Raw genomic sequence first — 144,179 nt, 5'->3', positions numbered from 1 at the left:
AACAACTCGACATTGGCTATTTAAGTGCACTACGTAGGGCTTAGAATCCGTTCTTTTCATACCCTATGTAGCGCGCGTGTTTAGGGAGCTGTGAGCGGTTTGGAATTCAGCCGCGGCCGGGGAGCTCCTTGGCAACGGGGCGCTGGAGGAGTGAATTTACAGCGCGTTCAGTTTTCAAGTCGGTGCGGAACATTCACTGCATATATATTTACACAAAATATAACGACTTCGGATGAAAAATAACAATAAAGCGACTACTTGAAAGGAATACATAAGGAATTACTTTTGGGACTCGGGAGCAGAAATACACCTGAGCTCACACACACACACACACACAGAGGCTCTCGTGAGGGTCGTCAAGTGTTTGCGCGAGCGCTCAGAAAGGAAGATGCTGAGGTGATGCTAAATGCTAGAGTTTCTTTTTTGCTATAAAAGGTAACTTAAAAAAAAGATATAATATTTGAAATAGTATTAATTCTGTTCTGTAGGCTACAGCTAAAAAAAAAAAAAAAAAGAGTCGTGTGAACAAAGTAGCTAACTCACAGGTCGTGTTTTTTTCTGGACACGGAATTCTCCTGACCACCATGACGAGTAGCTTAAAGACAAATTAAACACATTTTTAAGGAAATTTTAAGTTTTCAGTGCAAATATGAGCTGTTTCTGCTCCACTCAAGAGGAATTCTACTGCGAGGTGTTGCTTCTGGATGAGACCAAGCTCATTTTAACCACCCAGCATCAGGGCATTAAGGTAAGCCACCTTTAATAAAGTGACAAATACTGTATAATTACCGTATTCACTCTGCTATGGGTTCACACCGATAATTGGTTGTGTAATATATCGCGATATTTAACACCTAAACACTACAGAAATACCTGTTCTCCTGAGTCTGCTTTTTTTAGGCAGAATTTTTGGGTGTGCTGCAGAAATATTGGCATCCTAACATCACCCTTCTTTTTTTTTTCCTCTCTCAAAAACAAATTGGTTCACTTGGTGGATTTATCTTCATCTTCATCACCGTTATCATTAGTCAGGTGGTCACTGGGCGTGAAGCGGGAACGCAGCATGAACACACATTCACACACTCATCACACCTCGGGGCAGTTCAGCATAGCCAATCCACCTGCATGCATTTTTCTAGTTTTTTTTGGGAAGTGGAGGAAACCTGAGAACCCCGAGGAAACCCACGTGGACATGAGGAGAACACGGAAAACGCGGCACAGACGGTAACCCGAGCTCAGGATCGAACTAGGGATATTATACATTAATATTTTGAATATTATCTTTGAAGAAAAAAAAAAAAAACATAGCTCACAGCTGCACGTTTTCAGAAGCCTTTCATGAGAACAACCCAAATTTATTTAGATTTTTTAACATTTAAAAAATGTGATTTTTATCTATAAAAGAATGAATGAAAATATTTTATGTTGAATAGAAGAAAAGAAATATGTAAAAATTGTAGCATTAAAAAATTTAAATGGTTAAGTGCAACTGATCAGCTGCTTACAGTCAGTTTGTAATTATTTTTTAAAAAATAAAGAATTTAATTAATCCATATCAAGCAAATTGACATCATTTATATAAAATCTATAGTATTATTATTATTATTATTATTATTATTATTATTATTATTATTACTGTATCACTAAGCCATACTGTTACCTACTATAAAATATGTTGGTGGATCTTTGATGCTTTGTTGCTCTTTTTGTGACTCTTAATGGCATCAAAAATTTGTATCAGGATTATTTTATCCCGAACACTGACTACCTCTGCCAGGAGGTTAAGACTTAGTCACAGGTGGATCCTTTAACAAAACCTCAAACATACAACCAAATCAACACGGAAATAAAAATCTTTGCAATGACTGTCTCAGTCTCCAGATTTACACCTTATTACAAACTTGTGGTCCGAATTCCACACGCACAAACTGAAGAATATAAACGAGCTTAAAAATGTTCTGATGTGACGCAGGCTGGTAATCATTTAGAAAGCAAAGTATAAAATTGTATGCTTAAATTAAAAAAAAAACTTGTGTTATTCATGTTCATTTTTATGCAGGGTGCCAATAATTCTGCAGTCCTAATAAAAAATACGGATTTAGAATATTGTACAAATTTGAAAGCAGCATGGCATACATCCGGTAACCAAGCCAATCCCATAATGCTCTTGGTGATTTATATTTTTTTTTATTGATTGTTGTAAATATATCTTAAGGTTTGGTCGTTGTCTACATGTCCTTTTGTAGCTTCCTAATCTGCCATTCGTTCTCTCGTTCTCTCCTTCTTGATCTGATCTCAGTCCCTGTTTTTGTTTCCCTGATGGTTTGTGTTGTATTTATCACTTTTGGCTTGTTTACTCATTTCCTGTGTGATTTCCTTGTGCACTTCATTCATTCTGTGTTTGACTGCAGTAGTAATGCAATTACACATTCAGTAAAGCCTGTCTGTCTTTTGTCTCTCTGTCCATGTATGAATTCCTCTGTCTAGCCTTTCCACCTATTATTCATTCAGCTCTCCGTCCATCAATGCGTCCATCTGTCCATTCCCTGTGCATGCAGCAGTTATTTATTAAACCTGCAATATATTATATATTGACTAAAATGGAATAGTAAACGTTAACAGGTTATTTACTGAACACTGCAGACTAGAGTACAGCTGGACTGTATTACTTCCTCTCTTTAGCATTAACACACTCAGCTGTAGATGGAAAACCATGTCATGCTTCTTTTGTTTGTCTGCCAGCAAGTTAGTTCACCATCCCCTCACTGAGCGAACAGACAAACTGTAACATTTGTCACAGATGTCATCATGCAAGAGAGACAGTTGAAACCGTGAGACAGGTGAGACAGATAGTATAATATGTAAGGATTAAAACTTTCAGGTCATGCTGTTATCGGAAAATAATCAACGACTACGTGGTGTGGTGGGTCTCAATAGTTACTGCAACCACCCCAAAGTAGATTCTTGCCCTAAAACAGCACAGTGTTTCATTCCTCTAACACCACATCATACTTTTTATTCATTTGTAGTTACATTTAATGTTGCAGAATATCAACAAAACAAATTCTGTTATCCCTATAAACAGGCGTTCCCTGACCAGCCTGTTTTTTTGGTTTTTTTTTCTTGAAAGAAGAAAATCACCATGTATCATGTTACCAAGAAATCACAAAGCCCTCTGCCTTGAGGATGGGTCAGAAAACTTAGTCACAGCTTTACCTCTGATTGTGACACTGAAGCGCTGACACTGGAGACTCCTTCCATAGTTACAATAATATATTTATTAATTAAGTTACATTCGTATATTTATTGTTTATTCAAAAATAGATAGATTCATGCATTAATGCTTGTTGTAGATACATCTCCTATTAATATTAGTAAGATGAATAGAAAGGACGTAATTAATTTCAGCAATTTCACACCACAATAAAGGAACAGGAGCATCATAAGTAATTATCCATTATTATAGTTATAAGTCACAGTTCATTGAGTTCAGCATTACATGTACATCCCTATGGACCGAGGTGGATGTGTGTCTTAATAAGATTTTTTAAGTGCCTCATCTCCTCTGGTGCTCATTCTATTTTTGCTTTGTGCAGCAGTTTTTAAAATGTGTGGATGCACATTTACACACACACTCGCAAACAAATGGGTGACAAATTAAAGGAAAATACATCAGAGAATGGCTTAGTAAGGTTTTGGTCCAAACCAATCTGCTAGAACAGCTTTGGTACAGCTTGGCATCGATTCTGCAAGTCTCTGGAACTGCACTGGAGTGATGAACGCCATTCGTCCAAAAGATGTTCCCTCAAGACGTTGATGTTTTGATGATGGTGGGGGAGAGTGCACCCTAAAACACTGCTCCAGAGTCTTATAGGATTTGAGCTCTGATGAGTGTGAAAGCCATAGTGTATGGTTATAACACTGCCTAGTCTTCAAACCATTCAGTGAACCTTCTTGCACTGTGGATGGGGGGGGGGGGGGGGGGAGTCATCCTGGAAGAGACCACTCCCCTCAGGATAGAAATGTTTCATCCTAGGATAAAGGTGATCAGTATGATCAGAAGAACTTTGTATTGATTTGCAGAGACTCTTAGCTCTAAGGAGACAAGTGATCTTAAACCATGGGAGCGAAAATAAATGTCCACACAGCAATGACAGAGCCACAGTATTTTCTGTTAATTTGTCACTTGTCTGTATACACATACACACACCCACACACAAACCCACACATTCACACACATATACATGTACACAAACATAAAGGTACATTAGGTTTCCCGTCATTAATTGTTAATGAGTTGAGCAGTTGGAGTCTCCCTTACTACTTTATAGCTACAGCGAAGGCACAGTTAAAGCAATCTTTATTTCATCTGCATTACTGACACCAATAAATATAATCCAGATACAAGCTAGGCTAGTTAGTTAGTTGATACTAGCTAATACTGGTAAGTGCATTGTTATGGCTACACTGTGTGTATTGTGTGCGCCATTGTTTTTTTTTTTTTTTTTTTTTTATTTTGTTAAAACAAAAAATTGATTTGTTAAAACCTTAAGGCCAAATGCCACAGTGGCATTACCCATTACATTTACCCTTGTTACCAATCAGAAATCAGGTTCACTCTGACAGGAAGGCTACACCAACTCAAATAACCACTATTTGCAGCCATGGTGAGCAGAAAAGCATTTCAGAACACACAACACATTGAACCCTGGGGTGGATAGGTTACAAGAGCAGAAGAGAACACCAGGTTTTACTCCAGTCAGCCAAGAACAGAAATCTGAGGCTACAGTGGGGACAGACTCACAGAAAGGATCAGAAAAATGGTAATATCTCGAGACTGTTGTCCATGAAAAGCCCAGGAGATCAGCAGTTTCTGAAATACTCAAAGCTGCCTGTCATTTTTCCACAATTCTGATGTTTGATGTGAACATTAACTAAAGCTTTTGACCTTGACCATATATATTTTTATTCTGTGTACTGCTGCAACATGATCCACTGACTGGATAACTGCACGCATGAGCAGGTGTACAGGTGTTTCTGTTAAAGTTGCCAGTGAGTGTATGTTCCGTCTCCTTTAGGACCCAGATCTCAAACAGATGATCATTACGAAGGTTCTCATATCACCAAACTCACTGATATGCATCGAGTTTCACACACGAGTGTTGCTTCTTATCAGTAACCCCTGAACAAACCGTGTTACTCACTGTGGTCTCTGGACCTATAAAAGCTCGTCTCACATCCTCACAGTGTCCCGTCTCCGTCGTTGAGGTACACACTTGCTCATTCACACACTCACTCACACACGTGCACTCTACACAAAGAGTCCATTGAGTTTGCCCACAGGGTGTGTGGGATTTAATGCGAGAAACAGAGCAGCTCACGTGTTTCACTGCCACAAAAGAAAGACCAGCAAGGCGACGTTTGTTTTCTCAGGCCTACGTTCACCGTGGCCTCTTGACATTTGGTAATATTTTAACAAAAACAAGTCATTTTGGCTTTATGACCCAGACTCAAGGTGACTCCCGGGAGTGACTTAAATCATCTTTGTTTCATCAAACACAATGGGTTTTGAAGCCTAACAGAAAAAAATAATCATCTGCATTACATGCCCCAAGTATTAAAGGTCCTCTGTCCAGAACAGAAGACAATCCATTTTCCTGTCAGAAGAAATCACACTGTGTGGTTTATTGACCTTTTGTAGCTCAGATTAAAGCATGATGGGATTCTTGAAGCATCGAGACATATGGAGTACAGTTTATGTGCAGCAGTGCTAAAGCATCACTGATTCATTCCCACTACGGGGAGTGGGTTGGTGGAGTGCGACGTTATATTTGGGAGTGTGCCTGGTGGCCGACACACACAGCCCCAGCGCAATGAACGTGGAATCCGTCTGTTGTGCACGCATGACGAGACGGAACAGATTTGCTTTGACTGGACCGAAAGTGGACTAATCTAATTGTTTGGATCACAGACCTTAACAGCGTGTTTAATGAGATTTCTAATGGGACTCCTGTCTCTCTGCTACTACAGCAGCTCCGTTTCACACGCTGCCATATGGTCACTAATTCTGGAAAGTCATCCTGCGAAGTCATCAGGTGCCAATAAGCTAATCAGTTATGGGGAACCACTTTTCATGTCCCAGTTAAATAGTAAGTTATCAGTATGTAACTATAGAACAGTATATGCTTTTCAGGTGCCAGTGACCTTTTCATCTACCACTGAGCATACAAAACCAAAATTTTGTCAAACTCAAATGACTCCAGGATTTCCCACTGGTCTATTGTGCTGGTCATGGATCTGTGATTGTATGTATCCAATGCAGTACCATGGGCTGATGTTTAATCTTCGTGATTCATGACTATAATACAACAATACAAAAATATTGTGAAATGCAAGGGTTAGTTATTTCATAACTGTTTCAAAACTGAGTTCACTAACACAGGAGGCTGTTAACTGATTTGATACTAACTAGAACGTCACAGGACAGAACACAAAATTTCATATTTGAATTGTTAGTCAATGACTTTTTGACTTGTTGAGGGTGCAAGCAATATGTGCTACATTTAGCAACTTTTTTAGGAGTTATTATAGATGTACTTAACTTTGCCATACGTTATTACATTAGGTTATTAACCACATTTTAGCCTAGTCAGCTTTCCAGGCAACCAAAACATGGAACATTGGAGCTTTTACGTGCCCGGTGGGCTAGGTAATGAGTTTATAATTTGTCCATCCCTCATTTCATCCAAATAAAACTCTCTAATCTCTAAGTTTCATCCAGTTCTCACTGGATGTGTCCCTAAAGCCATTTTCTTTTCCCCCATGGTGTGAGAGGTGTGTCAAAAGCTCCAATTATACATCCATTTCAACAAACCTTTCAGTTCACACCAGCTGCATTAGAGGCGCATCACGCCGCACTTTGTTTTATGTATCATTTCTATTTTTTATTCACTTGTAAGTGAAGCGAAGCATAAACTCTATAGAAATCAACTGAACTCACACAATCACACTTTCTATCTATTTAAAATAATAATCTACAAAGATGTCATAATTGTAAACGTGTAGCTGTTTAGCCATGTGTACAATAGGACAACCAGAACAAAAACACACATGATGCTTTATCCATGTCCCACACTCTCGTGTCACTTTTTTTTAATTCAGCTGTCTTCGCACCCCCACCCAAATGTATCTTCTGGCCACAAATACTGTGCAACCAAAAATTACTGTTTACCCAGAAAGCATCTGCCAAATGGACTGCAGGAATAGTGGCAATAATTTGCAGTCTCTGTAAAGACAATAGGGACTTCAAGTAATGTCAACGTTCACAATGTTCACTCACAAAACCTTACGTTTTGGTGAGTTCATTTCACGTTTTTACTGTGCCTTGACAATAAATTCAGTGAATTCAGAGCAATTAGGTTAAATCCATTTTTCTGAAGACTCTGCTTGTAAACACACCAGAGACCTAAAGTCAACTTTGATATCATAATGAATCTCTGCTCTTTTCTAGCTACTTACTGTACTTATTCACAAAAAAAAAAAGACTGCCACACACTCCATTTCACCATAGCGTGTAACAGTGTAACATTGTTAACGTTGTTCTATTTTTCAGCACATATTGATGGAAGCAGTTTTGTGGTTGTGATGTAGGTCTTCATCCTGCTGAGATAAATCCATTTGCAGACTGCTGCACTGAAGGGATGCACCTGACTAGCGTTTGGATATCCTGTGTCATTCCTACATTACTCTGAGATTATTAAAGGGCATCAGTGTGAGAGAGAGACAGAGAGAGAGACAAAGAGAAAGAGAGAGAGAGAGAGAGAGAGAAAGTAAGCCTTTGCCTCTTTCTGTGTGTAGTCACGCCTAGATTTTATATATTCAGGTCACTTTTGCCTTCTGCAGGGTTTCATAAGACATAATGTCAAACACCAGTAATATTGCAGGAGATATGAAGCAGTGATATGTGTTTCTCATAGTAAGTGTGTGTGTGTGTGTGTGTGTGTTTGTGTGAGATTTAGTGCCCAGGTTTATGGCCCAGCTGGAGACAGGCACAGGCATTCTCCAGACCTGCACTTAAAAAAAAAAAAAAGAAAAAGACCTTATCTGACTCCACTGCCAGGAAATACACATCATCCCTTCTCACCCGCACAGTTTTTCAGCAATATCCATATTAAATGCGAGAAGGAGAAACTAACGAATGTGCTTGTCACATCACTCAGCATGCTGCTTCTTAATCCTATCCCACCCCATTCTTCTGACATGTAGTCTTACAGCTCAAAGCTGTCATTCCAGACAATTAAGGTCAAACCGGGAAGTACGTAGCCTGGGCAGAGGGGCGCAAAACAAAATAATCTTTGTCCTTGAATAAAACATTGATGCAGTGCGAAGCCTGATTTATGCTTCTTTCCAAACCGGCTGGAAACCTTGGGGAAAAAAAAAAAAACCCTTCCGAAATCTGATTTTTATTCCTGAAGGATTAAAAACACCATATTTTGGGGCTGCATTAAGAAAAGGACGGGATATAGGCTAGTGCATGTGAGAGAGGGAGTGGTATGGTGCTGTGGAATAGCAATCTAAGAATAATCATAAAACAAATACAGGAAATACAAACTGACTGCATACAAAAGATAAAGGTAAAAGCCAATGCAAATAATAGTTTTTACTCCGTACTTTAAAATTTTCTACCATTAAAAAAAAAAAATCTGGCTATAACAGTTTTCATATCATAGCAAAAAATTCTCTGACCTGAACGATCCTTTAAAAATTGTGTTCTGTTAAAATGCGTGTTTGTTTATTAATCTACAATAAGACTACTTAATGAGCTGTACGATATTTAAATGACATGTTAATCTATGCAATAACTGTGTATAAAAGCTCATCACACAAGCTGCAGACTTATTAGAGATGCGAAGATTGTGCTGACTAACAGGCGTTCGTGAGCGAGGCATTATTTAAATGGGCTGCGGTGTGAATACGAGTGCGAGGATTTAGCAGGCTTTCAGAGAACGCTGCAGTAATCTCTGCATCACTGATTGTTCTTAGATCTGAGTCTCATTGAGCACTGGAATTAGCACACATAGCACTGGTTATATTTCCTTACAGAAGGCTCCCATGCTTTATCACAAAAATGACTTTACCGTATCAAAAATATAAAGTTACAACTTTACCTCTGACTGTTACAAATTGCGAACACTGGAGACACCTTCCACAAATAAATGTCTCCTTACAGAAAACCTCACTATCACTATATCAATGATCAATGATACCTTTTTCTTTACTCAGTAATAACACATTTAACACATTTTAAATCATGCATTGACCCGTCTTGCTTCCAAACTGTTAAGTGAAGTTGGCGTAAAAGTTAAGTAAAATTGTTTATTGTTGTGTTTCCATCATCTATTATGCTGTTATGATGGGTATTCAGAAGATATTTAAGAAAACAACATATAATTTACACTTTTGTGTGTTTATCATGATGTGTTAACCAGTATTACTATGGAATTTCCTTTTAATAATTTAAAAATTCATAAATTCTAAGCTTATATTAAAAAAAACACATCAGTTCTTTCATAATGGCTCTCAAGGTTGTACCATTGTCCCTCATCAGATCGACATGCAACTGCAAAAGTATTTAGAAAACGTACTCCTTTTATAAATAAAGGTTAAAGAACAGCATCACCTCTCTTTCCTTTTCTGTAATGCATTATTAAACATCTTTTAGATCTGAAGTATTCCCCAGGCAAATCACATTTTAAAGTCTGCTCTAGTGTAGAACTTCAGAGTGACATTGCATATGACTTTCTAGTTTCCAAAAATAAAAAAATAAAAATCCCTGTAGATAGTCAGGTACACTTTCCCTTTGAGAACACACCTGATTCAGTTCCTCAGCTAAACACTAAGCTTTTGCTCAGTAGGTCAATAAAGCTTGGCAAGACTTTGGGTCTCCAGAGAACATGACATGCCTGAAAGCACCCTCTGAGCAAAACGTGTGGCTGATGTGTGACTAAAGACAATAAAATAGTTTGATATTCAAGTGTAACACACAAACTTGTGGTGTAGGGGTGTAACGCAATGCCACGTATTCAGGTATATGCTGCAACTCGAATCAGAACTCAGAATTTCTGATCTCCCTCAATCAGAATTCCTACATGTAAACTCGGGACTTTCTCCTCAACCATGAGTTCAGCAAGTGACGTCAATCAAAATGAGTAAACAATGAGTTACACTGTACAGTATTTACAAGTATTTGCTTTAGATCAATCAACAAACAGACATGTTCACTTGTTAAATCTATAACACTGACTATACAGTACACTGTTTTGAGGAGGAAAATATACATCACTCATCGAAGGTTTTTCCCACTTTGTAGCTTGAACACAGAGAGGTCTAGTATTGACTTCCCACTTCTGAGCATTAGCATTAATTCTGAGCATGCAGCACTAATTTATTTTTATTTTTTTGAAATACAGATGTACGCAGATGTATTATTTTTGTTTGTACCTTCCCATGTTTTTTTCTAACAAATTTGGAACAGTAGGTTCTGTTTCCCAAAACATAAACAAACTACTAGCCTAATTAAACTACCGTGACCCTGACCAGGCAGTTACTAAGGATGAATGAATGAACTCTTTTAATGAACACGGTCGTTCTTTGTCTCATAAGCTTCATATCTGACAGATCACTCATGCCCACATGAACATGAGCCCTGTGAAGCTTTCTGGCAATTAACGCACCTCTTATTTGTATCTGTATCTGTGTATTTGTCTAGAACGTGTTATCTGTTCATTCCGAATAATATTCGGTTACATTCCTACTCTGGTGAAACATCCTGTAGGTTTTATTATTGTCATAGAAATATTAAAATAGGTAGGCATTGTTACCAAGCTCAAGACCCAAGTTCATATAGCATAAGAATCCGTAATAAAAGCATGGCCCAGGGGACTACCTCCTTCCAGAACAATATCCTTCTATCTTGCAGTCCTCATCTATATCTTCACATTTTATTACGTTTTATTTCTCTAGCAAACATGCTTACGTGTGAGATGCAATGTGTTATTGAGTCATACTTCATTTTCATTGTACCTTTTTCACCCTCAATTCAGCATCTGTTGTTTTTTTTGTGTGTGTGTGTGTGTGTGTGTGTGTGTGTGTTTGGGGGGGAGGGGGTGTTTTGATTTGGCTTAATGTGTTTACAGAAGACTTGATAGTGTGTTACTGTTATCACTGTGTGTGTGTGTGTGTGTGTGTGTGTGTGTGTGTGGTGGGGGTTGGGGGCTTTTGATTTGGCTTAATGTGTTTACCAATGACTTGATATTGTGTGTGTGTGTGTGTGTGTGTGTGTATTGATCTACAGGGAGTTTCTGCAGCCATTAATTGGAGCAGTGTGCACATGGCAGTCCACTTAGCAATTAGGTGCATGTGTTTTTATACACAGGTTATAGTCCTTTTCTCCCTGTGACTGTGTTTAATGTGCACTCGAGCGCTGGGGTTATTAATCAGTGCTCTGTGCTCTTTGTCTGTATTTGACAGCTGTGTTTTTAGAATGCATTTACTTTTTCTTTTTATATTTGGTATTACATTGATTTGTATATGGGAATAAATCCCAGAATTTTTGTATGTAGTGTGCTGGCTTTTATACAAATCAACTGCCAGGGTTGTATTGTTGATTGTGGGGCATCTGAATTGCCCTTTTCACAGCATTTCTGTGCGTTATTTGGTAACTGTGGAGACGGAGGTGGCTCTGGATGGTTTCTAGAGGTAACATCATTCATCATGTCTCAAGGAAGCTGATAAGACAGTTACAATATTGCACAGATTTTCCATAGTTAGTTAGTAAATTAACTAATTACTAACTATTAGACCTCTGTTGAGTTCTTGAATCTGATTGGTCAGAAGGTGTTTATTAATTTTATATAACAGCAGCATTGTTTGTGTAATATGTTGCCATTTCTATAATGACAGCTATTTGACTTGTACGGCAGACGATGTATATCTGTGGTTCTCCGCAACACTAATTATAACTGTAAATGGATAAAAAGCATGCTGTTCATTATATAAAGTAAAAAAAAATGTAATTGTTGGCAAACCTCTGTGGTGTAAGAGGAATAAAACACTTCGGAACATGCAGTTTTTGGAAAATAATCAACGTCAGGTGATAACAGTAACTCTGCTTTGTGTAGGACCGTGTCACATCACCTCATTGCTGATTATTTTCCTCTAACAGCACGCCCGAGGTGTTTTATTCTTTACTTATAGGATACAGTTTTCCAGCCATTGTTCCCTATTACGAATCCAGCAGGGCAAATATCACTCTGAAAGGCAGCAGAGAGTTGTGGAACAGTGTGTGGAACATCTGCTGACGAGGATCCCACCATCACACACACACACACACACACACACCCTGAGAACCACTATCCTCTGGCACACAGTGATTCTCACAAACACACACACACACACACAATGACGGTCATCACCACACCCCTGCAGCCGACAGCAGCAGATGGTCCGGTCTCCTCCTGTAATGACCCTGTTGCCATGGGGACAGAGGGGCATGTCAGGGGAAGTTAAATGTTTCCAAGAACATTTCAAATGAATCTCTTCCCTTCTGACCACACACACACACATACAGCTTGTTAAAAGCTCCCTAATTACTGCTAGCCCCATAAACACACTAACTAGCCATTTCAGCTCATCATGTCATGTTCCTTGTTTATCACGCTGCTAAAAGAGATTTTTATTTCATGTTACACACCAATTTAAAGAAGCGCTAATGCTCAAACGACAAAGTGTGGATGTTCCTAATGTGCTTTGCTTTAGACACACTGACTCTATGAAGATTATGAAGCAACTGAACTGAGCATTGCATATTTCTGAATTATTTTATTGTTGAATAAAATATAGAGAATATTGGAGAACATAAGAAAGATGCTTTCTCACTGCTAAGGCACCTGGAGGTGTCACAGCTTGTGTTTGCTCGAGCCACTGTGGATGCAGATACACACAAAAAGAAAAGAGCAAAGGGGTGGGGTCGTAGTTGGAGAGACAGTCAGTCAGGATGGACTGTGTGTTCCTTGTCTGTACGGTTGTGGTTGCTCTGTGAATTAATGTTGTACAGACACACGTGCTGCTGCTACGGTTTAATTCGTTTTAGTTTGTCCTCCACTGCAGCGTCGCCACTGTTCCTTATCGACTTCCTGTTTTTAGTGTTTTTACTGTTATATTCAGGATTTGCTCACTGACCCTTCATACTACCCTGTACTTATTTATGTGCTTCCTAACAGTCTTCGATCATGGTTAGACAACAGTGGACAGATTGTTGTCACATTCTCCTGGAACTCCATCTCCCAGAATCCCCTGCTACCACACCCTTCCTCTCAGCTCACTAATCACGCTCACCTGCACCTTATTTAATAATCACCTCTTCAGCTTCTCAGTCTTAATCTTTTTACTATCTCCTGTGTATGACTTTTGATCTACTTTTTGGTTTTTTGAACTTGGCCTGGTTGATGCATTTCAATTTTTGTGTGACATTTTGCATAGTTTGCCATGACCTGTTTTTTTTTTTGTTGTTGTTGTTTTTGTTTTTGTTCTATTTTATGCTGCCGCCATTTTGGATGCATTATATTTTCAGTTTGAAGATTCTCTTTTTAACATGATATCTCAAGAACGAGTAGTTGAATGTTTGTAGGATTTATACATAATTATCATTTTAACCACCAGATGAACTTTTGGAAGTTTGAGATTTTGGAATTGACCCAAACAGGTTCAAGGTCAGTTTTCTTTTCCTTCAATAGCTTCCTTCCTGTTTGTCACACAGAGATGGTATGTATACACTCATGCTCAGGAACTCAAGGCCTATTTTCTCGCCATGTACAATTTTTGCCATCAATCCATCTGTCCATCCTTCCACCTGTCCATCTGAGATTCTCGTTACCATGATATCTCAAGAACGAGTGGTTGAATGTTGAATGTAGGATTTATGTGGAATCATTATTGGAACCAGCAGATGAATGTGTTACAATTTGAGCCTGCTCAAGTTTTACTAGGGGTACACTGATAATGTATCTGTACCGTATGGCACTCAAGCCGGAACATACCAATACCGTGATGCAGTTTTCGCCTCACATGCTACTGGATGAAGCACATAGTTGAGCAACATGTCACTTCACGCTTGAGACAAGCAGTAGTTAAAAAACGCTTTTTTTGCAAAATGTCATGCAGGTGTTTCAAGTGGACGCAAAAGCAGCAAGGACTTCAATACCCCCAATTTGATTGAGCATTTACAGATCAAACATGTCAAGGGAGCACAGCGATTTCAATAGCAGTCATTAGAAGAGGCATTTCAGAAACGTTTAAACTGGACGAAGAGCAAACTGCTGTTGGTTCTGATTTTGCCTGGGTTAAGATCCACTTGGTTGCGTTTTTGGGCTCCAGGTCTGTTTTGTCTGTTTTTCATGGTTACATTTTCACAGTTGTTCTTTAGGCACCTTTCTTATGGACTGTTGCCTTTTTAAAATTAAACACTACCTTTACAAAAAAAAAAGCTGAATGGTATGATTTTCAGGATTTGGCATCTGTTGTATCATATCAAAAAAGAGTCAGGCTTAGCGTCAGTACTCGATATCAGTAAATACTTGAGGATCAGGAATTGGAAAGGGGAAGGGAAAAAATGGTATCGGTGTATCCCTAAGTCTTATAGTTGTCAATTCAACACATTCACCCCCGATTATTCTTGCTTTACCTCATCTTAAAAGAAAGTGTGAGAACAGCTGCTCTTTTGCAGATTTTTGTGGACAAATCTAGAGCTTTAGGTCTAAATACGCTTAAAAGGAAGTATTACTAAACTGAGCAGGTTAAATAAATCAGTAGTGGTTCAGTTGATAAGTACCTATACATAAAAACTGTCAGGCCTAGGTCTTATTGCGTATGTTATAATAAAAATGAAATAAAAACACATTTAAAAACAGACTAGTTTCTTTAAGATCTGCTTATTGCAGCCTAAACACAATATTTCCTTTCCTGTGTAAAAGACATACCCACATAAAAACTATCCCACTTGTAGCTCGGCTGAGTAGAGCAGAAATGAACAACGACGGAGTTAGTGTTTGTAACGTGGTGTAACCCTGTGGAGAATATTCTACCGCATAATGCCATCTGCTCCTGTTCAGCCAGAGAGCACGTGGCACTAACAGAAGGAAGATCGTGGTAATTAACTAATCCTCTTTGTGCCTCTGGGATGTAAAGCCACAGTCAGGATTTCTGTTTGGTTGGCTTTCATTTTTATCCTTTTTCAAGGATCAACACTTTCTCAAAATCTAGCCTTTCTCTTGGCCAGGTCTTTTGCTAATTTGTCTTATTGATCCTGGCAAATTGGTGCAAAAGCCATCGACCAGCAAAGATCCATCTTGGTCTGTTGAAGCCACTTAGATTTGGAGCTTGACAGAGAAATAATTGGCAATTAATGGGATTTTAATGTCACTTGCCTTAACTATGTCGGTGTAATTAAGCATTTAAACGTCTGTCTCATTTTTCTGAAAGAAATTATTAAGAACAATGTTACAAAACAAATTGTCTACAAATTGACCATTTATGGGTACAGCATTTGAGACAGCGCAGTCATGTTAATGTCGTAAATGTTAAAAAGAGTTTAAAATGTAAAAACTCCTTAAAATCTAGACGCCTGGTGATAATGGTAATGATTTCAGAAATGGTTATTCGCATTATGTGCAGCAGGTCCTGTGAACTGTTATTGAATTTTTAAAGCAGATTTTGTTTAAGAGCAAAACAGAGATGAAAATCCGAGAGAATTGTATTTCTGAATTGTTTTCATCAAAATCAGAGCAACACTATAAACAAATCAATTTTAACGAACATTCTAAATAATTTCATATTCGCCCTACTGCTATGATTGATTTATTCATTTATTTATTTATTCTAAGAAAAATTATAGATTTTAATTTAGACGTTTGGCCAATGATTTGCTGCCTTTTTGTCAAGGGCACAAACACGATGGCGTGGGCCAGGGGTGTGTAGCAGTGTGATCACCACTATCAGATTAATTAGATTAGCTAACCTAGATAAGTTGTGATACTTTATCAGGATGGGTTGCTGTATGGTCTTATTGTAGATTTGGCACTTCATATTGTCTTCTGTCTTACGATACACCAATGACAGTAATTACGATGACAGTAAATTAACAGCACTATAAAGTTGTTTTGTCCTGTTAACCTGCCCCTGCCGGGCTCAAATGTCAAACTACACTCATGAATTATGAGCTACCTCAGCCACTTTCTAAGGCTAATGGTTATGGCTGAGTCGTCCCATATGCAGGAGTTTATATACTTGTTTTTCTCTGTATTAATGCATTTAACTAGCTAACTAGCTCACCATACTTTGTTAACCATGCACCATACATTATGTTAATGTTTTTTGTTTTTTTTTCTTCTTTTTTTTCAATTGCCCAGTTTGTCCAGTCCTGCAGTCTCTTTGATAATCTATTTTTTTCCCATCCATACGCGGAAAACCATCAAATTCGGTTGCACAGTTATAATAAAATACATTTTTAATACTGTTCCAGACTGGAATAGCTATCTCTTATACACAATCTCTTCAGTCAGTAGAGAGGAGAGAAGGAAAATAGCATAACTAAATACTCGGAAACACATTTCCTCCACGTTTTTCTCTGCCCAGTGTTGTTTCTGCAGCCCCACCCCATTTTGACCATCTGCATTGTCTTATCTGGGAGAGAGATATGGCAGGAATGTGGGGAGCAGGTTGCCAGTGTCAGTCTGGATCCTACTGGCCAGCGCGTTGGAAAGGTCTCATTTTCAGCTCAGAGCCCCTCGGGCCTTAGAGGTTTGAGTTACACGACTGACAACAACTAGGGTTACAGCACTTTGCATCAGTGCCATTTCAGGGCCACATGGCTAGTTTGGCTTTTCCTTCTTGAAACGTTAGCACTCTTAAAAGTCAGATGTTAAATAGGCAAATAGGACCTCGTAAAATATTTCCCAGTTCTAAGTAAGGAATAAGTGTTCTCTCATTTAATTGATACTAGTCTCAGTCTCAGAGCTGGTATCTTTTGTACACATGGAATCCTATAGGCGCTCCACATTTACGTGTATAACCATTTCCATGCTCCAGTCTCCAACTGGTTATTTCAGATTCATCATTTCAGAAAGTTTTCTTTGAAACCGTTCGAAGATGAGTAAATGAGATAATCTTGCACATTTCCTGACAGGCAACAGGAATGCCAGGTAAACGTCTTCTTTCAGTGAAAGTAGGTGACCATGTTTAATGAAGTACCAGACACTCTAGCCAACGCTAAAATAGTCAAACCTGCAAGACTGGATTGACACTGATGCTCACAAAGTCATCAAGTCATCACCTGATCACCTGGAGTTCACTGCTCTGGGCTTTACTGAGTAACGTGAACCAGAGTGACGCATTGTATGGCACCGAGACAGAGAGCATGAGTGTGAGTAGTATAAGAATGACCTCGGGGCGGATACCAGTCACTGTTCAAGTTTCAGGTGGTGTTATTGAAGCCAACATGCGTCATAAGTGGCAGCTATATAACAAAATAACAGCAGTATCACATTAAAAGAATTTCTTGATGTATGACATCACTGACATGTATGATATATTTTATAACAGAAAAGGTTTTAGTCAGTAAAAAAATTAATTTGTGGGGTTTTTTTTCATCAACACTATTCAGCTGTGACTGATAAGCATAGATGTTGCAGGTTATGCACATGATTTCACACAGACACCCCTGAAGCATGGTGAATCTAATAAAAAAATAAATAAAAATGAGAGTAACAATATGGGAAAGCGGGGAGTTAATTTTTAAAAAAGACCCAATTATAGTGAGAGCAAGTTTTTCCTAAACAAATCGTAACAATGTGTTTGTTCTATGTATTTAAAATTCCGTTGAAATATTTATTACCTCTTTTGACTGACCAATAATTTTTAAAAAATGCTGTTTGACATATAAGATGATGTTCTATTTATTTGCTCGCCTTTTTAAATGGTGCACAAATTGCCCCATGCTCACCCTATGAACATTTTGTTTACGAGTGGTGGAGGGGCAGCACACAAGACAGTTAATGTTATTACCACTTTTGTATTCGTATCACAAACTATGACACTTTTGAATTTCTTTTGGAACGTGTTATCAAAATGAACCATGTTTTTAATCCAGAGTTTTCAGTCTTTTCCCTGATGAGTAAGGATGTGATTAGCAAGTTCAATCTAAACTGTTATCTAGCTAGCTATGTAACTAGCTATAGATTCTGTCTTTCGTCTCTGCTGTGGGACCCTGGCTTTTAGACCAAACTACATCTTTCTCTTCTAGTTAATTTGTTCAAGTCGACTCTCCACTGCCTGTTACGGATATAGTCTCTGTAAAATGTAAAAATTCGCTAGAAAGTAGCCTGCAGGATAAGTCAAGCGTGATAGCCTCTCATCATTATTTAATGTCATCCTGCCCACTAAAATCTATGGCCATGAACCGCTCCTGTTTCCAGACAATCGTTTCTCTGCTGTGAGGAACAGATGACTTTGCTCTGTCAAACAAGCCGAGCACCCACTAGGGCTGCATAAATACAGTAAATCACACAATCGCAGTCATGATTCATTTCTTAATGCGGTTCAATCCAAGAACAGCTATTTTCTGAAACAGCGCACCAGTGTTCCCCTTTACTCACTTAGCCCAGTGAGCGTAGACCTGAAGTGCGGCAACTCTGCGAGTCTACGGAAGAGAAAAGGGAGAAACAATGTCCTACAGCTGAGTTTTTATATGATCAAAAAAAATTTCCTCTTAAAGTGTGAAAGAACAAGTTTGTTCTGAACAAATGGTTATGTACTAAATATTAAATTCTCAATTACTATACACGGGAAATGTATGAAATGAATGAATGGGGCAAGTGAGTCATGGTTGCAGGAACCATCTCGCTCAAAACGCGTTACCCAACTCGGCAGTGACGCATTACACATCGAGAACGCTTGTCAAGACTTTTGGCTTATGAGTTGCTCTCAGCAGAAGAACAGAAACATTAAGAAGTTTTAGCTATCACACTGCTAGAGTTATGAAAGAGTTGCACGAATATACATGTTGTTCCTTACAAAATCTGGGCTGAGAATCATGATTTCATTACCTATTACATCAGTATAGTCCATAAATACAGCAAAAAAAAAAAAAATCATGGAATAATCCATACATTGTTGAGGGATTCATGGACCATTAAGCTTTCAGGCATATCCCTTATTCCCGTTAGGATCACCAAGCGGAAAAGTGCCAAGACTGTCTGTGTCGTGCTCACAGTACAGATAAAATAGCAGCATAATGTTCTCACTGCTTTCAGTGAGAAAGAAAGACAGAAAGCCATGTTGGAATGAAATAAACGTATTAGAAGCTTTATGATAAAGTGTGATTTAAGTGAGTAAGTTAGCATATTATAATGCAGCTTAAGACACAGCTAGTGAGCGCTTTAACTGATGTTCGGTCACGGGTGCAGTGGCTCACGTTAAAGAACGCATTTCATCAGTCACATTAATATTTCATGGTGACGTCTGCGTGACCAGGCGACGGCAAATTCATTCATTCGTTCTGTTAGTTAATCACATTTGGACATTTGTGAAGTTCGTTTTCAAGCGCTCTCATCCCAGGATGTACATCCTTGAGGAGAATGTTTCACAGGCGAAAACGGCGGATTCATTTTTGTGTTAATGCCATAAAATACAGTAAAGTATAACACGTGGTTATTTCGACAGCAGATGTAGATCAATGCACATGCATTTATTTTGATTTAGATGCCTCAAAGGAATATTTTATTGTTCACACAATTAATATGAATTAATATGAGAGCTTTGCACTCAAGTCTTCATCAGTGAACAGTGGATAAGTTCAACAAAACAGACTTCATGTGAAAACTGTAATAAATTTCCTGGTTAAACAATTGCACTATTTGACCATGTAGTACACAGTTATGGAAGGGATTTATTTATAATCGCACTATCCGGTGTTACCCAGATGAGGATGGGTTCCCTTTTGAGTCTGGTTCCTCTCAAGGTTTCTTCCTCACATCGTCTCAGGGAGCTTTTCCTCACCACCGTCTCCTCTGGCTAGCTCATTAGGGATAAATTCATACATTTAAAATTTATATCTTGAATGTATTTATTTCTGTAAAGCTGCTTTGAGACAATGTCCCTTGTTAAAAGCGCTATACAAATAAAATTGAATTGAATTATTGTCTCAGTGAAGAACAGAAATGGATTTGAGATGAGTGTGTGTAGAAGAGATGGCGGAAATTGCTTTTAATTTTAGGATTGGTTTTAAAAATAGTCCTGTATGTGCAAATAGTATTATTGTTGGTAATATATTGGCATGTGGTGTCTGGTGGTTATTAAAATAGGGGAAACACAACTTGGACAATATATATTAATGCGCTCGTTCTATTATTGCTCATTCACAGGGATTCGGAATCTAAGATTAATAATAAACACAGATTTTACTGTACCAACACAGCTAAAAGGAGCTTTTTTCCTGAATTAAATTCAAGGGCTTTGGTCTGCCCTCTTGTTAAATTTTCAATCTCTTAAGTATTAGCATCAAAAGACTTTTTTTAAAATCAGCATAATCAATGTCGGCCATTTCGTCCCAAAAAGCAGCTAGCCGAAGAAGGAAGTGACAGCTAGCTAGGCATATAAACAACAAATTTCAGAAATTAATGCAAATAATCAAACAGAACTTTATATTTACAGTTTATTTAATTATGATATTTACACATTACAGCTACAGCAGGCTCCAAGTGATTCAGACTGGCACAGATATGTTTAAGTTTGGCATGCCAGTCATGTTCATTCCTGATTTATTGATTGGCAGCTGCTTAAGAGGCTCCGCCCCTTTGAGAGCGAGACCAGTCATCATAAGGAGAAGTCGTGCATCCAGGCGGGACAAGCCAAGAGTGCACGGTCCAATAAACATCAAGATTTTTTTTTTTTCTTCCCAATACGCACCCGCCCACACTCCATTCACTCCAGCCGTGCATCCTGGCAGGACTCACAATGACACTCACGTTAAAATCCTGTTGTCCAATGAGCCTTCATCTTTCATCCCATTCATACATTGAGTACACGAACACTTAACAGACGTTTCAGTAACTGTGTATTAGCTCTGTGTCAGGGGCTTCAGTGGAGATTTTCATGCAGGCTGCACTGTTCACTAGAATGACTTTGAGTTTAGTGAACAAACTGCGAGATATTTAATCATTTGATTTGCTGAAATATTGAATTCCACAAAGATTGATGAATAATATAGACACTTTGGAAAACATTTCATTGCTGCATTTTAAGGAAATTTTAGGAGCTTCCTGTGTAACCTTAAAGCAATCATCTGTGGTTATTAGTTAGTTTTTCAATTTTTGCCAGAAAAAAAAAACAACCCCCGAATAAGGAGTGTCCATTAAAGCTTATGACACAGAGCACTCATGCAGTCGGTTCAACAATGCAGTGCACTTGAAAAGAATTGCAAAATGAATCCAAACGCACTAGGTGCAAAAACAGCCTAAGTCTAAGAGAAAAATAAAATAATGAACAGCCCCTGGTGAAATATCGATCATTTATACAACACTGACAGTTTAGTTAACGCATCCAGGTTTAGCGTTAAAGATCACACACACTGCCATCTTTAAATCATCGTGACAACTCTTACACGCTCAATTCACTTTCCTTTGGGGATCACATTCTTTTGCGCATCCTCACAATAGCTTAAGACTTAAGCAGAGCATATTTATCATACGTGTGGTTTGTGGTCTTGCTCAGTGTCAGAGCTGAACACAGAGCCTCTCCCAGTGTCAGAGGATCTGTCAGAGATAAGATCAAGATGTGATGATAGATGCAGCTGAACCTTAAGTGAAAGGAGCAAATAGTTTACAGATAGAATTTTGAAAAATTAAGGTGGTAAGTAAATTTATTATATAAAGCAATAGGGCTGTAGGAAAATAATCAACAACCAGGTGGCTGTTACCAGAGCAGTTTGCTAACCATTTTTTTTATTAATTAAAGAATAATAAATCATACTTTTTTAAATCAGATTTTATTTAACGTTGTGCTAAAAAAAAAAAAGTTTGTCCCAGTTATCACTTACGTTATAGCAGCTGTAAATATTTGTTCCCTCACAAGCCTGTTTTTTTCTTATCTTGAAGTTGACAAGACAAAAAAACCCACAAAAAAGAAAAAGCACAGTGCCATCTTACAAAGCACTGACACTGGAGACTCCTTCCACAGATGTTTATTTAACATCTCCTTACAGAAAACGTCAACATATCTCGTTCTAAATGTTATCGTTTCTATAGTAACAGCTCATTCACATGGGCAAAGAAAGAAACAAAGAAAAAAGTAGAATATGGTGATATGATGAGGTTTTCTGTAAAGATGCAGGTGTAAGTTTCCCACCACTGTTTACACCTAAGTGATAACAGGAACTAACCACAGTGCAAGTAGATGTTCCACAATATTAAATAGATAAATGGATAAAAAGTACAACATGTTGGAAATCTGTAAATAATAATAATATTATTGTGGGCAGATTGCTGTGGTGTAAGAGAAATAAAACACTTCAGGGCATGCTGTTGTAGGAAAATAATCAACTTCAGACTCCTCTTCACGTCAGGCTGCATCATGGATTATTTTACAGCACATTAAATAATATATGTTTTTGGTTTCATAGATGTTCCCCCTTAACCCCTTTCTCCTTGATGTATCTGTTAGAGAGGGTCATGGCAAACTATTTTTTCGTTCTTTTCAAACTATTTTTTGTCATGCGTTCCGCTTTGTTTTCGGTTGTTGTCTCGTTGCAAATCTCTTTGTAGGTAAATTATAAAATCGAGCTTTTTTTCATTCAAAAAGTAAAAACAAAGGGGATGCAAACTTTTGCACCCAAATATTCAAATCATATAAACCATTTTGTATGATTTGCTTTTTGCCCCAGGAGATGAGATTTGATTTTATCGCCTCTCTTCACAGAAATCCACCAAGGGCTCTGTGGTGCTGGATTATGTGTTCAGCCACGTCAACCTCTTAGAAAGCGACTACTTCGGCCTGCGCTACTGCGACCGCAGCCATCAGACAGTGAGTACAGACGTTCCACAACACCTCGTCCACTTTCCTGTGCATCTGCATCTTTTTTTTTTTTCTGAAAACCTCGTATACACTTTGGAGGGATGGGTTTACAAAAAAAAAAAAAAAAAAAAAATGTGCACACAGGGTGTTTTAAGAAGTGAAGAGTGATGGTGTTTGCCCGCGGGGGTCTAAATGCCGGGCAAGGCGATGAAAGAGCCGTAAAAGAAAAACACGACAGTAATTTTTCCATAACCTTCTTCCAACACAGACATGATTTGTGCCTTCGAGTAGAGCCACAGAACCTTTCGGGGCTTGTCTTCCCAACCGTCGTTTTACTGTCTGCCGAGATTTATTGCATTTATTGCTGACGCAGGTAGTGCAAAAATAGTAATCAACCAAACGAGACGAGATAATTGGGAGGGCGTGTTGTCCTACTTTCACTTTGGCTCATATGACTTCATGACTCATCTGTCTAGTCATAGCATTTGATAAGGAAAGGAGGAACCACACAGGAATTCAGACTCAGCTCAGTTTTGATGTCAGTCGTGCTCGGTAGGGGTGCGCCCATTTCCGGTGAATGTTACACTAAAGCTGATTTTAAGAGAAATAAAAGAAAAGCTGCTTTCATATTACAAAGCGTCTTCTAATCATGTGATTATTCCATAATTATATCATTATGCATTAATTGCCTGCACAGAGACAGGAAGGAGGCTTTCAAACACTGGACCGCATTAAATATCTTCTCTTCTTTTTTTTTTTTAAGCGTGTTGCTGCCATTTTGTGTTCCATTTGCATAAATCAGCGCGCACTGGGACACACCAGCTGTAGCAGCGTGATTATTAGATAACATCGGCCAATTCAATTAACTTATTCTAATTTCATCATGCCCAGCGGTAATTGACCTCCCTCTGTATGCAGGACGTTCGTGTAAAGGATAGGGGGATGGCGATTTTTAAATAGAACCCCCCTGTGTAATAAAGGTTTAAAATATTTTAGGCACGTTCATTCGGCTGCGCAGCTCAAAGTCATTCCTCTAGATGAGGCGTGTAACACTGAATCACTATCTGTATCTGTATCTGTGTCTGTATAGTGCTCTGATTATTCAAATCTGTACCTGTATTTGAATTTAAACCCACAGTGGGCGTGGCTTAAACCAAGAAATATCAGCATGGTGTGGGAATCCTGGCTCTGACAGTTCCTCAACCTCAGCTACATCACTCCAGTTCATGGACCCAGCTAGATTTATTATTATTACAGTTATTGTTTGTTCCTGCCCACAGAATTTTATAACAAATGTAGTCGGTTCTATTTCTCAAAACATAAAAAAACTAGTAGTCTAATTTAAACCACCAGCGCGACCCTGACCAGCAATTACGATGCACTCCTATAGTATGGATGTTAATGACGTGTTAATGAATGTGGACATTATTTGAGCTTCATATCTGACTGATCGCTTGCACCCACATGAACGTTTCAACCTCCTGCTTGTGTGACTTTTTTGTTGTTCGTGGCACACCTCGTGTCCCAACCAGATGCCCTGGGGAACCTTTCTGGTAAGCTTTCTTTAAAAAAAAATAAATAAATAACACAAATAAGAATAGTGCACCTCCTATTCGTATTCATATTCTTTAAGAAAACATCTGTTCAATTAGAATAATGTATTCATACTCGTTTCCATCCCTACTCTACACCTCAATTGAAGTTTATCAGGCTTCTGTCCTGCCAAATACTGTGACATTCATTTACGCAGTTTGTTTTTATGCATTAAAACATAAAAAGTATAAGCATCGTTCCTATTAATAGATAAGAAACAGCAAGACTTGTTTTTCCACGAGACGTTCCTTCTCATGAAACAAGCCTGAAAGCTCTAACACTGTAACAAAGCAGCTGCTCTGAGAAAACTCCACTTGACTTACTGTTCAAACATAGCGTTTATTTTTTTAAAGAGCCTGTAAACCTGACAGAGTGGATCTGTCTAATATGTAATACATCGGATCTCTAACACGTCTAATAGACCGGCATCGGCACAACTTCTCCCGTTAAGCATTTAAAACACATTTAAGACACATCAAGAGTGTTTCCATCACCTCTAAGCGGCGTGCCGTGACCTGCCGCTCCTTCATGTTTTACTGATGCAGGCAGTAATGATTCTTATCCAGAATTTTTAACAAGCCAGTTTTACAGTCCTGTTTTAATAGGCTTCATATTATGCTGCTGCTTGCATGACTGAACATCTCTGGGAGCTCACAGTCAGCTTAGCACTTCAGACTTTAATAAACTGTCTCTTCTTTTTTCATTAACAAAAAAAAACGCAGACGGGTGTGTTTAGCATGTGAATACAACAGCGTGTACGCACCGTATCCGTCCTCGTAAGATTATTATTATCATTATCGTTATCATTATCATTATCATTAGCATTCAAAGTTTGATTGACTGCTTAAAGGAAAGATCCAGCTGAACGACTTGTGTATTAAACGTATTTATAATTAACATGTGATCTTTAATAGAATCCAAGATTTTTTTTTTTAGTTTAAGCTTCTTTCACTTTGGTTAACACTTCAGTTTCCTACATTACCCATAATCCTGATAGTGATGCAGTAGGATTTAGCCCTCTTTACCTAAAGACCGCGATGCAGCAGTGCTTCAGTCCTAAATATGCAGAACAAGTGGTACTGCAAGACCAGGGTTGGGATCCTGTGTGCTAAAGGAATAAATGTAAATTAATATTATTTAATTTTTTTTTTTTTTTTTTTTTTTTGCAGTATTGGCTAGATCCGACAAAAACCCTGGCAGAACATAAAGATCTTATAGCAAGTAAGTATAACCTTATTGTAGAGAAAATGGCATTGATAATGACATAAACTGACATCCGGATGTTAGAAATGTCTCTTAGGAGTCCACTGGTAAATATATACTGCACTTATAACTACCTTCCCTTTTCTTTTTCTGATTAAAAATTGATTGAATGCAAACTGTTTTCAGTTTAATTACATTACATTTGCATGTGTGTCAATATGAATGGAGTAGATGCTAGAAAACTGTACCTAATACTGCTTTCTCTTTGCAGCCGGCCCGCCATACACACTGTATTTCGGCGTTAAATTTTATGCCGAGGATCCCTGTAAACTAAAGGAGGAAATTACAAGGTGTGTTTTCTGTGTAACATCTGATACCAAATGAGCTAAAGGGGAAAAATATGAAAATTACAGTACAATACTGTATTGAGTCTTTGTGTAGTGCAGTGTGTGTGTGTGTGTGTGTGTGTGTGTGTGTTTGATGTGGTCTTATTGTCTTGTGCCAGGTACCAATTCTTCCTTCAGATAAAGCAGGATGTGCTGCAAGGAAGACTTCCATGTCCCTTCAATGTCAGTGCACAGATGGCAGCTCTGGTGATTCAATGTACGTTTGAATATTAAGTTTTCACCCCCTCTGTTTTCCATTAAAACAGACTTTTGAAGCTGGATATTGAAACCCAGGTCATAAAACTCATCTACACTTTCATATGCTTATGCTTATGCATAGTACGGTATGTGATATGTGACTGTATATCCGTTCTCTCAGACCCACTAATCTGCATGATTGATTTTGTCTTTTCCAGCTGAGCTCGGAGATTATGACCCGTACAAGCACATGCCAGGCTACGTGTCAGAGTATCGCTTTGTTCCAGACCAGAAAGAAGACTTGGAGGATGCTATTGAGCAGATTCACAAAACACTAATGTAAGCAGGAGAATCGCTCACTTTCACCACCACACCCACTCTTCAGAGGACTGTTAGACTTTAGCTGTGTCTCAAATGGCACATTTGCATAGTTTTAGTGCAGGTCGTGAGTTCACATTGGGATAATACGCTAAAACTGACAATAAATGAAGTGTGCACTGTTGGACACATTCGTAGAGGAAGGGGCGGAGCCACCGGATAACAATTTGGCTTATATTTCATTTAAAGGCAGATACACAACATCAGAACACTGCTACACAGCAGAATAAAATAAGGAACACATTCTTAAAAAATTTAAATCAAACAAACATTTCGGGGTTTGGTACATGTGGAGACTCTTTCTTTCATGGTTCAGTAACATCATTTTCAATCATTTTCTTTTTTTGTGAAAATGATAGCATTCATTCATATTTGAAATGTTATTAACTTAGAAAAATCAAGAACTGTACTGTTGGGCAAAAAGAATGGACCAAGCAACAAAAGGAATGAAATTTTGTATTTTTATTATTATATTAGGATTTATTATTTATTATTATATTAGTATTATTTCTCTGTTCACAAATTCTCATCTGTCCTTTGTCACAGTGAATACTTTGATAAGACTGCTTTTGACACAGCTTATAAATCTAATATAAAAACATACCATAGGTTACATAGTGCTTTGAGCACCCTAGCAACACGTCCCCTAAACTACATCATATTTACAGTGTTTACTAAGTCGTGGAATGCAGTAATTACAGCTCACGCCATCCACCATGTACTCCTGACATCATAAAATTTTCCTGTCCAAACGAGATACCTTTCCGTTCCCTGTTTTTCATGTTACGTCTGTATGAAAGGCCATGTGTTTACAGTGTTCACAGGTTAGCAGGTCCTTCTTCATTGCCACTGGAATGTTGTTTGAAGCAGAATTAGGATTCCTCCCTCCGGCCGCAGTCCACGCCTTTCTAATGAGAGCGAGGACTCAGGCAGGCAAAGTTGCTCGGTTTTCTACGATCGCTCATCTGGACTTTCTCTGAGTAATGCTGGAGGATGAAGGCTTTAAGTAGGAGGAAGGGTCACGCAACTGAGGAAAGGTCAAAGCATGAGTGCAGTTGTGTGGATGTGTGGGTTGATCTTCTAGTAGCAATAATGATTCACGCAATCACAATGAACATGACAGATCAGTTTGAAAACTAGTTTTTAAATCACAACGTCTACGACTTTTTAAATATAAAAATAAAAACTCCGCTCACCACCAGTCCACCAGTGCGCACCCACTTGTCAACCTTTTCTGTGTTTACTAGTAAGATATACCGAGTATTTCTCTCTCCTCTGTCAACCACAGAGACACTAACGAATCATGGGCATCTGTGAGCTCATGTATGCGGAAGAGGGCGGATAGCTCTTTCCTCCGAGTGTGTTACACCACCCTGTGATGCAATATGAGCAGCAGTTTGAAATAATGCAATTGGCTGGCTTTATGTCGCTTCATGGAGGAAGCACATGTTAGTCTTCTCCCTAGCTAGTTGGTAGCTGTCGTATGATAGGTGAGTGTGTTGGCTGGTGGGTGCGAATTGACCGAGACCAAATCAAGGAGAAAACTGTGTAAAAAAAAAAAAAGGCACTGTGTGAGTATCTTAAAATACATTTTACAGCTGTATTGCTATAGAATCTTAACAGACATCCATCCAAGTATTGACCTGAATTTGAGAGATTTGTGTACGTTCCTCAGGAGAACGAATGCAGGAGCTGTCACATGATAGAAGAATAGTCGATGCTTGAGTGTTTTATCTTGTTAACCTTCTAATGCAGGAGTACCTAACATCAGCACAGCACATTGATTTCCTTGCTCTACCTGGTTATTTTGAGCAAGAAAAACACGTATCTGCGCTGAAGGACTGGAGTTCGATACCCTGAATTTCACTGTAGAGGACTTCAGCAGTGCACACAGAGCTCTGTAATTCTGGTCTCTCCTTTGCACAGCTTAAGTGTTAAGAATAGAGATTAAGGTGATTGGCTTGATATATCCCAGAAAAAAGCACTAACACTGTGAGAAAGTGTGTTAAAAAAAAAAGCACAGAAGAATACATGTTTGCGCGTTAGAGGTTGGTCCTCGTTTTTGTGCCAGAGAGGTTGAATATTTCTGCACAAAAGAAGCTGAAACTTTTTTTAATCAAGAGAGCTGGAATATTTGTGCGTGAGAGGTCAGCCCTCTTTTTTGCATGATGGAGGTAGAACCTCTTTTTTGCACAAGAGATGTTGAACACTTGTGCTTGAGAGGGGTAGAACCTCCTTTCTGCATGTAACAGGTGGAATTTGTGTGTGAGGGGGGTAGAACGTCTTTGTGCGAAAGACATTGAAGATTTGTGTGCGAGAGGAGGGTAGAACCTCTTTTTTTTGTCGAAGACACTGAGTATTTGTGTGCAAGAGGGGTAGAGCCTGTTTTTGTGCGAAAGACACTGAGTATTTGTGTGCGAGAGTGGGGTAGAACCTCTTTTTGTGCGAAAGACACCGAGTATTTGTGTGCGAGAGGAGGGTAGAACCTCTTTTTGTGCGAAAGACACTGAGTATTTGTGTGCGAGAGGAGGGTAGAACCTCTCTTTGTGCGAAAGACACTGAGTATTTGTGTGCGAGAGGGGTAGAACCTCTTTTTCTGCAAGTGAGGTTAATGTTTGTTCAAGAGATGTGCAACATTTGTGAAGGAGAGAGGTTGAACCTCTTTTTTTTTTTTTTTTTTACACAAGAGAGTTTGAACATTTGTTGAATCACACTGTTATGTGAGAGAACTGAATATTTGTGGTAAGACAGTTGAATCTCTTTTTTGTGCCTGAGAGGTGGGGCTAGTTTACCTCATCCACAATACCTACTGCACAGATCTGGTGTAAATATGGGAATCCAGAAGATAAGCTTTATGTCTTTATCTCAAACACAAACTTTCATCCTCTCTCATTCATTTCTTCTCTCTTCAGCAAATTCAGCATCTTGCACACAGTATTTGGCGCCTCAGAATATAAAGAACCGAACCCTTGACTAGACAGAGATGGACTTTGCTGTATTGATTCACATTAGTAAGTGCATGACTGTGCATGGCAGGTTCTTTATATTTCCTAGAACATGTGTACTGCAAGTCGTAAATTGCATTGTGTGATTAATGCTTACAGGCAGTGATTTGGTCATGGACTGAGTCATGTTCCTTTTACCCAGTGCTCTGATGTGAGTCACTGTGTTTGTGTGTGTGTGTGTGTGTGTGTGTGTATAAGTGTGTGTGATTTCATGACTGTCACATTGGCCACGCTGCTGGTACTTAAGTTTCCTCTTCAGCTCTCTAAATTGCCTTCAGTTTTGAATCATTACCAGCATGCTGTTATTTCTTGGGCACGCTGTGAGGAGTTAATCTGCCGCGGATGATGGGAAATCGGACAGAAGGGATTGATTTCTTTTCGTTCAGCATCTCAGTGATAGATGAAGTGACACTCCATGAGCTCCGTTATAGGAAAGTGAAATGAAAGAGAGAGACTGGAGGAAGGAAGAATCGGAGGAGATATGGTGAGAAGAAAGGCAATAAAATGTAGGTAAAGGAGTACGGAGTGACGGGATCTGCCCCAGTTTGACACCCATTCTCATTCTCTACACCAGTAGCTGTAGTAATTGAGGCATAGTTTATGCCATTTCATTTTGTATTTGTTTCCAGCAGAGGATGTCTCTCGAGCCTTTTTTCACAGTCAGATGAAAGCATAATGAAAGGGACAAGCAAAGCGGAATCTCTGGAGCAGCAATAAATAACAGGGCACTTACAACAGGGGATCTGCAATCATCTGCTGCTCCACCCAGCCTCTCAAATCCTCCATCAGCCTGCTCACGGAGGGGAAATTCACACTGCAATCAACCATACACCATGGTGAAGAGAAGGATGTGATTTTTCCTGTGTATGGTCTGCATAAGGCAAAAGGGTTGAAGGCAAATATATACAGTATATTCCACTTTAGCATTAACTTGGGCCTGATCTAACTCAGTATGTGCTTTAACCCTTATGTTCTGACCAGGTAAAATGGCTCCTTTGTACTTACGTTTTACTTAATGTGAAAATCTTTTAGTTGACATGTGGACACACACACCTGCTGTCCAAAGCCACGTGCAGGGATTTTGTATATCTGTTTTCATCATCAATCTTGACAATTGAGGTAATACAGACGTTACAGTTTGCAAGTTGTAATAACGTCATTTAACGTCATTTCCCATCTTGGCACTTTCTTTTGTTTGCTCTGTCAGAGTATGTGACGCTCATAAAAAGCTACTTTAAGCGCACTTTTACAGTTAAAGGCTTGAGTGGCTATTAGTACAGTCCTACTCTAGTGAACTTCAAACATCCATGCAACATTTTGGACTGAAATTGCAGCACAGCAACAACTATAGCGAGTAACATTAGCAACAAGCTAGCCAGCGGACAGTAGCGAGTAGCTTAGCAACAAGCTAACTGGCTAACATTAGTAATTAGTGCTAACATTGATAAGTACCTTCTCAAAACAGTGCTATAGATTTAACAAAGTACTGTGTCTGTATATTAACTGATATAAAGCCAGTAATGATTTAAAGCCAATACTAAGGTTGACGAGTTGAAATTTTATGTTGAGGAGGCGTTTGCGGTGGTTTTTACTGCTTGTAGGCGTTAAATTACAAGTTGCAACTTTGCCTCAAATGCAGCATTAGTCCCCCTTTGCTATTAAAATAGCCTCCATTCTTCTGGGAAGGCTTTCCACTAGATTTTGGAATGTAGCTGTGGGGATTTGCATTAGTGAGGTCAGGACTGGGGTGCAGTTTGGGCTCCAGTTCAACCCAAAAGGTGTACAGTGGGGTTGAGGTCAGGGCTCTGTGCAGGCCACTCGAGATCTTCCACTCCAACCTTGGCAAACCTTCATGGAGCTCATTTTGTGCCCAGGGGCATTGTCATGCTGGAACGGGTTTAAGCCCCTTAGTTCCAGTGAATGAAAATTGTAATGCTACAGCATACAAAGACATTCTAGACAATTGTGTGCTTCCAAATTTGTGGCAACAGTTTGGGGAAGAACCACATATGGGTGTGATGGATAGATGTCCAGAAACTTTTGGGCATATAGCATAAGTCTACAGCAGCATCTGGGAGGAATTTCTGCCATGTTGTGTGGATGGTCCTCTGTGAGCATCGCCATTCTGACGCTAAATGAGTAGGATTGGATAATGATGTGCTGAAAGCGCTCTTTCACAAAGTGCTGGTCACAACGCGATTCACTACGCACTATACAGTGCAATCTGAATTTGCTTTAAAGGACAGCAAAAATATCTGCGTGTGGAATCCCTTCAGGAGCAGGCAGGAGTTGGATTAAAAACTCACGCAAGTGTTCATGCTCCAGTGTAGACATCCTCACAGCGGCATCGAGCAGCCATATTGGTCGATTAATCCATGCAACCCCTAGTCCCAGGATGCATTTGTGTTACTGGCAGCATTATTTAAGGAAAGAGGTTTTAACAATGGCCAATATTTGAGCGTCTGTTAATCAGTAATAGGAGAGTACACGTCCGCAACCTGCTAGTTAGAGAATATTTTTGAAGGAATGTTAAAAATTCCAGGAGATGTATTTAGCCTGGAAATGAAGGTGTTAATAATTTACAGCATGGGACAAGTTTGAACAATGTTACGCTCACCTTTGCTCACTAGTGATGTTATTGCTTAACATAGTTTTATCTATCTACCTATCTATCTATCTATCTATCTATCTATCTATTTAATTATTTATTTTCAAGCAAATTAGATGTTGCAAGCACTTGTTTTATTGTATAAATAAGGAATAAAACACAACAGGGCATGCTGTTATAGGAAAATAATGAATGACAGGCTCTGAGTACATAAAAACACACTAAGCATATAACATAAAATGTTTTATTCCACTTATACCACAGTACATATTAAAACAAACACAATGAGACAAGCATGTGTTTTGCCTGACAACCGAAAGTCGTCCTGTTTTTAAAATATTAACCAGCACCTTTTGACCAATCAGATTCCAGAATTCAACAAATAACGTAACTTAGCCATCGCATTCATCTTAACTTGGACTGTTAGACACCAGCTCAGTCTGTATAACTATTCTTTTACTGTTCAGGCAATGTTTGCACTACATGCTTCTAAAATGACATGTAATTATGTCAGTGAGCCACGTTTAAAAATTAATGACATAATAAGTAGCTACTTACTAAAGTAATGTACTAAGTAGCTGCTTAGTAATGAGAGAATTTCTCTATGCAGGGGTCAGACGCCTTCCGAAGCCGAGATGAATTATTTAAGCATGGCTAAGACACTGGAGATGTATGGGGTGGACCTTCATCCTGTGTTTGTAAGTAGGGATATTGATATTAATACATCTGATGGGATTATTGTAATTCATATATATGTCTGAACTAACCTGACTGGTTTCATTTCAGGGGGAAAAGCAGTCCGAATACTTCCTGGGGTTGACACCAGTTGGAGTTGTAGTTTACAAAAATAAAACGCAAGTTGGGAAGTATTTCTGGTAGGTAAACTTGGTAGAACTTCCACATATCAGATTTGTTTAGCTAATATATTTTTAAAAAGCACTAAGATAGCAACATAGAATCTGGTCTCAATATTTAGAGTTTTGTAGTTAGTTAGCCAGGAAGTCTCTTTGTTCCATGAGTATTTTGTGAGATATAAATCAACCGATGACATCTTTACTCTCAAACTGGCACCAAACTGGACTCCTTTTCAGGTCTCTGTGGAGGAAATGTTTTTTTTTTTTTCTGCACAGGAAGTCAAAGCGTGATTGTTAAATTAGAGCATTTATATGTTTGTTTGATGTTTCAGGCCAAGAATTACAAAAGTATTTTTCAAAGAAACACAGTTTGAGCTGCGCGTTCTGGGGAAAGATGTAAGTCTCATTATTTTTCAAAACGGACCAGCTAATGATACCTTTTTTATGTGTTAAACTGTCTATGATTGTACATTACCATGGAAACTAGAGGATTCCCAAAAGAATGACCCTAAAATATACTGACAAAAATCTACATTATTAGAATAGACATGAAATTGATTCGTACTTGTTATTCCAATATTACTTCTTCGCTAACTTCTCATCTGTATGTTTTAATGCCGTTCTAATGAAAATTCTCTAGTTCCCATGGTAACACCTTCACATATTTTAATTTATCAGCTTGCTCATATATCATATATCATAAAACCCTGCTTTGTCATCCTCTCATAATTCGTGATTTGCTTATTTTACTTGCTCCTTCTGTGCAAATACAAGGGTTTCTATTTGCCACTCGTTCTATCTCGGGAAGGAAAAACAAAAGAAATTGGGATGTGATAGTCTATTAGGCAGAGATACTTAGGCAGAGTGCTAATGCAGGACTGGGAAAACGATTATTGACCCGGGACTACAACTACCCCCAGGCCTCAAATGAGATTTTACAAAATTCCTGTACACTTATTCTCCTACTGGCCAATTTACTCTTCAAATGAAAGAGGTGCTTCCCTAAGGAGACCATCCAATCTAGTGAAAATATGCTAATAAGGATTCACCAGGTCTCTTCAATTACTTTTATTGAGCAAAGAACCACAACTGTGCAAAATCGGCTCTATAATTTTTGGCACCCATGGACATGGATGGAGGATGAGTTTAATAAAAAAAAAAAAAAAAAAAAAAAGGTTATAAAAACGTCCTTGTGGTTTAATCTCATAGTGAAAATATGAGAGAAATTTAACCTTTACTAAAATTATGTCGCAATTATTGGCATCCCTGCATGTACCAGACAAGAGAGTCTCTTGTGGAGCTCATCGCACAAGTCAGGGAATTGGGTTGGCCGTGTCCGAAGCTTGATTCTGTTGTCCTTGAACCATTTTTGTGTGGATTTTGATGTATATTATGGATGATCAGTCCATAACCATGATGCCATGTAGCCTAACAAAGTTTTCCAGAGCCTTTGAAGGAAAAACAGCCCCACACCATCACATATAATACATCCACCATACATTTATATTCTTTTATTCTCTTATGCATAACCAAACCCACTTTGAATGTTTGTTGCCAAAATGTTAGCTTTTTGTCTCCTGTTCTAGTAGCATCTAGCAAACTTACATTTGTGGTTAGATACTCTCCAAATACTGTGATCCTTAGAGAATATCTTTCCAGCTGCAGTTGTTTTAAACTTCTCATTTATTGCTTTAACAGTGGATATGGGCATTTTAAGACACGTAGCATGTTTTTTTGTGGCTAGTGTCTGATTTTTGGCACACATTTGTCTCATTTCATTTGTGTATTGTCTAATCTTCCTAAGAGGATTTGGCCTTCGTGTCAGCTCATATTTATACTCCAGTGAAACAGGAAGTCATGAATGGCTGCTTAAGAGTTCCTGAACACTCGGGTGAACTTTCAAAAGTACCATATAAAGATGGAAACATGTTTCAGTTGCATTTTAGGTTGCATCTAGGGTTTTATTTTCTCTTAGAATATCATTATCTTAATTAAAGGTTAGATTTCTCTCTTTTTTAGTGTGAAATTCAGCAACAAAGGCATTTTTTATACTTAAGGAGCCAATAATTCTGGATTGTAATATTTTCTAACAGACATTTGTTTTTTGCAGTGCAATGAGACATCATTCTTCTTCGAAGCTCCCAGCAAGGTGTCATGTAAAAACCTTTGGAAGTGTTGTGTGGAACATCACACCTTCTTCAGGTACGACAGCACTTTGCACTTTGACCTCTTTAAGCACAAATCAGGGGCAGCAACAAGTTTTTTTTGGTGGCTCGAACCACAAAAGCTTTGAAATAAGAGCAATAAAAGAAGCCCTCGCCCTCCATGTGGGTTTCACCAGCTCACTTTTAGTGAAGTGCTCTAGTCTCAGGTCAGTCGTGGTGCAGCCTCGGATTCCAGGTGTTACACTGCCAAGATGAATAGAACCACCTCTGGGGAAACAGCAACCCTCCTTTTCTGAAGGACATCAATAATTTATTTCACATAATTTTCACTGACAGGAATTCAAAGAGATAGAAATGCCTATTTTACTAATATCCAAAATTATTTTTATGTAAAACCTAAAATCTCTGAATGATTTTTATATCAGAAGTGCAAACATGTGGCATATATCTATCACAAATATGGAAACATTTCTCATTCTCAGGATTTAGTAAATGGTTTTGTCTTTAATTATTAGAATGGGAAAGTAAAGGGTTCAATGATTAAGACTCTGGGCCGCTGATCAGAAGGTCATGAGTTAAAGCCTCAGTACTGCCCTTGAGCAAGGCTTTTAACTTTTTCTGCTCCAGCACCACGTCATGACTAACCCTGTGTTCTGACCCCCATTTCCTAACAAACATGCTAAGAATTTCACTGGCTTGAGCAAAGGTGCTATGGAAATTAAACATTCATTTTATTTATTTATTTATTAATTACTAATTCTTGAATGCAGTCTTCATTCCCAGAGTAAAGTAAATCAAATTACTTGTGCAAAATGAATTGGCTTGCATTGGCACCACCCTATATTTTTCACACGAATGGCATATTCATTAATGTAAGCACACAAAAAAAGATGCAATCCTTAATAAATCAGATCATAAATCAATGTTTTGTGTGTTTTATCACGTTTTATCTATGTGTTTTTACGCAAGCATGCCTTTGGTAAATCTTAGTGGCGTAAGCGTTTTTACTTCTTTGAGGTTTTTTTAATCAGTCCTGAAAAAAAAAAAAAAGAAAAAATTGCACAAGAATGCACGACCTATTGAGAGCTGGGTTTTGTGCTGATACTGTATACTACATGGATGAAAGACACTGCATTCCCATAATGCACCTAGAGCTCCTCCTGTGCCTAAGGTCACAGGATTAGTGTGTTCCTGTTGGTGTGTTAATTCATTTTATAACCATTATTTGGCCAGTTAGCTGGTAAGGAACCTTCTCTATTCCAGTGCTTCTTCTCTGTAATACAGTCTGTGTAATGTCACATCCGTTAGAGTTTCTAGACTAATGTTACTTATTAATTCCTTTTAATAAAAAGTCTGTTATCAAATATTAGCTCAACCAAGCCAATTAAAGCATATCCATTTTCACAGTAGAATTTTATCAGCCGTGACTGGACTAATTATGTGGCATTTTGAAAATTTGTACTTTAAAAACACAAAGAGAGGTCCTTTCCCATCATGCATTAAGAGTGAACACTTCCAACAGTTTCACTTTTCTCTATTTGCCTTTTATCACACTTGTGTCGAGTCAGAGATCATAAAAAGCCTAACACAAGCTGCAATAATCTTCAAATATATTGAGTCTACTTTCTCTGTCAACTCTAATTCCTTAGAGAAGTCGCTTCTACTCTGCTTTTTTTTATCGTTTTTTTTTTTTTTTTTTTAATAAGTCCCTGTCTTTGAAAAGTGTGCGCTAGCTCCCAGGTTTTTTTTTAATAAGTCCCTGTCTTTGAGAAGTCTACTCTAGATCCTGTTTCTTTTTCTTAAGACTGTTTGAGTGAAAGCTGGCTGTTAGGGAATACTCAATACAATCCCTCTCCCCAAAGTGGCTGCTGCTGTTTGCGTAATCAGAAGTTGCTCTCCAGATCAGCCTTAAATGACATAGAACACATGAATCCAGTGGTGTTTTTTTAGGTTTTTTGATGGTAATCCGCGTGTGAAAGCACTTCAGGGTCAGGAAACAGAGAAAGAGAGAGAGAGAGAGAGATTGGGACAGTTTAGGTGAAATTAACCTTTTTTAAAAAATTTTTAAAAAGGATTTTTGAATTTATTCACTCCAATTTTGAAACAATCTTTGGTTAAAACTTCTATTACTGATTAGACGTACATGAATGTGGTCTCAGATATACATCAAGCCTATTTTACATCAGTGTACATAGGTAAAACTATAATTTAAAACAAATTGAAACACTTCAAACATTTCTAAAGGCTTCTTGTTAAGTAAGTAAACCCTAAAACATGGAAAAAAAAAAAAGATTTCAGGAATAAAGGAAGTGGTTAGTTACTGTAAATATGCTAATACAACTAACAATTCGTGAAGGCTAAAACCCATTAATTAGTGCAGCCCCATTACCATAATTATAATTTCATCTAACCCATTAATAGCTGATGCAATAGTTTCACCAAATATGCAAATTTAACTACAAAATAATAAACTATCTGTTAATCACTACAATCGCATTACCATAAAGATCATTTAATTTAATTATTGATCAAAAAGTTAGTTCCACCATATATGGTAATATAGCTAAGAATGAATAAAGGCTAATTACCACAGTCTCATTACCATGATGCTAATTAGGTTAAATATGTTAATTAAAGAATAAGAATCAAGGAAGGTCAGTATGTGCTAATTACAAAAATGATGATTTTTTTTATATTCATGAGTACAGTAATAATTCCACCATTTTGTTAATATAGCAAAAAAAAAAAAAAAACAGGCCAGTAGCTACCAGTTAACACAGTCGTATTCTTTTAATGCTTTTTTATTTATTTATTTATTTATTTTTTTTTTTTTTACATTTTCAATTAGTTTTCATTGATTATTCAAATTGTTAGCATTTCCATTAAACAGGCTCTATAAGGACGGTTATAAAAGCTATATAAAAGCGCCATTATTATTAATAAATACAGAATAGGTTTATAGTCCAGTTTAAGCTGTTCTCATTATGTGGACTTTTCTGTAGTCATTAAGCCGTGGCTTTCTTTTTTCTTTTTTTTTTTTTTTCCTCAGAGGTGCACTTCAAAGCCGTGAATGTTAATGCAAGCCAAAAGCTCTCTGTAGTGTTTTCCACCTTTAATTCACCTCATAAATAAATACATAAAAACACAGTTCTGAACAGCCAGGCTCTGTCTCAGAAGTTTACAGAGAGACGGTAAAGAATTCAAATGTGCTTATTCTCGTTTTCAGGAATTTTCAAAGACACACATTTGGACAATCCGCTATAGGTTCAGTCGCCTGATGTTTGAAGCCATTTTGTTTCAATTTGTCTTTGTATTAAATGATTATTGCCTCTCCTGTGGAGGAATTAGTTTGACGCTTTTACATCTGAAATTATTCCTCATGCTGCCGTATTGATTCTTGATTGCGCGTTTTAACAGCTACAAATACAACAACGAATGAAAAGTACGTTAAGAAGATTGCTTTTATGTTTCTTAAAAACTTTAATAAACAATCCAGCTTAGAGTGCTTAATGCTCCAGTTTAAGCATTTAAGCAATTTATGTGCAAGCTTGTGTTAGTGGATTAACGTTTTCATTTTTAATCTGAATGGGAACATTTCTCTCTGCTCATGTTTTATTAAATATATTTTATAGAATGCCGGAAAATGAAGTCAACACACTGTCAAGCAAGCTGTCCAAATTCAGCTCTCTGGGCTCCAAACATCGTTACAGGTTAGTAACTTGTGTCCTGGACTACAACAGTGAGAGAGAGGAAGAAGGCAGAAGGTCTATTACATACGTAGTTTAATGAGATTATAGATATTTGGGGTTTATTAATAATGCACCTTTTCTAATTGTGTATGGCATTCAGGAGAAGCATACATGGTGCAGGCAGTTATATCAGTTATACCAGGGGTTCTTAAACCTTTAGCACTCGGATACCTCATTAATTAAAAAAAAAAAAAAACTTCCAATATAGATTAATTTACTGTTTAAATAATAAACTCATTATTTAAATGTGTACAGTGATATTTTGCCTATTGATTAGAGCCCTAGAGGTTTTATTCCTGAACTTTCCACTCACATAACACTTTATTATTTTTTTTTTTTAATTAAAATTGTCATTTGATTGTCATTTGAAGTTATCATTATTTATAGGCCTAATTATTTTTAAGTTATTGAGGTTTGGATTAAACCCATTTAATTAAATTCAACATTAAAATACTCGAACTGGTGCATCATGTCCAGTTTTTTGGCTTTGTGATATTTCATTTCAAAATAGTTTCCATTTTTATAACATAATTTATCTATAATAATAAGCAAGAAACGTAGAAAACCAATACTGAAAAAGGTAAACCCTTCCTGTGTATCCTGGCTCCATCTGAGTGAGTCACATCTCTGTGAACTTTGTCCATTTTTGTTTTTGTTTTTTTTTTTTTGTTTTTTCATTTTACTGATATCCCCCAGTGAACAGGTTAAAACAGGTACACCAATTACAGTAAACAGGCTGAAACACGTACTAGCATCATAGTAAAGGCTAAAACATGAGCAAGCATTACAGTAAACAGACTAACACGTGACCTAGCATGAACCAGGCAAAAACATGAACTAGCATTACAGTAAACAGACGAACACGTTAACTAGCATTACAGTAAACAGACGAACACGTTAACTAGCATTACAGTAAACAGACTAACATAAGAACTAGCATTACAGTAAACAGACTAACTAGCATTAAACAAGCTAAAACATGTACTAGCATTAGAATTAAGTCTAAAACAACTAAGACAAAAACAAGACTAATACGTGAACTAGTATTATGGTAAACAGGCTAACACATGAACTAGCATTCTAGTAAGAAATCTAACCTGGAAGTAGTACTAATCATAAATAATTCAGTAGTAATTATTGCTTAATTAAGTAGTGAGGCTAATTTAATTGAAGCCACCAAGATGTGAAATCTATAACATTTAAAAACTGTTCTGGTTTCATGTGTGTGGATGTGTAAAGAAATTCTTATTTTGCAATACAAATGGCACATTAAGTGATTGTACTCGATGTTGTTTTTCATAGTGGGAAGACCGCCATGCAGATGGGAAAAGATCAGTGTGTGGGTTTGCCCAGGCCGAATCTGGAGGTGGTGCGCACACGCAGTAAAACTTACCCAAAGAGGAGCACTCAGCCCACAAGTGAGCATCCATCCATCTAACATCCATCACCAACACACTGTCTAATTATTACAACACAAAAATGCACTTGTTCTAATGCTTTATCGCTTCCATAGTAACAGCTCATTCACAGGGACTTGTATGGCGGACGCTCTACGTAATTTAGGATTAACAATAAAAGGATTGAAAACGTATTGTTATTTAACAAAGAAATATGGTGAAGCTTTCTATAAGGAGACATTTATTTATTATTTACGGAAGGAGTCTCCAGTGTCAGAGCTTTGCAACAGCAGTAAGTTTTCCACCATGGGAAAGTCTTCAGGACAGAGTAGTTTGCGTTTGCAGTGTCTCAGGAACATGACAAGCTGGCGAGGGTACGACTCTTTATAGCTGCTAAAACATAAGTGATAATAAGAACTAACTCGATTCGCAGACATTAAATGCAACTATAAAGTGACAAAAATGACAAAATAGTGTTTGTTAATAAATAGAAAATTGTAATCATTGGCAAATTGCTGTGGCATAAGAGGAATAAAACACTTGCTGTTATTGGAAAATAATCAACTTCAGGATGATATCGAGCTGCAACACAATGTCGTTGATTAATTTCCTACAATGACGCAACCTGCAGCAATTTGTTCCATACATAACACCATTCCCAGCTGTCAGTATAGCCTTGTACATGATCACACCACAGCCTCAGGGTAATGGTACTTCAGCATAGTTGTGTAGATGTAATTATTAACACTAATCTCTGAAGAATTAACATTTATATTGTAATATGCTGCACAGGCGTGCACTAATCCTGTTATTCTGGATGCGCAAATCATTCCACTGCTAGCCGTGTTAATTACAGCGATTGTGAGATTAGGTTCACTTCAATAACTCGCAGGTGCGTTGACGCAAGCAAGTTCTATCCATAACAGCTTTCATTTAGTCATCTGTCAAAGAGCGCTTGGTTCCCCCGAGGTTCCCTATCACCCAAATATGCACTCACTCTGTCTATCTTTCGCAAATATTGGCTGTATGTACACCGTGCATGTCATAGCACATTGTAAATTATAGTGTGGATGTTGAAATTACAGGATGTTGAAATCAATACAAATGTCGTACACCACTATAACCATTTCAACCAACAAAACATAATCAACTTAAATTTTACAGCAAATTTTGAGCGTCAGAGTTTTTTCCAAAGAAATTTTCCTTATTCTTTTTCTTCACGCGCATGTAAGGAGAAGGCTTTCGCAGGCAAAGAAGGAGTGTTGATTAGATTTAGGTGAATGCAGTCTGAAAATAAAAAAAGGGTTTGATTGCTACTTCGACTGCAAGAAAATGAACAGATGCATATCAGATGTGAGGAAAAAAAATCTAACGACTGTTTTTTGGACACATTTTGAAACAGACTTTTTAAAATGGGTTGGAGTGGGATTTAAAAAGATATGTACTGCTTAATTTAAAGACCCAATACAACCCTGTTATTAATGTGAAATCCGAATTATCTTATAAGATTGACAAATAACACTTTACGGATATAAAGAAATTAATAATTGATTCATAAAAAATTCATAATCATTTAACCCTTTCAAATCCCAGATTATTAATTAGTTATATTCTCAGTAATGTGGATAACTAGTTATGAACACTGTAGTTAGTACACTTAAAACACATACATTATATGGTTAAAAGTTTGCGGACACCTGACCATCACACCCATATGTGCTTGCTGAACATCCCATTCCAGATTTACTCCCCCTTTGCTGTTATAAAAGCCTCCACTCTTCTGGGAAGGCTTTCCACTGGATTTATGAGCGTGGCTATGGGGATTTGTGCTCATTCAGCTACAGGAGACATAGTAAGGTTGGGTACTGATGTCAGGCGAGGAGGCCTGGGGCGCAGTCGACGTTCCAATTCATCCAAAAGGTGTTCAGTGGGGTTGAGCTCAGGGCTCTGTGCAGGCCACTCGAGTTCTTCCACTCCAACCTTAACACACCATGTCTTCATGGAGCTTACTTCGTGCACAGGGGCATTGTCATGCTGGAGCAGGTTTGGGCCTCTTAGTTCCAGTGAAGGGAAATTTTAATGCTACAGCATACAAAGACATTGTAGACGGTTGGGTGCTTCCAATTTTGTGGCACAGTTTGAGGAAGGCTCACATATGGTTGTGATGGTCAGATGTCCACGTACTTTTGGCCATATAGTGTATCTAAAACTAAATCTAAATTGCTTGTTTTTATTTTCAATAACTGGCACAGTTAGCTACGAGTGTAAAAAATCTCATTATTATTATTCCCCAGTATTAAGCCATCCAGCTGGTGCAAAAAAATGAATGCAGTTCTTAGAGGGAAAGCGAACCATTAGTTGTTTATCATGAGAAATATTATTCAGTCATGCCTCTGAATTATTCAGTAACTGCAATACATATTATATATACAGTATATAGTTACAAGAGTGAGGAATGAGAATCTGTAGCCGTGATACTTCCTTGAAGGGTTGAAGGGGTTAGAAATTGCCATCGTCTAGCCCCCTCCTGTGATATTGGCCATGATCCAGTCCACATGGTTGAGAAGATTGGGAAGCCTAAATGTCACAGACTAAGGATGCTTTCACTAGTCCATTTGAAGCAAACCCTGGTGTGTTTTCCACCTTGGCGCACTTCATTTGGGAAGATAAACACAGCGATCACACTGGTATGGACCAAAACAAACAAACCAAGAGCAGCTGAGCAAGGAGTGAGCATTAGTGTGGTTCGACTGCAGTGAGAAAGCGATTCGACTCTGAATCCCAGCTGCAGGATGCCATGTGTGTTGGGTTGCAGCATTTTTTGCTGATAAACTGAGCCGTGAGCCGCCAAAGGATAGTTGGACCAATGAACAAAAAGAGAAACTAAACACTAGATGTGTTACACAAAACATTTTAAAGTAGTTATTTATATAATTATCTAACTATCATCTACTTCTCTAATAATTAGGTTTGCCGTGCTCTGGTTATTTTGCTGATTTCGACATGCACTTGATTAAGTTTAGTACGTTTTCAGTGCTACCTGCTTCTCAGCCAGTGTTTCTATTTTTTTTTTTGATAAATTATGAAGCCAGACAAAAGAGCAAACAAACCAAAAGTATCAGTGTTGCTCTGATTCTGACTAAAAGTTATTAAAATGCGCTACGATAACTCTTTCGGGTCAACTCCTACTGCTCTTCTAAATCATGCATGCATTACACAGAGTTAGTCAGCAGTTTCAGCCTGAGATAATTAGATTTCTTACTTTACTTGGTGACTTTATTTGGTGATAGATCCCCACAGACACTGTAAGTTATGCTTAAACCTGACAGTGATGTATTGTGCTGTGTGTGGAGATGTAACATTAATCTGAAAGTGAAATAGTACACATACTCCTCCGCTATGTCTTCTAGGCTTGAACAATGGGAGCCGATCAGTCACAAAGGCAGGAAATTCCCTGGGTGAAGGCCAGGCTAAAGCCAGCACACTCCCACCAGCCAAGAGGTACTGACCTCACACACTTTTGTTTGATAAAGACTGTGCAGTGAAGCAGATTGTAGACGTATTGTCAATTCAATATAACAGAGTGAGATTAAAGACTTGTTTCATTTTGTCCAAGCCCCAAAGTGTCCAAGACAGAGAGCATTTCCGAGGATCAGCCAAGCAAGCACATGGCCCCCTGGGACGAGAATGCACCACAGAGGTACGGTTATAATAGAGGTTGTGTTTAAAGTGTGGATGAAGTTTTGGATAATCCTGCATGTAAACATGCACAAATACACACAAGCCACGACTTATAGCGAGATAAAGATCAAGTACTGGATTAAGTCGATTTCCCTTCCAACCCCTTTGAAAACAAATCTCAAATCACTCCAAAGGTATTAGTTGCCAACTGTGTCTCCCATTACTTCAGAACATGAGCTAAGCTTTCTGAAGAAAATGCCAACAGCTTTGGATTTACCATTTTTCCCTTTCATTCCACGCCACAGTTTCAGTGTGAAAGTCTGTCATTCTTTGTTTTTCCTCAGCGGGCTGTACAACTCGGCCAGCGAGCGAAACAAATCTCCCAAATTCCCGAACACACGCAGACGTTCGCCCTCAGGAGGCAGCGAGAACGAGGTTATGAACTCCTCGAAGCACAGGTACAGAGTGTGTGTATGTGTGTGTATGTGTGTGAATACCTGCTTAAAAAAAAACACTTCCTACTGGGAACTCTTATTATTCAATTAACAATTTTCCCATCAGTATCTAATAATAGTAATGACTAATAGAAAAAATAAACAACATTATGCTTTAAAGGTAGAGTTCTTTTAAAATCCCATACTATGTTTTTTCAATCCTGTGGTAATTTTCCTAGCACTCAGATGAAGTCATGCACATTTCTGATGATTCCCTTTCACTGACGCACCTGAGTCAGCTAATTATCAAGCTGTTTCTGAGCTGATTCAAGCATGTCAGAGCAGGAAATGCAATATAATATACATAGTATGAGATCTCGGTGACCAATTCCGGTTTTTATGCTGTTTGATTACAGCAGGCTTATAAGATCACTAGTGGTCACACTGTCTAACATGAGCCCGATAAAATAATTTTTGTATAACAGCACGGCTCAGACAGTAGTTGCAGGTGTAACATGAATGATAGTTTTATATTAATGTGCTCTTTCTGATACGTTATTGTTTCTATAGTAACAGCCCATAACATAAGGATTTGTACAGCAGATGCTCCACATAATCTAAGCCTAATATTAAATGGATTTAAAAAAAAAAAACGTGTTGTTTAACAAAGTAAAATGTACAATCATTGATGTGACAGTTTTTGTTAGGAGACGTTTATGTAACATTTATTGTTTGCAACAGTAATGGTGCTTTGCACAGTTTACGCTTTCCGGTTTCTCTGCAAAATGACAAGCTGCATTTTTTTTTTTTTTTTTAGAGAGAGTGAGAGTGTGAGAGAGAGAGAGAGAGAGAGAGAAGGAGAGGTTGGTAAGGGAATGACCGTTTATCACAGCTATAACAGAATTGATAACAGGAACTAACTTGTCTCTCAGACGTTCACGACAGTGAATCTAACTATAAACCTCTAAAATGTGTGACGTGTCGTTCATTAATAAATGAAACTTTGTAACATCACTGGCAAAGCGCTAGGGTGTAAGTGGAATAAAACACTCCACACACTTTGGGATGGTAACACACCACCCAGCGTGCATTATTTTCATATAACCTCACGGTCTGTCGTGTGTTATTCCTTACTTCTGGCATTCTGGGGTTGCATAAACAGAAACCTTCTTCAGAGTATGTTTTGTTGATGTTTTGTTGATGTTTTGCCATTGCCATTACTGTGTTTGTAGCTGTACTGTGACTTTTGCGTCCTCTTATGACATCTTTCTATTGGTAGCTTTTAGATGAGCTTTGTAGCTGAGATTTTAATCAGAAATCTGAGAGAATATTTTCATCTTTGCTCACACTGACACTAAATCAGCTGATGGTGAACACACCCGCCATGTGTTCTAAGACCTCTGATCTTTACTCATGACTAAAGAATTTTTCTTCGATTTTTGTCTGTGAAAGCCAAATGAGGCTTAAATTATACAGTCTAAACACGGCTCTACCTGACTCTGCACCTTGCGTTATTATTTCTGTTAGAGGCGAAACATGTTCACACACTTTCCCGAGAAATGCTCACGGCAGTGGCAGCCCAGTAGTTACAGTTCTAGCCTACTGATCAGAAGGTGATGAGTTTAAATCCCACAGCTTGAGCTTAATTCTGTGCTGAGTTATGGCTGACTCTACACTCCGAGCCCAGCTTCCTAACAAGCTAGAATACGTGAAGTAAGGAATTTCACTGTGCTGTTCTTAGGACATTTGAGTCTTTCTTTTCTTTTTGCATTCGTGGAAATGTTTTTGTGGTACTTGGACTCCCTCTAGTGAGAAATCAGTGTAACAGTTCATTCATGACTGTGAAACAGTTCACTTTAATAAGGTGACACTTAATCAATAGTCTGTAACTGTTCAATATCCTGCACTGAAAAAAATGCAAACAAGATGAAAAACACACCAACGTGCTTTATTCAGATTCCTAGGCGATGCTGTGTGAAAATAATAGAAGTATTTCAGCTCTTAATATCTATAAAACATGATGGAAAGGTGTAAAGAGATTCAGACCATCAATATCCTAGAGCTTTAGACTCAGCAGCGAGCCGTCTAGATCCTTCCCTAGGCTAGGCACTGATGAAAGAAACCCTCCGAATAAATAAGTAGTGATAAAGCATCAAAGCGCATAGGGAACCTATCTCACAGCCTGAATTTGTAAAGACCTGGATGGCAAAAGCCAAATGCTATGATCGTGTGCTCTTACAGGAAAGGCCAGAGCAGTGAGGATCCATCCAGCAAACAGCACCGGAGAAGGTGGGCAGTTCAGTTTATTTATGAAAATCACTGCAAAGTTTGGAATGATGTGGTTTTTTTTTTTTGGTTTTTTTTTTTAGCAAAAAAAGCATGTTTTCTATTGACAAAAAGTGGTAAGCTGTAAGATGTATTTAGATATGCAGGTCTGATTATCATAATATTTTACAAAAACAAGTGCAAGTCACCCAAAATCATATATAAAAGCTAAGCAGTTATATACATTATTATTTAAAAATTAAATGCAGTAGTTCTTCGCAACAGCTGAAATCTCTGGAGATATATTTTTTGCCTTCTCATCAACTTTTAACCCCTCTTGTTTGTCCCCTCAGGTCACGTTCCCGAGGCAACACAAGCAGCGGCAGTGAGTCAGAGAATTCCAACAGAGAGCATCGTAAAAAGAGGAACCGGTACAGAATCTTTTCTTTGCCCACGCACTAAAACCAACAGAAGAGCAAATCAGTCTTGGTGGTCTTCATATAGAAAGTGTCATTAGCTGTGGACAGTGTGCTAACTCTGAAACTGCTTACAGAGAAGACATATCATCTAATTTAACATCTAATAAATCAGATTTTGGTCTGTGATAGTTGTTTGTACGTGTTTGCTGTAGGTCCCGGCAGGAGAACGAGATGGTAGATTCCGGCCCGCAGTGGGAGGCTGTGCTTCGCAGGCAAAAGGAGAAAAACCCGAATGACCCCAACCATCGCCGCTCGCGCCATCGCTCTAGATCGTTAGTATTTCCGTTTGTATCCGATAGTATTTCCACTTCTCCTTTCAGTACTGCAGTGTTGTCAAACAAAGCAGAGGTTTCCCCGAGCACTTGTTTGTGGGTTCCGTCTCGTATCAACTTACAATGATACAAAGTTATTTTCCACTCAAATGATTGGAAAAACAAAACTCGTTCTCATAAGATTTCGTTTTAAAATCCTTTTTTTCTCCAAAAACATGGAAAAATTGACAGATGAAAAGAGACAGATGAAAATTGTTGAAAGCTGTGGTCTTAAAGAGACCACAGTCCAAACCTAAGAATATAAAGAAGCTTAAAAGATCCTCTAAAATCCTGCTGTTATTCTCTTCATGGGGAGATACGACAACTGTGGGGTTGCTGATCATCTTAAAACCAGGGTTTTGCAGAAGAAAATTCCACTGCTTAAGAAAAAAAAAAACATCTTATGTCTGAAAAAGCTCATTCATGCATCGTATGTTTACTCAGTTTCATGAAGGGTGTAAATAATTGACCGTATGTTGTTTTTTTTTTTTTTTTGTAGGAGAAGTCCAGATGTTCAGGCGAAAGAGCAGCTGTGGAAGCATATACAGTAAGTATGATGAGCAGCTCTGATAAAGCCTATGTGAACTTTTTTTACTTGCTCCTGGCAGACAGATACTGTGGTTTGGATGATTCACTCTGTCACAGTTGTAATGATGTGTGTGTATTTGTGTGTGTGTGTGTGTGTGCGCAGGAAGGAGTTGGTGGATCCATCCGGTCTGACAGAGGAACAGCTGAAGGAGATTCCGTATAAGAAAGTAGAGTGAGTGAATCAATCTCTCCTGTCTTCACTAATCAAGATAGTGTGTTACTGAAAATATGCTAACAGTAATTCCGAACAAATTCCACAATGCCTGAGTACAGAGGTGTCTCTCTGTGGAATTAGAAACAGAGTAGAATATAGCTTTAAGGCTAACACCAACTGTATCCAAAAATACTGTAGAAGATGTGACAATCATTTTATTGAGTGTGACTAACCAGTACTCTCAGGGGCGGATTAATGCACAGGCTAACCTATCAAATCCTTATCAAATCCTACACATATATTCGATTGATCCATAATTATTATTTTTACAGTAGTAGGCTAATTACTAGTGTTACTGGACAGAGATTTTAAAACAACAGGCAACTGACAAGCGATCTTTGCGCATTACGGGTTAACATCACACCTCCCTACGTCAATTTCAACTGTAACTTCACTAACCTACAAACAACAGATACAGGGCCGTGACCACCATAGACACTGAGGAGGACGCGTCCCCTCAGTAATCAGATATGGCCAACTTGCCCCCCAGTATTTGATAGTTTTGATGCTGCTGTGCTGAACTCCATTATGCACCGCTGTGTATGTTGTTAGGAAGACAAAAAGTTACAGTTACATTTTTTAAGATGGTCTACCTCGGCGGTCTAGCAGCGCTGGTCAATGTCAAAATGTTTAAGATAGCCAATCAAATCAAAGAAGGCGGGCTTTACACTGTTCACAGAAGCCGCGGGATGCTTCAGTTTTAATGGTAAGATATAAGCTAAGTAGCTAAAGTTTAATATTTGATAGCTGTTCTATGATAGAAATATTAAACAACTGACAGTAATATCCAGGGATGCAAACATTTACGTGATTCATGTAATGTACTGCGTTATTGTCAGTGTGACGAGATATTTTCAGCATATTAGGCATAAGATTAAGAATGACAGTGTGTGCATGTTGTGAATGAATTTAATGAAAGTGGTCACCTAGATTTCCTGGTAGACTTTCTTTAAATTCACTTGTCTAAGAAAATGATTCATGAAACTCAAAGCGGGAGAGTTATCATCCTCAGACTTAAACTAGAACATGGTAAAATGTGTGGATTTGACTCAAGTGTGTTTTTAGGTTGTGTGTGTGTGTGTGTGTGTGTGTGTGTGTGTGTGTGTGTGTGTGTGTGTGTGTGTGTGTGTGGTTGGGGGGGGGGAGCGGCAGCTCTTAAAATCCCTGAGCCTAGGGGCCTGTGTAGACCTTAATCCGCCCGAGTACTCTTGTTCCTGAACTCCCAGTCCTATTTAATGCTTGAATAAGGATCTGTATGAATGTTTTTTTAGGTTACCGTATAACAGAAAAAAAATTTCTTAATAGAAGCAGCAGAAATCCAAAGAAATTACACAAAAATGTAATGAATACATGAATAGAAGAGAATCTTCTTAATAAAAACACAGACACAACAGACAAAATAACATTAATGCAAGGAGGCTCAGTGTATTTATCACTGCACATTTAATAATTCATTAGAAGGTACAGTAAGATTTCATGAAACAACATCAACCATAGCTATCCAGAGAAGAACAGTTATTGGTTAAAATATTGCAAACTTTGTCCGGTTCAGGAAACATGGCAATGAAAGATCCGTCTCTAATTGGAGAGCTGAGCCAAATGATCTGACTCATTAAAAAGAGCTGAAATTCATATCCATGTGACAGTTTAAGTGTTAGCAATATTTGAGCACAAAAGGTGGCTTATGGGGGGGTGATATTGCCAATTACATAATGAAAAAAAGATTTTTAATTCTATCTCCCCTACTGGCTGTCAATGTGACAAAATATCTCATTTCAGAACTCAAGGTGACCCGATCCGTATCCGGCACTCTCACTCTCCCCGGAGCTACCGACAGTACCGGCGCTCACACTGCTCCGATGGAGAGAGGTCTGTCCTCTCAGAGGTCAAGTGAGTCCAGGAATAATTTTGGTCAATTCAAAGATCACGTTTCTTTCAATAGGTCATTCACAGGTGATAAGAAACAACTCGAGTGTCAAACTCATCTACACAAAGTTATTGCTGGGCTCAGGTGTGTGTTTTTTGTATGTTTCTTTTTAGCTCTCGGACTGATCTGGTGCCTCCACTTCCTGTTACGCGCACTGTAGACATGACAGGGTCCTGTACTGCCACCTCACAGGTCAGTTTCTGTTCTCTGGAACAGTGCTTCATTCAGGGAAAACACTGCCATGCACAAGTTCAGAGTCATATGTCATGTGAATATGAGGTTACTGTCCCATGTCCACCGTCTCTTATTTAAACTTGAATCCCAGCAATGCCACAGCCATCCAGGAGTCTAAGAGAACGTAATGGGCTGTGCTGTCTGGGTGGGAAGGATGACATTACTTTCTCCCCTGTCAATCAAAGTGACATTAGCCAATCACGCACATCTGTGAGTCCATGTATGCGGAAGAGGGCAGATAGCCCATTCCTCTGTGTATGTTAACTGTTAGCTCTTGTGTGATAGGGGAGAGTGAGCTAGTGGGTGGGAATTGGCAAATGACTAAATTGGGAGAAAAAAATTTAATTTTAAAAATAATAATTGAGTTGAACAGATATTGAGAATGTTAAAATACAGTTTATTATAAAAAGATTATCTGAGTCAATAAAACATCCATTATAATACACAGTACATGACGCCTAACTTATCAAGGGCTTGGAAATCAGCATACAAGCTTTAACACAAGTGCACAGGTGTCTTAAACTGTGGAGAACGCCAAATGCACAGCTCTGTGTGTGTATTTTCTACAAATATTACTTTCCATAGATAATCCAACATTCTGAAAACACTGAATGCACTGTTTTTGTCTATAATTTGACAGTTACAGTGTTACACATACATATCAACTGCTTACTTTTCATGAAGGCCAGACAGTTTTACTTTGCATGAATGTGCTCAGAAATGACAGGTTGCTGCGAGATGGTTTTACAGTCTTGTTCAGAAATGTCTGTGTTTTTCTTTCTGCAGAAGAAGAATGGATCCAAAGACAACCTTTCAGAGAGCTCTGGACAAGAGACAAAAAGCAGCATCAAGGCGGCGAAAACCTCACACAGCGCCCGGACGAAAAACGAGACGTGACCGCTTTCACGATTTTCACCATGAAAGGTTAGGAGAGGTAATGGACAATATACTGAGACCTGGAAGTATTCAACACTAATAGATGGAAATTTCAGACAGACATGGCACAAGCTTGTCTGATAAATAAGTTAGTGTTAATTTAAAAAAAAAAGGCATTTTGTACTTTTATTAACAGAACGAACATGATCATTACAAGCACACAAGTGTTTTAAAAACCACTCATTCTATTCTGACAATCAAGTGAAGGATAATGCATCATTTATATAGTGAACATGGCACAGGCTTTAAGGTGTTACAGTGAACACTGATTTTGACATTTTATACAGTATTAAATATTCTTGAACTCGTTATCGTACATGTGGATATTATCAGGCAAAGAAACTGTATTTGTGTCCTCCGATGATAGACTAAATTCTGTAGGAAATTGTTGCTGCTGTAACTCTTTGTATTGTCTTTCTCTGCTGTTAGGAAATACACTGTACATGTTTAACTGTAGCTGAGTGGAGACTCAATAAAATAAATTCTACTCAACGGCGATGTAATAGTCGCTATTTTCATGTTATACAGTATATATACACACCGATCAGCCATAACATCAAAACCACCCGCCTAATATTGTGTAGGTCCCCCTTGTGCCACCAAAACACTGACCCCTCATGGACTCCACAAGACCTCTGAAGGTGTGCTGTGGTGTCTGGCACCAAGACGTTAGCAGCAGATCCTTTAAGTCCTGTAAGTTGCGAGTTTGGGCCTTTATGGATCGGACTTGTTTGTCCAGCACATCCCACAGATACTCGATCGCATTGAGATCTGGGGAATTTGGAGGCCAAATCAACATCTTGAACTCTTTGTCATGTTCCTCAAACCATTCCTGAACAACTTTACAGTGTGGCAGGGCGCATTATCCTGCTGAAAGAGGCCACTGCCATTAGGGAATACCGTTGCCATGAAGGGGTGTACCTGGTCTGCAACAATGTTTAGGTAGGTGGGACGTGTCAATGAAACATCCACATGAATGCCAGGACCCAAGGTTTCCCAGCAGAACATTGCCCAGAGCATCACACTGCCTCCGCCAGCTTGCCTTCTTCCCATAGTGCATCCTAATGCCATCACTTCCCCAGGTAAGCAACACACACAAACACACACCCAGCCATCTAGATGATGTAAAAGAAAACGTGGTTCATCAGACCCGGCCACCTTCTTCCGTCCACTGAGTGTGCCTTCCATGCCAGAAGAGGTCTCATCCTCAACGCAACAGAACACTTAATCTCCTGAGCAATTCATTACAACTCACACTATGCTAGCAATAAATAGATACATTATTGTATGTAATCTTAATAAGTCTCACTGCCTTTTCAGTCAAATATTAAATACTCAATATTTTTGGTGGATGAAATTTCAGAATTATTCATTCCAGTGATGGATGTTAACAGCATAAAAATTTCAGATCAGATATTCAGTGCTATTTACAACTTGCTGCCACTAGGGGGAGTCACTCAACATGTCCTAATGGCTCAGTAATTTAGCTTCTCTCATAAGAAGCATCTGACAGTCATTCCAAATAATAGGTTTTTGAAATTTTTATTATAAGTTTAAATGGTAATACTAGTTTAATTTGATCTTATTCTATGTTTTTTATTTATTTATTTATTTATTTTTCACATTTTATTCATTCAATCATCAGTAAGCGCCTAATCCTGGTCAGGGTCGTAGTGGATCCAGTTGTGCACTTGGCACAACTCCGGAGTATCCGCGCTGGATGGGATGCCAGTCCATCGCACACACGCAGTCACACACTCACACACTCTTTAGTAAAGCTGTAACTGAGTAATGAGTAATATCGCATCACCAAGAGTTTGGGTATACTGAATATCAGCGGGATTGTGCCTGTGGCCAAATCACAGCCATGCCGATATTCAGTATAACCGCACGATTGTGAGTGTGATATTGCTTTTATACAGCAGTTCTATAAACAAGAAATTAATAAAGAGTAACTGGATATTATTTCAGAGTAGTATTTCAGACATAATGGCCAAATGTTCTGTTCATTTTTGCTCCGCTAGTGGAAATAGATCCCAAAGAAGCCATGCTCACTTTATGGTGTGTTGGCTAGCTTTCAGTTTTTCTACAGTTTTGACCAATAAAATGATCTGTGACGAGGTGGACACCCTGTCACAATATATGTTGGTGTTTTTAGCTCTTGCTAAAACAACCAAAACCTCTGTTAATACATGAAGAAGGACAGGGAAAAACAGACTAAGAGTTGTGTTCAACAGAAACATGCCTTATTACAAGAACACAGCGACTTTTGTCAAACATAGGGTGGAATAAATAGCTTGTAAAATAGTAAATCTTCTCATGGCATGTTCTGGACCCAAGTGGCCCTTATTTCCTGACATCATTCCTTACATTTCTTTTTAAATATCCTAAAGCTAGCCATTTTAATTTACACTGTGAACACAAGGAATTTGCGTAAGTCTGGGATTATAAGAATCTTTGTTTAAGATCTGAACTCTGTGCTCTTCTCTGCTAGACCCTAAATAAACTCAGAGGTTTTGGATGAAAGCCAAATACCAAAGATTTCCCTGAGCCTTAACGTGTAATTTAAGCATTTGTAGAGACCTTTTGTAGATCATCAACATTTATAAGCTATGGAAATTTTTACTGAGCTCCTTAAACTACCAGTATGTGCAGCCTGGAAGGTAGTAATATTGTGGTTACATATGATTGGCTGAGACATATGCTTTTAAGCCTGGAGAGTGAAATATTCGACATCACACCAGTGTCCAATGAACACTGAGTAAACTTCATTTCTATAAACCAAATATATTACTATGAATCTTATCACAGCAGATTGGGATTGGGATTGATTCCTCTTTTTTTCTGGTAGGCAAGCTTTGTTTCTGTGAGGCATCTGGGTTTGATGTTTACTTTTGCTGAGCGGTGTCCTCATCTCAACTTGATCTAGCACAAACTTAGTATGCTTAAGTTTAGTCTACAGAAGGAACTTGTTTGGTCTGGCAAAAGCAAACCTTTACTATTATTTTTGGTTGAGATGAACACAAAGGTGTCGTCTTAAACCACAGTTAGTAATGCCCTTTTTCCTTTGGTAATGCCATGTACGTCCATGTCCGCTGTTCTCCTACATCTGCAGTGAAGCTACAGCAGGAACAAAGTTCTGTGCGTCGTGGCTGAGCGCCAACAAATGTATGCCAAATGCACTCGTTCACCTCAATGGATTGTGAAAAAAGTGGAAGGGAGGGGTGAGATTCTGAGAGAGCTGAGATTCTGACTTTGCTTTGTGATTTGGGACGGACGTTTTTCCCCACATGGGGAGCTTGTAATGTTGAAAAACTGATGAAAAGCTTTGGCTCTATGATTAAACCTGGGAATTTTTCAAGGCACTGTTGAAAGGTTTGTATTTGATTCTGTGCAGCCTTTCTTGGGCATAGACCTGTTGGTTTTTTTTTTTTTTTTTTTGGTTTTCCAAAAGAAGTCATAAACCTTGAAACCTTAACAGTTTACAGATGGCTTCATAACAATGGTGTTTAACCCTGTTTTTCAGAGCAGCATTTCTGTCAATTCATTCATTCGGGAATGGAAACAGTTTAAGCTGCATCTGGCAACCCAAAAGCATCCTGTGGGTCCTTGAGGACAACAGCTTTCTGCACAGGGCCTCACATAAACAGGATTTCACCCTTTCCTGTGTGGAGCCCTATTATCAAATTAGCAGACCAAGTACCCATCATTCATGTTGTCCTAATGGATTTTCCAGCCATTAAAGCTCAGCTTTAAGATCCTTGCATTGTTCTTAAAGGAGGTTTTCCTGGTCCTGGTTCTGGAAATTCCTGGTTCTTGGACATTCTTTAGTCTGATGGCCAGATCATTAACTAATTATAAAACCTATCATGAATTAAATTTGCATCTTGGACCAAGATGAAAATGAAGGCAGTTCCCAACACACATGACCCAAACTATTAACATCAATGGCTGGTACACTTGTGCTGAGAACATCAATAAAGCAGTAAAATGTTGTTGGTGGGTTTTTTTTTTTCCTGGGGAGGATTAAGGACTGGATTGGGAACCCCTCCTTTAAGATTATGGCTGCTCCTCAACACACACTACTGCAAAATTTAGGTCTAGCCTTAGAACTGTAACACACTTCACCCATTTAATTGATCGTCGTTCCGCAGCTCTTGATGTCGTCATGTTTTCAGTTATCCAGGTCATTTGAAATGTTTAGTTATAGTATGTCAAAACTGAGGAATTGTGTTAGGTAGGCATCTTGCCTGTGCTAGAACCTGATAGGACAGTCTTGAGGAACATCAGTGATGAATTAGACCATCTTTTGAAACAACTTGGATCCAAGCTGCATCTTTCAACCAGACCACACCTTCGGCTGAATGGTACGGAGAATGATTGTGGTACTGCAGTAGGAATTAGAACTCTGAGAACTTGTCCTGGAGGTTCTAGGTGGCTTCTGCTTTTCACCAGACAGCCAGACCAGGGTAAAACTGATGCATGTCTTTCTGATGTCCTGTGTCTTTGTCTGGTAGTAACTGTGGCACGTCTAGGAGATAAGAACCTGGTGAAGTTGCGATGTGGAAGTGTGATATGGAAGTCTTGGCAGAGGAGTAAAGAGATCCAGGGAGAGAACTTCTTGAGGAAGGTAATCACAGCCATGTAGCCTTGTAAAGGGAAAGATGGGAACTTGTAGGAAATTAATTAGAAAGAAGGTGGAGTTTCAGGAGTGGTTTTTTTTTTTCTCCTAAACTTAACATTAATTTTTTTCAATCTTTGAAACAAAAAAAAATGACTATAGAACCTTCAGCTCCTTGGTGTCCTTTAATCAGGGTACTGCTATGACTGCTATTTTATTTACCCTTCGCCCTGGCAGTAGCCCATGTGCACCCATTAACTGAGAAATGGACACCTTATTAATTCGCCCTCAACTTGGTTAAAAGCATTAACGTTATGTGAGCATGTAACACACACTACTGGTAACACACTGGCAATGAAAGGCCTTTTGTGCTAGGTATCGATACAAATCAGATTTAATTCAAGAAGGAAAAGATGTGTGTACTTTCACTGGAGACCAGATTTTATCATTTTATATTTCATAACCAATCATATAGATAAAGTCAAAAATTACATGAGCCCACAACTCCTGCCTCATAGAAAGCCTTCATTAAATGATGTGTATTGAAGAGAGAACATTTGTGCATACTGGCATTTTCCAAACTGGGAAAATTAACATGGAAAAACCAAAAGACTAAGGTGTCTGTGTTGAGGACTAGCTCGGAGTGGGTCGAGGTCAGCGAATCATTGTGCAACTCTAGTTTCCTTGCAGCAGTTTCCATGTGATTAAAAGAGAAGGTCAAAACAAAGAGGGTTTTCTAATAAAACTGGTTATTGTAGAGTTTATTTTCTGCCACGCAGCAGAAAGTCTACTGTGTGACAGAGCACGAGTTAGAAATAAAGATTGATAAATAAATGATGATAATAATGCCCTTTGTGGATCAAGAATCTGTCATGGAGAAGGGGCTTGTGTACTTGAGTGAACCTCAGAGCTATAGAGATTAATGCCCCCGTGGGCTGACCACCTGCAATATGAAGATAAATGGCAGGGGTCTGATCAATGCCAGTCAGACAGTAGGGATACAATGAATCATCTTAGATAGACTTGAGCCTTGTAAAGGAATCATTTTCTTTATCTGGTGGAAAAAAATGCATCCCAAATACTACCTTCTAATATAATTGTGTTATTAATAATTATCTTCTGCAGGAGAGAACTAGCATGGCAAACTCGTACTAGTATAGCTTAGAGGAAAAAATTAAAACACTTGCACAAAAAACACCTTGAGAGCTTGAATGTTTATTGAACTACTGCTTAAATTGTCAAAATTACTTGTACAATACAGAGTGCTTCATTATTGATCACAAGCTGACTTTTTTTTCTTTTTACACCAATAGTTATTATAGTATTTCAACATAGTACAGCAGACCCTACCTAATCTATGCTATTTACAGGAGCTAGAATACCTAGCCTATGAGAGAAAATGCAAACAGTCAAGATGAAGATGAAAACGAATCAAAGCAGAAAGCATGCAGCTGATGCACTAGGGAAGATCTAGAGCAAGCTGGGAAGGTTCCCACTATAGTGGAAAAAAAAGGAAGACAAAGAAACTAAAGTGGGCTTTCAAGTTGGTCGTTGAATTGGGATTGTTCAAAGTATATGTTAAACTGGAAGCAAAGACAAAACTGCAAATACTGAAGGACGACAGTTTGCTACTGAATTACCCAAAATAAATAAAGCTTTTTGGTTTCTATCCTCAATGCGACCTACAAGTCATTCACAAAACCATTTGTTTAATTAAAAAAAAAAAAAAAAAAAAAAAAGGTTGATGAACACTAATTCATCAGTGCTACATTTTCAGCTTAGCAAGGAGCATGATCAGATTGTGTGCTGTGAGACGTGAGGGTCTTGGCTGCTAGAAGCATCTTATAATTACTGGCTGGTGAAGACAATGCTGCTATGCTGCTGATTGGGAACCTTGAACCAACCTATCCATGGACGATTTCCCAGTAAAGTATGATTTTGGAGTTGTCCCACAGGAAAGGCTCTTAACAGTACCTTACCCTGGGTGAACATATATTTACATATTAAGCAAAAGACACCTCAAAAGAAACCAACTCTCTGCCCAAAGTTCCATCGTTTTGCGTTCTTTAAGTGCTAAATACATTCCTAGAGACAGGTCCTTGATAGTACCATCAAGGAGAAAACACTCACAGATGGTATGCTATTTTGCCACTGCCAAATAATCTAGTGCCAGTAAGTGTGACTAATCCATCATATCAGCTCTCGACCTTAAAGGGAAAACATTAATAATTGCAGTTTTGTGATTGCTCCCGCTGTTTTTTTTTTTTTTGCGATCATCATGTTGAATGAGACCGTCTCTTCAGAGAAAAATGTTCTTCGTGGTCTTTGTTAGTGTGCATCCTTTTTTTTTTTTTTTTTTTTTTTTTTTAAATCCAAAGAGAAAGCCGCACAGAAACGAGGAAGGGAGGGAGGGAGGGAGGGAGGGGAGGGGAGGAGGAAAAAAAGTCAATCCAGACCAAGTTACAACAACCATATGACAAAGAACCAAACACCTTCTCCAAACGTGAAGAGATATGAAATAAAAACCATCTCGGCTACCTTACCAAGGAGCAGATTAAAGTCCAAAATAGCACCATTCATCAGTGTCTCAAATCCGTGGCAGCATCTCAGTCACTTACCACAAGGAAACAATGCGGTTTCTACAGCTACTTCTATATCACAACGCACATGATTACACTTTAATATACTGGCAAAGCAAAAGAAAAAAAAAAGAAGCCCAAAAAAAAAACTTTAATCAAAGCAAGGTTAAAAAATTTAAAAATTACTGTGTACTACAAAGCGTCTAGTAACTGCGTGGGAATTGGGGACTCTTAGCCTCAGTAAATACTGTCAAGTGTGAGAATATAGGTTTCAGTAGTTTAGTGTGTGAAGACAAGATCAGTTGCTGTAGGTTAAGGGTGGATCTGAAAATGAAGAAACAGAGGGACAAACTGACTGATGAATTCTGGCAGAGTTTAGTGTCAGGGTGTGTGCTGGAAAAGTGTGTAGTTGGATTGTGGGTATGTAGATAATTTATTTCTCCCTCTTGAAGTATTTGCCCCAAGCAGTGTGACTGGAAGATATAATATTGGAACAATATTCAATACTGAAGTCTTGGAGAGTCTGTGGAGAAACACAATGGTACGAACACTGGGACAAAAAAAGGATCCTGCTTCTGTAGGTAGTGGACAAGTGGATGACATGCTGCTGCAGGTTTTCTCGGCCCTGTGGAGGTTGTAAACGATGCAGACGTGCAGGTCTGTACAGCTCCAATCTGTCAGCTCTGTCACAAGGTGCTTTGTGGCGTTTGGCGCTACTTTGTGTCCTCCCAAGAACATGAAATTATCATCAAGGCTTAGAGTCCCAAGCGTTTCTATCATAGTATTAAAAAAATCACACAGATGGGGAGGAAAACAGCCCCAGAGTCATATTTCATCTTTACCACATACCATAAAAATGAGAATATACACAATTTAGGAAACAAAAATATACAGGGAGGCTCGTCAGACTCCGTTAAAGGAGACTCCATGTTAATAAACCACTTCTATCCTACATCAGGCTGAAGGAATGTCGAATTTTCGCTGTGGCTCCCCATCGCCCTGGCCTGCGCAGGGGCCCAGATGTTAACCCTGAGACAGAGATGAGACATGAAGAGAAAAGAGAGGAAGTGACGTGCCAAGGCATCTGCAGCACATACAGCCTGATTCCTGTTCGAATGTAATTTCATGCTCGTTGTTTTAGGATTTAGAGTACTGGAACATACCTCTGGGGATCCTCCATCGCGCCTGTCAGTTCAATTCTGCAGCAGGAAGCTTGAAGAGAAACATGAGGGGAAAAAAAAAAAAAAACATGAGTATTAACAACTTGTTATATTGGTATAGCAGGTTAAGGTAAATAACTACTACAGTGCTTCATACAAGAAACATGATAAATGTACTAATGACATGATAATATTTGCCCCCACAGCTACATATTTCTGACTGGTGTGCAAAGTGGCAAAGGATAATAAGGTAAGCAACAATCAAAAGCCAATGCCTTTAGGGGTGGATGATTATTTATTCACTGTCAGATGAGGGTTAGACTAACTGTAATTTGATCTTTCATCTAATACATCAGACCACAGACTTTTCCAAATAAGGAATGGGTAACGGTCCTGACTGATCTCGGATAAAACGGAGCTTAGGACGCACGCGTCCAAAATCCTAAGTGACAAATGAAGAAAACTGATCATCCTTAAGCAAAGCACACACGGCCACAATAGCACGGCCCGGCACCTGTTCAAATCCCTTCTATTCCGCTTCCCCGACTGCAGGTCTGGAGCGCTTCCAAGCCAAGTAAAAAGAGGTCACTTTTTTTTTTTCCCCTCTCTTCCCCCTCCCGTCCTGTCTCAACCCGCCACTGCGAACCCGATGAACCCTCAGTGCTGCTGCAGCACACACACACACACACACACACACACACACACACACACAGTCAGGAAAATGCAAACTTCCAGCCGAGCAAGGAACGCAGGCAACGGTGCCCGACGCTGCCTGGTACTGCTGCAGAGTCAGACTAGATGAGAGGACATTCCAAACAAGGGAATATAAATGCATGCAAAAGAACTGAATCAATCAAAGAGGAGCTATCACAATTATACTAGAGATTAAAGAGGGGAAAAAATGAAGGAAATGACACAAATATGATTGCATGCAAAATAAATGTAAAAAAAAAAAAAAAAAAAACAGGGAAAACAAGGAAGTGTGTTATCAACTGAAGCAGATTTTAATGCAACAACAGATGAATTTTGTTGAAAAATTATGCAGGAGCTTACCATGATTGTCGGTCTGCAGGAGCAACAGCTCGTGCACTGCAGAGGATTGGAGATCTCTGTGAGACAAAATAACAGAGAGTCTTGTCTCGTCAAAGTGGTTACAGCTTTAGTGGAGCAGACTGTGCATTGCCCTTGGTGTGTGTGGTGTGTGTGTGTGTGTGTGTGTGTGGACGCATAGAGCATTTTAAGATGGGAGACACACTGGCATGTCGCAGCCCGCCTGCATGACCTCATCAGCCCCTGCAGCTGGCTAAATGTAGGACTGTGTAGTCCATAGAGCTGCTAGAGCCTCGAAAATAAGAATAATAATAACAATAACTCAATACCTGAGACAAGCCTCAGTTCTGTTCCTGTCTGAACAACCTTATAAAACGTCACTATAAAGTTTCAGAGCAAATTCCTCTCATTCAAAAGCGTCGTTAGTTATATAAATTCCGCGTTCAAAGGAAACCGCTGTCTCTCTCTCTCTCTCTCTGTGTGTGTCTGTCTCTGTGCGTGTGTGTGTGGGACAAATTTAGCCTGTCTGCCACATTTTATGGACAACAAGACGGCTCATTTTCCACTTCAGTCTTTCCAAGCACAGACTCATAACCAAACAAGTGTCTACATTTAACTGAAAACACGTTAAACCACCGCTAGCCATATTGTCCCCCGCAATGCTAACATTAGCACACACGATTCAACCGACTTCGTCTCGCGCTGTTAAACACAAAGTTCAATTCAAATTAAAGTCCGTTAATATGTGTGTTTTCACGCTGTTCCGCGGAACGACCTTAAAAACGGTTAAATTTCCCCAAGTGCGAGTCGTTCTGCTAGAAAGACACGACTTTATGCTTTGAAGCGAGGTTTCCTGAACAAAGAAACAGCTAGCTAGCTAGCTAACTAACTAAGCTCGGCTAGTCATATGGAAAGGAGGCAGCTAGCACAGCTAACTGTAAAGACAACAATTCCTGCTTAACATTACAGTCGCTTCATTACTCAAGTAAACATTAGCGTTTTAAATTATCCAGCGTTTCATATTCAGACTTGTGTATTTAACACCAAACGACCCAAAATAAAAAATGCACAGAAATTAGATTAAAAAAAAAAAAAAAGTCACTTGAGTTGTGAAGTCCTTATTTGACCCAAGAGATACAGTGCCATTAAATCATGGTTTATATGATTTATATATAGCATTCCTGCCACATACTAATCATCAGCTTGCACAGGAATGTCTCAGCACTTTTACTCTGAAACTACAACTTAGGATTTCACACTGGATGCAAACTTACAGTTAAAATCTTGTTCTTGTCTTGTTTCCACCGACTGGTTTCCAAAACTGCTTCAAAGAGTGAAATACAGCCTTGTATATACTATAGGAAAATGTTGCTCTGAAGGAAAAAAAAAAAACTCAAACAGGTTTCACCAAGAGGTGCTCAGCAATTCAATATTCAGTGCTGCGTGATTATAGTCCACACTGATCTCATTGGGACTGGTGTTAATGGCGTGGGGCCAGTCGCCCCATTCGGGCTGCACTGCAGCCTCAGCCAGACTGCTTACTCGGCACGGCAGCAGGCAGAGTCCTCCAGGCTCCCCTCAGTCTGACGTGGGAAGGGCTCGATCCCAAATCGCGCCATCCTGCACACAAAGTGCACTATATAGGGTGTAGACTTTGTTATCTCACTCCCTATGTAGTAGTCCTATACAGGGAGGAGGGAGCTGGTTTGGAACGCATCCAATCAGCGTGCGCACCCGAAAGGCGCGCTCACAGGACAGCAGTTTGGTTCCGGCCGGAAACCATCGCTGATTGGACAGAGCTTTCTTCACCGTTATCCAATAGAGACGCGAAGAGGTGGCTGCTCTTGATTTCTATTGGTTAGAACTGAAATGGCCGTTGCGCTTTAAAGAGATACAGCTACGTGTTTTTCTGTGAAAATGTAAAATCGTGTAAGAAAAAAATATCAATTTATTTATTGTTTGAGTATATAATATGCATCTACGTTTTATTATCTTATTGAATGCTTAATTAAATGCTTATTATTATTTATTTAATTTGATACCAAGTTGTTCATATATTTGCCATAACTGTCACTAATAATAATAATAATAATAATAATAATAATTATAAGGAAATTATCTGGTAAGTGTTACTGAGCATCTTGCAGAACCAGCCACAGTTCTTCTGGAGACTTTAACTGTTGCACTTGCTTCTTATTTTTGCATGCAATAGCCAGCATTCATTATGTTTTTATCTGAAAAGTGTCTCTTATATAATTTTTATGTAACATTTAATTTTGTGCTGGAAACCTAATGTTTGGAAATCTAATATGTTTTTGTACTGACTCGATAATGTAGAAGTCATAAAATAAACATCTATAACAAAGTTTGGACTAAAAAAATAGGGTGCCTAAGACTTTTGCACAGTACTGTGTATATACTGTGTGTGTGTGTGTGTGTGTGTGTGTGTGTAGCCAGTTCAAACACCTGTAACTGCTAAAAGTAGTCTGCCTTTAACATGAACCCCATGCCAACCCTAAGTGTATGAGAACATGCAGTCTTCTGACTCCTCAGTGCCATCCTCAGCATCCAACTGGTAGTACAATTTATTTATACATGTACTGCATGATTTCTTTTAGCTCAAAAATTATTTAATTGCATTTACCAAATGCTTTTTGCCTCTGAATAATGAATTTTTGAATTGATTTAAAAAAAATGTATTCCTGTTGCCTCAGGACAACAGCTTGTGACTACAGTACATAATCTCATAACTTTAATAGACTGTTGTGTAAGAGCACCATGAAGGCTTAATTTCACAAAAATGCAAAAAGAGATGGTTGGGGAAAATTTGAACATCTGAGCTCCTCTTATTCAGGGTGTATTCCTGCCTTGCACCATGTGCAGTTCAGATAGGGTCTGGATCCCCCATGACCCTGACCAGAGTGCTTACTGAAGATGAATGAATGATGAATGTATATTAAAAAGCATATTATTCTTGTCTTTTTTCAAATATAGTTTGTTACTATTACTTGAGTAGCTTCATATGGGATTTCCACTTTTGGTTGCGTTGCTCTGTGCACACACTCCTTTTGCATCATCTCTTCTTGTCAGACATGGTGATCTAGTATGCTGTCTGATGCCTCCATGTGGTGCATGTGTGACTGCTGTTTCACTTTCTTCATGTTTGCAAAAGCCCTACCTACACAATGTCAATGCAGAGCTTGAAATAGCACTATAAAGTGTTGCACTCACAATCATATCTACAGATTGGACAATAAGTCATTACCACTTTAACACCAGCCACAATTCTTGGGTCTGATCTTGATCCAGTGGAGGGTAATGAGAGTCTCCAGCATCCACATGATGACTGTACTCTCAGTCATATCCTTTCACATCTATTCACTTCATGTGCAGCAATGTAGTCACTAGAACAAGAACTAGATTCTCCTAGAATGCTCCATGGCCTTTTCTGAAGTCAGCTGTGTTGCAACTTGGCAATCAATTTTCCCAAACAGTGCCATTGCATCGGATATCCTGATGAGCTAAAACAATTTGCATTGGGACACTGATGAGCCAGTAAGTTGTATGCTTTTTAAACTGGCTCATCCAGCTTGGGAACTACAACCTTAGAATCGTACCTCAGATTTTTGTAGAATACTATTTAGAGCCTTCTAGAACAAAAAGCTTTTAACATATAGCTTATGTAGTTTACATAACTTTTAAGGGAAGGGATGGATTTGTAAATCCTGGTCTCCTTGCCAGAAACCAAAGCAGGGCTCCCCTCCCAACCCTGCTATGCCTGAACCAAGACATAGAGCCCTGACCATCTTGTCCCACAACTCATCTCATGCAAAATAAGATACATACATTACTATATAACAAATCATCCATTATAAAACCATTATAAGTGTTTGAGTAGCTTGTGTGATATGCAGAAAGCAGTCTTCTTTCTTGCTTTTCACCTCACATACTCATCCATCAAGTCCAGCTCTTTAACAAGCTCAGAGACAATGTGTCAAGCATGTTGATGCTCATTTTAGTTCATTGTTTGTTTTTATTCTGAAAATGAAATTCTTTGGTTTCTCTTTTCTTTTTAAATTGTATTTTCATTGACATGGTGTGGGTTTATAATTATCCATGTTTTTTTTCACTTATCTAACTGACTGCTCATTGATGATGACTGCCCACACACCAATAACATTTCCCAAGTTATTTCTGATTTTGTGGCTTTGCATTCATTGGATGGTGTTCTGTGTATCGTGTTTTGTGTAATGACTCAATCATTCACTTGATTAGATTTCTTTGGAAGATGGGGTTGATTCTCAGAGTCAGGCTTATCTTCACCTGATTGCATGCTATTGTCTGTGAAATGCAGGAAGCCTGTTATGCCTTCCCATAGAGGTGGCTTAAGTGGTTATGGAGCAATGATCACAAGATTGTGTGGTCAAATCATCAGGGCTTCCAGAGAGCCACTGTTGGGCTTCTGAGAGAGGGCCTTACCCCACAACTGCTTGTTTTATATGCTCTATTGTCAATGTAAATGCACTGGCACTGAAAATGATGATAATTATCTAAACTAAGATAGATACCACTTAAAGCACTGAAGTTCAAAAAATTAGTAGGGAGTCCAGTCGCTCTAGGAATTTGTAGAGGAATTAGGCCATTCTCCTCATGGTCCACTGCACCTTTATTTGTTCTGTCATCAGATGATTCAATTCCTTAAATAGGTACAACAAGTAAAACATAATTTATGTGTTACTTGTACCTTTTAAGGAGTTGACTCATCTGATGATAGCACAGAAGGTACTGCACTGCAATAAAATTCATAAATAATAAATGCATCAATGATAAACTATGCAGAGAAATTATGATCATTGACATGGGGAACACTCACTATGGGGAAACTTGATGGGGAAAAATGACAATTATTTCCCTTGCTAATACAACATACTAGAGCATGTTCAGTAAATTTACATATTAGTTACCTTTCAGGACTCTCATGCAACGTAACATATGACTGCTGTTTAAATCTTGATCTGTCGACCCATTCATACTGACCTCACTGTCTATAGGTATATCTAACTGCCTTAGTTACTGTTGAAAACGAATTGGTTACTAATGAAACTAAGCCAAAACCATAAGAATACTGTATGTCTAGATACCTTTTCATATAGTCCACCAAAAAGGACAATAATGGTGTAACACCGTCCCAGGGCAGTGTTGAGAAATGTAAGGCTTTCTTCAGACTTGAGTTAAATGTAAATTTAGGAAAAAATTTAAATAACACATTTCTAAACACACTGACTTATTGCTGGTGCACACCACATGGTAGTTCCTCTTCCTGAAAGGAGGGCAACATTCTATATCATACCACATACTACAACTTTATCAGAAAGTTCTTGAGCATATGATCAACCAAACACAAGTATTAAGGTCCAAAACATTACGTATTGCCTAAGAGCAATGGTATGCAGTATAAGGTTGCTAGTTAGTGGAACTTAATAACAGTGTTGAGGAAAATAGGTATCTTATGATACAAGACACTAATAGGCCACTTCTTTTTTTTTTTATTTCTGTTTGTTCTGATCATGTGTTGATAACCTTATCCAGCACAAATAGGTAAGGGTCTCACAGTGTTTTAGGAAACAGAAAGAAAGAAAAGAAAGCCTTTATTGTCACACATACACATACAAGTACGGTGCAGTGAAATTCTTTTCTTCATGTATCCCAGCTTGTTAGGAAGCTAGGATTAGGGCACAGGGTCTGCCATAATCGAGCACCACTGGAGCAGAGTGCAACCTTTTAATCAGCAGCCCAGGACCCTAAACAATGAAGCACAACTGCCCCTGAGGATTTAGCATAACAAGTTTATAAGCAACAAGTTTTCTTTAATTAGTCATAACTCCACAGAGGCAACCACCACCAGTGGCTAGGGCCCTGGGCTGCTGATCAGAAGGTTGTGCTCTGCTCCAGTGGCTCTGAGGAGTTAGCACAACAAGTTTATAGCAACAAAAACAGTACAGGTGTTAAGATGTTATTTCTTTAAATTAGTGCAAATTTTTGTGCTTATTGAAGAGGTAGGTCTTCAGTCTTTGTGTGAAGGCAGACAGTAACACAACTGTTCGGACATCTAGGGAAAAAGCTAGAATAGGGTTCTAAACAAGCACCTAAGTGGCTTCTGTGGAGATCCTTCTGATGTTGGAAACTGAATGACACAATAAGGTTAGCAACATGAGAACAGAAATATAGATGGTTGAACAGAGCTACCCCAAGGTTGCCTGTGTTGTCAGATGGTGTGATCTGAGCAGGGCTGTGTCTGAATCTTTGGAAAAGCTAAACAACATCCTACTTGGAAAAGGAGAGAATGAGTTGAGTGTCAAAAGTACAGCAGTGGTATGAAAACCATATGAGGATATGACCTCACTGATAGAGCGGGTATAGAGGGAGAATAGAAGAGGGCAGAGAACTGAGCATTGGGGAACACCAGTGGAGAGTATGCATGGAGCAGATGTGTATTCTCTCCATAACACTATATGAATGTCCCACTGCCACTGCCATACCACTGCTATTCTGTGAAACTGATTCTAAGACTTATTCCCCTTGGATGGACAGGAGAGTCTTGTAATTGACCATGTTGAAGGCTGCTGAGAGGTCAAGAAGAATGAGGACTGATGATAGTTTGGCTGATGTAGTGGCATGAAGCTTCTCAGTGGAGTATACCGCTTTAAAGACAGACTGGTTAGGATCTTGGAGTTCTTCTGGCTAAGAAACATAGACCACTGAGAGTATACGGCACATTCAAGAATTTAAAAAAGAAAGGAGAGACGTGATACCGGTCAGTCGGTGATGTCTGAGATGTCCAGTGTGGGCTTTTTCAGAATCAGTTTAACCCTTGCTGTCTTGAAGGTAGTCGATACATGACCCGATGATTATAATGTTAGTGATGAAGGAGAGGAGATGTTGCCAGATCAAATTGTGGAAAGGATGAGATCTAGCAGGCAAATGGTAGGATTGATGGAGAAGAGAAGCTTCTGTAGAAAGGGGAGAAAACTGTGTTAAGGAGAAAGGAGGGGAAAACAGATTGTGAAAACAGATTGTGCAGTGTAGGAATAAGGGCAGGAGGGGGGGAAACTGACAGATTTTGGCAAATGAGACCTTTGCCACCTTCTTAGCAGAGAAGGTGGCAAAGTCATCAGCAATCAAAGAGGAGGGGGAAAAAAATGTTATGGACCTTGCGTGGATCAGATGCTTTTTGCCTTCTCTTGATTATCTCTAAAACAATATCATGAATGATTATAGTGAATTTCATATTAGGTTATATCTAAACATTTTATATTTTATTACACACACAATAATTATTAAACATGCTAATTTACTGCATGGCACAGTTACGTCATGAAATGTGTCATAGTTATGTCATGAAATGTGTTCACTATATTTTATTTTATAAAATAAAACAAATAGTGTAGTTCTTTTCAGAATGATGAGGTCAGACATAGAATGGCATTATTTCTTTAAATCATAGTGTTAAAATAGCTTTGAACCAGCCCCATAATCTGGTCATCCACAGATTGACTCCCAGGTCTGTTAAGTACTGAATTTCGGGCGTTAGCATCTTTCGGCAGAGCTCCCTGTACCGCTGCTCAATGTTGCTCCTCATGTTGTATCCCAAAATAGAGCTCTCTCCAACAGGCTGCCAGGGCCTCATGCTTTGGTCCCTTATGTCCTGAGCCTCCACAGCCATCCCACCGCTAATGCAGATGGCTGCCATCTCGCTGTTCCTCTGGCGCAACTCTTTCACCTCCTTCTCCATGCGCTTCCTCCCGTAGGCGTCTACTTTGGCCCAGAGCGTGGCATTGAAGTAACGGTAGAGCTTCCAGTCAACTCCGTTCCACTCACGCGCTTTGGCCCTCAGCTCGGGCGTGAGCTGGGACACACTTGTAGGCCTGCGTGTGTTCATATTGAAGAACAGCAAGTCATCCATCTGCCAGCAGAGAGCATCCTTGAGCAGAATGAGTGACTCCTCGAAATGTTCGGCAATCAGGACGAGCTGGAAGCGCTCCGCAATGGCACGAATGGCGCTGTCCACTATCGGATCCTCTGGCTCCAATGTGTTGTCAAAGCCGAGGTCGAAAAAATGAAGGTTCTTCAGATAAAAGGAGTTGAAGCCTTCTGAGTTAAAGTGGAGCTGTGGATCATTCAGAAAACCTGTTAGTTTATCCTCACCATGGATCCTCCATGTCAAGGGCACGACTCTGTTGTAGTAATGGAACGAGGACTCAAAGACCAGAGCAGGGTCTCTGAGGATGGTGAAGAAGAATGCATCACCCGGTAGAAGCGCTTCGACCTCAGGAGCATTGAAACGCATGTGGTTGCAGATGATATTGAAGCATGCACCTGGCCTGTAATCCTTCACATGCATGCGTGTGAATGTAGCTGGATAGGAGAAATCATTGCGACCATTGGGGAGAGCGAATTTCAGTCCGTTCTTCTCCCCAAAGCGCAGGAGAATATTTAGAATAGTGCTGCTTGCTGCTTTGTGGGTCTTCAAGAACATCAGGTTCACTTTTGGCACACAGTGCTCCACCTCAGTTGTAGAGAAAAAGTCATTCTTCTTTTGCCATGGTGGGGTTTTATTTGCACATGGAGCTGGCACTGAAAATCTGTATATGAGATAGAAGCAGTACAGAGTTACTAGACCTACTTGCTATTTGAGGAACAGCTATTATGAGGAAATGAACCCAGGCTAGGAGTGAGTTTGCATATCCTAATAATATAAAATTAAAAATTGCAATGAGATACAGAGATGTTAAAACTGGGTAGTTATGATGCATTGATTTAATAAAGCAATCTCGTTAACAAGTTGATGGAAAAAATTCTACCGCTGTTCGGAACCGAATAAATTATTAATTGTACTCCCGTTGCAGCGCCCACTCCCAGGTTCATATAAGGTCTTCCTTTTTAAAAATGTGGTTAGATGAAACCAATAAACAATGCAGATATTATTTCACACTCTTGTAATTTCATTTCATGTGTAATATTCAAATCTAATATCCAATAATCACCTGTACCTGTCTCTTGTTTTGTCAAGAACATGAAAGACAAACCTTGGTGTGTTGGCTTGGAATGTTGGCGTTGAAAAACAGTACAACATCATCGTGATGCAGGTGAACAGGAACCCCAGCATAAGCTTGTGTGCACCTGACCTGGGTAGATGATGGTCCATTTTCTACACGCCCTCCAGATTTGATTCCCTAGCCTGTTGATGCAGAAGCAAAAGTTAGAAGAAAAGATCTGGAAGCAAAGATACCTTTCTGTTTTAGGCAGTTAGTCTTCAGAAAAGTCTAGCAGTATCACAATGTGTATCACTATTATACTTTATTATCATGATAATTGTCTAAACTTTTACCACAATATACAATATTAAAGTGATAGATTACTATTTTATTCCACAGCACTGTTGAATTATTGATTCTGATTGGTCAGAAGGCAACTCATTCACAGGGACACTCCACATAAACAGATTTTATTTAAAAATCTGTGTAATCATTAAAATGCTGAACTTTTCTGCAGGGAGATGTTTCATAGAATGAGTCTCCAAAGTCAGTACTTTGTAACAGTCAGTTAGTTTTCCACCATGGGAAAGTCTTCAGAACAGAGGGGTTTACTCTTCATGGTTTCTAGGTGCATTTTGTGGTCTTTTTAACTTCAAAAGCGAGGCTGGAAGGGAACAAATATTTATAGCTACTATAACATAAGGGAAAACAGGAACCAACTTGATTCTTAGATGTTCCAAAACATTAAATGTGCCTCAAAACTGATAAAAATGTACATATTTTTTGGCAAATTGCTGTGGTACAAGAGGAATAAAACACTTCAGGACTGCTGTTATTGGAAAATAATCAACTTCTTTGTTGGAACAGGACCTCTGCTTCATGTCGGGTCTCATCACACCATCCTGTCATTTATTTTCCTATAACAACCTACCCCCCAAAGTGTTTTATTCCTTACAGAGATAACTAGAATTATGGGTTTGCTATATGTACTGTATCACAAAGCTGAAAATATGTGCATCAAATTTGGTCAATATGTACACATCTTGTCTTCAGGCTTTACTTCTGGAGCATTCAAATTCTGCAATATTAGAAATGTCGACAGTTATGATATTGTGCATCTTATATTGTACAACCAATGAGCTGTACATTTCTAAACTCTTGGACTAGACTCTGCATCACCTACACTATACGGTCGAAAGTTTGTGGGCACCTGACCATCACACTTATATATGCTTTTTGAACATCACTCTCCAGATTTAGTCCCCATTTGCTGTTATAATAACGTCCACTCTCTGGGAAGGCTTTTCACTAGAGTTTGGATCATGACTGTGGGGATTTGTGTCCCTTCAGCCTCAAGAGTATTAGTGATGTCGACATTCCAATTCATCTAAAAGGTGTTCAGTGGTGTTGAGGTCAGGGCTCTGTGCAGGACAGTTGAGATCTTCCACTCCAACCTTGGAAAACCATGTCTTCATGGAGCTTGCCTTGTGCACAGGGGCATTGTCATTCTGGAACAAGTTTGGGCCTCTTAGTTCCAGTGAAGGGAAATCTTAAGCCTACAGCATACAAAGACATTCAATTGCAATTGTGCACTTCCAAATTCATGGAAGATCCACATATGGGTGTGATGATCAGGTGTCCACATACTTTTGCCGTATAGTGTATAAGTCACTCTGAATGAAAGCATCTGCCAAACATAATAGTAGTACTGCAATATCGTCATCTGTGTCAAAACAGGGTGGAGAAGAAAACAATACTTCTACTGCAATTAAATATTTATAATTTACTACTTTAACTGGGAAACATTACATGTTGATTAAGGTTGATTCAAGGGTTGATTCATGAGTAAGACACATAAACCTGTTACTAAAAATTAATTATTTGGTGTGACTTTTGCTTTTTTGGTGCCACTGGGATTTCAAAGCCTGTGGCTTTTTCCAGACAGGAAAAATAGCTAATTTTGTACACTGGTGTCTGTTAGTTGAGTCTCAGGGCTTGGTTCTTTGTTTCATAAAAATGGCAAGAATTTGTTTGTAGACATTGCAGGCAAGCGGGGATGAACGTCCTCCACAGTTAATCCAAGATGATTTCGTAATGGCTGAATAGAAACAAAAGATCAACTGTGTTTACCTTTGTCAAAGGAGTGAGCAGAGTGTGTAAAACCAGATAGCACTATGGTTTGTGGTGTGGACCGTTACTTATGCCAGGAATATTTGGAAAATATTAGTGTCATAGAACCAGTTGATTTTTGTCGAGTGGTAAAATAAAGGCTGTTAGAATAGAAGCTTTGCTAAAGTACTAAACTGACTAATGTGCCTTATCACTGGGGTGGTACCCTGTTTTTTTATTGTACTTTTATTGTGTATCTTTTACATTGTCATTTATACTGTATATTATGTACCTTTAAAAAATGATTTAAGGTACACTACTGGACCTTAAGGAGAAGTTTTGCCCTCTTAATTAGCTTTTAGAGTGCTTTACAGGTACACTATATGCAGCTTTTCTAGGCAAAAGATACACACTAAGGATACAAAAGATGTGACAAGGAAAGGTACTGTTTAGTACCCATTTTTCTGAAAGTGCAGACAAACCCCTTCAACTCTCAGCTTTTGTTTTGAAAGAAAGTACATTCACGTATACTACAAATTTAGCTAAGTTTACTACAGGGATAAATTCACTTATAGTATATTTTTAAAATGTACTAGAGTATAGTTTATGTATGAGTATGTATGAGTAACGTGAATCTGTTATGTTATGTAGTGAAAGTTATGTTATGTAGTGATGAATGTAAATCTGGTCCTAGGGATTTCCTCGAGTGCCGTGATTTGATTTGGTCGGCTTCAATGAAGCACGTTCAACCAAACCTCTATGATGTTAGAGCTACGATCGTCATCATCCAATGATACCGATTAAACATTTGAAGTTTGAATACAAGCCAAGAGGCCACTGCTGAAAAAGATAAAGTAGTAGTAGTTAAAGTAGTAGGGTGATGTGTTTACACAGCAAACATGCTCAGTAATGAGCCATGTTATTGATATAAGAAACCACTGTTACACCCTACCGAACATGTCTCAGGACAAGCAGCGAAATACATGCTTTAACAATGCGTTGATTGTATTGATATATACATTTTCATTTATACATTTCATTTCCTTCCAACAGAGAAGGTCAATCCAAAGTTCTCCATCTCAGGCCACAAACATATATCTCTGGTTGGACTTCTAGATGTTAATAAGTAGGTCCATCTGGGCTCATAATAAAATGTTCAAATATTACCGTAGTCCTATATTATAAATCTAGAACTGAAAAATAAAAAGAGGGTGATCATGGCTTGGGGTTGTAGAAAATTCATAGTGTCCATTTGGGATCGTTTGCCCCAAAAGTTTGAGAACCCCTGTGCTTTCAGGAAAACTGAATATAAAGCTAGTTATTCCATATAAGCTAGTAAGATCATTTTAAAAGTTGCATGCATTGAGCAAGCCCAGTTTCTGTTTTCTTTTTTTTTTTTCTTTTCTTTTTTTTTTTTTCATGTGCGAACTTGCTCGGAGAACCTGTTCTGCTGTACGTAACCCCCCTGTTTGTGTAATGGTGGCACAAGAAATACAGGGCGTGCTGGTTATCCTCTGAATGGCTGAGCAAAATTCTGAGCTAATGGCTAAATAGTCATCTAACATCACTCTTTCTGTCTGTCTGTCTGTCTGTCTGTTTCTCCCTCTCTCTCTCTCTCTCTCTCTCTCTCTCTCTGTCTCTCTCTGTACATATGAATATGTGCTATTTGCCCTTTTAAACTAATACGCATTGGAAATGATCAATGATGGCATTTTGCTTAAATATTACTGCCTTCTCAAACAACTGTTAATGTAGGATCACATAATATGGACAAAATATTGATTATTATTATTATTATTATGTGAAACTGCAGTGTCTCAGATTAGTCAGGATGTATACAGCACACATTAAAACATTTAGGAACTGGTTAAAAGGCTTACTTTCATATTCCAGTTCCCTACTGCAAGTCAGATTTAATCATTCGTTGTCACAAAGAGTGAATGTTTACAGTCAAGAGTGTGCAGATGAAACACCTTTGTTTTCTGGAGTGTACAGTAAACTGTATATAGGTTATAGTATACAGTATATTAGGAAAAAAAAAGCATTTATTTTCTTTCCATATGAAAATAAATAAATAAATTTCATATGGAAAGAAAGTAAATGCTTCTTCTTCTACTGTATTGAAAATGATCTTAGGACTTTTAAATCCTGTGTTCAAACTGTTCAAAACTAGTTTGTTTAACGATATTACTTGATCTACTGTATGTCAGCAGTTCTTAAAATTTTTGCAGCCAGGGACCCCTTATATTATTATTTTTTTTTTTAAATAAAAAAATATAGAAAACTATAGAAGTATTAGGCTAATTTTATAACTGTGTACAATACACAACTTTATACCAATTTGAGATTATTTACAGCCCTACATATTTTTTTACATATTTAGGCTTGGATTAAACCCGTTCAATTCAATTGACCATTCAGATAATCTAATAAATATAAGAACTTAATAATAAATATAATAGCTTTGATAACGGTGGGTTGTGAATTCTACCACTGCATGCCATACATGCATCTATTTATGTAAAGTAAATAATAAGCACGTGCTGTGGCATTTTGTTAAGACAGGAGTTGCTGCTCCTCACGCTGATTGTGAAATAAAGGAGTGCATAACTACATACATAACAAACATTACACACATGCCCTGATGAGACAAAAGAACAAAGAGACGTTAGTCCGTTGCTTTATACACTGTGGCTGTGTGAAAATAAACACATCTCAGCATTCATTCATTCATCCATCTTCAGTTACCACTTTGCTCACCCTAATCTCACCAAATCCATCATCTCATCTCTCTTTTTGCTCACGTGCGGCTTATTGGGAGCCTTACGGCAAAATATTCCATGAACTTCATGTGTTGAATTAATTTTATTTTCATTATAGCAGTCTGTTTAAAAACAGGCTACCTGCTGAATAGCTCTGATTCAAACTATCCATAACATGTTTAGAGGATACAGATGAGACTTACACCCTTAGGATACAGTTTACTCCTAAATCTCACCCTTAATCCATTGGATAATCTCACTACTGTAGATTTGTACCTAAGAACTGCTGCTGTAAGAGCTGCTGTCTGATCATCTTTTAAGGTCTAAATATATTTATTTTCACTTTACCAAAAAAAGGGAAAGATTGTTGACAAATTCACATGATCATATAAAGTACACTTACAGTCAGGTCCATAAGTATTTGTACAGTGACACAATTTTCATAATTTGTACACCATCACAATGGATTTGAAATGAAACAATTAAGATGTGATTGAAGTGTAGGCTTTCAGTTTTAATTCAAGGGGTTTCGTAAAAAATATTGCATTAACCGTTCAGGAATTACAGACAAAAAAAAACATAATCATAAATATTAAGGTTATTTTTAATACTTGGATGCAAATCCTTCGCAGTCAATGACTGCCTGAAGTCTGGAACCCATGGACATCCCCAAATGCTGAGTTTCTTTCCTTGACATGTTTTGCAAGGCCTTTACTGCAGCCACCTTCAGTTGCTGCTCGTTTGTGGGTCTTTGTGCCTTCAGTTTTTGTCTTCAGTAATGAAAAGCATGTTCAACTGGTTTGAGGTCATTGGACATTTAAGAACATTTAATTTCTTTTGCTTAAGAAGCTCTTGGGTTGCATTCATGGTACATTGTGGGTCATTAACCATCTGTACTGTGAAATGCTGTCCTATCAGTTTTGCAGCATTTGACTGAATCTGAGCAGAAGGTATAGCTCTATACACTTCAGAATTCATCCTGCTACTTCATCAGCAGTCACATCATCAATAAACACCAGTGACCCACTGGCAGCCATACATGCCCATGCCATAACACCTCCTCCACCATGTTTGACAGATGATGTGGTATGCTTGGGATCATGAGCCCTTCTTTTCCTTTTCCATACTCATCTCTTCCCATCATTCTGGTACAAGTTTATCTTGCATCAGAACTGGTCAGGCTTTTTTTTTTTTTTTTTAGAGTCTTGTTTTTTTAAGCAAAGTCAAATCTGGCCTTTCTGTTATTGAGTGTTACCAGTGGTTTGCATCTTGAGGTAAACTGTCTATATTTACATTCATGAAGACGTCTCTTGATTGTAGACTTTGATAATGATACACCTACCTCCTCCAGAGTGTTGTTGACTTGCTTAGATGTTGTGAAGGGGTTTTTCTTCACCAAGAAACAAATTCTGCAATCATCCACTTTAGTTGTCTTCCGTGGTCTTCCAGGCCTTTTGATGTTGCTGAGCTTGCCAGTGCATTCCTTCTTTTTAAGAATGTACCAAATTGTTGATTTGGCCCTCCTAAAGTTTCTGCGATCTCTCTGATAGATCTGTTTTGTTTTTTTCAGCCTTTTGATGGCTTGCATCTCTTGCATCAACACCTCTTTGGACTGCTACCAAATGCACATTCAACACATGGAATCAACTCCAGACCTTTTATCTCCTTACTTTGTCATGAAATAATGAGGAAACAGGCCACACTTGGCCATGAAACTGCTTATCAGTCATTTGTCCAATTGTATTTGAGCCTGTGAAAATGGAAGTACTCTGTAAAAAAAAATGACTGTAATTCCTAAACTGTTAATGGAATATTTCTGTTAAACCCCTTGAATTAAAACTGAAAGTCTACACTTCAATCACGTCTTGAGCTTCATTTCAAATCCATTGTGGTGGTGTACAGAGGCAAAATTATGAATATTGTGTCACTGTCCAAATACCTATGGACCTGTCTGTATATAACTTATACAGTCAATATGTTATACAGTCAGTATAAGTTATATGCAGTATATAAAACCTATAGATCTCTACTAATTAAGGACAACAATGAGATCAGCTCAACAAATGGGTTGATGCTATTATTTGGTTAAAATATTCAAAGGCAAAGTAGGCAGAGAAGGTTTTCCCCAATCTGTCTTTGTACGTGACATGTACAGTAATCATTTTAAAGAGAAGGGAATGGTGAAATATTAAAGATGTATCAGGTACCGATCACAGGCTTGGAGTAAATGTAGCTTTGGGGCATGTAATGGATATTGAATGCAATGTATGTATATACTACAGACCGTTTAACTACAAAAAAAGAACCTAAATCTTGACCATCATTCTTCATAACACTAAACATACTTTCCCCCATGTATAGTTTAACCTTGCCAGTGAAAGGAATTTTAAAAACAAGGGCTGTGTAGCAAAGAATGAAAAAAAAAAATATTTGCCTGACAACAACATATTCAAAACAGGAAAGGCGCATTTTTGACACGCTCATTGCAATCTTCATTTACAACCTCGGGTTTGCAAAATAAAGCCTGGCCTTAATAAGGACAAAACGAGTTTTGTATAGAAAGAAAAAGAAAAAAGCACTTGTGAATTGTTATATATGAAGTGTGTCTTGGAATTGCCTCATCTCTCAACTGACATCTGAACCTGAGATCTGAGATCTGAAATGAGATGCCTGAACTGCAAAAGCTAGAAAGTTTGAAATCGAAGGTTACTGTCAAGATCACCCACAAAAAGAGGAAATAGATTTAGAGCAAACAATTTAGCCAAACAACATCTGTGCCAAATAGAAAAATGGCTCTCTGTTTTGAAAAATATCTGAGGAGTTCTCACGCTGTGATTCACTAGTAATACTATCAGTATGTCCAGCTCTCTAACTCCACCCTAATGCTCTGCATGGTAGATTTAAAAAAGCATGAACACAAACACAACCCACATTTTCAGAATGGAAAAGTGTGTGTATCTGTGTTGTTTGCCCAGCTAGAGCTAGTGGCCTAGCAAGTCCAGTGTTCATGAGTGTAAATAATAGGAGTAATCTGCTGTATTGTTAAGCATTGAATGAGCAGGAACCCAGGAATCAGAGAGCCTGATCCTTAGGAAACTGAGGATTTATAAGTTGTCCTTAGGAAAATATTCATCATAGTATAATGCGTGCCATGATTATTTGGACTTCTATCTTCTATGCTTCTATCTTCCCAATAGTCTTGAAATGGAGGTTATTATAACAGAATAATAAGAGGTTCTACACATGTTGTCTAACTAGATTACTATATTTCTTACAATCAAAGATTATAGATTTGAATTCATCCTACCTTATTTAAGTAATTCCTGACTTAGAGTCAGGAGAGTCAGGAACGACTCTGTCCTGAAAAATTGTTTCAGAACATGGGACATTCCAACATCTTTATGCCAGGCTTACAGTCTCGGACCCAGTTCAAAGAACCTGTTCTGTCTGCCTCTGACTTTCCACCTCTCTGGCTCTGTGAGAAAGGGTGTGTGAGTGTGTGTGACACTGAGCAAGTTTGTTTTTTTTTTTTCCCAACAAGTATGGGCTGAGCTTACACTCAGGGAACCAACCAGATTCTCGTCTCAGATGGTAATTATGGCTCGTGACCAAAAAAAAAAAACAAACAACAACCTCAAAGGAAGGCTTATTGTTGTGGCTATGGAAAAGATCATTTTTTTATATCTATATGTATGTATAATTTTTTTTATATATGACGTGTAGACGTCCAGACGTACAAAAAAACCTACTGCCAAAAATGAAATAAATCATCAAATAAACTTTATTTGTTTGTGAGCACTGGAGTATCTCACTTACCTTGCCTGGTTTCATTCAGGAGCACTCAGACTCCATCAACAATAAAGTGCTTGTAAGACTAACTATACATTGTACTGTGTGTATCATAGACAAATATGAGCACTCAGTTACCCAAAAGCATTATAAATTTAATTCATTTTCGCTGATGAAAATGAATGAAGTTAGTGTTTTGGAAAACCTACAGGGGGCAGGATTTCACTAGTTAGGTGGCTGTGGACATTCTGGGTCATGGAAGTTCATGTTAAACATCCTGGTAACTCAGGAAAAGCAGAAACTCATGCATGGGGTCAAATTACAACAGAGAGTAGCTTGAATTTGCTGCTGACATGAAAACTGACACATGATCCTCACACCAAAGCCCAGTACTGATCCTGATCACCATCAGCACCTAAATAACTCATCACTTTAATTAAATAGTGGAGGTGAAAGTGTGATCAGTGCCTGTTTATCTATTTGTCCATTACACAGGGTCTCAATATGTAGGGTTTAAGCAAGTAAACAGTGTTTTATGTAGTGTTCTACAATTTTACGTGTTTTTGTAAAATTGTGTAGAAAGTGCTTGTGAAATTGTACTTTGTCACTATGCAGAAGTGTTATTTTGATGTATTTATACTTTAATCGAGTGTTACTGAAATTAAATACATGTACTCTTACTTTACATTTCCGAGAAATTACTTTGTACACCTCAGATTTTTATTTATTTAGACCTTCAAAGTACTCTTCTTCTCTAATCTGGGTAATGACTGTAAACTATACATCAATAAATCTCTTGTATATTTTATTTTCATATATTTATATAATTATATTTTACAGTTAAAGGTGTCTTTAAAATAATCTATTCAAAATAACTATACATCTCTTTTTGAGAGCCTGGAATATAGGAAGCTTGTGTATTGCTGTAGGTTTATATACATTTTCCTTTTTTAAATGAAACCTAGTTCTGTTTTCACTGATAACTGAATTGGATGTAACTCTTTGTGTATAGACTTAGCTGTTAGAGATGAAGTACTTTCAGCCACTAACAAGCATCAACATGCTCCACTGTAATGGATTTGTTCAGTCTCTGAACACATGCTGATCTTTCGTTATTATATTCAGTTACATTCATGCATTTATTTTTTTTTTTAACAACTTCTTATTTGTTTAATACAGATAAGAATTACAGATACACTCACTCCAGATACAGATGATCCCACAGCACACCCCACACCCCATCCCATGATAGAGTGTTGTCAACTTGTCAAAAGACATGTGATGGGTTACAGCGATAACTATACTAATAGTGGTTTACGAGCTTGAAGTGTAGATAGTGTTGAAATGTGAAGAGTTGTGAAGTTGTTAAGGAAAAGTACATCTGTTCTTGAAATAATGTTGATCGCTATCAGAGATGAAACATGGTAATAAGCGCAGACAGTGTGTCTATGCTTTTATTGTAAGTTATAATGAAAAGATTGGGGAAATATTGGGGAAAGGGAAAGGGGGATTATAGAATGGATAATATCCGTGGATTAGAAATACATGTGCAGGACGGTGAACGTTTTCCCATGGACAGGCTGAGAGTAAGATGAAAAATGCCCAAATTTGTTTGGACTAGTTTCAGGTCTTTTATGTGGTCTCTTCTGAGCTGTAGTTAGGCGGGAAATTTTGTGGGGACTCAGCAAACACACCTGGTGTATCAAACAAGGTGGAACAAAGGTATGTCTGCTGGACTGTATGCTAGATGACCGTATATTGTCGACTGTCTCTAGTGACCTCTCGATCTAATTTTGTTTGAGGCTAGGTCATTAGTCATGTCGTCCTGTCCTCCAAAAAATCTATAGTCATGAGCTGCTTCTGAGTTCTAGGCGGTCCTAAATGAAGTACGTAATATGTATCAATCCCCTTAGGGGAAACAACTCGCAGCTGGTAGGTTGGGTCAGTCACATATGAAACTTCCAGCGCTTCCAGGAAATCATCTGTTGGTTTGGACTTTTTGACCGATTTTCCATGTCTGATCTAAAAAAAAAATCTTGTACAAATTACATTCCTTAATTAAGAAATACTCAGTTTTTTTAAATAAGGAGGGTGAATTCAGATGTATTGGGAAAGTCTTTCACTTCAACACATGATACATTTCAGAAATCCTCACGTGGTGACTATTTATATGTAAATCAAAAATGTTTATATCATATTCTAAAGAAACATGGCTTATGTCTTTATTAAAACTGACAGAAAAATTCTTAATGCAATTTGGGACACATATTTTCATTGGTTAATGCCTTTATTTTCATCTTCAGTGACACGTGTAAAATTATTTATTTGTAGCATACTTATTTATGCCATCAAAATGTTTCATAATTTGGGACACCATGATTAATTTATAAACATATGTACATGATTTGAACATCTTATGTATACAGTATATGTATTATAAATGAATGTGAAATACAGTATATTAGTCATGACCACTTACAACCTTATGAAATAAACTACCTCAAGATCTTTGGGGTCAACTTCCTGTTTTATGTTGACCACACCCCCTTTATGATGTCACATGAATTAAGTCATGTTAATTCTATCAAGCAGTTCCTCTGTAAGGACTTGGTAACATAAGCAGAGGTCAAGTGATAGTAAAAAAAAAATTTCTACTTTTGTTACTACTTTTAAATGTACTTAAAAGTTAACACCATGTTTTCATGTGAGAAGTAACTTTTATTACTTATCTGAATCTGTTATAATTATGCTGTTTTGCCTGAAATGCATGACTAATGCTACATAGTTTGATAATGACTTAATCAGAAGGGAAATATCCTATAAATAGCCTATCTATCTATCCAAACTGTCCCAATTTACCTGATGTCCTGGTATATCCGGTATAACCACATAATAATATTTTATTTATAGCTACAAACTAATCATTATTGGTTAAACATTAAAAGGTAACTTGTTTAGTAATGTTATTTTATCTGAATCTTTGTAAGGAAGATTTTTTTTATGTAACCGAACCTTTATGCACTGATCAGCCATAACATTAAAACCACCTGCCTAATACTGTGTAGGTCCCCTTGTGCCATCAAAACAGCTCTGACCCGTCAAGGCATGGACTCCACAAGACCTCTGAAGGTGTGCTGTGGTATCTGGCACCAAGACGTTAGCAGCAGATCCTTTAAGTCCTGTAAGTTGCGAGTTTGGGCCTTTATGGATCAGACTTGTTTGTCCAGCACATCCCACAGATGCTTGATTGGATTGAGATCTGGGGAATTTGGAGGCCAAGTCAACACCTCGAACTCTTTGTCATGTTCCTCAAACCATTCCTGAACAACTTTACAGTGTGGCAGGGCGCATTATCCTGCTGAAAGAGGCCACTGCCATTAGGGAATACCGTTGCCATGAAGGGGTGTACTTGGTCTGCAACAATGTTTAGGTAGGTGGGACGTGTCAGTGAAACATGAATGCCAGGACCCAAGTTTTCCCAGCAGAACATTGCCCAGACCATCACACTGCCTCCGCCAGCTTGCGTTCTTCCCGTAGTGCATCCTGGTGCCATCTCTCCCCCAGAGAAGCACATGCACCCAGCTGTCCACATGATTTAAAAGAAAATGTGATTCATCAGACCAGACCACCTTCTTCCATTATTCCGTGGTCCAGTTCTGATGCTCATGTGCCCATTGTAGGCGCTTTCAGCGGTGGACAGAGGTCAGCATGGGCACTCTGACAGGTCTGTGGCTACACAGCCACACATTAACTTTTTCAGCACTTTGTGATACAGCAGCTCTTCTGTGGGATCTGACCAGACGGGATAGACTTCACTCCCCATGCGCATCAGTGAGCCCCCATGTTCCTGTCGCCAGTTCACCGGTTGTCCTTCTTTGGACCATTTTTGGTAGGTACTACCCACTGCATACCGGGAACAGCCCGCAAGACCTGCCGCTTTGGAGATGCTCTGACCTAGTTGTTTAGCCATCACAATTTGGCCCTTGTCGATGTCACTCAGATCCTTATGCTTGCCCATTTTTCCTGCTTCCAACACAGCAATTTCAAGAACTGACTGTTCACCTGCTGCCCCTTGACAGGTGCCACTGTAACGAGATAATCAATGTTATTCTCTTCACCTGTCAGTGGTTTTAATGTTATGGCTGATTTGTGTACATTTTAGTTGCTGCTCCACGGAGTGGGCGGAGTTTAACTATTTGAACCCTGAGGGAGCGGTAAAGTGGGCGGAGCCACCGCACTGGTCATCAGACACTTCCTGCTCTGGAGGAAGCGTCAGTTAGGTTGTTTATCTTTGCTAGCTTTACTGCTATCTTCTTCTATTTCCAAAAGGTATGTTAATTTTTCCACCATATTTAGCAAATGTGCATTTTTGGCACCATTTCATACATGAGCGCGCGCAAAACGTTGTGGCTGTATGTATTCCTCGTGCTCGAACTCTGGAGGAAGAAGAGCAGACCGTGTGTGCTAGGCGGCTAAGCTAGCAGCTTTGTCCCAACAAAGAGACGCGTTAGCCGCTTAGCGAGCAGGCGGAGGCTCTGGGCTAGTTAACACGGCGCTGGCTGACACTTCTGCCTGCTGTTGCTATTTGACGTTTGGGGGTCATATATTGCGTTGAATTTTTGCGCTACTGAAACTAATACACTGTTCGTGTCATTATTTCAAAGTGTTTATTGCCGTTAATGTTAGCTCGTGCTAGCTGACGCAGCTGTGCTAACATTTAGCTGGCTAATATCAATGAAGGACAAGAATGACCTGTAGATAAGATAAATAATATAATTGTGCCGACCCTGGCTAATATAAAAGCATCATTTTGTGTACATTTTGAATATCCCACGCTTTTTATTGAGCGCAGGTTTAGCTGGCTAGCTTTCTGTTTGGTTTCAGGGTGCTAGCAGGTATTGAATGAAATGATGAGCACCAAGAGTGTACTCAGCTGTATGATATGACCACACAGGTCATTTATATTCAGCTATGGAAATCAGTTTGCTCCTGTGATCTAGCTGTCAAGCTGTGGTAATGTAGTTAACACCACCCTACATGTGAGCATGTAGACATAGTAAAGTACAACTGGGTGCCAAAAAAAAAAAAAAGTTTGCATAAACGAAGTAGAAATGTATTTCAAGCAATAAGGTTTGACCTTTGATTCTTCAAGAGATGTTACAATTGGAAGTTTTGACAGAAGCATCATCGTCTATAAAGTCTATAAAGATCAAGTTTTATAGTATCACGGTACTAATGAGCCATTTAAAAACACACAAGCTGGTGGTGAACATCCGAACAAAAAAATAGTCTTGTGAAATCTTTTTGCGTGCTTGTATCCATGTAATACCCGACACCAAAACGAAAGAAAAAGAACAGAATCTGAGAGGACAGCTTTTCTGTGAAGTCTCTTATGTTGTCGGTATTGAGAACGTTGTCGTAATGAGCTGAAATTGAGAGTGTCAGCGAGGAAAAGTGGCACACTGAGCTAAAAAGGAAAGGAAAAAAAACATCTAGCACTGCTTAGCCAGAAACACATAATTGTTTTGATCAGCAAAAGTGTGTTCGATAGCCGTTGTGTACGATAAGTTTACGTAGGAGTGGCGGCAGAGGTGCTGATTTGTTTACAACAGTAGTGGATTACACAGACAAAAAGTTTTCATTGCAGTCGCATGTAGAACCGAAGGTGCTGGAGTATGATTTATGGGAGTTTTTGGGAAGTCGAAGCCGAATCAAAACCACCAGAGTAAGGCACTTGATCCTTAGGGTAAAAAAATAATAATAAAAATTAACATATGTGGGAGTGCATTTAACATTTTTAAAATAAAAGTTCTAATCATGACCTAAATATTTTTTCTATTAACTTTTAACACCCAACTTTTCCCTTTCTATCCCCTAGATCCCCTTGTGTATCCTCTGATTGTCTCAGTTGTAATGTTTTCACTTGGCTTGGCCAATCTTTGCTCATTCTTCTTGATGTATCTATCTTGAGTTACAAGTAAAGCTGTCAAACATCATGCATTCTTCGAATTAGGTCTGGAGACCTAATCTTTACCATCTTGCAATTCCAGTTTTGAAAGAATAGTAAAACTGAGGTACATTAGGCTTGAAAACTTCTGCGTTATTTTATATGCACACCAAATCTGTGTTGAGAGTGATTCAGTCCGCTTTGTAAAGGGACGTTAGTGCACCTGTGCTGAAAATCAACCTGCCATTGTGACTGATGCAAATTACTTTGGGACTTTATGTAAATCTTCTCACTAGAAGTACCAGACAAATACAACAGTACACATGGCCTTACATTGCTAATAGCATTACACTTCTTTTTTTTTTTTTTTTTTTTTTTTTTTTTTTTTTTGTTCTTTCTTCCTCATGGCCAGATTTTTCAACTCATTGACTATCCTGTGTTTTTAAGGTTTCAGACTCTGAAGTCTTGGAGAGGTCCTATGGTCTATTACTTGAGCTCAACATGTACTTCTACCGCTGCTCTGCCCAGAGTTTAGAGTTTTAATTAAGCCATTTTTAGGAGGACGGACAGAATCAGGATTGTTGTTCAACACCATTTTGTGGAACCCCGTATCTCCTCGAAGGCTGCAGGTCCATCGAGCGTACATTTATTTAAGTCATGGCGGACGGGAGGATCTATGTGGGGAACCTTCCCATGGACGTGCAGGAGAGGGACATTGAGGATCTCTTCTTCAAATATGGCAAAATTCGGGATATCGAGCTGAAGAACAACCGCGGCACCATCCCCTTTGCCTTTGTTCGTTTTGAGGACCCACGGTGAGTTCCAGGGCTGATGTTGTCTTTTTCACCATCACTGACTGAAGACAGGGAACATGGAGGAGCCATTTCTCAAAAGTCTCTCAGTAGAAAGAAAGTTAGGAGCACTTTACTCTTTTCCCATAGGGATGCGGAGGACGCTGTCTATGGAAGGAACGGATATGGATTTGGAGACTGTAAGCTGCGTGTGGAATATCCTCGCTCCTCAGGATCCAAATTTGGCGGATCAGGCGGAGGACCAAGGGGAAGGTTTGGACCTCCATCACGCAGATCTGAGTTCCGGGTTATAGTCACAGGTTGGTCAAAACATCCCGTGTCTTCATTGTGTCATTCATATTTACTGTGAGGTGCTTGTGTATAGCTCAGTCCACTACACATCCTTTGGGGTATTAGTAGAGAAACATTTGACTAGTAGAAGTCAATATTTGATTGGTATTTGTATCCATGAGTGCTGTTCTTGTTGTTTCAGGCCTTCCTCCCACTGGAAGTTGGCAAGACCTTAAAGACCACATGAGAGAGGCAGGAGACGTGTGCTTTGCTGATGTGCAGCGCGACGGTGAGGGAGTGGTGGAATTCCTTAGACGAGAAGACATGGAGTATGCCCTGCGTCGACTGGACGGCACAGAGTTCAGATCCCACCAGGTTACACACTCAGAGTCAATAGCAGAAACACTAACAGCCAAATTCACAAGTTGTGCATCTAGGGTGCATTATTATTCAGGGCTGTGGTTCTTAAAGGCAACATGTAGCCTCAGGGCTAATTTATTTTTTACGATTTATAGTGGTGGTGACCACAGCAAATTACTGTTCTTATTTGTGACTAGTTATAGAACTAATTAACAGGTTATTTGAACTAAACAGGTTTATCCTAAAGCTTCTTAAATACATGTAGGTTACATGTTATAGGAAAAACTTAACAGTGGCTCTGTTAAGTTGTGGGAGGAGTTAATTTTGTCTTCTTACAGGGGCAAATCAGTACAAAGTTCTTCACACTTACTAAAACAGTTTATGCTGGTCTTCCCTTTAATTTGTCACCCATCTGAACTGTATCATATAATATACAGTTTATCACATTGCTATGAAGAGACAGCCTTGGTCAGTTGCTAGAGTAGTGAACAGGGGTTAACAGCTACTCTGTTTCATCCTACAGGGAGAGACGGCTTACATCAGAGTATTGGAGGAGCGCGGCACAAGCTGGGGTCGTTCCCGTTCCCGCTCCAGGTCTCGTGGGCGGTACACTCCTCCGTACCAGAGTCGAGGCTCTCCTCCTCGCTATCGCTCCCCTCCACGCCATATGGCTCGTCTCAGCCCTCCCTCGCGAAGACCACCGCCTCAACACCACAGCCCACCGCCACGCCACTATCGGTAAACAGCCAAACGAGTTCAAACCTGTTTAAAACCCACCCCTCCCCCATGTCCTACCTTTTAATTTTTTTTTTTTTTTTTTTTTTTTTTTTTTTTTAAATTAATTTTGTAATTTACATTCCGCAATTAAGACCATCCCTGGAAAGCCTTAGTCTCTGTTCACAAGTGTCAAAATGGTCTCGAAAGATGAAAACGCTCCTCTTCTGGTCAATAATAACTGGATAATTCATAACTGCCAGGAAGAGAGATTTTATCTTGTCATTTAGGGCAGACATCATGATTAAATCTTTGGTCAACCTTTGTTATTATTGTGGCAAAAAACGGCTGTTCTTACAGAAGTTGCGCCAATCTGTTTAATCTTCTAAATCTTTTCTTTTAATTAAAATGAAAACAAGGATTATGTTGTTTGTTTTCTAAAGTACTCCCTCCCTTCATTTTTGTATCATGTTAGAGATGTATGAAAAGTGTGCTTGATTATTATTATTATTTTTTTTTTCAATTAAAGATTTGAATCATGGTGGTGTTCTCCCAAAATTTGGTAATGTCATCATTCCTGCATCTCAGCAACAACGGAACAGGATTCTTAATTTCCTGACCTGAATGATTTAAATGACACGAGGAAAGAAACACACACACACAATGTAATGAAATTTCAATTTCAAATGTATTACTCATTTCAGAGGCATGTTAACAGCAGCTTCTTAGTATTCCACTCATCCAGCATTTTAACTGGCTTCATTACATCTACCATGTATGGATTCCCTGCCTACAAGCAAAAACAAAAATCGATCTGCCGTGTCCTTTGTAGCATTCCAGTTGACTAAGTGTTAAACAGCTTTGTTCTGCACCCAAAAAAGTTCTCAAGCGTAAGTCTTTGTATCTTTGTCATCACGTATGATGCGGACATCGTCAGTGCAATCTAGATTGAGTTTCCTCAAGTAATTCTGAAGAATGATGGTTCAAAGTCACATCAACTGCCTGGTTTCTCTTTGTTTGGACCCATGAACTCGACACCATCAATAGGGATGTCCTTTTCTTTGATAGCTTTCTGTAAGGCAAAAATCACATCAGTACTAATTAGACAAAGTGGCACTAAACACTGAAAGCTCCTTATTTATAATTGGCACCAGCCCCTGGGAGAAAACATTCAACCAGTACCATTTCATTAAATTTGTCCGTATGTCAGAAGATCGCAAGTTCAAATCCCGATAAGGCCAAAGCTTTCCGTGGCTGGGAGTGCAATAAAAAGAAAAAAAACAAAAAAGGCCGTTCTTTCTGGGTGGAAGGAATGGCATGCTCTTTTTTCCCCCCTTTTAGTCACCGTGACATTAACCAGTCATGGACACCTGTCATCTCATGTACTCCGATCAGCCATAACATTAAAACCACCTGCCTAATATTGTGTAGGTTCCCCTTGTGCCACCAAAAGAGCTTTGACCCATCGAGGCATGGACTCCACAACACCTCTGAAAGTGTGCTGTGGTATCTGGCACCAAGACTTTAGCAGCAGATCCTTTAAGTCCTGTACTGTAGGGCGCATTATCCAGCTGAAAGAGCCCACTGCCATTAGGGAATACCGTCACCATGAAGGGGTGTGCTTGGCCTGCAAAAATGTTTAGGTAGGTGGTACATGTCAATGTTACGTCCACATGAATGCCAGGACCCAAGGTTTCCCAGCAGAACATTGCCCAAAGCATCACACTGCCTCCACTGGCATGCCTTCTTCCCATGGTACATCCTGGTGCCATCTCTTCTGCCACCTTCTTCCATTGCTCCATGATCCAGTTCTGATGCTCACGTGCCCATTGTAAGTGCTTTCGGCGGTGGAGAGGGGTCAGCCTGTCGAGTCTTCGGCTACACAGCCCCATACGCAGCAAGCTGTGATGCACTGTGTGTTCTGACACCTTTCTATCATAGCCAGCATCAACTTTTTCAGCACTTTGTGACACAGTAGTGCTTCTGTGGGATCTGACCATTTGGACTAGCCTTCACACCCCATGCGCATCAGTAAGCCCCCATGTCCCAGTCCCCAGTTCACCAGTTTTCCTTTCTTGGACCATTTTTAGTAGGTACTAATCATTGCATGGGGGAACACCCCACAAGTCCTGCTGTTTTGGAGATGCTCTGACCCAGTCATCTAGCCATCACAATTTGGCCCTTGTCATAGTCGCTGAACTCCTTACGCTTGCCCATTTTTCCTGCTTCCAACACATCAACTTAGAACTGACTGTTCACTTGCTACCTAATATATCCCACCCTTTGTCAGGTGCCATTGTAACAAGATAAACAATGTTATTCACTTCACCTGTCAGTGGTTTTAATGTTATGGCTGATCGGTGTATGTGGAAGAAGGCAGGTAATGCTTTCCTTTGAGTGTTATACTGTGTGATTTTTGTCTACAAGTGAGTCACAGAGGAAAGAAGTAAAACACAATGGAGTAATAATTAATTTTTTTCTTACATATTACTGCACTAATAACCAGTAGGTTGTGAGTCACTTTAGCTGAAAACATATGGTACTGAAACTTCAGTTATTTATACTCATTTCAGTATATGGCAGGAGGCAATAAATGCACAAAATATAATTTTAACAGGTAATATGAAAAAAAAAATCCCAGATTTGAGGAAGAAAGACAAATATAACATTATAGCTTTCTTCCATCAAAACGTTTCTACCATCTGTTAAACCATTTAACTAGAAAACAGCTTAATGTGCTTTGAAATAAACAAGGTGGAATGTAGTATATAGTATTCCTGACATTGTGGGAGTCTGTTCAGCATGATATGGATTTAAGCATCAAATGCAGTAGAATCTGCTCCTGATTAAACTTATTATAATAACTGCATTAATTGATGTAATATATAGATTACTTATATGAAGGTGGGTCAGCTTCATTTCTTGTGATGCCACTGTCATGTACAGTTTTCCCTACACCTGATCCAGCTCATTAAACAATGTCAGGTGTGTATGGAAAACCTGGACCTGTACAGAACTGTGGATCCCAAACATCCAAGAGAAGAGAACCTGAACACCAGAACATCAGTAATTCTTGCTATAGTTGATAACAATCAAGCTGAGAGACGACCAGAATATCATCTGACGTTTTATTCGTGTTTACCTGAACACAGGACTGATATTTCTTGAACAGTTCGGTGCATGGATCATCACCCCGGTCTCCTTTCAGGAACTTCTCGGCGAACCAGCGGTTAAAACACTGGTCATATTCGCGCTTCAGCTCAGTGCAGCCTTCACCCACGCTGTTCATTCTCAGCCAAAGAAACCAAAAATGGCAGAGAAGATAAGTTTCCTACAGTGTAGTCGAAACCAGATAAATTGCGCATTTATTTATGTGTCATAACCCCGAGCCGATCTCCAACCCCTTTCTCTTGACTTTGCGTCTTCGTACCACGTGATCAACAAACGGCGCAGGATGATGACGTTGCATCAGGCTAGTTCTGTTTGAACGGATTGTTTTGTAGCTGTAAAATATCTTGAAGTTGTTATTTGTAAAGATGGAAATTTGCTTAGTGATTTAAATTTCAGTATAATTACTGATAAAATTAGTAAAAGGGATTTGTAACTTTTAGGAAAAGCTATCCCCCCAAAGTGTCCAAGAAACTGGATAAAATGCTTTTTGATTTTATTTGGAAAAAACAAGCCACTTTATTTGAGAAAAGAGGTTTTATGCAATTCAAAAGATCACGGTGCTTTAAAGATATTGAGTTATGATGCTTTAAACAATGTATTTGAAATAAATTGGATTATTCAATATTTAAAGAAGAAGGAAGTATTTGGAATTCATTTCCCAACTATTTGTTCAAGCAAATTGGTGACCTCTCATTTTTGATTATTGATCTCATTGATTATTCTATTGGAAAAATAATAGTTTAGCTTGAAAAAAATTCATAAACAAGCTTTCATGGCATGGACACTGGCCTATAAGCATAATTTCTTCCCTAGGAGTTACTATATTTGGAACAACAAAGACATTCTGTACAAAAATAAATCTCTATTTTTTGATCTATGGTTTGATAATGATATTATATTAGTCAGTTATTAAACAATGATGGAGAACATATAGAGAATTTTTTTAATAAATTTAAAATACCAGTTAGACCTAAGGAATTTGCTGTTGCAATGGATTCAATCCAGGGGGAAGTTGTGGCTTAGTGGTTGGCATGTTTGCCTCGCAGGGTTGGGGGTTCGATTCCCATCTCCACCCTGTGTGCACAGAGTTTGCATGTTCTCCCCATGCTTCAGGGGTTTCCTCTGGGTACTCCGGTTTCCTCCCCTGGTCCAGGCATCTCTAAATTGTCTGCAGTGTGTGTGTGATTGTGCCCTGTGATGGTTGGCACCCCATCCATGGTGTCCCTCACCTTGTGCCCCAAATCCTCTGTGATAGGCCCCAGGCTCCCCGTGACCCTGTGTAGGATAAGCGGTACAGAAAACAGATGGAATGGATGCAATCCCAAAAAAAGTATTGATTCTTCTCAAGAATAAATGATGGAAGACATCAAGAGTAAAATATTTATTGGTAATACAAATATATTGCAAAACAGAGTCTCACATATCTACATTAGAAATATACTGTATATTGTATATCCTATATTGTAAATATATTGTATATCTTCCAGCTCTTTTTTTTCCTTTGGTCTTCTGTGTTTGGAAACTTGAATTGGCATAAAGCTTGGTGAACAGTGGATAAATTTTACATCAGTAACAAAATAAAATTTTATTTTAAAATAATGCATAGAATATATCCAGTAAAGCGTGCTGCATCATTTTAAACTAAATATTGATTACTCTTGAAAGTTCTGTAAAGGTGACAAGGAAACCATTTTGTCTCTTTTTTTCCATTGCATACCTGCAAAAAATATTCTGGATTGATGTGGAACGTTTAATTAACAAGAAATTGAACATTGCTTTATAGCTTTAAGATATACTTCAATGTCCATGGAATTGATCTTAATGGTATTAATCTTTATAATTTAACATGTGATCTTCAACACAGTCCAAGATTTATTTTGTAAGGAAATTCTTTGTTGACTTTTGTAATTTCTCCTTCGTTCATTGACATGTTCTGCTTTCACTTAAGTTAATGGTTTCTGAAATTACTCAGAATATTGTTCGACTACCTGCTCAATGCCTTGAGTGGGATTTAGCCCTCGCTTCATCTCTACCCAAAGAAAGCAATGCAGCAGCGCTTTAGTCATTTAATCAGTGCAGTTATCTCACCTCCTGATCTGCTCAAACAGATCAGCTTCCGAAACCAGATCAATTTTCATGCCAATACCACCAACGCCATTGTGCTCGTCGTCTCATAGATTGCTAACTAGCCAAGTGGAGTCTCTCAGCGCAACTGCGTCGTACATCTGCATTGCAATTTGGCAGCATTTGTACAAACATCTCCACTTCTTCTGTGTTAGATTTCGCATTAATATGACATAAAACCTCACTGGAAAATGATGGGCAAGAAAAAAAGCTCTTTTGTTTTTCGATGGTAACAGTGAAATTTGATCATTATCATTATTGTTTGAAATATTATCATTATGGTTGAATTATGTTAAATGCTGTTGTAACTGCGCTAGTAATGTTCTGGGAAAGCCAAAAAAAAAAAAAATAGCACTGTGCAAGCAAAGTGCTTTGGAAGCTGTAGGGGGGTGAACATTAATACACATCTTAGTATGACACAGGCTGAGAGTATTAATAAATAGTCTTTTTTATCAACACAATTAAAGTCAATAATCCCACATTCATATTACGATTGACTTCACAGGTGCAGTGAAAAGCAAATAACTAATAAATGAAGCAGCGATTTCGTGACGGTCCACATTTATTCCATTTTACAATACAGCACCAGAACATTCTGACAATATACTATATAGTCACACTGATTACAATAAAAATATATAAGCATATAGTATTTTTTAACATATAGTATTTTTCTCTTCTCTTAAATAAATTATCACTTTCATGATTTGAATACAGCACTTTTTTCTTTTTTTTTTACAACTGACAAATAATTTCAGTTTCATATATAATATTTTTATACTGTAATTTATCATTTTATAATTTCTAATATACACAGAGCATTTCAGAAATGGCAATACACATATATTAATGGAAATGGCATGTGGGTGAAGGTTAGTGTTAATAACACTGGCACTTGAAACAACTGGTCTGAAATACAAGGTCTTAGCTGAGCCCTACAACCACAATGAATCCATTGGCTAAAATTATGAGACAAAAGTTTGGTTGCTGGTAGTTCAGATCATACACACACATATTCTCACACACACACACACATTCACACACTCGCTATGTAAATGTTATATATGCCAACTACTGTAGTGAATGAATCAACATATTGATGTACAGACATAATAATTAGATTTTTTTTTAATCTGCACTCACTCACTGAGCATAAACAAATTCGCTGAATGTGTCCCTAAAGAAAGGAACTTAAGGCAAAAAGACTGCTCAAAAATAAACACATCTCCAAGATTATAGTATATTTATGATTGTATTAGAGTAAGATTGGTTCAGGTGAGGTACATAATTGTGTAGCAGCTCAACATGTCACTGAGTGACAAAGTCACCCTAGAAAGCTTAACTGGTAATTACAAAAAAAAAATCACTTGTTCTCATCTGTAATACAAATTTGATAATACCTGAAAACAGAAGGGTGTGCCGACACAGACTGAGGGTTTTCCGTGCAAAAATGGAGTGGTCATGACAGATAAGCAATACTCAACAAATCTGGCAAGTGCTGTTAACAGCGAGCACCCCTCTTGATAGATGTGTTTCTTAATTACAGACAAAAAGACAAATATCTTGTGCTTTTCAAGGAATCTCTATTGGTAATGCCATCATTTAGGTTTCTCCCGCCATTAATATGTATTCATCTGACAAAAAGTTTTAATCAAAAAAGGCATATTTCAATTCAGACATATAGCGGAGTAGTCCAAGGTTAAGAACCTTGCTCAAGGGCCAAATAATAACTCCATGAGATTTGGATGCTCAACCTTCTGATCACTAGCATAGAATCATCATTTTTAAGGTACCCGTGGTTCCCGGCTATCTTCCTGGGGTGCCCCTGCCATGAACATTGTGTTTTTACCCTGCTTGAACACACCTTATCCAACTAATCAGATAATTAAAAGGACCTTCCTGATGCAATATGGGTAAATTGGAGTAGGAAAAACCCTCAACTGCAGGGCTCGGGTATTCCATGATCAAGGCTGGAAAGCACTATATTTCTTTATAGTTGGGGTCTTTTAGAATCATGTAACTAAGATTTATCTGCAGAAGACTGTAATCTACCGTGGATATTTTTTAAATTTCTTTTCCAGTGTGTAATTTGTCATTGGGTTTTATTGCTCTCAAGCAAATTAAATAACATTAGAAAGGATATTTGTCCAACCCCTGACCTGGACCTAAATATATAATTTGAAAAAGAAAAAAAAATCACTCAAGTGGTCTTTTGATTAGACAGTGGAGAACAAATGGTGAAAGGCTATCATTTGTTCTCTATGAGGATCTGGACCTTGTGAACCAAGTCTCGGGCCATCACCAGAAGCTGTGGGACATCATGCCGCTCAGCCATTTCTGAAATGAAACATAATTGGGTGTAGAATCATGTTATTCCTTCATCATTCATCTTCGGTAACTGCTTTATCCTGGTCAGGGTTGCAATGGATCCGGTGAGTGTGGGGTGCCAGTACATGGCAGGGCACCATGGATACACATTCACACACTCATTTACAGCTAGGAGCAATTTAGCATTGCCAATCCACCTACCAGCATGTCAGAACCCAGAAGAAACCCATGCAGATATGGAGGGTACATGCACAGAAACTCCATGCATACAGTAACTCGAGCTCAGGATCAAACTGGGGACCCTGGAGCTGTAAGGCGGCAACACCAACCGTGATAGCATGGGAATATTGTCAGTACAAATGTGTAAACGGCCACATTGCCCTTTATAGGCATCTTACCATTGAAGAACTTGATGATGTCAGTGAAGTCCATGTTGTTCTCCAAAATGATGTCCCTGTATAACTCAACCAGTGCCAAGGCAATAAACAGCACAAAATGGCCAGAGGAGATAGTACGGGCCGCCCAGATGGTCTCCCATACGGAGAACACGTCATCATACACCATTTCTTGAGACAGACAAATAAGATTTATTTATTTTGTGATATAAAGTGGTATTATTTTGTGCTGGTATAATTAAGCCATAATTGTTTGACTTTCACCTGTAGTCTTGTGCATCTCTACAAGTGATCTTACCTCTTTTAAAGTCTAAGAGGAACCATCGGTAACAGAAGTAGAAGTGGGTGTAGTCTCCATTCTGTTGCATCAGCTCAAAAAGCTCAGAGTCAAGAATCTAAACATTCAGAAAACAAACACTCTTGTAGAAAAATAATTAATCTCAGTGCTGAAGAAATTTGCTTCATGTAGTCATACCTGAATAAGGGAACGCATGTTGGCAAAGTGGGTGTCCATTGCTCCGCCATGAGGAAAGTTCTGATTCATTCTTTTCATGAGCTCTGTAAAACAGCTAAATGCCATGGCCTCTGAGGGAAAAAAGAGAGGGATAGCAAAACTGTGAGTCAAATAAACTCAAAGGCTTGGATAATATGGCTAGACAATGATTCATTTGTTATTTATAAGCAGTAGGGCAGCTTGGTGTGAACTTACCATCATCAAGAATAACAAGCAGAGGCGCAAGCAAGTCACACATTCCCTGTACATAGCCGATATCTAGATGCTGCCAAACATAGCTGTGAGGAAAAAAATGTAACAGAAAGGAAACAAACTTAGGCACATTTGCAAGTAAGTTGAATGCTTCATATAGTCATATAACATTATTTCACATGAATAAAAGCAAGGTCTGTCAGATTTACCTGCACATGATGTTGCGTAGCTTCTCCAGGTTGGCAGTAGTAAAGTACCAGTAGTTTCTATCGCATCTTTGGACGTCTTTGTCAATACGGTGAATATTGAGGGTGTACAAGTCTAGCAGCTCTTGCTATAGAGTAAAACAGCAACAATTAATAAACATAAGATGCATCTGGCATTTGCACATGAGCATTCCAGCAGAAAGACACCAAAGGACATGAAAATGTTTTTAAAGTTGATAGATGATGTCAACTAACTTACAGAGTAAGTAGTTCCAATAGAGGACACTGGAGATGCAACATCATTTTTATGGTCTCCAACAGCTAGAGAGTCTGGTTTGGGGAACAGACTCTCCATCTCTGGCTCTTCCTCAGACAGGGCTGATTCAGTGGCATCTGGGCTGGTGTTCTGACCTGCCTCCATGCACAGCTCCAGAGCAGGCATACCTACTGCAGCCTTCTCTGGTGGCATCGTCAGAGCCAAAGGAGGACCCAGTGTAACAGGAACATTGGCCAAGATATCCTCTGAAGGCATATAAACCAAAGCAGCTGGGATTTCCTCCATTTCCAGGGCAGATGGCGAGTCATCAGATGTATCTGGAGATTGTTTCGATAAAGACATAATGGAAATACAGCCTTCAAGCAGAGGTTCATTCATTTGTTTCATTAGTGCCTTGGTTCTGTTGGAATCATAGGCCCAGTTCATTATAATTTTCATATCTGGCTTGTCAGCATTAGATGGATTGTTCATTACTAACTCAGAGAGAGGTTCAGGAGGCTTTGTTTCTTTTTCAGAAGGCTCCATGTGAGAGTTGCTAGTCGTCTCTGATTCAGAAAGGGGTTGAGGAGGCTTTATTTCTTTTTCTGTAGGCTCCATGTCAGGGGCACTGGTCATCTCTGTTTCAGAAAGAGGTTGAGGAAGCTTTGTTTCTTTTTCCAAAGGCTCCATGTGGGAGTCACTGGTCATCTCTGTTTCAGAAAGAGGTTGACAAGGCTTCATTTCTTTTTCCGTAGGCTCCATATCAGGGGCACTGGTCATTTCCATTTCAGAAAGAGGTTGACAAGGCTTCATTTCTTTTTCCGTAGGCTCCATATCAGGGGCACTGGTCATCTCTGAATCAGAAAGTGGTTGAGGAGGCTTTATTTCTTTTTCCAAAGGCTCCATGTGGGAGTCACTGGTCATCTCTGATTCAGAAAGAGGCTGAGGAAGCTTCGTTTCTTTTTCCAAAGCCTCCATATCAGGGGCACTGGACATGTCTAATTCAGAAAGAGGTTGAGGAGGCTTCATTTCTTTTTCCAAAGCCTCCATATCAGGGGCACTGGACATGTCTAATTCAGAAAGAGGTTGAGGAGGTTTCATTTCTTTTTCTGAAGGCTCCATGTCAGGGGCACTGGTCACCTCTGATTCAGGAAGAGGCTGAGGAGGCTTCATTTCTTTTTCCGTAGGCTCCATGTGAGGGGCACTGGTCATCTCTGTTTCAGAAAGAGGTTGAAGAAGCATTGTTTCTTTTTCCAAAGGCTCCATGTCAGGGGCACTGGTCATCTCTGAATCAGAAAGAGGTTGAGGAGGCTTTGTTTCTTCTTCCCAGAGCTCCAAGTGAGAGCCATTGGTGATCTCTGAGCCAGAATGAGGTTGAGGAGACTTTGCTTCTTTTTCCAAAGAATCCAAGTAAGGGTCATGTGTCATCTCTGCTTCTGAAAGAGGTTGAGGAGACTTTGTTTCTTTATCCAAAGGATCCAAGTGATGGTCATAGGTCATCTCTGTTTCAGAAAGAGGTTGAGGAGACTTTGTTTCTTTTTCTGAAGGATCCATGTGAGGGTCATTGGTCATCTTTGATTCAGAAAGAGGCTGAGGAGGCTGTGTTTGTTTTTCCAAAGGCTCCATGTGAGGGACACTGCTCATCTGTGACTTTGTGAGTTCTTCAGCATTTGCAGGTGGCCTTGTATCTGTGGTTTTTGCTTCTTCCACAGAACCCTCTTTAGTCAGTGCTCTGGGAGGATCACACGTGGTAGGTGTTTCTTTGTTTACTTGCATTACCAAAGCAATATTCTTCTCAGTTTTGTCCCTATCATCATTAAACTCCATGTTTATCTGAGTTTCTACCACCACTTGTGAGTTCCTAATCCCCTCTACGGATTTAGTGATCTCTTCAGCAGTAGTCTCTGATGATTGAAGTATTTGCTTGCTTTTCGCATTGCTATCTGAAGGTTTTGCCTTCTCTTCGGAAGGATCAGAAATTGTGCTTTCTACTGTTTCAGAAAAATTCAACTCAGATTTTTCATTTAAATCCCATTGAGGATCCACGGACTTGACTGTGTCAGTCCTGCTAACTTCTTTGGCACCTGAATTTTCTACTTTCTCATCTTCCTGCAGTTTGATTGTCTCATCTTCTGGAGGGAGCGCTCCTGTAGGTGATTTGATGAGATCCCCCTTCCCTGTGCCCAGAGCCTGTGAGCTCTGTTCTGCTGGTTCTTCTTTGAGCTTGTCTTCAAGGCTAGAGTTGGTTGGAAGGTCTACAGTAACCTCAGAGGCCACTGCTGATGGCTCTGGTAGTTTGATTTTGGTTCCATTCTCTTGTGTTGAAGCATCCTCTGTGCTTGGGGAGCAATCTGAGAGTCCAGATGTGACAGAGAAGTTACGAGAGGATGGATGTCCAGAGTCTGGAGAACTAGTGCAGTTGGGAAGAGTACCATTTGGAATTTTGGGCTGGGGCTTCTCATCTTTCGGTTTAGGTTCAGATTCGATTGGGTCAACCTCATCGACAGACCCAAACACCTGCAGAAAGTCAGGATAACTAGCAGTGAGACAAACTCTAATGGAACTTTGATGTAAAAAAAAAAATCTTGAAGCTTTAAGTGTGTCTGTTGGGTCACACCTGAGTGCTACTGTTGGAGTCACACTGGGAACAGGCATTGCTCTGTTTCTCTGAACTGCAGCTCTGGGATGACTGGACAGGAAAAAATTGCAGTGATGTACGCCTATTTCATTCATTCATTCATTCATTCAACTACTCATTATTCCCTCTAGCCATATATTTAACCAGATCTGCCATGTAGCACTAGTTTATGGTTAGTATTTATGTTTAAGAATAATTGATGTATTAGGTGGGCCTAGAACCCTGCATTGGATGTTTGAGGACATTTCCTACTACCACTGACACCAGCATCTCTGAGGGAATTAACCACAATTAGCAGTTGTAATATTCTGGACTATGACATCATGTGGCCCTTATCTTAATCAATATAGCTTAATCAACATTAGCCAGAGGTTTCTTGTCCATGTCTTACATCAGTGCTAATAGTGGAGTCCTGTCGTAGATCCACACTTGCTCCAGAAGCACACTTGGCTAGGGCAGCAGCATGTTGCTCCTTCTCACGCTGCCTCACTATGGCCTCACATCCCAGCCACTCACTCATGGTTTGCTCATAACAGGCCCGAACCTGCTCATCCACCTGCGGAACAAACCAGACTCAGGCTGTTTGATACCTCAAAGCATTTATTCATTTCTATCAGTTAGGCGAGTCTTCCACCATACCTCCTTTCTCTCATCAGGAGTCATAGTGAAGTGGTAGTGGCCTAGCAAGAAAGGCCATACCTCCTTACGCAGGGTGGGGTCTACACCACCATAGTACACAAGCCGGAGGAGTTCTGCCTCTTCATATGCCTACAAGGAAGAAAGCAGATGTGAGGTTAATTGGAGTATTCTGCATAATTGTGTGCTGCAAGCACTGCATTATTATGTACTTTCTGTGGAAAAAAGTAGGAAAAAAGTCAAAGGTTTGTGTAAGTCTCCTTACAGAACTATCTTGAAGAAATGTCTTCCACACTTCTGCAGAGAGCCCTCCTTTGGCATCATAGGGAATGTCAGGCTCAATGATAGTGGGATTGACCAGAGCAGAAAGATGTGTGCGGACTGTGGACAGGTGACGGCAGTAGGCCAACCCTAAATGGCAGAAAGTTATGATAAATTCATGCACCTTCTAAAAGTACTAGGGCTTATTCAAGACAATTTTGGAGAAGTTACATACAGCCATAGAAGGCACGAGAAATGATCTGGTACTTCATGGTCTCACAAAGTAATTTCAGCGGAGCCCTGCACAAAGATGAAGAAGTACCATATAAAAAATGTTTGCATTTGTATTTGTGTGTCTCTTTGTTTTGTAAAGTATGCACTGGTGTACTGCTTGTTTCATACTAGCCTGTCATGATTGCATCCATTGGGAAGTCCACTCTCAGAAGAACCATTCTGAGAGCAAGAGGAACAAGAAGACTTCCTTGGAGCAGGCTGCCACATGGTCATACTCTGGTCCATCAGCTCTGGGCCAACTGCATCATTATAAGAGCATCCAAACTGTAGTTACTTGTTGCATTTTCATCACCACCATTACCATCATCCTCAGTTTGCCATCGTTCATTATGTTCAAATATGGCTCTAAAGCAGGGGTCTTACCCACAAAGGGCCGGACTGACTGCAGGTTTTCATTCTAGGCACTCAGGAGCCACACATTATCCAATTTGTTTAATCAGTTGAGCTTGGACTTTATTAATTAAGTACATCTATTTTTCTAGAATGAATACCTGCAGCCATACCTGCTCTTTTGGGACAATACTGAAGACCCCTGCTCTAAAGTATGAGTATAAATTATGACTAAGGAAATAAACAGTGACAGACCGAACATGTTCTTTCTTTTTCTCCAAAAACATAGCGAACCATGAGGTCGATGGTGCACAATGGACATGTAGAGGTATGAGAGGAGGCTAGGGAGGATGTGATGCTGGGGCAGTATTGTAACCTACAGGAACAGGAAGGATGTGCACAACACAGGGTGGAAGGTACACACAAGATGGAGGAAAAGCAAATACTTCACAATGCCAGACCACACAACACAACATACAACCACATCCCATTTGATTTACCAAACTCCTGACTGCCTGGATATATTATCCGAAACACATAATCTGTTGCTTCATCTTCATCCTTGTCAGAAAATGACTCGCAGGAGCTGTGCGGGCTTCTTTTCCGTAATTTTGGGAAAACCTTTCCCTGTTAAATAACAAAAGTTGCATACATTTTACAGAAACAATCATGGTACTTTGCTAGCTATTAATTTATGACAGATTTGTTGATTTCCATGCCCACCTTTCCCCGCTGGGACCAGAGAGGAGGATCAAGCTGGCCGTGTGGAAGGAGTCCTGTCTCAAGACATGTGAGGAACTGCAGCAGATGGCCTCCTTTTGGAAAACGGAATGGAGGCCTCTGGATCCCATCCTGGCTCACCAACACCACAGTGCCGCCACTGTCCACTGAAGACAATATTCAGTTTGTGACGGTAGCTTGTTCAGACATATACACAATGAACACTGAAAGATGCCATTAATTTACCATGGATGATTTTACCTTGTTGATGGCAATGCAAATAGACAATTTCCTCTAGACGAATGGTCATTGCGTAATCCCAATACACACTGTTAAATGATGAATAAGTGCTTGTCAAACATACCCAGACAACAAAATTGCTATCATACATCTTCCTCTCTGTATTTCAGTAGTATTAAGATACTTCTACCTTTTTTCATAATCAAACTCTCCCATGTTGCCATTCATCAGCTGGTTTGGTGTCCACTTCAACGTCATTAGCTCTGCAGTCTGATGGAGAGATAGGTATCCTGGGATCGCTTCCATGTCATCTGTCTACAGGAATAGACAAGAACTATAGTAACATTGTTCATTCGGGCCACTCAGTTCAGTCATAATAATTCTGGAGTAATTTTAACAGGTTACATACTGGCTGGACTAGAACATTGTTCTTGCCAAACAGCAGTGTGGCTCTTGAGTTCTGATGGAGAGATTCCACATAGTCCCGAGCCCACAGCGAGGGCCTGTCATCCATACTACCACTTGACTGCCTTTTCTGGATCTACTCAAACAAATGCACATGGATTGCAGTGATGCATTTATCTGTAGTAAACATATTCTACATTTATATCCACATGTTGAAGCAGAAAAGCTGCAGTACTAACAAGAGCAGGGCGCTTGGTGGGCGAGTCCTGGCGGCAGTGGCCACTATGAATACGGTGTCTCTGCACCAGCTCGTCAGCCGAAGGATCTGTCCAAAAGTGGTTAGCTGTCTTTGCTTTAGTGTACTCCAGAGCGCAGGGACCAACTACAAGAGTTCAGGTGGGACAGAGATATTGTTTAAAAAATAATTTGCCCAGTTAAATGAATTAAAGCTCATAATTAGCATGATCTCATGTCTAGAATACTAACTCGCATCTGCCAGCTTTCATTTATAGGTTGTAGCATTAAAGGGCTTCAAATCACAAGGTGAAAATATTTTTGTGTACAATCATCTCACTATAGCATGTTTGATATGTAGAGTACTGCTAAAGACCCAATGGGAATGCTGTTTTTTTGCAGTATAACAACATATTCTGTACCAATGTATTATATATTGGTTTCTGTTGGTTTTACCCCAAAGGGCTGTTAGCTCCAGAATACCCTACCACATCCACTGCAGTCCAGAATAGTCTACCACTTCCACTACACTTGGTAAGATTTAAAGTGGTTAAATATAGAACCCTAAAAGTTTCTTTGGTGTTTCTCTTTGGCATAAATCTTAAAACTCTTATAGCAGAGGTTTCCTGATCAGTGAGGGTTCCTAGTAGAACCTGATTAGAATACTAAGAACCTCTAATGATCTCCTTGAGAAACTTTAAGAGTGTATCTCAAGGGTCTGATGGCAAAAGTTGGCAATGACTATTCCAAGGCTATTGTTTTACTCCTCTACCCTACCATGTAACTAAATGCACTTTGTTGACCATAATAAGCTTGGAAAATAATAACCGGCTTGATACCCAGTAGTGACGCAAGGATTGGTCCATCAACAGGATCCCTCAACAAAGCTTCTCTCTCATAGAATTTGCTGAAACAAAACAAAATCAAATATCTTAACAATGCAGCACAATAATCCTTATATGTAATGGATTGTGAGTGGAACAGATTCTCAACCTGCTGTTCTCCACCAAGTATAGAACAATCTTGTCAAGCACTTTCTCCGTCAGCGCTGTACGGATCCACAGATGTTTGATGGCTTGGGGGGAGAGGCTGGGAATCCGTGACTGCTTACGGATACCATCTTGACTCGTCTGAGATTGGTTCTGTCTAGAACTGTAGAATTGGATACCATAGTATAGTAACCAGAATATAGAGTGACTAGGTAGTCAAGTGTCAAGGTAACATGCAGACTACCTTTCCTCAAACCTAGAAGCATTTGGATAATTTGCGGGTCTCACTTGTTTTCGATGAGCTGTTCCAGCTCCTGCACCTTCTTGCACAGATCTTCAGCTGGTGTAAAGATTTTCCCCACCTTCAGGAAGAGTGCTGCCAACTTGTTAGTGCGCAGGAAGCCGGCAGCACGCCTCTTCAGGCCGTGCAACACGCAAGCTTCCACAACAGCTGAGAAAATATATTATGGTGTAAAAACTGCTATGTGTGCCAGTGCAATAAGTACACCAACAGATATGAAATGCCAGCATATTGAACTTTTATTTTATTATTATAATTTTTGGCACCCTATGTCCCGGTGGTTGTTTTTCAAGTCCAATACCAACAGCAAGGCTTGCTGTTGGTATTTTTATATTAATTACTTACTGACTGTACTGAAAAACACACTATGGATTGCTTCTTCTCTATATTTCTCCCTCTCTATCACTCTCTTGTCATAAGCAGATTGGTAGGTGGAGATGGTACAGCTTGACATTTCAGATTGTTGACACGCATGGATATGATCTCAGCCTTCGGGCAGAGCAGTGAATGTCAACAGTCATTAACCACCATTAGACTGGTGCAGGCACCTCTACACCACCAACTAACTATACCTACAAAGCACCCATTACATTATTACGTTGATGGTGGCAACTTTCCACCACAGTCAGATAGAGGGGTTTTACAACTATTGATTCTTTATAAGCAGCAAAAAAAAATTTTAAATTAATACGCTTTGTGATTATTACTGTACAAAAATATACATCAGTAATGACTCACATTATGTCCTCTACAACATACCATTTTTAACAAAGTGCGTGCCTACATTTATTCAAGGCTCTATCAAACACAGCGTGATGAAAAGTCAAGAGGTGACAAGCTTACCACAGAAAGAAATGATGTGGCTGCTCTCCTCGTGTACAAATTTCCGAGTTACAGCCTCCTCCATAATTTGCTTCACCTAAAAGGCCACAGGGGGAGGAAAATCATTTCACAGTAGACATTTCACAAACCAAAGGTTTCTTGTTTATTTGTTCCTTCCTGAGTTAAGAAGCTGAGAACGGTTTCTTGGGGAGGCATAATTACGCGTTGCCACTTGCAAGCGTGAAAAAGAAGCAAGAATCTGAAATATAGACTGCGAGGTGGACAGGTAGGCGTGCGTGTGCATCATCATTTCCACTACAAGTTTAGCAAGCTGAGGTCCCTGCTGGCTGTGAATCATATGTGATGAAGACCTGGCAGAGGCTGGGGTTGAAATCTCAAACCTCTACAGTAGTGCGTAAAACATTTTTAGCCTCCCAGACTTCACAGAGGAAAGCTTACAATTTCAGGCAACAGGAAGTGATCAGGAGATGAATGGGTATGATGATGACTAGATTTCAAGTGTGATTTTGACTGGCACATTTGACTGCTCCATTAAATCTCCACCAAAAAGGTCTTTAATAAACAGTAGCTTAACCATTTCCCATCTATGAACACATGCCAAGAAAAATGTGGATGTGAACCCTATACATCATGGTAGGGCAATAATACACATCCTATTCATGCCTTAAGTAAGGAATAAAACACAACATGGCATTCTGTTATAGGAAAATAATCAACAGTGGGGTGGCCTGATGTGAAGCCACCCCAAAATTTATTATTATCTTATAACAGTACACCCAAAATGCTTTATTCCTTTTATACTGCAGCAATTTGCCAACAATGACAACAATAAGTTTTATTTATTAAAGAATGACATGTACATTTTATCCATATATAGTTATGTTTAATGTTGTGGGATGTCTGCGAGTTAGTTCCTTTTATTACTTACTTTATAACAGCTATAAATAGTTGTTCCCTTACCAGCCTCTCTTTTTTCTCTGCAGTTGGTCACATTACTGACAAACTGCAATCTCCTCCATCCTAAAGGCTCTCCCTGTGTCGGAAAACTTAAAGGTACAGCTATACCTCTGACAGTTACAAAGCACTAACACTAACTCCTTCCAAAAATTCTAAATAATGTCTCCTCACAGAATACTTCGACATATCACCTATTACACACGTTTTTTTAATCCATTTATTTGGAGTATCTTCCATACAAGTATCTAAGTAAGTTGTTCCACTAGAAACAGTAACTTGCTACAAGTACATTAATATAAACCTAAAAATTCACCATGCAAAGTGTCTCTCAATATGCATTTCCATCCCTGTCTCTTGTCCCCACAGTCTCACGGGCAGGTCCGCACATGCTGTGACATGCTTCTACTTTTTGTTTTATTGGTGTAAAAATGCCATGCCATCACACCATTTGCAGTGTGAGGCTCACCCACGTTAAGTTATCCTCTTCTTGTGAATGATATTTCACTGCCACCACCACCGCTGAACTATATTTGAACATGAAGTGCTATTCAGTTACAGTGCACTGACAAAGCTCTGCTCTAGAGAAGCCATACTCCAATACTGCAACAGGCTTAGCTTAGCATTGCAAATAGTGGTTCAGAACCAACCACTATTTGCAATTATATTGCTACACAGGACATTTTCTCTGTATATCTGCCAACCTTTTTTTTTGCACACATGAAAGGAAATACATGTTCAGAGCATAGTGAATGGTCAGCCTCTGGATGGGTATGGGTTAATGTCCTTGCTCAAGGGCCCAGCCTTTGGTATTTAAAATTGCAAAAAAAAATATATATATATATATATATATATATATATATATATATATATATATATATATATATACACACATATGTGTGTGTGTGCTCTTCCAACATTTACATTATTTTAGTTATTTTAGGTTTATTATAGGGTCAATGTAAGAAACACTTTATATTTATTCAAGTTTAGCAAATAATCTAGCACTCACCAAGCAAAGAGAATTATTTTAAGTAAGTCATTTTTAAGGAACATTTAGTGGAAAATAATAAAAGAAAAGATCTGGCTGTCTTTTAGGGTCCATCTGATTTCCTACTGCACCCTGATTCCACCTTATAAGCCTGTTCCAGCTGCACAATTAATCATATTTGAATCATGATGCCATTTTTGCTATCTCAATTAATCAAACATAATCAACAGCAATACTGGGGAGCTTTGCTAAGATTTGCTAATTACTTAGCATTAGTAGAAGTTTTAGCTTTCAAGGACTATTAATGTGATGGATCACCAGTAGAATTTTAACTGAATCATTTATGCATTTGAAGGCATATAGGCTTATAATATGCAATGTGAAAAGCATGGTTCCTGTTTTTTTTATAACCTAATGATAGTACAGTACAACAATTTTGATCCTAAATTGGCTGAATAATTATGATTATAATGATTTTCCCTTATTGGGGAAATACACTCTCAGACATTTACCTTTCCATGTCACCGGTGTGGTACCATCAAGAGTGCATGTTCTTTAGTATGTAACATTTACCTGGGAAAGTCCATGCGAAATACCTTTAATTAGCTTTTATTTTTAAAGATTTCCAGGTAAAAGATACACACTAATCGTACAAAATGTGTCCCCTCCCCTTGATGATAGCACCCCAGCGACAAGGAAGAGTATAGTTTGGTACCTTTATTTCTAAGGATGTAATAGGGGACATTAAGAAACTTGTTTATTCTGTTGATGCTTAGTAGTGCATTGATTTTAATGAGCAAATGAAACAAAATAAATAGACTGGTTACTTTTTTCTAGAAATTTTTAGTGAAACCTGCACATATTCACAGGGTTCTTGATGTCCCAAATAGCTAAATACACACTATGTTGATGGATTCACATTTTAAAAACTAATACAGCAAACGAAATAAGGAGGTACAAGCAGCTTATGCATAGCCTAAAAGATGCAAATATAAAGGATGCAATACAGTAATGCAGCTCTGCTGTTGCAGTAGCTCACTCCACAAGGTCTTAGATGCTCATTAAATGTATTTTTAAATAAACAGGATCTCCATATTAACCAATTGCCAGCTATAACATCTACATGCCAAGAGAAATTCAGATGAACCCTGTACAGAATTATAGTTATAGGGCTATTACACACACATACGTACACATGACTTAGGTAAAGAATAAATGACTACAGGGAGTGCTGATATAGGAAAATAATCAATGAGGCAGTGGTGTGACATGGCCCAACATGAATGCACCCTGAAGTTCATTATTTTCCTGTAACAGCACGTTCTGGAGCGCTTTACTCCTCTTACTCCCCTGCAATTTGCCAACACTAACAATTTTTTGCTATCAACCCGTCCCCACTGGTATAGTAAAACTGCAAGTTAAAAAAATTGTTTATTCTCTTGGCGCTTAATATTGCAATCATTTTAGTAGGCTATTCTTTTATTCTTTTTAGTAGGCTAACTGAATAATTTTGGGGGGTGGGTTGAATAAAAAAAGGTGGTTTATTATTCAGGATATGTAATATATGTTTATTTTCCTGTAACGGCATGTCACAAAAATGCTTTATTTCTCTTATAACACAGCAATTTGCTATTTATTTACCCTGCCATACTGTGAAAGTAAGAGACATTTAGAAATTAGTTTATTCCTTTGATGCTTATTAGTGTAATCATTTTAATGAGGAAAAAAAACAAAGTAAATAGACGGCTTAATTTTAGTAGGCTGAATAATTTTAGTTGGAGATTGATTAAAAGGAGGAGGTTTATTATTCAGGATGTGTAAACTGCACACACGGATCGTGATGCAACCAAATATCTAGATACACACATACACACACACACACACACACACACACAACGCATGACTGCAGGCTGTTTTACTTTCCTGTAACAGCATATCCCAAAACACTTTATTCCTCTTACAACACAGTAAATTGCCAGCACTATTTAATTTATTTGTTTACCCTGCCCTACTGGGAAAGTAATATGGGTCATTAGGAAACTTGTTTATTCTGCTGATGCATTGATTTGAATGAGCAAAACACACTACTGTAAATAGATCATCTACTTTTCAGTAATTGAGTAATTTTACTGAGGGATTGAATAAAAGGAGGTGGTTTATTATTCAGGATGTAAACTGTAAACTGGACACATGGTTCATAATGCATCCAAACATCTGGATGCACACACACACTATATATATATATATATATATATATATATATATATATATATATATATATAAAATGGGATCCTGCTTTTACAACAGCCAAAACATGGAGGCACAACGCAGCAGGAGAGCAGGCCGATAGACTGCTGACGTATAAAGGAGGCTAAAATAAAGGATGCAGAACAGAAGATGCAAAAGAAAGGATGTGATAGAAAGGATGCGGTGGAGAAATGTGGCTGTGGCGCTGCAGTAGCTCAGAAGCTCAGTCACTCACCTCCTTTTTCACGCTGCGCAGTAACCGCTGACGCGTCTCCGCCTCTGCAAGGTAAACAAAACCCATATTTACACACACCACCACCCAAAAACCGGGCTTTTTCCTCACTGATGACGCTGTCGCATCACGGGAGACATGCACACCGGCAGCGCGCGCCATTTCCTACCTCCCATTTTTGCTCTATATGATCAGTTCTTGTTGATGGCAGCCTTCTTCTTCTCCTCCTCCTTCTTCTTCTTCTTCCTGAGATCACGGACGTACGGAAATGTGCGCAGGATCCTGTCGGTCACCGTGAAACGGTCACGGCGAGCGCGTGAGTCAGTGCCGCGCGCGCCCGGGGTGTGGCACCGACGCAATCCGGATTCGTTACATACAAAATCTCCGCACCAGCATCCTCCTTTCCGCACACTTAGCAGCCCGGTAATATCAGCAAGATCACACCGGGAACACATCTACGACTGGGTCATGTTGATGGCTGGGTCTGCAGAGCAGTCTCTCTCGCGCGCGCGCGCACGCACACACACACACACACACACACAAACACACACACACACACTCATACAAACACGCACTCCGGTTTCATTGGATGCACAAAAGCCAACCGTGTCTCAGGGAACGGTTTTGGCCCCGCCTCTTTTTCCGTGAACCAAGCTGCCGTGTCGATTGATGGGGACGTGAAGCGCGTGCGTCACGTGTGATTCTACGAGCACATCTTTTTTCTTCCTTCCTTTCTTTCTTTTCTCAAAACATGACTAAAGGAGCTTACAGGTGTAATGATACCTGAGCACCAACACATGACTGGACTACAACACCATGGACAGCAACCCCATCTAAATAAATAAATAAATAAATAAAGCAATGGTTGATCCAAAATGTGTCCTGAATATGCACAGCTTTGTGTTTTCCCTCAATCCAAGTCAATCGAAGCTTCAGTGTCAAAAACAAAGGCTGAACACCAACTGTTATTGTTGTTGTTGTTGTTGTTTACCAATGTCATATGACGCACAACTGATGGTAAATCTTGCTATAATAGGCCAGTTTGAATAATAATCTCTGGGAAATTTGAGAGTTTGTTTCATCATTATCCTGTGTAGAGGGTTGTCCAAAGCACAAACCTTGGCCAGACTTTTTTCTTTCCATGAACTAATGATATTGAATTCATGACACGAGCATACTTCATAAGGTGTAACCTAATGTTATGACTTTTTGTAGCTTGCCAGATGACAAATGAATGTTACTTAGGTGTGTGCTTTTTCTGTCTAATGGGGATCCTACTCAGGCCATAAACTGATGGGGAGCCACATTATGTCATTTTCTGTGGATGTGGATTAGTATTTCGCACCCAATTCCCAACCCAGTAAAATCATTGGGTCTAACCTGGTTAGGGTCAAACCCTGAACAATGGGGTGCCATTGTAAAAAGTCTTCCTATGACCCTAGGTGACCAAAGCACAGTTTGATTTCCTCAGTCTAACACACCTACGTAACATGATCATGAAGTGGTACTGTATGTGTACTTATTAGCAGAGAAATCACCAAACTGGACGTTTGTCACCCCCTTGTCACCTGCTTGTTCTTCCTTTGGGATTTTAAGTTTAGATTGTTTGTTCTGTGCCATTCTGGTTGCAGGACTCTCCTCGGTGTGACCTGTTCCTTGGTGATTTTTTCATGATCATGTAAAATTATGATGAAAAGTCCACTTTACACATATTATACTTAGTACACTACTGTTTACATCTTCAATCTTAAATAAACTACTTGTATGCTTCTTTCCAGAAAGATTGCTTCTTGTATAGGTCCAGAAGTACACTATATGGCCAAACGTATGTGGACACCTGACCATCACCCATATGTTCATGTTGAACTTCCCATTCCTGATTTAGTCCCCCTTTGCTGTTATAATAAGCTCCACTCTTCTGGGAAGGCTTTCCACTAGATTTTGGAGCATGGCTGTGAGGATTTGTGTTCTTTCAGCCCTGAGAGCATTAGTGAGCTCGGGCACTGATGTTAGGTGAGGAGGACTGGGGTACAGTCGGCATTCCAGTTCATCCCAAAGGTGTTCAGTGGGGTTGAGGGTCAGGGGTCTGTGCAGAACACTCGAGTTCTTCCACTCCAAGCTTGGCAAACCATGAAGCATGTCTTCATGAAGTTCACTTTGTGCACAGGGGTATTGTCATGCTGGAACAGGTTTGGACACAGACGTACCGTATAAACATACCGTATTAAGGATGGATTCTTAAACTGAAAAATTTTAATGCAATTCTCAAATGTAGTATTTGTTTTTAAAATCCTAAATGGTCTTGCTCCACCAGTGCTTTGACTGCAATACACATATAGTTCGACTACGGCCATTACAAGACATGACTCTGCAACACCATTAAGGAAAAAGTGTTTTTGGTCGGTCTACATTTTCATTTTACGCATCACACGATTGGTATAAATTTCCCACTGATTTAAGAGATTTGCAAAGCGTTAAAAAATAAAATAGTAAAATAAAATATTGTTGCTGGTAAATCAGGCGTGCCAAAAACATGTGGGGAAGCTGTATTCTGCAAATCACTGGTTCCAAAATTATTGGCACCCCTACTATTAATATTTAACGGTGCCTCCTTGGAGAAAATAACAGCCCTGAACCTCTTCCTGTAATATCTACCAGGTTTGGATACAGGGGGTCTTGGATACTTCTACATGCATGACATTTCAACAAAGTGCTGATTTTGTGTTGACTGGAAGTATATTTAGGTTAATTTTTTTATAGGATCCATCTATAGTTAAGGCTTAACCTCCTTGTAGAGGCAACCAGGATTGGGGCTGATATATAACAGATACAAAGAGAATTCATGATGCCATTAATCTTCACAAGAACTGTTATACAATCTGAATGATCTATTACCCATCACCATATTTCACAGTGGGTTTGGGGGCTTTTCTGGAATGCAATGCAATTTTTTTTTTAAATTTTTTAAATTCAGGTTTTGCTTTTTGTGAGCTATTCTAAGAAAGATACTCTGTGATGCAATCTCTTGTATAAAGCATGCTGTTATGAAAGTGGTTATGAATAGCTGATTATGAAACAACCCCAAGAATCAACTAAACTGTGCAATTCGGAAACTATGAATGTTGCCTACCTTGCCTCCTCTTCACTATACATATTTTATTAAGAGTGCCAATAATTCCGACCAGCACTGTATTTCACTAGTAATAGAAGCCTGATTATGCAAACTGTCTCAGTTATTTGCCCCAAACACCATTTTGTGGTTCTGGAGCAGCTATTTAAACTATTAAACTATTAAAATACATTACTTTTCTTTCTTTGGAGTCTTAAAGAGTCCATGCTGATGTATCAATCCCCACAAGTGTATTTAAATAATCCTTAATTTTCCATGAAGTAATTAGATGAAGTTAGTTATTTTGATCTCCTCTGTTCCATTGCATGTCCCCAACCTGTGATAAACTGTGATAACCGTAGAAGGAAATTATGAGCGCACAATAGGAACTCATTCTTTATTTATTTAGAGTAAGCCTAACTTCTCTGCAAATGAATAACATACAGACCAAAATGAGGAATTAGTAGTCTATGGGAGGAACTAAAAAAAATACACTCAGTTGCCACTTTATTAGGTAGATCTAGTTTATACCTTCACTCAATGGCCATTTTTTTAATCATTATATGCTGGTGCACACTGTAAGTGTACACTTATTGACTGTAGCCCATCTGTCTAAACATCTGTCCCATTCGTCCAGTGGAAAGAGACCTCTATAGGACACCATAACAACATCGGTGTGTGCTTACTGGTCACTTTATTAGTCAAGTCAAGTCACTTTTATTTATAGAGCACACTTAAAAGTGTCGGTCAATGTTCTGTACACTATTTCAAGGGGCCAGTCAGCAGCCAGGCAGCTCTATTTTGTATGAGCAGAAGACAGGACAGAGGTGACTGACAGAGTCGCATGTAGTGGGAATTACAGTAATCAGTGTGAAATCCATGAATAACAGTTTCCAGATCTTTAAATGATAAGACATGTTTTAATTTGGCAATATTTCTCAGTGGACATTGATATATGTGATGTCACACTCCACAGTATTGTCTAATGGCTGAGTATATCTTCTTTTTTTTTAACCTAGCCTACTAGGTTCAAATGTTATAATTTTATTGTGGCAGTTGTATAGAGTGTTTTACTATCAAAAAGCTTTAGTTGTGCTGTCTGTTTTATCTCTGCACCAGTGTTATTGTGGAGAGGTGTGAATTGTTTGCCCTTTCCCTTCCCCATCACCCTGCTCACCAGCAGCTAAACACAGAGGCACAATACTCTACACACAGAAACCCAACAGTGTCTTGACTAATCTTATAATAGACTTGCAGCGATAAAATAATTCATTCCGCTGGCAGAAAGGAATACCAGTGATGCCACAAATCAGAACCTTATATCAGTGTATTTTTATCTTTGAAAGACAGGGGTCACCCTTGAAGCTAGGTGTACCTAATAAACTGGCCATTCTAGCCAGTAATAATAATGACACAAATATTCAGAGCAGTTGTAGTTATTATTAGAAATCATTAAAATGTGAAGACCACACTAAATAAGTTTTTGTGAAAAATGTGTAGAAAGTAAAAAAAATGAAATCTCGTTGGAGAGCAAAAAAAAATTTAAATTATGTTTTTCAAATAATAATAATAATAATAATAATAATAATAATAATAATAATTTCTCATGTAAATATGTTGCTTGATTGATTGGCTGTTGCTCCGCCCACTTCGTCATCTCTGCATTCCGGAAGTAGAAAAAAAAATCAGGCTGTAGTGGAGGAGCAAGAGAACAAGGGCGGAACTGTCTTCATTTATTCCACTTTTTTAATATCCTGCGGTCGGTTTTCACCCCTGATTATCTTTCTTTACTAATCACAAGTGTTGCGTGTCACGAATGTGAAAGAAGCAGAACATTTCGAGGAGTTTTTGCAGTAAAAGGATGTCAATGAGGCCTCGCAACAGGGAAATCTGCGCTGATTGCAGCGCCTCTGGTAAGTCAGCTCGAGTTTCTCCTCATCAGCTGCTTGGATGAACAGATGGAAGCACAAAACTCAGGCTGATTCACAGCTAACTAACTGACTGTTTTATTAAACAATCTCAGCCTAGGTTACTTCTTTTGCTTGCTATCAGGTTAGCTAACTAGCTAGCTAGCTAAAGTGATAGCCAATACGATACCTGAACCTCGCTGGCTTAACGGCAGGACAAAGATATTTTCTGATATTAATATATAATTTTGAAGTCCATATTTTTTGCCAGCGTCATATAACAGTCTCATGTTATGTGCTCAGATTCAATCCGACGTTCTTTCTTCTTTCCCCATCTGTATTCCGACTAACCCCGCCCCCTTCGCTAGGATTGGCTGATTTGAGTGTCCGACTTGTGGGTGGTTTCTAAATATGAATCGTATAGCGCGGCGATCAGGAGCCTGGTAGCCAATCACAGTGAAGGAGGCGGGACCTTGTCGGAATACAGGCGTCACTTTGGCTACGGTATATACTCATTATGATAGTTTTGATGTATATGGCACTTGTACATCAAAAATAGAACAATAAACAATACACACAAGGGTAGAGAGCTATCTTTTACTTTAAAAATGTAAAAAATAAAATTAATTTTTAAAGCAAAACAAGAAATTACAGTAAAGAAATATAATAGTACAACAATTAATATATAACAACATTGTAAAACAACCCACAGTCAGTAAAACAGGTCCAGGTTTGAAGTACCTAAAGGATTTAACTCGCAGATTTGTGGTCACTTGTAAATAGGAATAATGTAATTTGACTCAAGGTGAAGAATTTTACAGGGAACTGTTAAACCACTGAGAGATCACCAGATCAGTTAAAGTAAAAATCAATATCCGTGAATCTCAGCCTTAATGAGCATTGTTGGATTGATACAGACAACAAAAATCAGTTAGATCGCGTACTGCCGTATGATCTGTCTTCCTCTTGTGAACGTTTTTTTCCCTGCTTCAGAGCCTCGCTGGGCTTCGATCAATAGAGGAGTCCTTATCTGTGACGAGTGCTGCAGCATACACCGAGGTCTGGGCCGTCACAGCTCGCAGGTCCGCCACCTGACTCACACGCCGTGGCCCGCGTCGCAGTTACAGGTACAGTGTGGGTGTTTTTTTGTTGTTTTTTCGTTGTTGTGTTTTGCATGGCCGTTTGTTTTTCACATTTTTTTTTTTCACACATCACTTCCCTCTGCATGCTGCGGTCGTTATCAGGAAATGAAGCATTGTGTCGCAGTTCCTCAAATAAAAATAGAATAAAGCTGTGTGGCTCGGGCTTGTGGCTTCTTTCACGCTGCCGTTCCTTCCTCATGTGCTGCGTTTATTTAACTTCACTGTGTGTGGATATGAAATGACCAAATATGAATCTATGTCTTGTTAAATAGAAGGGTTCTGTGTAATGAGTGATCTGATATTTTGCCCACAGATGGTCCAGACTTTATATAACAATGGGGCGAATTCAATTTGGGAGCACAGCCTTCTCGACCCTTCCTCGATTATGAGCGGAAAACGCAAAGCCAATCCACAGGACAGAGTGCAGTAAGTGATTCAGTTCATAGAATAGAAATCAATATAACCTGCACGTGAGATTGTTTATGGACATTATAATGGAGGTTGCTGACCTTTGACATGCTTTAAATAAGGTGTAAAACACGCGGCGGCGTCCTGTTATAGAAAAATAATCAACAACAGGGTGGTGTGATGAAGTGCGCAATACTGTTACCACCCTGACGTTGATCAATTTTCTATAACAGGACGCCGCCGAGTGTTTTACGCCGCCGGCAAAGTGCTTTATTCCTCTTATACCACAGCAATTTGCTAAGTTATGTTTTTTTTGTACATTTATAGCTACATTATATGTCACGGAAAGCACCCAAAACAAATCAGTTCCTGCTATCGCTTACATTACAGCAGCTCTAAACAGTCATTGCATCACCAGCTCTTTTTTGCCCCTCCCCTCTTTCTTGAAGTTAATACAACAACAACAACAACAACAAAAATAAAAATGCAGCTTGTCACACTACCAAGAAACCTCAAAGTCCAGTGCAGTGCTCTGACACTGGAGACTCCTTTCACAAAGTCCAGTGCAGTGCTCTGACACTGGAGACTCCTTTCACAAATGTCTTATAATAAATGTAAATGTCTGAATGACCAATCAGAATCGAGAATTCAACAGCACTGTGGTATAAGAGAATTTAATGAATGTCTGACTTTCTCTCAATCTGTGTCTGTTTAGTCCCAACAAAACAGAGTTTATAAAGGCCAAATACCAGATGTTGGCTTTTGTTCATCGAATGCCATGTCGCGAGGATGACAGTGTGACTGCGAAGGATCTTAGTAAAGTAAGAAACAGAAAGCAGAAATTCACTAGAGGCTAACGTTTCCTCTCCCCCCCACATATTTCCTCTTTTTGAATATGAAGCATATTGTAACCTGTCTTAAATTCTCATCTTTCTCAGCCCTCAGTAAATGGTACAAAGAGTAGACAGAGAGATTTTTGGTTCTTTTTTTTTCAGCAACTCCACTCGAGTGTGCGGACCGGAAATCTGGAGACGTGTCTCAGGCTGTTGTCTTTGGGAGCACAAGCAAACTTTTTCCATCCGGTAAGCTTCTGCTGTGTTTATCTTTCTCTGATTTAAAAAAAGTCTTTTATTCATTGTAGTGATCCAAACTTTGCTAGAGTTGTGATATTTTATATCTTTATATAAGTCATTGAAATATGAAGAACAGCAATAAATTATTAAAAAAAAAGAAAGTCCTAAATGCCAAATAAAAAAATATGACCAGAGAGTACTGAAATATTTTTATGCCAATAATTTAAGTTCTATAAAATTCCTTGCTTTCATAAGCAACTAACATGACTGAATAGTGACAACAGTTACTTCTTAATGCTTAACCAGTACAGTTTAGTTCATGGCTATAAATAAGACGCTTCACATTAACACTCTAGTGTCATCGACTCTGAAATAGAAGTGTGCGAATCACTGTTTTTTTTAATCCCACTCATGTCCGCTCCCACAGAACGTTTACCTGCTTATGCAGCTTTTTTGTCTCGAAGCATACCTCTGCTGTGACAAGTTAGACACCGCTGTTTCGAAGCTGAAATAAGGGGAATAAACACATACTTCTCTGTCCATTCATCTCTATACAATGTTTTCATCATCAACCTTTTTTTTTTTTTTGGTCATCACAAATAATCATCTCGTGCAACTCATGTGGAAAGAGGAGGTGAAACGTGGCATAAAATGACTATTATTGTTATAGATTTTTTTTTGTCCTGTTCACAATTCTACCATTTTAGAGGTGGGAAATAGTCACTGCTCTTAGATACAAAGAAGAATTTTGACTTTAGTAAGTGATTTGATGATGAAATGTGCTCAGTGTGACCACGGACTTGAGGTACTGAGGTAGAAAAGATCGATTTTGATTTCAGGTTGTCTGTAAAAGCACTACATTTCGGAAATGTGGATGCATACATTTGTTCTGGATTTGCATATGTTTGATTGATCATATCAACCAATCATGTGGCAGTGCAATGCAAAAAAAAAATCATGCAGATACAGGTCAAGAGTCTGAGGTGATGTTCAGATCAACCATCAGAACAGGGTAAATGAGTGACTTTGACTGTGGCATGGCTGTTGGAGCCAAACAGGGTGGTTTTAAATATTTCATAAAATGCATCTCCTGGAATTTTTACTCTCTAGAGTTTAAACAGATTAATGATTCTGTGGGTGGAAACACCTTGTTGATGAGAGAGATCAGAAGAGAATGGCTACGGTAAATCAAATAACCACTCTTTACAACTGTGGTAAGCAGAAAAGCATCTCAGGACATGCGGAACCTTCGGCGGATAGGCCACAACAACAGAAAACCACATCAAGTTCAGCCAAGAACAGGATTCTGAGGCTACAGTGTGCACAGGCTCACCGAGCATGTGCAGTTAAAGACCGGAAAAAAACATTTCATTCATTGTGCTGCTGCATGATTGGCTGATTGGATGCATGTAGAAATGAGCAAGTTGTACAGGTGTTCCTATTAAAGTGAACATACGTCAGGCACTTTGTTTGCAAATGTTAGTCTGAAACAACCCGTTTCTCGTTGGGTGGTGTAAAGAAAAATGCATGATAGTACAGTTTCTTTAGAAACAGGACATTGAGGACGGAAGTCTGTCATGATTACGTCAGCTGATCTTCTAGATGATCTTGGGTTTTCGTGGTTTCTAAATTCCTGAAAGTGTACATGATTTTTTTTTAGCAGTGCCACAGCAACAAATTGAGTAATGCTATCAATGTTGCTTATGTTGTTATTGTTTTTTAATGCTATAGCACTGAATTATGATGTGTCAATGCAATCTTTTAATCTGTCTCTTTCACCTGTATACATTTGGTTGCATCAGGTGACGAAAAAAGCAGTGTTAATAAGTTTGCATGCACCACTTTTCAATCAGTTGCATGCAACAGGAGCGTGGTTTATTTTTGCTACACGCACACACGCGCGCACACACACACACACACACACACGCACAGTACGATGCACATAAGGCTCTAGAACAGAGCAGTCCAGAGTACTCAGACACTACAGAATGTCACATTGAACTTTAGGGCCTGATGGTTTATCTCTTCTTTTTTTTAAAAATTTATTTATTTTTTCTTTCTTTTTCTTTTTTTTTTTTTTTTTTGTATAAGAGCACATTTTGTAGCCTAGACTACGAAGTGCAGCCTTTCTGTTTGCGAGTATTGGTATACATGATCTCCTGAAAGTCATTAATAGTAATTACAATCTTGTCTTCTGTAGGAGAAAGGGAACACTCCATTACACGTGGCGGCTAAAGCGGGTCAGCTTCTCCAAGCCGAGCTCCTCACGGTGTACGGCGCAGACCCCGGCGCTCCAGATAGCAGTGGAAACACACCTATCGATTATGCAAGGTCAACCATTTTCTGCCAGTTCTGCCACGTACAAGAGTCATAATTCATTTTAGTCCATTGCTTAGCAATGGATTCACTCCTTCCCTGACCGTTAATTTAAATTTTAACACTTTTAATCCATTAAATATCCTATTTCCTCTTGGATGGCTCCTAGTGTGATGTAAGTAACAATATTACTGGTGTAGAGATGATCCTAGTGTGTTTGAGTCAATTTGCATTTAAAAAAATATCAGATGAAACGGAATCATACGAAATTGCATTGTTGCACATTGTTTCTGTTCAGTTTTTCAATGCACGTAAATAAATAAGCAAATAAAAAGTGTGTAGGAGGGGCTGGTACAGAAACAGTGTACTCAGAGGTGCAGAAAAAAAAAGCAAACAAACTTTTGGCAAACCTTCTTTTTTTCCCACTTGATCTGGATATCCAGAACACATGGTATTAATGCAGTGCTTCAGCTCTGTCCTTTGGCACAGTTTGCTTGTAGGTCATTTTAGCATTTAAAAAAAAAACCAAAAACAATGCAGCATGTTTCATTTACGTCCTGCGTTCGGGTCTTTTGAGGTCGTATCACTTTCGCCTTGCAAACAAATCACTTAGGAGCAGACAGAGGTACTTTTACATATGCAGAGTTTAGTTCATTTGAATCGAACCGTAGTGTCTTGTTCTCCTGCTTGCGGTCCGTTTGGGCATGTACAGCAAGAGTACGAGTCACGGCTGTCTGAGAGAGGTGGTCTTGGCCCGCTTCCACGTGAACTCTAGTACGGTTCGACTGCAGAGAGAAAGTGATTCAATTCCGAATCGATTCAGTTGCAGGAAGAGATCCAAACATGCCGAGGGCAGATGTGAGCTTCTAAACTGAGCCATGATGCATTAACTGTAGTGTTGTGGAAATATGATTCAGGATATCTGATTCAGGATATCAAGAGCTAAAAACAAAAAAAAAAAAAAAAGAAAGAAAAGAAATATTGACTATGAGACAGCTGAGTTCGATTTCTGTGTTTGCACTGCTCAAACAATCTGCACTGAGGAGTTAAACACACCAGGGTTTTCATGTTCATGTAAATTTTGCTATCTTTGTCTTCTTAGACAAGCAGGGCATCAGGAGCTCGCTGACAGGCTGGTGGAGATCCAGTATGAACTGACGGACAGATTAGCCTTCTACCTGTGTGGAAGAAAACCAGGTAACCGCACTGTAAACGGATATTTTAATCCCTGGCTTGCACCTGAACATATTCGAACACATATGAGCTGTTTTACTACTTAGTTTGTCGTGACATATTCTCACATATTTGTACTAGCCAATAAAAGCAAACCTCCTCCATTCAGCGCAAAAGACGCTGGCCCAGATCGATTTCAAGCAGATGTCTTATTTCCTCTGTAGAAGTGACCTCATGTTTATTCATAATGCAAGGCAGTGAATCATTTTGCGTCATCTGAGAATAAATCTCAGCCTGTGTGTAGGGGTCATGGGAGAACCGGGAGTGTGAATAGTGTGACTTATTTGCAATGCAGTGATGGATATATGGGCATTATGCAGCCACTGGGAAACTGAAATTGTACCGTATTAACCACTTTTTTGGTTTCAGATCACAAAAATGGACAACATTTTATAATTCCTCAGATAGCAGACAGGTAAGATTTAAACCGATGTATAGTAGTGGAATAATTGTAATGTAAAGAATTCATGTAGTGTAACTTTTGATTTTTTTTTCTTGCTCACTTTAAATGGATAAGAAATGTGTAAGTATAGAATGTGATGATATTTTGTTTCTGGTGAGAAATTTGCAAGTGCAAACTTTTTTCAGAAGTACTATGTGTGTATATATATGTGTGCATGTATGTATGTGTATGTATGTATATATATATATATACACACAGTGCTGTGCAAAAGTCACATACAAAGAAATGCTGTAGATCAAAGACGCCTTCAAAAATAATTAAATTAAATGTTTCTATATTAAAAAATACTATAAAGGGCAGTCCAGAGTAATAAATGAAACAAAGTCAATATTTGGTGTGATGATCCTTCACTTAAAAAAAAAAATATTAGTCTGAGGTGCAATGTGTGCAGTTTTATAAGGAAATGAGCTGTAAGTGTTACTGAGCATCTTGCAGAAGCAGCCACAGTTCTTCTGGAGACTTTGACTGTCACACTTGCTTATTATTTTTGCAGCAAAACCTAGCAGCCTTCATTATGTTTTTTTGGATGAAAAGTGTCTCTTATGTAATATGCTGCTTTCTTTACTGACATAAAAAAAAAATTCTGTAACATTTAATTTTGTGCTGGAAAACTGATGTTTGGAAAATAACAAAGTTTGTACTAAAAAAAATAGGGTGCCTAAGACTTTTGCACAGTACTGTGTGTGTGTGTGTGTGTGTGTGTGTGTGTATATATATATATGTATGTATGTATAAGTGTATTTTCCTGCTTGTTTTGATACAGCACTCTGGATTTGACTGAATTGGCTAAAGCTGCAAAAAAGAAACTTCAATCAGTAAGTTACATTGTTGTTAAGTTGCCATTATCTACCATGTTTAAGATAAAAAAAAATACCCCACACAACTGATCTGATCCGTTTGAGGATGAGAGGATATGATGTGTTGTTGAGGTTTTATATATATATATATATATATATATATATATATATATATATATATATATATATATATATATTTGGTAGAGCTGACATCTAAGCTAGCAAATGATCAATGAGATTAACCATCAGCTTCCGTCAGCTCCACTTTTATTCCAGCCACAGCCACTGAAATGACTTCTTTCCTGCTCGCTCGGCCTTTGAGTGATCAAAACATAATGTAGTCACAATTTTTGCCATTTTATGTGCACTATTTTTGTGTAGTATTTTAAGCGTGGTAATGTTGAGTGGTTCCACCTCACATTATTTTTAACGGTGAAAGAAATATTTGAAATCGATTGTATTGTTATTGTTACTGATTTGTACCAAGTGACAGACTGTCTTAGCCTATAGCATGAGCTAACAGGGTAACACAAAGGATTTGGTTTGTAAGAGCTTTGAAGTGGATATCTAGTAAACTACTTATGATGAAAAAATAACATCAAACACATAGTGGTTTTTTTTTCTATGATTTTTGTAACCACTATGTTAAGGAAATAGAAAGATTAAAGTGAAATTGTAAAATATGGCACTATAACCATCATATCATACAGCGACTAGCTGTGAAACATCGTAACAAGCTTATTCTTATACCTGTTAACTCATTTGTGATTTTTTTTAATTCCAGCTGAGCAATCATCAGTTTGAAGAGCTGGCCATGGATGTTTACGATGAGGTGGACAGAAGAGAAACCGATGCAGGTTGGTTCAGATTATTCTGTTCTGTTCAATTATTGTCATCACATGACAAAACCCATCTCTTTATTGATACATTGTCAAATCTGTAATGTAGTGCTGCTTTCGCACTTGCAAATCTTTATTTATGGAAAAACTTGCACAGTGTATCCGTATGAATGCTTGTACCAGTTGTACGTAGTGTCAACTACATCAACTAATAGCCTAGCTTGAGGTTTAGATTACATTTATTATTGTCAGTAATGCAGGTGAAATAGAGATTGGTTGAACTTTGAGGATGAGGAGGTTGTTTGGCTTTGCAGTAGCTTTGGAGGCAGAAAAGCAAGTGAATTTGACAACAATTTCTTGTCATAAATTTCCTTATGGTGACTTAGTGGTTAGCACGTTTGCCTCGCTCCTTCAGGGTTGGGGTTCGATTCCTGCCTTCTCCTTGTGTACATGGAGTTTGCATGTTCTTCAGGGGTTTCCTCCGGGTACTCCGGGTTCCTCCCCCAGTCCAAAGACATGCAGGCTGATTGGCATCTCTAAATTGTCTGTAGTGTGTGAATGGGTGTGTGAGTGTGTGGTTGGCCGTCCAGGGTGTCCCCCGCCTTGTGCCTCGAGTCCCCTGGGATAAACTCCAAGCTCCCCGTGACCCTGTGTAGGATAAGCAGTACAGAAAATGAATGGATGGATGGATAAGTCTCCTTATGTTTGCTCATTACCCGGACAAATTTTCCACCAGCACTCCGTCCTCAATGTTGTTTTTTCTCGCTTGCTCTCCAACTTGCAATCTGATGAGTCGAGGGTTTAAAAAAGTGCTTGGGGGAAAAAAAAAAAAAAAACGCCAAATGTGAAAGCAGTGTTATGCGTTCTGAAATACTGTTCATAATGTGGTTTCCAGTTCTGTCAAATGTTCTGATGTTCTTGATGATAATTTCTCTACTGTGTTTCTGATTACAGTGTGGCTTGCAACTCAGAACCACAGCACTCTGGTGACTGAAACCACAGTGGTTCCCTTTCTCCCAGTCAACCCTGAATACTCGTCCACCAGGAACCAGGTAAACCAATAGTGCTGCTTTCATCTGCGCTCTTTTTATGTCAATTATGAAATGCAGAAGTGTTTTTCAGTCATCTTGGTTTCTGTTTTTTTTTTTTTTTTTTCTTTTTGCAACCATCTGTCTCTGGAATGGAAATCAAAGTGCTGGTATAACGTTTTTACAACACAGTGTATCAGACTTTCTGGTACATCACAATGTCTTTTTACACCCCTTTCAAAAAGGACAACCCTAAACGTGCAGATTATAGTGTTCAAAAGTTAAGTAATATTTTCATTACAATAGCAGTTTGTCTTGTAGACAGCAGAGGGCTCTGGAAATTACAAACTGGTCCATTTAATGCCATAAGTATTATATGGCTTGGTTTAGAAATGTCCTGTTTTATATTACAGATGTTAAGAGAGTCACTCTTAGCCTGTAGTGGTTTATCAGAAATACTATTTTCTCTTATTTGTCCATTAAAAAACAATTTGTTGTATATTGTACCTGGGCATAGGGTTTATTATTTTTTCGTTTACATCATCTACACTGTATAAGGATATTATATAAGGAATAAAACACTTGAGGCTGTGCTGTTATAGGAAAATAATTAATGACTGGATGGTGTGTGATGCGGCCACACCTGAAGCAGAGTTATTATCACCACCCTGAAGTTGATTATTTTTCTAATAACAGCACATCTCGAAATGTTTAGTCGCTCTCGTACAACAATTTGCTAATGTTTACATTTATTTTACTAATTAAAATATTACATTTTACACTTTTGTCACACTTTTTATCCATTTTTAGTCACATCTAATGTTGTGGAACTTCCACAAAACAAGATCCTGTTATCATTTATGATATAGTGGTTATAAACCGTTGCTCTGTCATCAGACTCTTCTTTTTTTTTCCTCTTTCTTGAGGTTTAAGACAAAAAAGAAAAAAACCTCAACTTCTCTTGTTCCCCTGAACCCGGAAACGTAAAGTCTTCTGTCCTGAAGACTTTCCCACAGCAGAAAACTTACTGACTGTTACAAAGACACTAGAGACTCCTTCCATAAATGTTAAATAAACATTTCCTTACAGAAAGTTACAATAGAAACGATAACGTATTAAAATGAGCATTTTAATATAAGCATGTGTTTTGCCAAACTACTGTCTGAGCTGCTGTTACAGAAAATTTATCAATATTTTCTGACCAATCAGAATGGAGAATTCGACTGCATTGTGTTATAAATAGCATTAGTGGTGTAAACAGTTCCTTATCACTTTATATGACCATATTGGTATATCATCACACGTCTGTAATATTTCTAACGCAGGGTCGGCAGAAGCTGGCGAGGTTCAACGCTCACGAGTTTGCTACACTTGTGATAGACATTTTAACCGATGCAAAGCGCCGCCAGCAAGGGAATTCCCCGGATGTCAAGGGTGAGAGGAAGTGTCTTATTTTACTTCTGTTAAAGAAAAAAAAATGTCATGCTGTTTATTGTAACCCTTATTTTCTGTTTTCACATTTGAATTTCCTGTAAAGTATTTTATTATTAAAATCAGACCTCTTCATTTCATCAGTATCAGTTATACTTCCTATTTGTCAGGTTTTAGTGTTTTTGCTCTCACTACATTTTAAATGTATAACAGGTGGCATAAAGATAACTCAATTATTCATATCCTTTCCTTTTCCTTTCCTTCTCTCAGATAACGTGGAGCTGATTCTGAAAGATATCGGCAGCCGCCTCGGGAGCGAGAGCCAAGAGCCGGAACAGCCTGATTACGACAGCGTGGCATCTGATGAAGACGCAGAACGAGAGCCGGGCTCTGGGAAAGACGAGAGGACCAAGGTTTGCGGAGTCTAATTTGCGTATTGCCTGGAGTCTGGCTCGACTTCACACAATCATATGGTCTAATTGATCCTGATGAACCTCCTGCTGTTCTGTGGAGTTACCGTGTGCCGTCCTGCATTTTTATCGCACAGAGCTTGTGCTACTCAAATGCTTACACTTACCCTGCATTTATACATGACTGTTCTTCACCATCCGCTCATCGGCCATCATTCCCTCACCATTTCTCCTAAGGGCTGATCCGGTACTTTATTAGCTCCGGTGAAGTTTATTAGATGAGCTCATTGAGGTTTGAGGAATTGAACCATATAACTGTAAATTTCAAGAGCCAATTTTACCCAGAAGGCATCAGCAGCTTTATAAACAGCAGACCAGGCAGGGTTGTCGTGCACCCATTTAAAAAAAAAAAAAAAAAAAAAAAAGGGTGTACCCTCATTTAAACCTAATAGAATGAGTTTGAGTTTAGCTTGGTATTTAATGCGCTATTTTCCTGCCAGCTCTATAACAAATTGATGGTTCATTTTAACACTGCAGCGGGGTGCCTGATAAATTCGCTTTCAATCTTACCAATTAGGTTTCACATCTTACTTTCAGTGTCATTAGCCTCACCAGTCAGATACGTTAAATGAGCAGTTTATTTAAGTCTGGTCTATTTTAAGTTTATTCACTGTAATGTTTGCCTTACTGGTTATTGTAATAGTTTTGTTTGAACAGGCATAACATCCCAGATGTTTGTATTTAAAAAAAAAATATATATATATATATATATAACATTATATTTATGTAGGTAGCTATGCCATGTATGCATTTTCTCTTTGCCTACTAGGAGTTTCTTGTTACCAATAGAAATAAATCTGTGAATTAGAGTTAATAGTGAATATTATAGATATTAGGGCAGCACAAAATTGACAAAAATGCTTATATTGATATGTACTTGATTCAGTGATATAAAGATTGGTCTGCAGTAATTCAGTAATTTGACCAAACTTACTATTATTATTATTATTATTATTATTATTATTATTGTTATTACTATTTTCACAGAACACAGAAAAACATGTATTTTTTTATACAATATTTTAAAAATACTGCAATAATGATTACCAAACAGTCCATACATATATATATATATATATATATATATATATATATATATATATATATGTGTCAATATGATTCTGCATAGGTCAAAGAAAATTGAGTGTACAAATCATACATGATTTGCAAGTGTTTCAGATTTGCAAGTGTTTCAGACTAAAATGTTATATCTAACAGTGGACTTGCATGAAATAAGGAAAATAGACAACTCATGGTTACTCTTGCGGTAATCTCTCTGTATCTCTCTCTGCCACCAGAGCTCGGAGTCGTCCGACCTATCTGACGGCCCGATCACCATGCAGGAGTTCATGGAGGTGAAGAATGCCTTGAATGCATCTGAGGCCAAGATCCAGCAGCTGCTCAAGGTCAACTGCCACCTGAGCGAGGAGCTGAGGCACATGCAGAGCAAGGTGTGTGACCCCTAGTATCTCTACCCTGAGCCGCTCATACCCTGATTGAGCTTCAGCTGTGTGGGGGAGCCCTGCTAGCTGGGTGCTTAGCCGCTCTGCTTATCTGATCTGCATTTGTTGAGCTTGCTGGGGGCTGCTGCCAAGCATTTTAGATGAGGAGGCAGATAATGTGTCCTCACGCAGTGTCTCGTTTTACAGGTCTCTCTCTTCGGCTTATGAGTGTTTACCGTGCACACAGAGCAGTGTTTTAGATTAAGATGAGCGAGGGGAAAAAGTCGTTTGTTATTATATTTTAATCATTTGAGAAATCTTTGATATCTGTCTAACCCTGTTAAACAAATAGATTTGAAATTTAAAAAAAAATACTTTAGTCCATGGTAGCAATTGCTTGAACACGCTCTAACAAATAAGATCACACTGCACTGTCGCTGACCTGTTTAACCTTCATGTTATGTTCTCTAATGAGTCATGAATGTCTCATTAACTCAGGTCATCTGCTCATTTTATAGCAACGCAGTTGTAAGGTTTATTTTTAAACTACTAAGCATGCACTTAAATTAGGGGCACTGGGAATTTTTGAGCAAATATGGCTGAAAGTTAGTAAAAGTGAAAACAAAGTCACCGTGTTTGGTCTGTTTTCGCATGATATTCCAGTCAACCTGTAGACCTGTGTGTGTGTGTGTGTGTGTGTGTGTGTGTGTGTGTATATATAGATAGATACATAGATACATAGACAGGTAGATATAGAGATAGAGATGTAGATATATATATCCTCCTGAAGTGTGTACACAGTGACAGTGTAAATAAGAGATGAAGAGAAGGGAATGGGACCATGAAAAAAATCAAATCACCATTTATTTCTATCAGGTCTGACTATAATTTCTGTAATATGCCATATCAAATCAGCCTTATTCCAATTATAGTAAAAAAAAAAAAAAAAAAAAAATGCGGAAATGACCCGAATGGAACATAAAGGTTACAGGAACAAAAGTCTCCGCATGTGTGTTTGCTTCGTCTCCAGCTGAACTCCCTGCAGAACGAGAACAGCAATCTGAAATGGCAGGGCGCCAACAGCCTGGCGCACCCGCAGGAGCCGCAGCGACGGGCCCCGCCCCGCGGAGGCAGAGCCATGTCCATGTACGAGACGGGCTCGGGCATGAAGCATTACCATGCCAGAGCAGACGGTGCGCATCCTGAGCCTGGCAGCCTCACCCTCCAGCCCCTTCCTCCTGGTGTAAGTGCAATCGATAGAGAACACGCCATGCTCGATTTGTGGCTTTGAGTGTGAGTTTCAGCCTGTAAATCACAGCATTCTGTGTATGAGATTCAGTCCGTGCTCATGTTCTGTTCATGTGATTGTCCCATTGACCCAGGCCATTGTTTTGATTTTATATCAGCGCACTAATTTCAGTTATAATATTTATGGAAATAGCCAACTTGATCTGAACCCTTTCTAGATTGGGAAGGGTCCCTCCATGGGCGCCTCCTCCCTCCCCACCTTCCCTTCCACCCTGTCCTGGGCGTGGGACGAGCGAGCCCAAAGGGTGAAGTACTCGCTCCTCTACTGCCTGGCTTCCTTTCTTCCTGTTTCCTTCTCCTTCCTCAGCCCACCTCCACCCACTGCTCCACTCCTTCCAGCTCTGCAGATCTGCATGCACCCCATCTGTACCCACACCACCATTTCAGTTCACAGTGATCTCTTTATCAGAGATGCAGGGTTTGCAATAGACTGCTTCTTTGTGCTTGCTGCATTTACGACCACTGCGAAGGCACACTGACTGAAAAGCTCTGCTCGCTGATAATGCCTGATGTGTAAAAGTGTCTAGAAGAGTCTACTACCAACAACTGTTTTTTTTTTTTTTTTTCCACAAGACTTTTTCATACTTGGGTCTTAAAAACAGGGCTCGCAGAATTATTTATCTTGGATGGAAATGATGGTCTATTGAAGCCTCAACCCAATGCCAAAGGTTGTAACTAGGGTTGCAAATTTTAAGGAATTTCCTTGATCAATTATGGGTATGAGGATGAACTGTTAGAGAAGAAGTTACGCAGTAGTTATGACTGCAAATGTGTTTGAAAAAAATTCATCTTAAACTCACAATTAACTAAATTTTCATGTTTGACAATCGAGTAATAGATGACTATTTGCTATTTACAACTATTTGCAGTTTGCCAGGGATTGCATTTTTTAAAATCAAAAACGTCACATTGTACTTATCAGTTTATAGTTACTGATAAAATAAAATACTGTTGTGGAACATCTGTGAAACAAATTAGTTCCTGTTCTCACTTGTGTTATAGCAGCTATAAACAGTCATTCCCTCAATAGCCTCTCTCTTTTTTTTTTTTTTGCTCTCTAAGAGGGTTTGTCATGTTACCGAGAAACTGCAAAGTCAAAGAAGACTTTCCCAGGGTGGAAAACCTACTGTTATAAAGTGCTGACACTAGAGGTTAAATGTTAAATAAACATCTCCTTACAGAAAACTTCACCATATTAACAATTATATGTTTTCTTTTGATCAGTATCAAGACATTTTTAATTAGTTTATTAATCTTAGATTGTGTGGAGCATCCACCTTACAAGTATCTGTGACAAGTCCCGGGATATTGTTGTTGAAAATGAACCAACACCTCCTGACCAATCAGAATCGAGAATTCACCAAGTGATCTGTGAACTCTTTTGAATGATGTTGTTGAAGAAGGATTTAGTCATAACCATTATCACTGATGGAGTGTGAACAGTTTTTAGTAGTGGACTCAAGACTCTTGGATAATACTGTGTATGTCTGTAGTGATTTGATGTATTAGGTCTAATAATGCAAGCATGAGGAATGCCCCTCTGCTACAGCCTGGCCTGCTGCTAACATGGCTGTGTCTCTTGCAAGCCCTGTAGTAATTCTCTGTAACAGTGAAACATCTATGCTGCAAAGCAGGTTTGGGGTTTGAATGTAGTGCTCTCATTACGTTTCTTCTCTCACATCAGGGGTCCAGGGTGGAGGGAAAGAGCAGCACCTCTGAGAGCGACTATGATAACACGCCCAACCATGCCGAGCTGGACGACTCCAGGTACGGCTTCTCATGTACAGCTCAAGTGTCGGATAATTTTGATTTAAATAGGACATCACTGTATCCATTACTGACACGTCTTTATCACATCATATATTTCTTATAACTGTAATTTGAAAATGTGTTTACTTCTTGGGAAGATGAATTACAACAAGCTAAGATTTATGATAGTGCTGAGTTTGGAAAAAAAAAATAATAGCAGGCTTGTGTGATACTTTCTGCGGGATTTTTTTTCCCCTTGCTGGTAATTTACCATTTTAAAAAATCTTGATTAACAATTTAATCATCCAGAACAGATATAAATTTACACACAAAGCCTATAGCGATGGAGTGGCGGACATCATATCTCGTAAAGTTCGCAAAGGCACCCATAGTGGAGATTTGTCACTGAGGAGTAGGTCGGGAACTGCTTGATGGCAGTGCCAGTCACAAGAATTTTTAGGTGATTCTGATGATTTGTAGTGTTGCTGTGGATCTGCTACAGATTTTGTATTTCACTTTGATCCTTTTCATCGGGTTTGAATCTAATAAACCTGGAGAGCAACATAATAAATTAATAATAAATGCAAAATTTGTGTGTTTTTACCATTTAAAAAGAGCACATTCAAGAGTTAAATGGGAAACTTGCACAATTAATAATATAATCAGACTAAACATCACCGGACATCATGGCAATGTAAGATTATGTATGAATGAATGAATGAATGAATGAATGACAGAACAGAAGATTTTTACTCAGATATCACTTATAAGACAAGCCTCAGGGCAGCTGTTAGGAAAAATACCACAGTATTCCCTTAATCAAGATCTTTATCTTTAGCCAGGTGGGTTAGGTTAGCACTTCATGACATCAGATCTTCCAGAACATCTTCCAAGTTGTCTCCACTGGTCTGTATACATCACGTCATTAGCGTTACTCGTTTCAGGCCGAGCGTTCCCAGGACCGGTGGCCGGCTTGGAGAGGGAGCCATCCCCGAATCGGGTGATTTTGAGTGTGAGACGGATTCGGCGCTGCCCTCCACCGAGGATGTCATCAGCAAGACGGAGCAGATCACCAAGAACATCCAGGAGCTGCTCCGTGCCGCACAGGAGAACAAACAAGAGAGGTGAGCGCACACTCACACTCTCTCTCACACACACACGCACACGCACACATCTATTTTTCTATCTGACGTACTCTGCTTCATTATCTGAAACCTCAAGTCATCACTATTATTTAAAGAGTATGAAAAGCAGAACTGAGAGGAGACTGTTGCATGTTTTTGGAATTTCTCAGTCTTCCTATAATTCTGTGTTTTCACTTTGTCATCATTGCCCTGTGTGTGTGTGTGTGTGTGTGTGTGTGTGTGTGTGTGTGTGTGTGTGTGTGTGTGTGTGTGGTGGGTGGACACCCCAGCCCGGGTTGTTTCAGTGGTCTGCTGCCCTGCGCCGAGCTGCAGGCGGACTCTTCCTGGTACTGTTTGCTCGGAGGCCACAGCGGCTCCTTTGTCTGGGTGCTGAGTGGTGCGAGTGTGTTATACGCAGCTGCCATTCATAAGTGCATAGCATGCATTTATAACAATCAGCCATTTGCATTGAGGCTATGCCAAGCATGTCTTTACAATGCATTGTTTTACTTTATGGAGAGGTTTATCAGATCAGTTCAGTCCTTTTCATGCAGATTTGTCTTTGGTAGAAATATTTATTCAACACATTGAATAGTATTTAATGATCACACGTGCATAAAGAGGTCGAGTAATTTAGTTGCTGGCTTTGACACTACTGCGCTTTCTGATTCCTGTTGGTCTGTGTGAGGTAGAAATACGTAGTCGTTATAGTAAAACAATCCACGACAGAGTGGCGTGACGCGGCCCGACATGAAGCAGAGTCAAGCCGAGGTTACACCCCGAGGTTGATTACTTTACAATACCAGCACATCCCAAAGTGTTTTATTCCTCTTATACCACAACAGCTTGCCAACGCTAACAATTGTTTATTCATTAAACAATGGCGTTATAGTTTTTATCACTATAGTTTCATTTAATGTTGTGGAACATCCACAAAACATCATCGCTTGTGTTACAGTGGCTGTAAACATTTGTTCACTCTTTCTCTCTCTCTCTCTCTCTCTCTCTCTCTCTCTCTCTTGACAATAGTAAAGCGGAAAACTTAGTTACCTTTGACTTTTCAAATACTGATACTGGAGACTCCTTCCAAAAATGTTAAATGAATGTCTCCTCACAAAAAAAAATTACAATCTACAGTTAAATGTTTTTTTTTAATCAGTTTATTATTAGACTTATGTTTTTATCATAGAAGTCCATGTGTTACAAGTTGTTACTATAGAAACAAATACATATTAGGAATGTTGCATTAATATAAACTTAATATAAAAATATTATAATACTGTTTATAATTATAATACTATAATATATATAATATATTACAGTCGTAGCTGTCATAGAAAGCTTCTTTTTTTTTGGAAATTAATCAACCCCTCCTGACCAATCAGATTAGAGCATTCAACAGTGCAGTGGTATAAAGTATGTAATAAATCTATGTGCATGTTTCAGACCGTGTGTGGGTTTTTTTTTTTTTTTTTTTTTTTTTTTTTGGATTGTTGTGCTGATTTGCTATATAAATAATACTCATCTTGATCATACAGCTCAAATCAGAGCCTACTTTAAACATATATTTCTAATCTGTCAAATTAGATATTAAATACTAGGCTTTAGTAGTAAGCCCAACACTTACAGTCTCACATTCTATAATTTAGATTTTTGAATGCTGTTTTTTTTTTTTTATCCTGCATCGTGTCCTGTGTGCTCGTGACATGTCGGTCTGACAGCCAGATGACTTTTCTTTTTCTCTTTTGTCCAGCTTCGTTCCTTGCTCTGAAAGAATTCATCTAGCTGTGACTGAAATGGCCACCCTGTTTCCCAAGGTAAGGCTGCACACCACAGACTGCAGTTTTATGAATTTCTCATCGACGCTGTCTGGTATGAAAAATGTTTTCAGAGCAGGAGCGTTGATTAAGCATCAGCATTTACTGACTCTTTCTAAAGAGGGAAATGAACCAGATTTCTGTTTATGAGGATCATTTGCATGCTGTTTTGCTTCATTTGCTTAATGCTAAAATTGGAAGCATCTCCCATTTTTGTATTTCGTTCTTTATTTATTTTTGAAGTGTGCTTCGGGGAGACTCATCCAAAGAAATGCTCGGTTGCACTAATGTAGTTTATGTTAGACATCTTTATAGATATCTTATTTTATATTTAACATTTTATATCAAGCATGTTTATTGTGCCTTGCTCCCAAAGCTACGTGAAATTCAATCAAGCGACTGATACTGTGTGGATTTGATGATTGACACCACCGTCTACCATCTGTCTCCTTCCAGAGGCCGAGTTCGGAGATGGTGCGCGGTTCCCTGCGGCTGCTGACCTCCAGCGCCAGCCGACTGCAGGGCGAGTGCCAGCGAGCAGCACCAGCCGACTCCTGCCCCGCCGACGCCCAGCTGGTCACGCAGCAGCTCATCCAGTGCGCCTACGACATCGCCAAGGCCGCCAAGCAGCTCGTCACCGTCACCACCAAAGAGAGCAACTGAGCCGCTCACCTTTTACCGTCCTTTTCATTTCAATGAAGACGACATCCCCTGTCGTCACAGTTTTTTTTTTTTTTTTTTTTTTTACAGCATCAGTATTATGAAAAGTATTTTTATGTTATATTTTTATTTAAAGGAATTTGGTTCATAGTGTCTGTTAACCAAATTTTAAGTTATAACTTTGGCATGGTAACATGTTCAAGTCTACAGGTCATTAGTTTTTACATTTTACCATCGTGTAGCTCAGTCCGTGCTGCCGTTCTCTGGTAACGTATCAAATGGTCATGTGACAGTGCAGTCTCTTGTAATAAAACCCAGCCATAATTTGTGAATATTTAGTCCTTCCTGCGTGAAACACCACTTAAACCCTCATCCTGTGACTTAACAAATGTACAGTATCAGAAGTATACAACGTCTTTACTTGTAATGCTGAAGTCTATAAGCTGTAATACCTCATATATATACATAGTAGACTGTGCCAGACCTCCTGTTACCATGTCCCAGAGGCCCAAGGACACCGTTTTTGATTTGACTCAAACCACATTTATTTCGGCTTTCTAAACAGCTTCGTTCGAGTGCTCTGTTTTGCAAATGCTTCGCTGTCGTTTTCACTTGCATTTATTTGTAATTGTGCTTTGTGCAATTATGAATGGAGGTTCATCCAAAGGATGTGTGTTCAGTTGCCTTGTGTCTCAAAATCCATCAGCAGTTGCGCTTGTGATTTCTTTACGTGGTGCTAATAGTGTGTCCTCATATTCTTCAGTATATTGTATAATATATAAATGCTGCTACGCTGTCTCCTACATATGCAACTAATAAGGTGGTGTTGGCTCAGTCCCATCTGCGTACAGGGATACCAAGAACCGTGACGGTTTAGCTTCTGTGAAAACCTTGCCATTGAATATAATAAACCAGAATTTATAACATGCTTATTGTGCGTGTGTGATTTTTGTTTGGATGCCGGACAAAAATAAGAACGTATATAATTTGTAAGGAATAAAACATGACAGGGAATGTCATTATAGAAAAATAATCAAGAATGGTTGGTGTGAAGTTGATTATTTTCCAATTAAAGCATGTCCTGAAATTTTTTTTTTTACTCTCTTCTATCACAGCAGTGCACCACCAATTAATTTTTTGTATTTATTATAGAATGATGCATCATATTTTTCATCCAATAATAGTTATGTGTAATGTCGTGGAACGTCTGAAACAAATTAGTTTCTGTTATCGCTTATGTTATAACCGCTATAAAAAGGTCATCAGCCTCTCTTTTGTCTCTCTAAGTTAATAGAACAAAAAATACAGCTTGTCTTCTTACTGTGAAACCACAAAATAGAGCAAAGCCCTCCGTCCTGAAGACTCTTCCCCATGTCTGAAAACGTAAAAAATATCAGCTTTAAGTGCCGACACTATTATAATATATTCATGTGGTGCGTCCACCATACAAGTCTCTTGTCACTGAGATGTGACTATAGAAATGTTCATGTATTACAACAGGCGCATTAATATATACCTGTGATTTTTCTTGCAGCTGTAACTACAGTAAGAGCTGCTATAACAGAAAATTAATCAACACCTTCTGATCAATCAGATTTGAGAATTAAACAGCTGTGGTGTAGTAATCTTTATTTATAAGCACTTTCATTTTGGGTTTAAAATCACAAAATGCTTTACATAAAGAAGACCTGAATGTCAAAATAAAGTATTTATGATAAGGCACATTAAAGAACCAGTGTCCAGTAAAAAGTATATTTAGCAATATATATATATATATAGATATAGATATAGATATATATATATTGTTCATAGCTCATCACTGTCTCTTTATATATATATATATATATATATATATATATATAAATATAAAGAAGAAGAATTCAGAGATTAACTGCAGTGTATTTTAGTAATAAATGTAGATAAATGTGTATAAAAGCACTTTATTACTTTATTTATTTTGATAGTGCTCTATGTTGCCGGTGAAAACACTCATCTACCAATAGTAACTCCTCACCAGTTTTGAATAAACGGCTCCTATAGGTTAGTTTAATTGCGCTGCCGAACTCTTCTCTCCCATTGGCTAGCTTTATTCCCACCTGTTGAATATTCAGTTCAGGCTCCGCCCCCTACTTCCCTGTTGCTGCACGAAGTGTCACTTCGGCTTGTTCCGGGTTAATTGTGCTCTCTTTTGCAGGCTACCTTTTCCCCCCTCTCGTTTTATTTTTTGCTTTTTCCTATTTTACAATGTCTCTCTTATTAGATAATCAGTTCTCCGAGCTGCCTGATACCAGTGAAATTGCTACAAAGTCGTTTTTGGACTCGGTATCCCATCTTCCGTCTTTCTTCGGTGAGTAACGTTAGCCTGGTAAGTAGCCTGCTGTTGATGACCAAAGTGTACCACAATGACAAGTTATTGGAACAAGACCCAAGCTCCTCCTCCTCCTCCTCCATAATATGTAGGTTTATTAATGCGAACATGGAGATTTTAGGGGGCTCCGAGTTTAAAATTAACCTGACGAAAGAGCTAACAAAGATGGTAAGCTAAAATAAAGTTGTGTACTTATCGAGTTCAATGCAGGACCTTTTTTTGTTTTGAGTACAAATGAAACTTAACCTTGAGGCTGTTTGAATAGATAAGTGTGCTCGTAAGGGCTCCCCTATGAAGTCTCGAATGGTGCAGTCCTAAAAGTTCGACTAATTAATTATTCATGAGCGTGCTGCCCTGAAGCCTACGCCAAGTTCCAGGTTGATGAATTTATTTAAAAAAAAAATCAGAAATTAGTATTGATCATTGAAAATGGCTGTATGTAAGGGGCGTGGCCACGTGGGAGGCACAGGGTGACTCTGCCACCCTTTAAATAAGCCTTTGTCAACCCAAGGCTTTATGTCAAAATATAAGTATTTTACAAGGAATATAATATTATACAAAGAATAAGAGGAATAATAAAAAGACTTTTACGCCCAGATACCTGTTAGAGTCAGAGTTATAAAATCACTAAGGTCGACGATACCACTAATATTGTCACTCTGAAAAGTCTATCACGATCATATATCACAATATCTGTATCGTATTGTCATATCGCCCAGCCCTGATACCTAGCACATGTTTACTTAAAGCATCATAGTAATAGTGTCATAGGTACTTTAACCTAATCCCTTCAGTATTAAGAACTATCAAACAACGCTGAATCTAATACATTAATGTCATTGTGTAGTGGTTCAGTTGTGCCAAGATGCAAATCAGATATTCTACAAATAATAATTTGGTGCTACATGTTCGTGCGCTCTTGCCTCCCTTTGCCATCAAACGTCTAGAAAACTGGACACACCACGCTGCTTATTTATGATCATGTCATTTTTAAGAGCTTTACATACCACCGTTACTTTACTTAAGACTACAGTATGCACTATATGGCCAAAGGTATGTGGACATCTGACCATTACACCTATATGTCAGCCTTCACCAAACTGTTGCCATAAAGTTAGAAGCACACAATTGTATAGAATGTCTTTGTATTCTGTAGTGTTGCAATTTCCCTTCACTGGAACTAAGGTGCAAACCTGTTCCAGCATGACAATGCCCCTGTGCACAAAGTGAGCGCCGTGAAGACATGGTTTGCTAAATTTGGAGTGGAAGATCTCGAGTGTCCTGCACAGAGCCCTGACCTCAACCCCACTGAACACCTTCTGGGATGAACTGGAACCCAAACTGCACCCCAGACCTCCTCACCCAACATCAGTACCTGACCTCACTAATGCTCTTGTGGCTGAATGAACACAAATCCCTACAGCCACGCTCCAAAATCTAGTGGAAAGCCTTCCCAGAAGAGTGGAGGTTATTATAACAGCAAAGGGGACTAAATCTGTAATGGGATGTTCAACATGCAGCATGTGTAATAGTCAGGTGTCCACAAACTTTTGGCCACATAGTGTATTTTCTTAGATTCATGACACAATTTTCAAACCTACATTTGTAGTGATTATTTCAACACTGGCAAGTTTTTCTCTACATGTAAAACATTATCAGTATAATACTGTGATTACTAGGAGGTAACATCTCAGAAATGACCTTTGTCCCAGAGCCTAAGACTCCAAAGACCTTTTCATTGAAAAAGGTGTGCCAGTATATGGCGGTATATAAATATGTTTTTATTTAGCATTTCTGGAAGGAGTCTCCAGTATCAGCACCTTGAACAGGGTCAGTTAGGACAGAGGAGTGTGCACTTTGCAGTGTCTCAGTAACAAGACAAGGTGTGTTTTTGTCTTATTAACCTCAAAAATAGAGGCTGTTATAACGCAAGTCATAACTAACTTTGTCGCAGATTTTCCACAACATTAAACGTAACTATAAATGGTTAAAAATATAACTTGACATTTATTAATCAGACGGAAGCTGTAATCAGCATACTGCTGTAGTATAAGAGGAATAAAACACTCCAGGACATGCTGTTATTGGAAATAAATCAGCTTCAGGGTGGTAAAGGCGCTCATATCATTTGGTGCTTCTTTATTCCAAACCTTCACGTTTTTAACAGAGCTCTCAGTATTTCTGGTATAAAGACACAGCATGTGTAGCTGCCACTTAACTGAATGTGCAAAGTGTTAAAGTTTTCTCTTTACCGTCAGTCTGATTTGCACTTTCTGTTCTTTTTTTGTTTTAACAGACTGTCTCGGTTCCAAAGTTTTTTCTCCCATCAAAGCCGACATAAATGGTAACATCACAGTAAGTGTGAATCTCCTCACCTCAACACTTTTTCTCTCAAATATTCAGATAGATTTATACGAGCGCTCTCTGATTTCACTACTTAGAAAATCAGAGCTGTATATGACTCCGATCCAGTGAAGTACGAGACGCTTCAGAAGATCCTGGAAGCTGAGAAGGGCATGTACGGGTCCGAATGGCCAAAAGCAGGGGCCACGTTAGCGCTCATGTGGTTAAAAAGGTGAGAAGATGAGAATTATTCCTGTTTTTAACTCACCTTTTTTCAACTGTAGCTCAGAAGGGCACGTCAATGAGTGGTCAAATGAATGGACACTTGCAGGGCGAGGCTTTTACAATGAAGTAATCATATTTACAGAATCATATAGACTTCCTAATGTGCTAGAATGCTAACTATGTTTGCTGATTACGTAAAACATGACCATCATTTTGAGTTGAATTTAGATTTTTTTGTTGTATACATTTTTAACAGAGGGACAAAACATTTCAGGACATGCTGTTATCAACTGTAATCTGTGCTGTATCAACTGTAAATTGTGCTGTAATCAAACTTTGTAGTGGTAATTTGCCTATATCAGCATCCCCTGTTGTGATACATTAACATATTAACTTTACCACATTTAACAAATGTCACTCTTTCATTCAATTTCCTCCTGCTTTCCTGTCGGAAGTGTTCGGTATGTTGCAGAGGACTGTTTCTGAAATTCAGCCCTCGCCATTTGCTAACTGTTTTCCTCAGAGGCCTGCGCTTCATTCAGATCCTGCTGCAGAGTTTGGCAGATGGCGAGCGAGATGAGAACAATCCCAACCACATCCGTGTCAATATCACTAAAGCCTACGAACAGGCGCTGAAGAGATACCATGGCTGGATAGTACAGAAGATTTTCAAGGTAAGGGATAGAAATAGAGATTGAGATGGAATATAAATGACTTTATTAAGGAAGGCAATGTGTGTATCCACAATAGGTTGTGTAGTATCAAATTTTTATACATCAGATCCTTGATATAATATCCCCAATACCCCAAAGTAGAGTTATTGGAGGTAACACTTTGAATTACTTCTGAAATTGGGGAAAAAAAAAAAAACTAAGCAATTTCTTATAATATTAGAAAAACATCCACAAACATGCTTTTACATTTGATTGCATAAAGTATTGTAATTAGCATCATGAATTTATTTAATGTTTATATACAAACCACTTATGGGTTTATCATACATATACATATATTGCAATATATGTTTAGCGATGCTAATTTTAACAGTTAAGAACTATGGTTCTTATAATGGACATCTTGTAATGTCTGTGATATTACTGACCGTGTTTAATACTGTGGCATATTGTAGTAGTAGTAATAATAGTAATAATAATAATCATCATCATCATCATCTTTATTTATATAGCACCTTTATATATAAAAAAACAGTTCAAAGTGATTTACAAAATGACAATTGTATAAAACAGTAAAAGAATAAATGGGAAAGGATATTTAATACAAGAATAACTTAAATAGAACATTAGAGCATTAAAAGATATATGATTAATAAATATCTAATTAAAAACTAAATTCAAACTGAAAATATGAGACTAGAGAAAGGGAGAGGGAGGAGTGACTCCTTACAGGCTGGAATTCAGCTCTATAATGGCACATGCCTAATAGTATTATTATATAAGCGTCAATGTAATTTAATCACGAGATCAGTGCGACGTGGATAAATAATTTATTAAATTAGTACACAGTAATATCCTACTGTATTAAATCATCTGAAAATTCCTTCACATTAGTTATTTGGGCATTGTATCGCATTGACATTTCATCGTTTGGCTGATGCCGTCATCCAAAGTGAATTATTATGAAAACGGGATGCAATTCAAGCATACAGCTGAGCGTTTGAGGTTTATGCCGCATTCGACGGAAACTAGTAACGCTGAATTTTCGACTTCAGTCTAGGAAAACTAATGAAATCACTCCCCTCTACTTGGAATTCCTACTCAGAAAGGTCTCCTCAGCATGCGGCACCAGATCGACATAGCTGCTCACAGCACAGTACACAAAGTAACACTTCTTTATTTTAAATGACTTATACTGTATATACAAGCGATCAATCAACACACAGACATATTCACTTGTTAAATCTACTGACTAATAATATACCGATTTTTACCCACTACAGATAGCTAGCTAGCTTGGTTTTTTTCCCCCCCCCTCACTTTGTAGCTCAAACACACAGAGATTGAAAATGTTAAATCTGAGTTAAGTTGAACGAGTGTCTTGCTCAAGGGCCCGTAGTGGCTGTCTGGCAGTCCTGGGATTTGAACCCCAAGTTGGGTGCAAGTACTTTTACAGGGCAGTAAGAGCTCAAAGGGTTCAGATCCTAGACTTTGGGTGAAAGTGTCCCTGGGGATGCTGGGATTGATGCAGGAATGCACCCTGAATGGGACACCAGTCTTTCTCAGGACATGATGCACACACACATTCCCACACTCATTCACACCTAGGGGCGAATTAGAGTGGTAAATTCACCTACCAGCATGTTTTGGAGAGGTGGGGGATCCCAGAGGAAACCCGTACAGACACAGGGACATGAGAAATTCCACACTAACAGTAACCCGAGCTCGGAATTGAACCGGGGATCCCTGGAGTGCCACCCCAAGGTGTGTAGATAGTGTAAGTGAAAATAAAAGTGTATATTATATCTAGAGCATATTAATAATACTGTGAAAATTAAATAAATAAAATGAACATATATTTAAAAGCCCAGTAGACAAACATACAGAGTGTTATAGAAGTAATAAATAAATTATTAGTAATTAAATAAATTATTTTAAAACAGTGTGGTATATGAGGTAGTGTTGGTGCCTTACAGGTCCAGCATGCAGGGTTTCTGAGCTTGAGGAGTTTTGTGTGCTCTCCATGAGTCCATGTGGTTTCTTCTTCCTGTTTCTCTGGCAGACAAGCAAGTTGAGCAACCAGATAAAGAAAATAAATCATACTTCGGATTGAATTTTGCAAAACAACACTTTGCATTTAGCGTGTATGTTTATACTCGGTGAACTTCATGGTGGTGTGACAGACCTTGATGCTGTAACTATAGAGCATGCTTCTCGTTCCGAATCCCACCGTCTGCTGCACCCCACACATCGGCCGACGCGCGATGTGGCTGATGATAGAAACATTTTTAATAGCTGAATTTTTTAGTGTGCATGGATGACATGTGTGAAAACACTGAAGAATCGAGAACATCGAGAGAAAATAAAGACAGTAACCAGAGTATGTGTGAAGTGAAGACAGAACACTATCTCTACATCTCAAAGCCAAAACATTCGCCAACGACTTGCTGATGTTTTGTCAAAGTCACAAACACTTTGTGATGCATCTAAAACTTTATTAGGAGAAAATATTTACAAGTTGTCCTGTTCCTGGGAATTCATTATACTCACTCAGTTCTCTTGTTCCTTATTAATCCATGTAACTATTTATCTAGATGGCCACATGTTATTAAATTAGTTTAGCTACCACGTTTCAACCTATTCAATTACATTTCCAGCCAACCTTTATACATGTGATTGAGCAGCACACTGGAGAGTCCACTTACCAAGTGGGCAAGCTAATGAATTTAGCATTTGAAACATAAACAAATCTTCACAGTGGTGCGGAAACTGTAACTTGATGGTCGAAGCCATTTTGGGTCACATGGCAGCAGCACAATGCACAAAATCATGCAGATACAGGTCAAGAGCTTCAGTTAATGTTCACATCAAACATCAGAATGGGGGAAAGTGATCTCAGTGACTTTAACCGTGACGTGGTTGTTTGAGTAGTCCACAAATTCACACACAGCAGTCTCTAGAGTTTACACAGCATGGTGCGAAAAACAAAGAACATCCAGCGAGCAGCAGATCTGCAGACAGAAACCCCTTGTTGATGAAAGAGATCAGAGGAGATAGATAGATAGATAGATAGATAAAGCTAGACTGGTTCAAGCTGACAGTAACTCAAATAACCACTCTTTACAACCGTGGTGAGCTGAAAAGCATCTCAGAACTCAGAAAACCATGAGGTGGATGGGTTACAACAGCAAAACACTGCGACAGCTTCTACTCCTGTCAACCGTGAACAGGATTCTGAGGCTACAGTAGGCAGAGGCTCACCGAACCTGAACAGTTGAATATTGGAAAAACGTGACCAGGTCAAATCCACAATGTTTTCTCTCTGCTTTAGGCTGCACTTCTGGCTGCGCCATACAGGTCAGACTTCCTGAAGGCTCTATCTAAAGGTCAGGCGGTGGCGGAAGAAGACTGCCTGGCGAACATTTGGCAGTTCTTGGTGAACTTTACCACCACTGTGGACGCCATTTATGAGATGTACAGAGTGATGAATGCTGAGCTGGACTACACGGTGTGAAGGGTTGTGTCATGGTGCCTCTCTCAGGTCAGACAGCATTCCACTGGAAATAATCAGTACTCAAAATCAATGCAACTCTCATTTTATTATTTGTATTTTTCATTTTTGTTTTTGCGGTGAGAGAATTTTGTCTTAGCATGGATTATACAAAAAAAAAAAAAAAAACTGAAGTGCATTTGCATATGGTGTCTCTGAGCAGAGAGATGCTGAACTTCCTAATGTTTTAAGACTACTGTATCATAGTGTGTTACAGTTATGAGAAGAACTTCTAACTGGTTTGACGAAAGCTGTTACTGGTTTGACAGAAGCATGCTTCTGGAAATCTAGAGGAAATCCCAAACGCTAGAGTCTAACAGAAGAGTCATTGCAGTAACCCCTGAACTCAAAAAGCTGATTGAGAAATGGTTTTACTCCTTGTACATGGCTGATTGCGTTCAAGATACACAGAATATATGATACAGTTTTCTCTATGATACGTTTTCTCATCAATCATTACTTAAATTTTAAGAACTCTTCTCTTAAATACTAGCATTTGGGACAGATCTGTGATCCAAACTTACTGATATCTTCGGATGCATCTGAATAATAAGAGCCAGATGTTTGTGTAGTAATAATAATAATAAGAAGAAGAACTATTTATATAACACATTTCATACAAATGAAATAAAAATAAGCTTAGAAAAAGGAGGGATAAATACAAAATATAAGAATAGGACTGAACCAAACAAGGATTTGTGATTCTTATTAAAAAAATTAAAAAATAAGTAAAAATGGAAGATAAATTATGACAGAAAATAAAATCTAAAGAAAAGGTATGTTTTTGTAAACTTAACAGAAAGAGTTCCAGTGTTTTGGAGCGCTAAAAGGAGCCTTAACACTCCTTTCGTGTTTTTGTTAATTGGACAGAAAGTCGTCCTGCATTTGATGATCTTCGACGTTGATTTCTGTGGCTCATATTCAGTTAGACGTTCTGTTATAATAGCGGTATCAAATTATTTATAGCTTTAAAGCAAATAAAAAAAATTAAGATCTATTCTTTATAACATTGGACATTGTCGTAAACGCGTTGTTGTAATTCAAGTAAGAGAAAACAACAACAACAAAAGAATAGGTCCTAACATTTCGTGATTGGATGTTTATTAGTTTCTCCCTCTTTGCACTTTACCCAGAGGGAAAACATTTCAGTTTTGTCCTCATTTATATTTTAACAAATGCATAAAGAAGTGCCTCGCAACAAATCAATAATTTCCCATGTCTGTGATAATATTCATTAATATGCAAAGATATTGGTGACTAATTTTTATATATAAAGCAGTTTGCAGTTTTGCTATATGATTGATATTACTGTTCATACAAAGACTGACTCGTTAACTGATGATGATATCATACATTCATAATCCTGCATACTGACAGCCCAGGGTTTGCTGCACAAAACCGATGACTAAGTTGCTGGCTATTTGATTATAATGCTTATCTGCAAATTGATCATTTACGAGCGTATATATTTACACTCTCAGGGTGTACAGATTGTAAAAGTATATACTGTTCTGTATATTATTGAATGAAGCAAGCAATTTTAGCAATCATTGTGTGGTATATTGTGTCAGTTAATGGAGATTTATGTTCGATTATGAAAATAATCATATATTACTGTTACAGGTTGGCATGATGTTTGATTTGCACTTTTTGTGTCATTCATGTGAAACCGTGTAAATGAATGCAGAAAGAAAGGGTTATAGCTTTCCAACATTACAAAACCTCACTCTCAAGTTTATTCAAAATGCAATAATATTGCATTTTATATATATATATATATATATATATATATATATATATATATATATATATATATATATATAAATGTATGCATGTATGTCTGTGTATGTTTCTGACTGAGATACAATATAGAATTATTCTCATAACTGTCAATTTGGTACACTGACATATACATTAAAACTGAAATAAACAGTGCCTTTCTTGCGCCATTAAAGATTATTTCTAGCTGCAAGCCTCTGTCACTGCTGTCAATAATGTTTTGTGTTACTGTGCTAAGGTTTTATTACTCAATACTGATATTCTAACGTTTTTAATTAAGGTGTATTTTGCTGTTGGGCCACCAGGGGGCAGCATGAAGCTGCATATTTTCAATGAAACGCATTGAACGCAATGAAATGTGTCTACTTATTTTAATATTATAAACAGACAGAAAGATGTAATTATTGATTACCATTAGACATTTATTTAACCCTTTTAGCCCTGTTTGTTTTCTAGGCACAAAAATTACACACTGAGAAATAATTTAAC

At 38.7% G+C, this 144,179-nt stretch overlaps 7 protein-coding genes across 16 annotated transcripts; 4 read left to right on the top strand and 3 right to left on the bottom strand.

The window, feature by feature from the left end:
- The first annotated feature begins 138 nt into the window (after positions 1–138).
- epb41l4a (erythrocyte membrane protein band 4.1 like 4A) lies at positions 139–52,218 on the top strand. Of its 2 annotated transcripts, XM_026944030.3 has the most exons (23): positions 141–748; positions 23,026–23,130; positions 25,884–25,935; positions 26,189–26,267; positions 26,423–26,520; positions 26,720–26,840; positions 33,103–33,190; positions 33,279–33,367; positions 33,679–33,742; positions 35,457–35,548; positions 39,144–39,221; positions 40,563–40,678; positions 44,068–44,158; positions 44,274–44,357; positions 44,683–44,796; positions 47,014–47,061; positions 47,391–47,468; positions 47,669–47,788; positions 48,327–48,374; positions 48,519–48,587; positions 50,409–50,519; positions 50,670–50,748; positions 51,577–52,218. In XM_026944030.3, exons 1-23 carry the CDS (start codon positions 650–652, stop codon positions 51,685–51,687), a joined length of 2,034 nt encoding a protein of 677 aa, XP_026799831.3. In that variant the 5' UTR covers positions 141–649; the 3' UTR covers positions 51,688–52,218. The 2 variants fall into 2 exon arrangements, with proteins under 2 accessions (XP_053097167.1, XP_026799831.3); XM_053241192.1 differs by lacking the exon at positions 47,014–47,061 and having other exon boundaries at positions 139–748.
- A 5,328-nt stretch (positions 52,219–57,546) lies between these two features.
- gal3st1b (galactose-3-O-sulfotransferase 1b) lies at positions 57,547–79,326 on the bottom strand. 2 transcript variants are annotated; one of them, XM_053241193.1, is made up of 6 exons: positions 78,350–79,326; positions 70,223–70,374; positions 62,411–69,778; positions 61,140–61,195; positions 60,090–60,138; positions 57,547–59,955 (listed from the first exon to the last, which is right to left on the bottom strand). In XM_053241193.1, the coding sequence occupies exons 2-3, from the start codon at positions 70,339–70,341 to the stop codon at positions 68,635–68,637; spliced, it is 1,263 nt and encodes a 420-aa protein (XP_053097168.1). In that variant the 5' UTR covers positions 70,342–70,374; positions 78,350–79,326; the 3' UTR covers positions 57,547–59,955; positions 60,090–60,138; positions 61,140–61,195; positions 62,411–68,634. The 2 variants fall into 2 exon arrangements, with proteins under 2 accessions (XP_053097168.1, XP_026799487.3); XM_026943686.3 differs by lacking the exons at positions 57,547–59,955; positions 60,090–60,138 and adding an exon at positions 60,330–60,752.
- A 3,693-nt stretch (positions 79,327–83,019) lies between these two features.
- srsf9 (serine and arginine rich splicing factor 9) lies at positions 83,020–87,504 on the top strand. Its single transcript, XM_026943655.3, has 5 exons — positions 83,020–83,160; positions 85,226–85,593; positions 85,720–85,889; positions 86,063–86,235; positions 86,744–87,504. The coding sequence occupies exons 2-5, from the start codon at positions 85,436–85,438 to the stop codon at positions 86,960–86,962; spliced, it is 720 nt and encodes a 239-aa protein (XP_026799456.1). The 5' UTR covers positions 83,020–83,160; positions 85,226–85,435; the 3' UTR covers positions 86,963–87,504.
- A 99-nt stretch (positions 87,505–87,603) lies between these two features.
- Positions 87,604–90,389, bottom strand: triap1 (TP53 regulated inhibitor of apoptosis 1). The gene is made up of 2 exons (XM_026943913.3): positions 90,077–90,389; positions 87,604–88,006 (listed from the first exon to the last, which is right to left on the bottom strand). Exons 1-2 carry the CDS (start codon positions 90,221–90,223, stop codon positions 87,929–87,931), a joined length of 225 nt encoding a protein of 74 aa, XP_026799714.1. The 5' UTR covers positions 90,224–90,389; the 3' UTR covers positions 87,604–87,928.
- Positions 90,390–92,773: 2,384 nt separating this feature from the next.
- sgsm1b (small G protein signaling modulator 1b) lies at positions 92,774–108,914 on the bottom strand. 2 transcript variants are annotated; one of them, XM_026943877.3, is made up of 25 exons: positions 108,605–108,914; positions 108,439–108,482; positions 104,012–104,087; positions 103,156–103,318; positions 102,872–103,030; positions 102,718–102,785; positions 101,884–102,026; positions 101,649–101,780; positions 101,430–101,554; positions 101,261–101,328; positions 101,003–101,166; positions 100,780–100,906; positions 100,062–100,188; positions 99,891–99,955; positions 99,660–99,805; positions 99,398–99,526; positions 99,150–99,314; positions 98,738–98,809; positions 96,124–98,637; positions 95,868–95,992; positions 95,662–95,744; positions 95,428–95,537; positions 95,251–95,347; positions 94,956–95,123; positions 92,774–94,566 (listed from the first exon to the last, which is right to left on the bottom strand). In XM_026943877.3, exons 1-25 carry the CDS (start codon positions 108,609–108,611, stop codon positions 94,478–94,480), a joined length of 5,166 nt encoding a protein of 1,721 aa, XP_026799678.3. In that variant the 5' UTR covers positions 108,612–108,914; the 3' UTR covers positions 92,774–94,477. The 2 variants fall into 2 exon arrangements, with proteins under 2 accessions (XP_026799678.3, XP_026799677.3); XM_026943876.3 differs by lacking the exon at positions 108,605–108,914 and having other exon boundaries at positions 108,439–108,504.
- A 4,291-nt stretch (positions 108,915–113,205) lies between these two features.
- On the top strand, positions 113,206–133,679 carry git2b (G protein-coupled receptor kinase interacting ArfGAP 2b). 7 transcript variants are annotated; one of them, XM_053241474.1, is made up of 21 exons: positions 113,206–113,457; positions 114,445–114,578; positions 114,907–115,019; positions 115,717–115,822; positions 115,997–116,083; positions 118,275–118,405; positions 119,493–119,587; positions 119,993–120,038; positions 120,850–120,901; positions 121,668–121,740; positions 122,677–122,774; positions 124,076–124,184; positions 124,452–124,594; positions 125,950–126,102; positions 127,124–127,336; positions 127,560–127,646; positions 129,086–129,168; positions 130,095–130,274; positions 130,565–130,621; positions 132,028–132,091; positions 132,548–133,679. In XM_053241474.1, exons 1-21 carry the CDS (start codon positions 113,406–113,408, stop codon positions 132,752–132,754), a joined length of 2,283 nt encoding a protein of 760 aa, XP_053097449.1. In that variant the 5' UTR covers positions 113,206–113,405; the 3' UTR covers positions 132,755–133,679. The 7 variants fall into 7 exon arrangements, with proteins under 7 accessions (XP_053097449.1, XP_053097451.1, XP_053097450.1 ...); XM_053241476.1 differs by having other exon boundaries at positions 132,468–132,590; XM_053241475.1 differs by lacking the exon at positions 127,560–127,646.
- A 1,190-nt stretch (positions 133,680–134,869) lies between these two features.
- Positions 134,870–143,711, top strand: gltpb (glycolipid transfer protein b). The gene is made up of 5 exons (XM_026943729.3): positions 134,870–135,098; positions 137,416–137,474; positions 137,561–137,694; positions 138,211–138,361; positions 141,693–143,711. The coding sequence occupies exons 1-5, from the start codon at positions 134,996–134,998 to the stop codon at positions 141,873–141,875; spliced, it is 630 nt and encodes a 209-aa protein (XP_026799530.2). The 5' UTR covers positions 134,870–134,995; the 3' UTR covers positions 141,876–143,711.
- Positions 143,712–144,179: the final 468 nt, after the last annotated feature.

This window comes from Pangasianodon hypophthalmus, chromosome 17, assembly GCF_027358585.1.
Source record: "Pangasianodon hypophthalmus isolate fPanHyp1 chromosome 17, fPanHyp1.pri, whole genome shotgun sequence".
Lineage (NCBI taxonomy): Eukaryota > Metazoa > Chordata > Actinopteri > Siluriformes > Pangasiidae > Pangasianodon > Pangasianodon hypophthalmus.
Note: the sequence above shows the minus strand (reverse complement) of the source record. Positions and strands in the feature narration are given on the sequence as shown.

What these genes read in the sequence shown, in the direction of transcription:
- epb41l4a (XM_026944030.3), top strand. Translation starts at nt 650, where the DNA reads ATGAGCTGTTTCTGCTCCACTCAAGAGGAATTCTACTGCGAGGTGTTG. An exon ending in CAGATTCACAAAACACTAAT is followed by an intron (nt 26,841 to 33,102) that starts GTAAGCAGGAGA and finishes TTCTCTATGCAG; the next exon opens with GGGTCAGACGCCTTCCGAAG. An exon ending in GACGAGAATGCACCACAGAG is followed by an intron (nt 44,358 to 44,682) that starts GTACGGTTATAA and finishes GTTTTTCCTCAG; the next exon opens with CGGGCTGTACAACTCGGCCA.
- gal3st1b (XM_053241193.1), bottom strand. Translation starts at nt 70,341, where the DNA reads ATGGACCATCATCTACCCAGGTCAGGTGCACACAAGCTTATGCTGGGG. An exon ending in TTCCAAGCCAACACACCAAG is followed by an intron (nt 69,779 to 70,222) that starts GTTTGTCTTTCA and finishes TCTCATATACAG; the next exon opens with ATTTTCAGTGCCAGCTCCAT.
- srsf9 (XM_026943655.3), top strand. Translation starts at nt 85,436, where the DNA reads ATGGCGGACGGGAGGATCTATGTGGGGAACCTTCCCATGGACGTGCAG. An exon ending in GTTCGTTTTGAGGACCCACG is followed by an intron (nt 85,594 to 85,719) that starts GTGAGTTCCAGG and finishes CTTTTCCCATAG; the next exon opens with GGATGCGGAGGACGCTGTCT. An exon ending in GTTCCGGGTTATAGTCACAG is followed by an intron (nt 85,890 to 86,062) that starts GTTGGTCAAAAC and finishes TTGTTGTTTCAG; the next exon opens with GCCTTCCTCCCACTGGAAGT.
- triap1 (XM_026943913.3), bottom strand. Translation starts at nt 90,223, where the DNA reads ATGAACAGCGTGGGTGAAGGCTGCACTGAGCTGAAGCGCGAATATGAC. An exon ending in AATATCAGTCCTGTGTTCAG is followed by an intron (nt 88,007 to 90,076) that starts GTAAACACGAAT and finishes TTTGCCTTACAG; the next exon opens with AAAGCTATCAAAGAAAAGGA.
- sgsm1b (XM_026943876.3), bottom strand. Translation starts at nt 108,504, where the DNA reads ATGGGTTTTGTTTACCTTGCAGAGGCGGAGACGCGTCAGCGGTTACTG. An exon ending in CCACCAAGCGCCCTGCTCTT is followed by an intron (nt 101,781 to 101,883) that starts GTTAGTACTGCA and finishes TTGTTTGAGTAG; the next exon opens with ATCCAGAAAAGGCAGTCAAG. An exon ending in ACTCCAACAGTAGCACTCAG is followed by an intron (nt 98,638 to 98,737) that starts GTGTGACCCAAC and finishes GACTTTCTGCAG; the next exon opens with GTGTTTGGGTCTGTCGATGA.
- git2b (XM_053241474.1), top strand. Translation starts at nt 113,406, where the DNA reads ATGTCAATGAGGCCTCGCAACAGGGAAATCTGCGCTGATTGCAGCGCC. An exon ending in CAAAAAAGAAACTTCAATCA is followed by an intron (nt 120,902 to 121,667) that starts GTAAGTTACATT and finishes TTTTAATTCCAG; the next exon opens with CTGAGCAATCATCAGTTTGA. An exon ending in CAGGAGAACAAACAAGAGAG is followed by an intron (nt 130,275 to 130,564) that starts GTGAGCGCACAC and finishes TGGACACCCCAG; the next exon opens with CCCGGGTTGTTTCAGTGGTC.
- gltpb (XM_026943729.3), top strand. Translation starts at nt 134,996, where the DNA reads ATGTCTCTCTTATTAGATAATCAGTTCTCCGAGCTGCCTGATACCAGT. An exon ending in ACATAAATGGTAACATCACA is followed by an intron (nt 137,475 to 137,560) that starts GTAAGTGTGAAT and finishes TTCACTACTTAG; the next exon opens with AAAATCAGAGCTGTATATGA. An exon ending in TAGTACAGAAGATTTTCAAG is followed by an intron (nt 138,362 to 141,692) that starts GTAAGGGATAGA and finishes TCTCTGCTTTAG; the next exon opens with GCTGCACTTCTGGCTGCGCC.